General features: G+C 45.8%; 1 long non-coding RNA gene and 1 pseudogene across 1 annotated transcript; both read left to right on the top strand.

The window, feature by feature from the left end:
* Positions 1–38,874: 38,874 nt before the first annotated feature.
* LOC129033485 (uncharacterized) lies at positions 38,875–99,737 on the top strand. The gene is made up of 4 exons (XR_008501590.1): positions 38,875–39,023; positions 56,891–56,973; positions 93,689–93,773; positions 99,123–99,737. It is a non-coding gene; the product is annotated as an uncharacterized LOC129033485 (long non-coding RNA).
* A 15,896-nt stretch (positions 99,738–115,633) lies between these two features.
* Positions 115,634–116,547, top strand: LOC129032977 (developmental pluripotency-associated protein 2-like; annotated as a pseudogene).
* The last annotated feature ends 27,632 nt before the right edge of the window (positions 116,548–144,179 follow it).

Here is a 144,179-nt window from a genome sequence, read left to right as displayed (position 1 = left end):
GCCCCTGTCTTCATGACATTTATAATCTACAAGTGAAAAGAAACAAGTAAATGATGGATTGCAATGAAGCGTGGTGAGAGTTACGTTGGTTCTCCTGTGGTTCCTTCTTCATGCCTTTAGAGACTGAACCTAGCTCAGGGCTGGATGGTTCATTGGTACTCAAAATATCCTTGTCCTGCATTCCTTTTTTGTTTATTTGTTTGCAAACATTTGCTGAACCCCTATGAAATGTCATGTTGAATAAATATGTCCTGGGCTCTGCTTATAACCTTAGAGGCAGATTTTTAAAATTGAACAACATGCAAAACCTCGTTGCAAAGAGCTCAGAGTCAAGTGAGGAAGTCAGACAAATAAACAAATTGCATCAAGGCTATGATAATGACTCAAATAATACAGTAGTGGTCTGTACCAGGCCATAAGGGAATGTGGGGGTGGAGAAAGGGGTACAGGAGGGATTATTTCTGCTGGAGAAAGGAGCAAGGGCAAAGTGGTCCAGCAAGGATCCCTGAAGGGAGAGAGTGCAGGCTGCACTTGAAGCATATTAAGAGTGTTTGAATTCTTCCAGTACTTCCCAGCCAACAGGTTAAATGATAACTAATTCAATCATTCATTGAATCATTCAGTAGCTATATATGGAGTACCTATGATTTCCTTAGTGAGCCAGCTATACAAATCATTGGATTAACCACTCAACCCAGCAACTAGCTAGCTGGCCCTCCTGACGGGTGACAAGCTATGTAATCAAGCATTTGGGGAGTAAATAGAAGAAGTGAAAAAGTCTGTCTATTGCCCCCAGAGAGGCTACCTGTGGACTGCAATGGCCAAAAGTGTCCCGTCACTTCCAAAGCCTCTTATTTAGAAAAAGGCAGGTTCTGCGTACTTCTCTTAATTTTTTAACAGAATGACAGCTCCATTGTCTTCCAGGCTGGTATCTAAAGTATGAAGATATATATATATCATATATATGATATATAAGATATATGATATATATAATTCTACTTTATTTTAGTTTCAATTCTAAATAATGTATGCTTACTGGAAAAAAATAGACAAATACAGATAAGGTGAAAGAAGATAACTACTCTCATTATTTGCCCTTTTTCTTCCTTTTCTTTATGATTTTACATGATTATGATCACTGTATGTACAATGTATACATTGTATATAACTTATTACATGCTTTTGTCATATAACATTACAGCAACATAAATTCCTCATAAGTTTCATTTCAAATGACCGCATAATTTTTCATGATTTATGTACCATGATTTTCCTAATATATTTAACAATCTAAACTTTTAACATTTTATTTTTCTTAGGATAAATTTACAGAATTGGAATTTCTAGTTAAGGAAAAGGGCATAATTAAGACTCTCAATAAATATTGTAAAATTACTTTCCAAAGACTCACAGGAGTTTTTATTCTCATGGTTATGGTCGTGTACAAGGTTAATTTTAAATTGTCTCATATTTCTTTCCTGCCCCAAACATGATTGAGACAATGAATTAAGCCTTTTCCTTATATCTGATTGGGTCAGCAGAAAGCAAGAGGTTTGAATGGTATTAATCCAGATCTCTCACACTGAATAACAAACACCTTGCCCTTAGTTTTTATTACACACTATTACAAAAGCTGGCCATCTTGATGTCTTCTACTAAGCCATCCTTGAGGACCCCATTCACTATGTTACTCAACGTCCCTTCTATCAGGCCATAGTCTTTCTCTTTCATGTTAGCCATATTTCCACTTTTTGTCAGTGATATTTGGCTATCGAGAAGCTCATAGTTCACACTGGTGCTTGCTGGATTGTCTAAAGCCATCTCTCCTTCCCTTTAGGGGTGACTGAGAATAGGCTCAAGACCATTGGCCAAATGCACTTCAGAGCATCAGCTGGATTAATGGTGTATTAGTCTATTCTCACACTGCTATGAAGAGATATCTGAGACTGGGTCATTTATAAAGAAAAGAGGGGCCAGGCATGGTGGCTCATGCCTGTAATCCCAGCACTTTGGGAGGTCAAGTCGGGTCGATCACCTGAGGTCAGGAGTTCGAGACCAGCCTGGCCAACATGGCGAAACCCTGTCTCTACTAAAAATACAAAAACTAGCCGGGCATGGTGGTGGGCACCTGTAATCCCAGCTACTCAGGAGGCTGAGGCAGGAGAATCACTTGAACCTGGGAGGCGGAGGTTGCAGTGAGCTGAGATCTTGCCACTGCACTGTAGCCTGGGCGACAGAGCAAGACTCTGTCTCAAAAAATTAAAAATAAAAATAAAGAAAAGAGGTTTAATTTATTCACGGTTCTGCATGGCTGAGAGACCTCGGGAAACTCAAAATCATGGTGGAAGACACCTTTCCACAGGGTGGCAGGAGGGGGAATGAGTGCCAGGTGAAGGGGGAAGCCCCTTATAAAATCATCAGCTCTCATGAGGACTCAGTCACTGTCATGAGAACAGCATGGTGGAAACTGCCCCCATGACTCAATTACCTCCCACCAGGTCCTCCTATGACATGTGGGGATTATGGAAACTACAATTCAAGATGAGATTTGGGTGGGGACACAGCCAAACCATATCAGATGGCAAGTAAGCTTCCAAAATGTCAGGGCTCTCTTCTAACTACTGTATTGGGAGAGGGGATGGGACCTCATACTTCCTCCCTGAGCTAGGCCTTGGGGTCGGCATGTTCTGCCATGCAGACTGTGAGTCCACTTTTTCAAGCTACTACGAGGGAAAGATTATGGGCCTGTTGCTAGAAAACCAGTGGAGTGGCAGCAGCAGGAGAATAGTGACCATCTTGTTTGGTAGTGGTGGTGGGTGGCAGAGAGGGGCAATTCCCCGAGCAGGCGGCTTATCACAGAAGTCAAGAGAGGCTGGAAAGCAGGTGTCTGCTCTGCTCTGAGGAGCCCAAACGAGCAAAAGGCAGTGACTGTCTCCTGGTGCCCCTTACTCCGTGAACACCTACAGGTCACCCATTAGTTAGTTATTCCTTCTCCCCAAAGGGAGAGAGAGGGGAAAGGCTCACTCCAACCCTCCTACTTTGTATTCTGGGGAGAGCAAGTCTCCCATGTATAGGAATGTGAAGAAGAGGAAATGAAGATTATCCTCCAAGGATACTTAGCTGCAGTAGCCACTTAACCTGTCCCTTAAAAGGAGACATAATTGTCCTTTTTTTCTCTGCAACGGACTGAATTGTGCCCCTCCCTAAATTCATATGTTGAAACCCGAACCCCGAATGTGACAGTATTTAGAGATGAGGCCTTTGGGAGGTAATTAGGTTTAGGTGAATTCCTAAGGGTGGTGCCTTCATGATGGGACTAGCACCTTTATAAGAAGAAAGAAGATAAGTTAGACATCTTGCCCACACACACGCTCTCTCTCTGCCATGTGAGGCCATAACTAGAAGTCAAGTTGGCTGTCTACAAGCCAGGGAGAAAGCCCTTACCAGAAACCCACCATGCTGGCACCCTGATCTTGGACTTCCAGCCTCCAGAACTGTGAGAAAATCCATTTCTGTTGTTTAAGCCACCTAGTCTATGGTGTTTTGGAATGGCAGCCCTAGCAAACTAATACACCTTAGCAAAAAAGGTGACATTTCTTATTTTTCACTTTATTTTTATCTTGACCTTTGCTATTATAAATGTACTTATTTTTTAATTGTAAACAACCTGAATTTTTATATCATCTATAGGTAAATAATCACAAACTTGGAGTTCTAAGGTGAACATGCATAAGATACAGTGAGCAAATCAAGATGCTTTATGGGTATGACTTTAAAAGCCAGGATCAGTGAACACTGGAGTGATCAGGTACAGCTTTCTATGGGTGGCAGGGCTGGAGTTGGGTTTAAGTGGGTGTAAGATATGGAGAAGGGCAAGGTAAAGTGAGTCGTGAGATCAAAGACAATGCTGGAGTTGGGAATAACCCATGGCTAGAGATGAACAACTGTCCTTTGGCCCTTTACAGTTTGTAAAGTCCTTTAACATCCATTACATCACAAAATCCTCATGCCGACTCTACAAAGTGAATATAATTATCATCTCCATTTTACCCTTGAGGAACTAGACTCAGAGAGATCCGATGGTGAATCTGAGACTCACACCTGACTTTTTTGGCTGCAAATTTTATCGTTACTCCCACTCCCTATTGTATACTGCCTGAGTTGGGTAAGGAAACCAATTTGACCAAAGCAGAGGGAAGCAGTGCTCTGGAGAGAAGTGGAAAATTGTGGTGTTGAGCTGAGGCCCAACCAGACCCACAAGGTCCCTGAGAGCCAGGTGGTGCAGATTTTATGCAGGGGGAAACCATTGAAGGCTTTTGAGCAAGGGTGTGACATAATACAAGTAGAGAGACCCACCGTGCTGAGAGCTAGTGTGCACAGAGGATTGGGAAGTCCAAAGAGGGAAGATAGTAGCAGAGATGCCAGTGACGGAGCTTCTGGAAGGAATCTGCATATCCAGATTAGATCGTTAGTATCCAGGATATGTTGGCTTCTTTTTTGGGATTCATCACTGTGCCATTGGAATTAGAACTGGAATTGGACATAACTGAAATATTCCATTCCTTTCATTCACCATCTTTATTAATGGGCCACTATTGCAGAGATTTGGTCCATGTTATTTTCAGCATTTTTGCTATACCTGCATCTCAGGAGGCTTCTCTGGCCCCGCCTATAAACAAAATTATGATTAACACAATGAACTAACATGTCTTAGAGCTGGAGCTAACATCAACTTGACTTTTACTATATTTACTAAATATTTACTGAGTACTCCCCATGTGCCCAGCACTGTGCAAAGTTCCTCTGTTGGGAAAACAGAAGAGAATCGGCACAGAGCAGCTAGTTAAGCTGCTCATGGGAAGCGGACAGGAGAAGGGGCTGGGACTTAGGACTGTGGGGATGGGACACCGGTAGGAGGTTAGACAGGGACACAAAGCGCACAAAGCATGCACAAGAAGGAAACCAAGACCAGCTCCTTTTGGATGCTGGAAGGATTAGATGTGGATCCACCAGCAGCAGTTGAGTGTTCCTCTCTGAGGTTGGCTTTGTCTTGTATCAAAGGGTGTCCTGGAGACAGAAGCCCCTGGCGGAATCTGCTCTCAGAGCTCCTTTCTGCTCTGCTGTGGCTGGCCCTCTGCAACCGGCTGCTCCAGAGTAGTCAAGGCTGCCTTCTCCTCGGCCCCAACACTCATATGTGCTCCCCTGGGGCTGCAGTGGAGGGTCCCACCCTCCACAGGGGAAGTCTGTGCTGTGAGGTGCAACAGGACACCTGGGTCCCAGTGACAGTGGCTCACTGTGTGCTCTTGGGCAGTTTATTTCTTTTCTTTGGTTCCTTCCTCTTTCAGAATTGGAGCAGCTCCTTGTAGTTTAAAGGTTTGATGGTGGTTACTGCAGGACTGCAATGTGTGCCTGTGTGTGTGTGTGTGTGTGTGTGTGTGTGTGTGAGTGTGTGTGTGTTAGACTTGTTGTTTAATAGGGTGCTAAGACAGCAGGTGGGCCGTCCTTCCCATCCCCCACCCCCACACGTGTGGCTCTCATTACTGTCAGAAGGCGTTAAGTCGGCCCCATGGAGATGAGAACAGACCCCTTAATTAGGCACCGTTCCCAGATCGCAGGAAGGACCGGCCTGGGCCTGGCTGCCCTGGCGTTGCGGGGAGCCCAGGCTGCAGGGCTGGAGGGGGCTGTCGGGGGCGGTTGCGGCCAGGGCATCTGAAGGACTCAGCAGGTTTACACTTCGCTGACCCGATGGATGAATGGGGCCCTGGCCACTCACATGGGAGCCTGGAATCTTCAATTATGGCAATTACATCAACAGGTCGGAAGGGCAGCACTTTCCACTGAAGGGGTTCAGTGCTTAAAAGAAAAATCCTAAAGCTACTATTTTTTTCTTTCTTTTTTTTTTTTTAAAAGGGATTGGGTTGATAGAAGAAGACCCCCATCTCCAGTCTAATTGAGCCATGGGTAGGAAACAAAAGATGCGGCATGTATTTGCGTAAGATCTGGCTGGCACTTGCTCACCCGCCTCTGGACTTTTGGCTTTTCTCTCGCTCAACTTTGTATTATAGTCCCTGCAGGTGTGGGTGTGTCACCCTCATCACCTTGCTGAGGACAGGATGTGGTACCTTCATCTCGGAATCCCCCTGACATGCAGAGCAGTAGATGGCAGTCTAGACAGTACTGAACTGGTATCAGAGGGTGCATTAGATCTTGGAGGAGTCGCTTTGTCTCTCAGACCCTCAGTTTTCACCTCTGTGAAGTGGATATAAAGCTGTCTATCCATCCTCCTTCCTATGGTTTCAGAGACACCAGTTTCTGCTATTTACTCACTATACTAATTGGGTCTTTTCTTCCTCTCAGCCACCTGTTAGGTAGGGGAGACTGGCAATGTGGCCCCAGCACCAGCAATGTAATGTCACCTGGGGATATGTTTGAAATGCAGAATCTCAGGCCCCATACCAGAGCTGTTGAATCAGTCTGAATCTTTCCAAGCTCCCCAGGAAATTCGTGTGCACATCGAGAAGCCCTTTTCTAGACTGGAAATTTGCACACATTTAACCTAAGTTGAGTGAATGAGTGTCAGCCTGTGATATGCATCTCATCTGTTAAATGGGGGTAGTAATAGTTGTCCTTTTCTATTGGAGGGATGCTTTGAGTATCAAGTAGTTTATAATTATAAAGGTATTTTATCCAGACACTCGCTAATTTATTCAATAAACATTGCTGAACAGCTACAACAAGATGGGTTTGGGATTTACAAAATATATTCTCTCCTTAGAAATAATTTGAAGTATTCTAGTAATCTGATGTTTAAAAGAGCTAAGTACAGTAAAACATGGCAAGTTCTGTCCAATAGCCACGCTTAAAATAGGGGATGATTAGAGAAAAAAACAAGTAACTGTGATTGTGAAGTTCAGGGCTGTGTACGTTAAGGGAGGCTTCACTGAGGTGGTGGCATAGAGCTTATGTAGGAATGAATGAGGTAAAGAAAGTCCTTCTAGACAAAGAACAACATAAACAAAGGCTCTGAGGTATGGGGTGGAGGGATTGGGGTGGCTACTAGTCCAGGGTCTAACAAGAACAAACAGAGTGACAGTGTATTTCCAGGTGGCCTCATAATGTGACTAGTAAGTACAGACCAGAGAGGTCTTTGCTGCCTGCTTTGTTTATTCGGGGCTGATTGCCTGGGTCATTTTAGGTTTCAGTCCTGTGGTTGGAGCCATCTGTCCAAAAGTCATTGCTGTGCTTACACTGCCAACCACCTAAGACTTTTGTTTGTTTGTTTGTTTTTATTCTTCATGTGCTCTGGTGGGTGAGGTTTATTGCCAGCACCAATGTCCTACTTCCTAAGATTTTAACATCACATCTAGTTAAGGAGGGGAAGTTGATTTCCAGGTAGGTCATTTGTTTTTATCAACCAGTTGGGAAGGCGAGTTGGCCCCTATAGGGACTGAGAATTGACATGTCCGCAGGTTTAAGAGATGGCCAGAGCCCTCGTCCAGCACCATCTGAGATCTGTCACTGCCTGCTCCCCTCTGGCTGCCTGAGCATGTCCACAGCAGTGGTGGACACAGGCTTGGGGCATGTGGTGCTCAGCCAATGGGCAGACAACAGCAGTGGAGATGCCACTGAAGGCCCAGAGAACAGACACTTTGGTACATCTGGGAGAGGCCACTCCCTTCCTGAGCCAGCTGGGAGAGCGGGAGCTGTACCTCTTGAAAGCCATCATGATGTGGAGTCTCTGCCTGGTCACAGTGGGTGAGACCAAAAGTGAGGGTGGGTGGCACCCATAGGAGTACATGCAGAAGCAAAATCACTTCCTGGAATGGCTGTCCGAGCAGGCAGAGGGTGCAAACACAGCCCTGCACCTTAGGGAACCTTTAGTTGGATGTGAGGACTGTGCTCTCCCTTGCTTCTCCAGGCTGCGGAGGCATTGTGCTGCCTTCTTGCAATGCTGTAATGGTGAGGGAAGGGAACCCTGCACTCGGGGGTGTGGGAGGACAGCCTTAGGGTGGATGCTTAGTTCTGAGCTCCCAAACTAAAGCCAAGGACTTTGTCTTGCTTGTATTGGACAGCGCCCTTGGGTGCTGAGTTAATATTTTACCCAGCTTGCAAATAAGGGTTATCTGTTTGTCTCTGGCAAGGACACGGGGGCAAATGGCTTTCTGCACTGCTGCTCTTGGTATGAGTGCTCATTCTCTTTGGGCAAAGGAAAGGAAAGAGATGGAGCCTTATCACTGCTCCTTTTTAGTTCATTGATGTAGGTGGCCAACTTTCTGAAAAATGACCCCGGGGGACTGTGACCCTGGGTGGATCTTTACTCTAAACTTAGGAAGCAGCTTCATGCAGTAGAAATAACCTGAAGTTTGCAGTCAGTTAGGAGTGCATTCAAATTTCTCCACTTCCTAGTTGTGGTACTTAGGGAAGTACCTTCGCCTCTTAAAGCCTCAGTTTCCCCATCAGTACGGCAGGCATGAACTGCTCTCCTTGCTGGGTCGTGAGGTATGAAGGGCAGAGCGCAGTGATGGCTCCTGTGCTTGCTGGTTAGCTCTGAGTCTGGATGTGACACAGCCCTCAGTGGTCTAGAGATCGAGAATCGAAAAGCTTTCGGTTCATGAAAAACCATCTCAACGTCAGAGCTGGGGGCAAGCAGAGAAACCCAGGGTCAACCACTTCATCGGCCAGAAGAGGAAACTACACCCCGCCCTGCAGGGCCCCTGTGGCCACCACACCTGTCCTCAAACCTACACACACACCACGGAATGGGGACTCCCAGCACCCCCAGGCTTTCCGGACCTGTCCTCAGCATCCTCCTCTCCACCACCTGACCTGGCGCTTACTCTCCCGGCTCCATTTCACCTTTCCTTTTGGACTTGGCCCTTGCTAGTTCCCAGCTCTGGCCTCAGGTCCACTCAGCAGTGACTCTGATCACATGCCCGGTGCCTTGCTGCTGGCTACCTCTGATGCACACACCCCGCATTGCAGTGGGGCCAGGACCTGAGTCCTTCAGAAGAAGGCTTTTCTCTCTCCCTTCTTCTCCTGGGTGATGTGTTGGTTTCTCTCTTTCCTCCCTCTCTCTCCTTTTTATTGCTTTTATAGTTATGGGGAGCAGTCTTTAAAGATTGTTGGTGAACACACCATACGCCTGCTTCATCAAGCAGTAGGTATCTGCCAGAAGAAAAAGGATGTCCTTGATGTGAAAAAATAAAAAAAGGGCTGTCAGCCCCTCCTTCAGTGGGCAGAGGGAAGACTCAGGCCAGCACCTGAAAGCAATGACTGAGTCCAGCTCCTCTAGACACTACGGAGTGTCTTGAAGAATTCGTCTCCCTATGCCAGCCTTAGTTTCTTTTTTTGTAAAATGGGGCAATCATGATTCCAATCCAGGCAACTTCATCGAGTTGCTGTTGGGACCACAGCAGACACTGGATATGAAAATAATACATGGTAAAGCTACAAACCCCTATGCACTCTACAGGGGTTGCTCATGGCCGTTTTCAGCTCCCTTCTGGGCTGAGACCTGTCTATTTTCAACTGGATGGGTCTGAGTTGTGTGAAGTAGCTTCCTGTGAAGGCCCCTCAGTTTCCAGGACTGGAGAAGAACAGCAACTAGTTGCCTCTGATTCCCTCTCCCCAGCCCCTTCTCTCTGGACCGTGCCTTGTGGGTGGTGGGTGGTGGGTGGTGGGGAGGCTCAAGGGATCCTCCAGCATCACTTTGCTGGGAGTATGACTCTCCTGATGACAAACACACCAGAACCAAGAGCCCCAACTCCCAGAATCCTCAGTTGCAGGTGGCAGGGAGAGGTGGAGTCCAGGGAGAGGTGTGGGGCTTGCATGGGTGACATTGCATTGCTGGATAAGCAGGGAAAAAAGTCATAAAGGACAGCCATCCCTCCTGTTGGGGTGTAATGTGGCCACCAGTGGCCCATGTATAAGGCATTTACATTCACCTCGAAGGTGCCAGGAGACTTGTCCAGACCTTCCTGAGGGAGTGCAGCTCCAGTTTGGACATATTTACTAGCCTATTCATTTGTTCACAGATTTGTTTGACTATTTCTTCAGTTATGGCGTATTTATCAAGTACTTACTATGTATCGGAGCCATGCTAAGGGTCCCGCATACATCTTGTCTTGTATTAGAATAGGTTAGGTAATGCTGTGGTAACAAACAATCTCAGAATCTCAGTGGCTGGAGGCAACAGGCATTTGTGTCTCACTGATGTTACATCCTCTGGACAACTCTTCAGGAGAGGGATGTGCTGATGGCTGCCAATCCGAAGGGCGCTGTACCATCCGACGATGCCACCTTCTCAACACGGGAGCTGTTCTCTTTCCTGGCTGTTGCTGCGGCCAGGGAAGAGAGCACAGGAACTGTGCACCAACTCTGAAACGCTTCTGCCTGGAGGTAACACTCGTGACTTCTGCTCACATGTCATTGGCCAGAGGATGTCACATGGACATACCTAACTTCAAGCGGGACAGAGAAGTGTAATTCTTCCCTGGGACGGGAAAGGAAATATGGGAATGATGTGAACCCCACTAATCTCTATCCCATTGTAATCCCTACAACGAACTTGCCATGTGGTTATTATCCTGATTTGATACACGAAGAAACTGAGGATAAGCAACTCCTCCACACTCACACAGCTGGCAAGAGGGAGAGGTGGGATTTCACCTTGGGAAAGTCTGCCTGCCAAGCTTTTGCTATTTCCTTGGTGTCACCCTTGCCATGTTCACCAAATGGCTGTATCATAAGGCAGAAAAACTGCAGCTTATCAGTCAGAGAAGGATGGATAGCGTGTTGTGTAGTTTTAGAGGAGAGACCACCTCCAGTTAGAGAAATCCAGGAAGACTTCACTGAGGAGGTAGCTCTTGCCTCTGGATCTTGAAGAATAGGAGAGATTTGGACATTCAGAGATGCCAGTTCTTTCGATCTGTCAGTTATTCCTTCTGTGTGCAAGGTGGGTGGCTTCTGACATCTGGAAAACCATTTGTAAAGTCCATTTAGTTCACGCTTTTAGTTTAGTCACACTCTTCCCTCACAAGAGAAGTCCTAGCGTGATGGTGGGAGGGAGGGGAAGTAGTTATGAACTGGGTTTCACCAAAGGAGCTTTCCTGGAAGAGGCCCTGGGGAGAAATCTGATGCAGTGGGTCGAATAAGAATGGGGTTTTACTGCAGATTTATTGCAGCCTTCCTTCCTTTCTCCCTCCTTTCCTCCCCTCTTTCTTCTCCTTTCCCTTCCATTCCTGCCTCCCTCTCTCCGTCATTTCCTTAGTGCCTGCTGTCTGCCTGGGGCAATGCTGAGTGCTGGGGCAGGGCAGGAGGCTGAGCCAGCTTTTGGCTCCCTGGAACTCTCACACAGTTTAATGATGGGAGGGATAAGGTTGCAGGGCCCCAGAGCCCCAGTGTTTGCCTAGAAACTCAAGAAGAAACCTCCAGTGAGAGGCAGAGTGACCCCATTGAGGGGTGTGGGTCACTGGAGTAAAAAAAAAAAAAAAAAAAAAAGCCAGCCACACAGAGAACAGAGTCCCCACGGCCCTGCGGTCAGTGAGCACTGCTCCCTAGCTTGGACCGGACAGCTGGCCCCTCTGGGCTCACTCAGGCCGACTGCACCTGGCCTTGCTCACAGCTGTGCTCCGCTGAGCTGGCCCGCACCAGCCAGCAACCAGTTCTTATCAATGCAGCTAGAGCAGACCGTGGCTGCCTCCCTGATTCTCCTCCACCTCTTCTTCCCAACCCAGGGAGAACTTGCAGTCTGGGGACAGAATCTGTACATCAGGGATGGTTTTGACAAACTAAGGAGGGAGAGGAGCTGGAAGACATCCTTGCACCCATGCTGAGGCTTGGCTGTACACGTTTCCCTTCCAGGATTCACAGGCTGCCAGCAAAGGGCTTAAGGTTTCAGCTCTGCGGAAACTATTATCAAGTGCCTTTTTGGGGTCCAGGGATGAATGCACCCCCACTTAACCGTGTCAGCGTATCTTCTACCTTTAGATCCCTTTTCCTATTCACAGGACCAGAGTATTTCAGCGCTAGGAGTGATCTCACAGGGTATTTAGGCCAGTGGTTGCTAAACCTGATTGTCCTCCAGGAAGCTTTTAAAAATACACATTCCTAGGCTCTGAGCCCAGAAGTTCTGACTCCGTGGGTCTGGCCCTTGTCCCTTCCAGTTATTGGTTCTGCAGGTTCCACGCTCAGAGGGGGTAGTCCCCCGGGGCCAAGGAAGCCGGGGGAGTGCATCAGCTGCTTTTGCTTGGCTACCACCTTTCCTCATGTGAATTTATTGTTCTCATTAAGGAGATGGGTCCCAAAACGTGCTGAGAGAACCAACACTTGTTTATTGTGCTCTGTGAGTATTTGTGGGCTCCCTGAATGCAGGTCTGGGTTTCCGTGCTGGCTCTGTTCCATTTCATCAAGGAGAAGGAGCCCTTCCCATGGGCGGATGAGCATTGTTTTCAAGCCGCGGTTGCCCTCCCAAGGCTTCCCTGGAGCCAGGGGAGCTGATCAGCTAGAAAGGTGCTCACCAGAGCTCAAGTCTGCCCTGGCTGCCTGACGGAAAGGAGGGGCTGCAGGGGAACGCTGCTGACCTACACACACACACACACACACACACACACACACCAGGCCTGGCTGAAGAGCACGCTGTCTCCTGGAGGAACTGAGAACCTGGGCATTTCTCTGGGAAAGCACCTTTCATTTCCAAATTCCAAGAAGTGCTTCCAAAAAAGATAATAGTTTTGCTGTGTGTCCAAGACTTTGCTTGTGCAGGATCTCATGTGCTCCTTGCAGCTGCCCTGGTAGGTGGAGAGGACAGGGCTTATCCTTTTTGTGCTCTAACTGAGCAAACTGAGCTTGGAAAGGGCATCTGATTCTGAGTATTTAGCACTAAAGGGCTGTGCTGTGTGAAATGTACCCTCAAATTTTTCAGAAAATAATTCTGTATGTGTGTGGAGTGGGAGAGTGCACGCATGCACACACAACGGATAAAGCAAATGGGGTAAAATGGGAGCAATAGTGAATCATCTGGGTAAAAAATATACAGGTGTTCTTTGTACTGTTTTTATTTTTGTAATTTTCTGAAATTTAAAATGTATTTCCAAATAAAACAATGTTAAGGGGCTGTGGTTTATTCAAGGACATGGAGCAGGTTCCTTGGCTGTGGAAGGCTCACTTGTCACTTCTTACTGTCTCTAGATTGATATATTTCTTCTTTTTTTTTTTTAAATGGAGTTTTGCTCTTGTTGCTCAGGCCGGAGTGCAGTGGAGTGATCTTGGTTCACTGCAACCTCCGCCTCCTGGGATCAAGTGATTCTTCTGCCTCAGCCTCCTGAGTAGCTGGGATTACAGGCGCATGCCACCACGCCTGGCTAATTTTCATATTTTTAGTAGGGACAGGGTTTCACCATGTTGGCCAGGCTGGCCTCGAACTCCTGACCTCAGGTGATCCACCCGCCTGGGCCTCCCAAAGTGCTGGGATTACAGGCGTGAGCCACCACACTTGGCCGATTGATACATTTCTTAGTCTCAGTTTAAATGCCAGTTCCTTTGCTCCACCTTCCCTGGCCTCTTACACTAGATCGTGTGCCCCAATTGCATGTACTTTTCCTTCCACTTATCCCTACAGGTGGGACTGAATTATTTAAAATTTAATGTCAACTTATCCTGCTGGACTATAAGCTCTATGAGGGCAGGACCTCTACCGTCTTGCTCCTGGCTGTATCCCAAGGGCATAGCACAGTGACTGGCATATAGTAGGTGCTCAATGAACGTCCTCCGAAGGAGTTAATGAATGGAGTGAATGCATGCCAGTGCAGGGGCCACAGATGCTCACAGGGGGACACACACATGCACATGTGCTCGTGCTCTATTTTCTTAGTGAGATTGCTCTGCCACAGGCAGGCTGGGGATGCCAAAATTTGGAGGACAGCTGGCAGGGTGGCATCATGCCTCTGGAAATGACATTCTGGGAACAAATGACATCCTTTGGGAAGCTAGAATGATGTCCCTTCCCAGCCAGTGCTCCCCTCCCCTCCCCACCTCAGGCCCAGAGGCTCTTCCGGGGGAGAAATGATGCTCTTGCAGCAGGTGGCGAAGGGATCCCAGGGCCAGTGGGCTGTCAGTGGGGGCAGGGATGCTGAGTAGAAACTGCTGCCTTTCCGGAAACAAAAGGGCCCTTTAGAGTCACTTGATATCATGTCTTCCTGCCTGGGCCTCTGCCAAGCCTCCCTCTTCCTACTGTGGAACAGCAGGAACAACAGCGACCTGACCTGTGCCTGCTCCTCCTGGGGCGCTGCTGGGGGAGTGCTGGGCAGCCAGGGCAAGCACCGAGCAGGAACGGAGGTGCCTGGGCAGGCTACACATGCCAAGGTGTGCCCATTAACTGAAGTTCTGATTTTAATTTTTGAATAAGTGATACATCCACATATTCACAATTCAAAAAGTATAAACATACATGCTATGAAAAGTCTTCCTCCCCAACCTGCGCTCCATCCATCCAGTCTCCCCTGCCAATGTTCTCCGTTTCTTAAGAATCCTACAGATAGTCGGTGCATGTACCGCCAAATATGCGTATTTCCTGCAGTGGCAGGATTCCATATACCCTGTTTGTATCTTGCCCTTTTCACTTTATGATATGTCTTGGCACTCTTTCTACGGGTCCATAAAAGAGTGTCCTTGGTTTTTTGGTGTTTGGCTACATAGTATTCCATGGTGTCAATGTTTCATATGTCTAAGGAGCATTTTATGGGAACATTTTGTTCCTGTAGGAAGTGAAGAGTATTGAGGAGTGATAGTTAGAGATACCAAAAACCCAAGGCCTGCGCTATCCAGTACAGTAATCCCTGTCTCCATATGGCTACTGAGCACTTAAAATGTGGCGAACCAGGCTGGGTGCAGTGGCTCACGCCTGTATTCCCAGTACTTTGGGAGGTAAAGGGGGGGTGGATCACCTGAGGCCAGGAGTTAAAGACCAGCCTGGGCAACATGGTGAAACCCTGTCTCTACTAAAAATACAAAAATTAGCTGGCTGTGGTGGCATGCACCTGTAGTCCCAGCTACTCGGGAGGCTGAGGCAGGAATTGCTTGAACCCAGGAGACGGAGGTTGCAGTGAGCCAACATCACACCACTGCACTCCAGCCTGGGGGACAGAGCAAAACTCTGTCTCAAAAAAAAAAAAAAAAGTGGCTAACTGAATGGAGTCGTGCCCTAAAGGCAAAATAGGCACTGGGTTTTGAAGATTTAGTTCAAAAATATAAAATATCTTATTAATTAATAATTGTTATATTATTACAAGTTGGAATGCTAATATTTGGAATATATTGGTTAAATAAAATACATCATTGAAATGAATTTCACATGTTCCTATTTCATTTTTTTAAAATGTGGCCAGTAGGAAATGTGAAACGCTCATGTGGCTTGCATTTGTGGCCGGCATATTTCTTTTTTGAGACGGAGTCTCACTCTGTCACCCAGGCTGGAGTGCAGTGGCTGCGATTTCGGCTCACTGCAACATTTGCCTCCCCGGTTCAAGCAATTTTCCTGCCTCAGCCTCCCGAGTAGCTGAGATTATAGGCGCATGCCACCACGCCTGGCTTATTTTTGTATTTTTAGTAGAGACGGGGTTTCACCATCTTGGCCGGGCTGGTCTTGAACTCTTGACCTTGTGATCCACCTGCCTCAGCCTCCCAAAGCGCTGAGATTACAGGCATGAGCCACCGCGCCCGGCCTGTGGCCAGCATATTTCTATTGGACCATGTTTCCCTGAAACTTGGAACCCAGGGATGGAGCTGACGGTGGGAGGGGTTAAACAGAGCAGGAAGGGAGAAGACAGAAAATCAGGAAGGAGGCGGCAGCGGTGGCCTGGCCTTGCTCAGCAGGCTGGCTGTCGGGAGGACTAGGTCCTCGCCTGCCTCACACTGCCACGCGGGGGGATCCCAGGACCAGCCCCCTTCCTTCTCAGCCTCATTTCCTCTTGTGTGCAAGACAATCAATAGGATTAGAGGCTGTGGCCTTCACAGCTTCTGCTCTGTCCACGCCTCTGTGCCTGCGATGTGGTGCACAGAGTCGATGCTCGCCAGGTGAATGAAGGAAAGTAGAAAGTAAAATTCGAGGTTTTCTTTCAGGGAAAGCGTTGGACTCCATCTAAGTACCAGGACTAAGAGGCTCCTAGAGATGGTAGGCTGCCTCTCACCACGAAGCCACGCCTCCCAATGCAGGAATGACTTGCCCAAGGTCACTTTGGGTGTGGATGGCAGAACCAGGGCCACCTATAGCTTTTTTCACTCCCGTGATCAAAGAACCACCCAGAAAAAAATGCTGTTACAGATGAGCATCCACTCTTGGAAATGCCAACTCCAAGGGCCACATCAGCCCTCCTCCCCTCCCACCCCCTTTAAGGGCACATTATGACATTTCTGTGCAGCCTGTCCTGCTTCCACGGGGCAGAAAGCCTGAGGAAGGGTGGGCCCAACAGCAACCCAGCAACCCGGGGCTCAGCGTTTTCCAAGGCCCTTGCTCCACCTGAGAGCCCTAGGCAGAGGCCCGGTCATCTCCCTCCACCTCCAGGCTCAAGGGCCCCTCTTCCACCCCAGGACAAGGACGAGCTGGCAGGCTGGACTCAGTGCTGGGCAGTCTCTAAATCACTCATGCGGAGGTGGGAGAGGCCGCGGCGGTGGAGGGGATTTTCATAGATTATACTGAAAGAATGACAATGGTGAGGGAAAGGGGCCGGTTCCCACAGTGTCCAGTCACTCCTGTGAGGGGCTGCGGGAGCCGGGCCTGGCCGCCTCTTTCTCTCTGGGCAGCAGCACACACAGTTTTTAATAATTAAGTAACTTTAATTGTCCTGGGAAAGCCGAGCTCGCCTTGGGGCACACTGCACAAACTCATAATTAATGTTACCAAGAGAGATTAGCAAAGGAGAACTGAGAAATGATTCACTTTTTAAAAAGCGCCTCACTGTTAAGCCTTATTATCCGAAGTTTGGAACCTCATTTATCTGCTTTGAGGAAGAAGAGAAAAAAAAACAAAAACGACCCAAGACCCAGAAACAAATGCATGTGAAATTAAAACTCCGTGCCTTTTAATGCAGTTTAAAAACATCAGACAGGAAAATGTTGCCATTTATCGATTCCACCCTGGTAACTGAGGGAAGATTTCAGACAGAGGAATATAATTAATAAATAATAATAATACATTAATAAAAACTCAAGCTTTTAACTGCTATCTTGTTGCTTAGAAGCTATTTCATTTTAGGATTCTATAGAGTAACTTTTCCTCTTTAGTTCTTATGAGGCATATACCAAACTCTGTGTAATTCTCAGTGATTATTCATGTGCAGTGACGCTAGGAAAGGGTCTTGCGTGCAGGTGTTCAGTAAACATCTGATTAATTAATAAGCACATCAGTAAGAGGCAAGAACCTCAAAAAGGAAAGAGTGTCCCAGCATAAATATGTGTGGTCAATATGAAGGCAAGCCCAGTCCGTCCTGGGAGACGTTTGCGATGGTGACAAAGGGAAGGTGGACAGAAAAACGGGGAATAAGGGCCTGGCGCAGTGACTGTAATCCCAGCACTTTGGGAGGCCGAGGCGGGCAGATCACCTGAGGTCAGGTGTTCAAGACCAGCCTGGCCAACATGCTGAATGAAACCCTGCCTCTACAAAAAAAAAAAAAAAAAAAAACAGCCGGACATGGTGGTACGTGCCGGTAATCCCTGCTACTCAGGAGGCTGAGGCAGGAGAATCGCTTGAATCTGGGAGGCGGAGGTTGCAGTAAGCCAAGATCGTGCCATTGCACTCCAGCCTGGGTGACAGAGGAAGACTCTGTCTCAAAAAAAAAAAAAAAAAAGAAAGAAAAGAAAAATGGGGAATTAAAATATGGTGGTGGTGATATGGCTGGGAGGGGAGGTGGGAGGGAGAGGCCTTGAAACTTAGGAGAGGGTGCCAGAGGAAGACAGTGAAACAAACCAAAGAACTCGGGCCGAGTGTGATCCTCATGTATCATTAATAGTCCATAAATAGTATTACCTGATTGATTACCCTGAACTAGTGAGTGTGTTTCCTTAGAACGTCCTAGTGTCCCCACAGCACTGCCCTGTTCTTTCTTCCATTCAGACAGATGACAAATCTTTATATCCTAAATCATGAGAGTCCCAGTCTTTCCAAGCGTCATAGTAGATTTTCCTCCATTTAGTCAACTCACATTGAGTGGATGCTGCTACGAGTAGTTCCAGATGCCAGTTGACACGGACATGGATGGAAACAGCTGGAATGCAGGCAGGACACTTTGGCTCTAAACCGAGGCACGTAATTCCCTTCTTCTCTCTGAGCCTGTTTCCTGGTCCGTAAGATGGAAACGTGTGCATAGATGTGAACTCCTTGGGAGGTGAAAAATGATATTAGGAGTTCCTGAAGCAACTTTTCTAGGTGACTCGAGGGTTGGTGGATGGACTCAGTCCTACCCAGAGGCACTGTTCTCACCACAGGTCGACCAGATACAGCTCAGAGGGCCCCTCCTCCCTGGGGTTGGAGTAGGAGCTGGGGAGCAGTTTGTCCCCTACAGCCGTCTGAAGGGCGGGCGAGCAATCAGGCCCTCTCCTGAGATCTTTGCTGTTCCCTGGGTGTGAGTTAATACCCAAGGAGAGGCTGGTGGGTAAATAATGAGGTGGTGGCTGATTGAGCTCAAGGTGTGATTACTCTCAGGGGTCTTTATGTGTGAACAGACAACTCACAAAGAATGAAAGCTTTAAGACACAGAGGCATGAAGCATTTTCTTTCTGGGGCTGTCCCTTTGTGACCTCAGGCAAGCTTCGAAGCTGGGCCTCCGTTGTCTGACACTAGGGGAAGGGGGAGTAGGGGGTACCAAGGGGCCTCTCCCAGAGCTTTGCCTGCACAGAGGTTCCTGAGCACCTGGACACTCAGGCATGGAGATGCACTGGGGTGGAGGAGGGGTACAGGGAAACGGGGCTGGCCAGGCTCAGTGGCCATGAGTTAGAGGCACTCATGAAAGCTTGACTCAGGGCACGGGTTGGAAAATGCACTCTGATAATAACTCGCATGGCTAGTGCCAGCCCTTGCGCCCCTTCGGGACACTAGGTATTATGGAGTATGTGTGTGTGTCCCTCCTTCACACGGTAGTGCACCATACGTACTGTCTCCATAAGTTGCTTTCTTGCTCTTAAAAACCATTTAAAAGCATTTTGGGAGGCTGAGGCAGGTGGATCACCTGAGGTCAGGAGTTCGAGACCAGCCTGGCCAACATGGCGAAACCCCATCTCTACTAAAAATACAAAAATTAGCTGGGCATGGTGGAGCACGCCTGTAATCACAGCTACTCGGGAGGCTGAGGCAGAGAATCGCTTGAACCCGGGAGGCGGAGGTTGCAGTGAGCCGAGATCACGCCATTGCACTCCAGCCTGGGTGACAAGAGCAAAACTCCATCTCAAAAAAAAAAAGAAAAAGAAAACAAACAACAACAACAACAGCAACAGCAACAAAAAGCATATCCTGGAGATAGCTCCATATCAGAATGTAAAGCGGTAACAATCTTTTTTAGATGGATGGTTAGCATTTCATTTTATTTGACCACAATTTTCTAAAGTACTTGCTGCTGCTGGACATTGGGTAGTTTTTACTATGTTGCCATTCAAAGTCTACCCTTTAACATTACCTGCATTACCTATTAATGTAATTTGGTGCAATGAAAATTGCTGGGGTCAAGAAACTGAGATGAAATTCTATCCTAAGTCTGTTTGAATTAGGTTTGACTCTAGGCAAGTGTCACTGCCTTTGTGGGCCTCAGTTTTAGCACCTGTCATATAGGGACAGAAGACTCCATCTGGTACCGGGTGTCCCTCCCAGGATGTCTGTCTCTGATCCCTTGAGTCGCCCCAAACCCCAGAAGCAGCGGAGCAGCCCACAGAGGGTCAGCCCCAGCTGGGGCTGTGGGTGAGGTCAGCAGAGCTTGGTGGCTGGGTAAGCCTCCCCGTCGCAGATCTCGGTGATGCAATGTTGCACTCAGGCAAGTTTGGCCTTGCCCTCCCCTGGATCCAGCGTGACTCAGGGCCTGTAGCGTGGCTTCCCCCACAGCAAATGAGCTGCAAGACACCTTTCTTGGCAATGGGCTTAACGAGGGCTCCCGGAATGTCTGATTACTCATCTGTTTTGCAACGGCAGCAAACTCCCAGTGAGAAGAGGCAGCTAGCGTGCCTTCCTTCCTGAATTAATGACTTAAGCATTATGAATGACTAATCAGTTCAGCCCCGAGCAGAACTGGGTGGTTAAGTTGGGGTTGGGGGTGGCAGTGAGGCAGATGCTGCTGGTGTGGGGTGTGCTTTCACCTCTGCTTGAACACTTCTGGGCCTTGACGCTCTCCTTTTGGGGGTCAGAATTGGGGCCAGACGTCCCACCCAGACACTGACCTCCCCCTTCTCCTAGGACCTGTCTACCTGCCACTCCTCACTGTCAGCTGATGGCAAGCTTCCCTTCCAGCCTTAGCTTGGGTCATGCAGAAGGAAATCTGAATGCTTACAGGGAAATCCCAGAATGAAACCCAGGGTGAGAGGGCCAAATGCATTTTGTATGCTATACTCTGCTGTGTACCTAAGAGGGATTTTTGAAATTAGTCTTATTTTATTTTATTTTAATTAATTGATTTATTCATTTTGGGACGGAGTTTCACTCTGTCTCCCAGGCTGGAGTGAAGTGGCGCAATCTCGGCTCACTGGAACCTCCGCCTCCCAGGTTGAAGCGATTCTCCTGCCTCAGCCTCCCGAGTAGCTGGGACTGCAGGCGTGGGCCACCATGCCCTGCTAATTTTTGTATTTTTAGTAGAGGGGGGTTTCACCATGTTAGCCAGGCTGGTCTCGATCTCCTGACCTCAGGCAATCTGCCCACCTCAGCCTCCCAAAGTGCTGGGATTACAGGCGTGAGCCACCCTGCCTGGCTGAAATTAGTCTTTTACTGGGAGAAAGGCATAAAGGTGGTGGGTAGCTTTCTTTTTTTGCCACACGTTTGGGATAAGAACTACAGATCAAGAACTTTAAGGAATTTTGCATCTCTTCCCTGGCTGGTTTCTTCGCCCCTCTTATCTCAGACAGCTTATTGCAGATTCTAGGATTAGTGGGGAGCAGGAGGGAATGTGTCCCCTTTAAGGCAAAGTCTCTGGTTTCACTTCCCAAACATCTGCCTTGCTCTTAGAGCGGTCCTCTCTGACCGGCTCTGAGCATATAAAGTTAATTTGTGTGGGGATTCCTGGAGAAAGGCCAACTAGAGTGAATTATTGATGATTCTGTCTTAAGAGATGATTTCCACAAAGGCCAACTCTATCCCCATCTCTTAGGTTGGGAAGCTGATGACCTTGTAAGCAACAAGGCCCCTCTGATGAGATGAACTTTGCTACCATTGTTCCAAAGAAAGTTTTCCTGCCTCCCTCCATTTCTTTTCTCAAGGTTCCCCTTTCGGGTCTGCCCCAGCCTGGCACTCTGCTTTCCAGCAATTAGGCGACAGTTCTTTGTGGTGGCTTGAGGGCATGTCCAGATGGTCACTGTGCAGCTCAAGTCTCACCTGGGCCTCACACCGCTGGCCTCCCCTGGTCCCTGTCCCAGAGGCCCTGACATAAGCTCCTTTGTTCTGGGCACTGGGTCCCGCCAGGCGTTCCCTCCCCTTGGCCCAAGCTCAGGTGGAGAGCTCCCCCATGTCCCCAGTTCCTCAGAGAAGAGAGTCCTTTCCTGTTGGCTCCTTCCCCACAGCTCCGTTTGGAAACTACTCTCCTGACGGACACGCAGGATGTGCTCCCTCAGCCTGTGCCATTTTGGGCTTGGCCCACAGGAAGTTCTCTGAGCATCCAGGCTGTCCTGGACCACCTGCCTTCACCACCACGTGCTGGGCCTTGCCTCTGGGGTTGGTATTGAGATGCTTTCATGGCTCCACCATGGTCAGTCCACTCACACTCACCGTGGGCTCTCTGAATTTCCTGCGTTTCCCATCGTATCTCCTTTCCAGGGCTTTGTGGGCTTACGTGCCCTCTCTAGGTTGAAGGGAATCGCCGTTTAATACAGGGCTCTGGCCACCATAAACATTCAGTTGTTGAATGGATGGATGGGTGCATGGCTGTTACCTTGGGCATGCCCACATTGTCTTAAGAACTTTAAAATTGCCTTTTGCTGCATCTGCCTGGACCAGCCCCTCCATCCTCAATCGCTTTCCTGGGCACAGGTTCGCCTTCTTTGGAACAATGGGAGCAAAGTTCATCTCATCAGAGGGCCCTTACTGCTCACAAGTTCATCAGCTTCCCAACCTGAGAGACGAGAATAGAGTCGGCCTTTGTGGAAATCATCTTTTAAGACAGAAACTTTAATGATTCAGGACAAGTCGCCCTAGTTGGCTTTTCTCCAGGAATTCTTTCATAAATTTACTTTTAATGCTCAGAGCAGATCAGAGAGGACCTCCCAAGAGTGAGGCAGAACTTTGGGAAGCAGGCCTTCCCAAATATGAGGTAAAATGTATTTTTTCTCTTTCAAATTCAGAGTCTCTTAGCATCTGGATAAGCCTAAGTCCTAGTGCAAAATGCTCCAAAGAGAGAAACCCTCTGTTTCTCTCCTCTGCCGAGTGCCTCTCTGGGCCTTGGGCTTTTGCCCCTTTCCCCATTTACTATCCTCCAATCCATGGCCTAGGGGAGCACAGGCTCTGCTCTTAGTGCAAAAATCATGCCCTTTTAAGTAGAGCACCAACATGTCTATTTCTGGAGACTAGAGACAAAGCTAATGCACTGTCCACTTTAAGATCAACGATCTATTGACTAAAGAGGATTTTTTCTTTTCTGTTCTTTACCCTATCCCCTTCCTTTGGGTGCTTTTCACGCTAAGTGCCTGAAATCACAGGGCATGGGCAGTATTTTTCTCTTTAGAAATCCTTTTCAGGCAACTATGTCAAGAATGTTTTCCTACTTTGGGCTGGATGGGAGGGGGGCAGAAGAAAGAGGATTAATCCCCCAACATGGGTATTTCTCTGAAAACAGACATGCAAATGTTGGGCTTGTCAGACTCTAAAATGTTTTCTTTATTCTTGAGAATTATGGCGTCCTGCCTGCTGAGCCTGGGAGGCCTGACAAACTGAGCACAGGAGCTACAGTAGCAAAGCAGCAGAGTGTGGGAAAGGGAGGCAGAGGCACGCGCTGGGTAATCAGGACAGTGAGGGACAACTGCCTTCCACATCAAGCCACCCCTCCCTGGCACCGTTAGGTCGTAGCTTCCCTTCCAGGAACCGGAGATGGGGAACAGCGAACTGTCAGATACCAGTTCACAGACATCTTCATGATCACTCTGTAGGTTGGGGACCAGCTGGTGTCACTTGGATCCTCGGGCCAGCTGGCTGAAGCTTATTCCTGCCAACTTGAGTATAACAATAGAGCCTTCGAGAGACTGTCTTGCATCAGACAGCCACCTGAGACTTCTGGCCAGGACTCTGTAGGGTTCTACTCCACCAAGAGACTGGGATGGGTGAGGGGGTTGGATTTAGCAAGTGCTTCCCAAGGGCTGCTAAATAATTGCAAAGTTCCTCCCTAGGTCTTGCTGTGGGGGCCTCCTAAGACCCGCTATCCCTAGGCGATGAGTTCACAGCTTTGTGGGAGAGAGAGACAAGAAAACATGCAGCTAACAACCTGGGCTAAATGCAAAAAGAGAAGCACAAACATTCTCCTCACCCTCCTCCACCCCCAAATATGGTCAAAGCATTTGTACCAGGTGAGAACATAGTATAAATGTTACTGCATCTACAGTGCTAGAGAAGAGCCATTTAATTTTTTTTTTTTTTTTTTTTTAGTTTTTGGTTTCTTACCCTTAACCCAAAAGGATGGAAACAGAACAGGAGGTGACCTGCTCTGCTTGACTGAGGGTGCTTGCACTGGGCACAGGGTTTCACTGTGGGTGCAAGAAGAACCATGGAAGGGCTGCTCTCTGCCCCATCCCTGGATTATTGTTGTGAGGATCAAGTCGAATAGGGGTTATGCTTAATTTTGTATGTTATAAAAGTCAATAAATAACTAAAACATAGTATTATTTTCTCGATAATTGCAGGCTTGAGAGCTCAAAAGATGTTTTCAATTTATTGCGTACCTGTGTTCCTGGGGTTATCTAAGGACTTTCCACATGTTAGACTCAACTAAAATCCAAGCTTGATGAGAGCAGGGAGTTAGTCTTGTGCCAGGAGTTAGCCTTGTGCCAGTCACATAGTGAGACTTCAACAATTTTTTTTAATGGTATAAAAAGTGATTTCTAATCCTGACTGCCCCCTAGGGCATTAGCCTTGCTGTACAGATGGGAGTCTGGAGGCTCAGAAAGGTTGAGTGGCCTGCTCTAGGTCTCACCACTAGCTAGTTGGTGAGCTGGGGTAGGAGCTCAGCCTCTCCGTCTGTGAAGTTCAAGCTCTTCCCATGATGCCCAAGCTGACCTGGAGCTTTACTGGGCTTAGTTGTCCTTGACAGAGCAGGCTGCTGTGCCAGGAGCATGTGGGATCCTAGGGACAGTTTCAGGGACAAGCAGGTTCTCCCTTTCTGGCTCCGAGGACAGTGTAAAAAGTCAGCCCTGATTAACCGTGTAAATCATGAGCTCTTCTTTTCAAAGAAAGGCAGGACAGTATCTGTGGCAGGCAGAATAATGGTAACTCAAAGACATCTACATCCTAATCCCTACAACCAATGAATATGTTGTGTTATGTTATTGGCAAAAAGGAATTAAGGTTGCAGGAAGAATTAAGTTGGCTAATCAGCTGACCTCGAGATGGGGAAACTATCCTGGATTATTAAGGTGGCCCAGTGTAACCACAAGCGTCCTTATAATAAAAGAGGGAGGCAGAAGAGGCAGAGTGATGTAATGTGAGAAAGACTCAAGTGGCCACGGCTGGCTTTGAAGATAGAGAAAGGGGCCACAAACCAAGAAATGCAGGCAGCTTCTAGAAGCTGGAAAAGGCAAGAAAACAGATTCTCTCCTGGATCCTCCAGAAAGGAAATACAGCCTGGCCAATACCTTGATTTTAGCGCAGTGAGACCTGTATTGGACTTCTGACCCCAGTACTGTAGAATAATATATTAATATTGTTTTAAGCCACTGATTTTCTGGCAATTTCTTAGAGCAGCAATCAGAAACTAATACAGATTTTGGCAAGCAGCAGGCCTCAAGCAGGCTTAGCCTGTGCCCTGGACTCCAAGGAGAGGCATGGTAGAAGCAGACACAACACTCCAAAGCTTTCTAGAAAGCTCCTCTTCAGGCTGCCTCTTACTCCAGCCAGAATACAGAACCCAAGGGGTCACAGACTTTGAGCAGCTTCACAGATGTGCAGTGGCAGCAACTTAACCTAGGCCCACACCGCATACCTCTCACTTCCTGTCCTGGACCGCAGCCCTGTGACATTGACACTTATCACTCTGCATCCTAGAACTGTGCAGGGTTATCCCCCATGGAGCTACCCTTGACCAACAGAGGGCAGGAACCCATGGCTAAATGCTTCCCTCTTTCCACTGTCGGGTGGGCAGTTCTCAGATGCGTTCCACACGTTCTTTAGAAGTTCCCAAGGAATTGAGCACTAGTTTCTCCTGTGGAAGCTGCATCAGGAATGCATCTTTTTATTGGCTCTCCCCTCTTCCCGGTTTCACTCTTAAACTGTAACTCACTCCTGCTCCTTGGGGTCACCACCTGAATCAACACCACCTGTATGCGAACCTTGGCCTCCAGCCCTACTTTAGGAGGAAGCTGTGCTTGAATACAACAGCTGCTCATCTAGTATTTGCCTGAAACTATATCCCCCGTCCATTCTCACATTGCTGTGGGGAGCTCACCAGGGGTTCTGGTGGCAGTGAGCCCTGGGGCTTGTGAAGAGCTGCACGTCCCTGAACGAACTTCCGTCCTGAGATCTTGGCTGAAGGCTCAGAGGAGACTTGCTGGTCTAGTTCAAGATGGTTGGATAAGATCCCAAGGGGTAGTTTTGAGGCTCATGGGAACATCAAGAGTCCTGGTTGCTTAGTCACCCAAGTCCCCCGACTCTGATGTGCTTCTCTCAGAGCATACCCATACTTCTCTCAGAGCAGTGTGCCTATCATTCAGAACAGATGCTTTCTGATGAACTTAATTGCATCATTAGCAGCCAGGCTACAAAATGGGTGATTTGAGAGCTGCTGGGAAGCAGGGAGCCTCCTGGCCCCACGGCTGGGCAGCTGTTCCCAGGACTGGCTGAACATGCCTTTGCAGTGGGCTCTTACCCTGCCCCCTCCCTGGGCTGGCCTCTCGAATCCTGAGGCTTTCTCACCAGCCGTGCCCAGAACAGATGGAAACAGATCTCTTGGGCATCTCCAGCTGATGTGGATTTCACAGCGGGCGGAAGAGAGTGAGGGGAGCAGACAGCCCAGCCCTTCCCATAGCCACTTGGGAGGCCACACTGGTTGTCCAGCTGTCCACCCTCACTCTTTGTGAAAGGGGTAGAACTGGGGGATCTATTGCAGGTGGCAGGGAAAAGGACTAGAAATACAAAATGTTCCAGTTCCTTACAGTTTTTAAACCTGAGCTCCACGGAGCTTGGGGTTGGTGGGGTGGGCGCAGGACGAGGTAGCGGGGACCCTTAGCATTAGTGCTTTGGCCAGAGCAGAGCTTCTTCCCAGCTTCACTGTACAGCAATGCTGCTGTGTAAAAGGCTGGACTTGTCACTATCCCCAGACACCTCCTCTCCTTCCCCCCACTTCCTGCCCGCCGGCCTCTGCTCTTTGCTCTCATCCCAGTCTCCTTACTGCACAGGCACATCCATCTGATCCCTCTACGCCTGGCTCAGATGCTCCACTTTCTCCAGGAAGCTGTCCCCTCCTGCTTCCTCCCCTACTAATTTTAGCAGTGACCCATCCCTTTTCTCTGAAGTTTCCAAGGGCTCCATCTGCATTGCTCAAATGGAACAGATCACTTTATGTCTGGAGTTATAATTACTTCTGTACTTGGTCATTTCTTACACTGTGTTGGTTCCTCCTTAGAGCAGAGACTGACTCTTTCTTGGTCCCGTAGTTCCCATGGGAAGTACTTGGTAAAATGTCTTTTTTGGTTTTTTAAAAAATCTTTAATGAGTGCATGTGAAAAAGCTGATGTCAAAAGCTGCTGCTTTCAAAGATCCTAGTTTAGTTAGCTCAGGCTGTTGTAACAAAATATCCTAGCTTAAACAGTAAACATTTATTTCTGAAGGTTCCGGAGGCAAGAAAGTCCCAGATCAAGGTGCTAATTTGGTGTTTGAGGAAGGGTCTCTTCCTGGTTTGCAGAAAGCCGCCTTCTCACTGTATCCTCACATAGCAAAGAGACGGAGGGTCTGGTCTCTTCCTCTTCTTATAAGAACACTCATCCTATTACAGGAGCTCTAGCCTCATGAACTCATTTAAACCTAGCTACCTCCCAAAGGCCCGCCTGCAAATGCCATCACACTGGGGATTAGGCGTCAACATATGAGGGGGACATAAACATTCCGTCCATAGGAGACCCCATCTTATGATCATAACAACTTCTGAATTAAATGTTGGGGATTCGGTTCAAAACAACCCTCTTTTGAGCACCTGCTGTGTGACTGGCATTCAGCTGGGAGTTGGAAGGAGGGAGGTATTCAGTGATAGGTAAAGCCAGTCTCTGTCCCCTGGGAGCTCACAGTCTAGCAAAGCTGCTGTGCACAAGCCTTGTCATCAGTGCTAGGGTGGGGGCTACTCAGGGGCTTGCATGCCAGCATGCACTGGAGGGGAGACGCATCCCTGTGGGGGCATGAGCGGCTACCTCGGGGTAGGCTCTGCCACCAACTCTGGGCAGGTGCTAATAGACTTTGAAAATACAGTCCTGGGTGGTCTCCAAGTGACAGTTAAGAGGCCTCTTCCTCCTTTTAGTTGGTTTGTCTATTGTCTTATTTAGATTTTTCAAGGCTTTATCAAGTCCCCAAATACTTTAAGTTTTATACTTTTTTTTAGATGATGAGGATGAGTTTAAAGCTATGCTGTTTAACACAGTGGCAACCAGATACATGCAGCCATTTAAATTTGTTTAAATTAATTAGAGTGTAATAAAATGAATTCAATTCTTCAGCAGCAGTAACCATAGCCATATTCCAAGTGCCCTGTAGCCACCTAGCAACCCTAGGGCTGGTAATACTTGCCTTTTTGTCCCTCAAGCCACTGTGAGAACAAATGAACGGGTTTTAAGCTGGCCAGAAGAAAAAGTGGCCAAGAGGCCAAGGTAATAATGATCTTTTTGTACCTAGGGAAAGCCTGTCCTTACCCAGGATGGGTCACACTAACTGGTGCCTCTTCCTCATGTAGAGGTTGCAAAGGAAGCCCAGGTTTTTGGGAGCCAGCTTCCTAAGTCCAGCCCGATGCTATAAAACACAGCACCTATCCAATGAGTGAGAGAGAACACCAAGATAAGCTTTGCCTTAGTTGTAAACATATATTGTGATAGTAAATTTATATTGTACTTTTCCTCTAGATAAGTGGAATTCCCCTTTCCCATTTACTAGTATCTTTATCCTTCTGATATTCCAAGAGTGAGTGACGGGGGCCTCTTTGCTGTGACAGCCAATGCAACTTACAAGGTGTTCTGCACATGTGCCACGTGCATGTAACACCCCTGCTGTACCATGTGGAGAATGTCACTCATCTCAGAGTATTGGAGTGCCACACTGACAGTCACCATATACACCAGCCCCCATGCCGAGGGCCAGGTGGCAGACCCAGGAGGAAGACCTCAGTGTGTGACATCATCCATTCCTTCCCTCAAACTTTATTGGTCTGTACACCCTGTCACTGTCCTAGTAGTAGGCATTAGAGAGGTGATAGAACTGTGTTCTTGCCCTCCAGGAGTAAAATTTGTTACCTAAGACTCAGGAAAGGGACTGGTTTGCTGAAATAAAACTCTCAGGTTTATGCGAAAGTGATTCACTGAGGCACCCCGTGAGAACAAGCTTCCTTCTCCCTGCTGTATCATTAAAGTCAGATGTTGGCTTAATAAACATTCACCGAGCACCTCTTCTGTGGGGCCCAGGCTTGCTGCTGGCCCTGGGAGGGATGCTGGGATAATCAGTGAGGGCCATGGGCCAGGGAGTTCCCAGTCCATGGCGGACATGTGGCTTGCATTCATTTGCAAAGCAGACTGCGCCCAACCCTCTGAGTTGAGCCCCACAGACAAGTGCCACAGGGAAAGGATGCAGACTCGCCAAAGAACTGTCAGGGTCAGAGCTGGCAAAGCGCCTTTAGTGGTTTCCTCTCTCCAGTGGGTTGGTCCGACCTTCTCTGAGTGGCCTTGGTTGCTCGTATTTCATACGCATGGGTGGGGAGGCCACTTATGCTCACCTGGAACTCTATGTTCCTCTGTTTCCTGGGTAGGATCAGAAGAAAAAACTGTTTCTCATGGTCTCAGTGAATGCCAGGCCTGGAAAAGCCTCCAGAGCGAGTTTAGTCCAATTTCCCTCATTTAGGGAAACTGAGGCCCTTGGAAGGAAGGTGGCCCCCTTTAGAGCCCCATGCAGCCAAGCATTGACTCAGCCTGTCATGTAGACCCCAGGTTTTGCATTCATGTTCTTAAGGTATCCGAAGAAGAACAGAGAGGGAGGGGTGCCCTGCTGCCTACACCACATTCACAGAGATAATCTGTCAAGGGAAGGAAGAAAAAAACTCAACAGCGAACAAGCCATCTATTCTTGTCTGCGCCATTTTCCCATGTCAGGGGCAGACTGTGCTGAAAAATTTAGGTTTCTCCTTTCATGTTTCCTTTCACTGCACTCTGGACAAAATGCCTTTCTTCTCCCGCTTTTCTTTGGCAGGATCCTGACCAAGGCTGTAGAAAAAGAATCTTTTAAAAACATATATATCTATCTATCGATATACATTCAACCCCTGACAGTGACACGGAACTGTAGTGCCTCTTAATTACCCAGGAAGTGACAGGGTCAAGAGGTGTCTGAAAGCTGCCTTGTGGTTCTGGGCATTGATTTCTCACCATTGTCGCCGCCTCACAGGCTGGAGTGGGAGCCACAGTCGCCTTGTTTTTGTCCACTGTTTGGATTTCTTCCTTTCTTCCTCTCTCATGCTCTCTTTCTCTCTCTTTTTAATTTGAAAAGAAACTTCTGGCGTTTTGGCTATTGATTGGAAATTCATAAAAGCCGGACGCATTTTGGGTTGGCTGACCAGTCTTAATTGCTGCTTGGGTACTGGGGGAGGAGGCCCAGTTCTTGCAGAGACGCCCTCCGCGTGCCCCCATTCTCTGGCTACTTTTCTGCTTTCTTCCTATAATCTGTGAACTTCTGAGGGGAAAGTAACAATCTAAAAATTGTTTTAGTGCCCCTGAGCAGTCGCTGGCTGCATTTATGATGCATAGATAAGTTGTGCCCTTTGTTATTCAGAGTTTTGAGACAGATACTAGGTTTTTTTTGCTTTCTCTTTTTCTTTTTTTGAGACGGAGTTTTACTCTTGTTGCCCAGGCTGGAGTGCAATGGCACGATCTCGGCTTACTACAACCTCTGCCTCCCAGGTTCAAGCGATTCTCCTGCCTCAGCCTCCCGAGTAGCTGGGATTTCAGGTGCCTGCCACCATGTCTGGCTAATTTTTGTATTTTTGATAGAGATGGGGTTTCCCCATGTTGGCCAGCCTGGTCTCAAACTCCTGACTTCAGGTGATCCACCTGCCTCGGCCTCCGAAAGTGCTGGGATTACAGGTGTGAGCCACTGTGCCTGGGCCGATAATGGTATTTTTCAAAGGAGTAAGCTAAGGTTTTGAACCATGGTGATCAAAAAATTATAATAGACAAACAGAACTGTAGGTATTTCTGGAAACCTTGAATCAAAGAAATTTTAGAAATTTCTGGAAAGTGTTGTTGAGTTGTATTTTGGGATAGAGAAGTCAGAGCCACGGTGTCAGATAAATTAGTCGTGCACAGAGGTTTCGTGGGCATTTTGTTCTTCCATAAAAACTGTGGAAAGTAGTTATATCAGCAGAACAGAGAAAGGGTTAATTCTCGGTCTGGTCCTAGAGGAGTTTTTCAAGCTGTTGCCACATCCTAGTGGATGTTAGAAGTTTTGCTAAGAAGGGAAGTCAGAGCCAACACTACAAAAGTCTTCAATTCTTCTTTTCCCAAATCAGAGCAGAGCTAACTGTGGAAATACAATTCTAGAATGTTCCAGAGGCCCTTGGATGGAGTCAGGGGCATAGCAGTTTTCTCTTCATTGTACAAATGAGACCTTGGAAAGTGAAGGTCCTATATGTAATGATGTAAAACAAAGGAAGAATCTATAATGCAGAAATCTTACCTCTCTCCAGAGAAGTCCTGGATTTTCTTCCCAAACTTCCCTGCTTTTCATCAAAGTTTGAAACATATCTGTAATGGATAAGCCAGCTCCTTGACTTTAAGTTTTAAGGTGTCAAGGACCGAGCATGGAGTTGAAAGTCAAAACCCAGAGTTTTAATCTCCCTCTACCTCTGAACTTGGGCAAGCCACGTTCCCTCTCCAGACCTTGCTTTTCTCTTCTGAAACATGAGAAGTTGGACTGGTTGACCTTCCACTCAGCTGGGAACCAAAAAACAGAAACAAGAAATATATTGACATCCACTTTTGAATGCTAGTAAAAACTCATCAGGCTTCACCTTGGGAACAATATTAAAATGTACTTAGCTCTTCGTTATCCATAAACATAGACTGCACATGATTTAGGATCCAGCCTGAATTAAATATTCCCAAGTGCCTGTCTCCTGCATCAGACATAGATTGGGGATGGATAGAAAAGAAACAAAAACTGTTGAATAAACATTGAACAAGCAAATACATTAACACGATGCTGAAACTCCAAGTATGAGTATGTCTTATATAATAGCTCTAGAAAATGTTGCCTACCTGTTATCTATCTATTCACTCAACAATTCATATACATTTCATACATATGTGGCTGAGTCTATCCATCCATCCCTCCCTCCATCCCTCCACCCATTCATCCATCCCTCCACCCATTCATCCATCCCTCCAGCCATTCATCCATCCCTCCACCCATTCATCCATCCCTCCATCCCTCCATTCCTCCAACCATTCACCCATCCCTCCCTCCATCCATCTACCCATCAACTCAACAACTTCCCAGCCTGTTTATGTACAAGGGAGGGAGACAGGGATGGTGCTACAACAAAGAGGCTTAGAAAAGTGGCATAGGCTCAGAGGAGGGGAGAGCACACTTCTCACAGGAGATATGGTGAAGGCTTCATGGAGGAGCTGGCCTTTGAGCTGAGTTCTGAAGTGTGGATACTGTGTGAAGGTTAAGGGGATATGGGGGAGACAGCAGGAGCAATGCACAGAGACGAGAAAGTACTGTTTCCAGTTCCCCAGTACTGTTGCCTGGGGAACACCAGACAATCAAACAAGAAGGTCAGATCGGGTGTGGTGGCTCATGCCTGTAATTCTGGCACTTTGGGAGGCTGAGGCAGGAGGATCCTTTGAGCCAGGAGTTCGAGACCAGCCTGGGCAAAATAACACAACCCTGTCTCTACAAAAAAATAAAAATAAAAAATTAGCCAGGTGTGGTGGCATGCTCCTGTAGTCCCAGCTACTCATGAGCTCTGAGGTGGGGGGATCACGTGAGCCCAGGAGGTCCGGGCTACAGTGAGCTATGATGGCACCACTGCACCCCAGCCTGGGCAGCAGAGTGAGACCCTGCCTCAAATAAGAAGACTGAAGGCACATGAACTCTGAGGAGCAAGGCAATTAAGGAGAGTAGCTCGAAATATTTTGGAGGGCCTTGGAAGCAGCCATTTTTCCAGCAGAAAGTGTGAAGGAGAATGAAGTTACGGGGGTGGGAGGGGTGGGGAGCAGCTGGAGAATGACTGGCACATGTTGTTACGGGAAAGTGTGTGTGAATAAAATACGGAAAAGCTAAAGGAAACTCTGTGTATTATGTGAAGTTTTATAAGTGCCTCACACTTGGTCTCCAAGAGTTCCACAAGTAATTCTTTATAAAACTTTGAAAAGTCAAGGAGACTTTATGTTCATAAGAGACTAATTAAAGGGTGGGAGGTAGAAGGGTGTGAAAGGAATTTTACTGTTTTTGTGTGAGACAACAGCCTTTCGACCTTCCTGCACCTGGCCCTCTGTGCTATTTTTCTAGAATTGCAGAGATGGAAACGTGAGTAGGTGGAGTCCGCTGCAGTGCCCTGGGCCAGCTGGCTTTCCACCTGGGAAAGCACCGAGCTGACCGAAGAGCAGAGACCCAGGCTGGGATCCTGGCCTTGCTCCTCATTCTGTGCAGGACTTGCGAGAGCTGCAACCCTCTTTAGAATGGCCTGAAAATGCTTATAGTAACCGTTAATTACAATAAAATATAAAAAGAGAAACTAGCCATAAACTTGAAATCCCTCAAACTGGCTGATATTTTCACAGGTTCTCATTTTATCCCTAAAATAGACTGCTGAGAATTATTTCCCTTATTTTGCAAATTTAAAAAAAGTGAGGCTCAGAGAGTGAGTAAGTGAAAGTCAACGCACAGGGTAACCTTTGACAAGTTACTAACCAATTTTTGTGCCGGAGTGACTAGCAGAACTCTTAGAATCAGGGGTTCCTGACTGCCCTGGGCTATTAAATCATTAGCATATAGCTCTCCAAGGGTATTTAGGTAGAAGAGGGATGGAAGGTTGTGGGTGAGGGGAGAAGGAGTGGAGGAAAACAGGAGAAACCGAAGGTAACTGGGGACGGAGTAACTTGGCAAGTTTCTCAAAAATGGCTTCCTCAACAATGGAGGAGGGGATGGAGGAATGATGAGTGAGCTGTGGGCAGGACCAGGCCAGGCTGACCTCAGTGCCCTCTGCCGGCTCAGCCCATACTCTGTCCTGTGGCTGGAGACCTGGTAACCAGTGGCCAAGAAAGCAAATAATGCTTTGTTGATTTTGCTAAAAGAAAGTAAGAGGAACACAGCTTACTCCCTGAACCCATGTGCTGAGGCGGTTGTTTTGCAGCCCCCAAGCTGGTCTGCGATCCTCTGCTTCTAAGCTGTCTTGAGTATCCAAGTAAAGGGAAATCCAGGCTTTTTAGGTGTGATGCCTTTTTCTTTTACACGCATAATTTATGTACAGTGAAATGCTCCGATTGTAAGGATTCCATTTTGATCAAGGCATATTAGGTCCAGAACATTTCTATCACCCCAAAAGTCCTTCCTTCCCAGTCAATGCTCACCACTACCCAGCAACCATGATCTGGTTTCTATCACTATTGGTTAGTTTCAGCTATTCCAGATTTCATATAAAGGCAAACAGGATGCACTTCTCATGTTTGCCTTCCTTCACACAGCTTGGTATTCTTGAGATTCATCTGAGTTGCTGCATGTCTCAGCAGATCATTCATTCCTGTTACTAAGTAGTATCCCATTGTGCAAATATAGTGAAAATATATCTGTTCTCTTGTGATGGTCACCTAGGTTGTTCCCAATTTGGAACTACGAGTAAAGCTGCTACAAGCATTCTTGCAGGAGATGTTTTGTGGACATGTGCTTTCATTTCTCTTAGGTAAATGCCTATGACTCAGTAGGTTGCTAGGTCATGGAGTAGATATAGTGGTGTGCTGGAGTGGACCGGGACAAGTGAGCAAGAGCCACTTGTGGTCATCTCTTCCCCATGCTGCTTTCAGTGTCGTCATGTGGGCAACTTGAAATCGGCCATGGTAGGAGAGTTATACCAGGGAAATCAGAAAATGCTACAAATCAAGCTTTGTAGCATTTATTTTCTTCTGGAGAGCCCATTAGTTTTTTATTGTATTTTATTTTTTAGTCAGGGTTTCCCTCTGTCACCTGGGCTGGAGTACAGTGGCACAATCACAGCTCACTGCAGCCTCAACTTCCCTGTGGAGAGGTCATTGTTAAAAATTTACCACTATCCCACTGGGTCAGTATATATTCACCTTTTAAAGAAACTCTCAGGTTTCTAAAGTGGCTGTACCATTTAACATTCTTAGTGAGGTATGAGAGTTCCAGTTCTCTCCAACACCTGGCGTTGTCAGTTTTTCATTCTAGCCATTCTAGCAGGTATGTAGGGGTATCTCATAGTTTTAATTTGCATTCTCTGGTGACTGATGATGTTGAATGCTCTCACATGTGCTTATTGTGGTTATTTGTATATCTTCTTTTGTAAAGTGTCTTTTCAGTCTTTCGCCTTTAAAAAAACTAGATTGTCTTCTATTGTTGAGTGACAGAAGTTCTTTATATGTTCTATATGTATGTCCTTTGTCAGATAGATGTTTTGTGAATGTTTTCTCCTGGTTTGTGGTTTATCTGTTTGTTTTCTTGATGGTGTATTTTTTGCAAGCAGACATTTTACATTTTGATAACATAAAATTCTCAATTTTTAATTTATGGTTTATATTTTCTGTGTCCTTTCTAAGTTATCGTATTGTGTTTCCTCTACCTGCGGTGGCCTTCCCCATTACCTTCATCTGGAGAACTAGTCATTTTCCAAGGGTGCCATAGTTTCAATGCGTTCCCCAGAAAGCACGTGTTGGAAACTAAATCCCAAAGTCAACAGTGTTGGGAAGTGGGGCCTAATGAGAGGTAATTAGGCCACGAAGGTGGAGTGAATGGATTAATGCTATTATCACTGGAGTAGGTTTGTTGTAAACGGTGAAGTTCAGCCCCCTTTTATCCTCTCTCTCTCTCTCCTCCTCTCTTTGCCCTTCTGCCATGGGATGATGCAGCGAGAGGGCCCTCAGCAGGTGTTAGCTCCTGGATCTTGGACTTCCCAGCCTCTAGAACTATAAGCCAATAAATTCCTACTTATTAAATTATCCAAAGCAGGCCGGGTGTAGTGGCTCACTCCTGTAATCCCAGCACTTTGGGAGGCAGAGGCAGGTGCATCACCTGAGGTCAGGAGTTCCAGACCAGCCTGGCCAACATGGTGAAACCCCCTCTCTACTAAAAATACAAATATTAGCTGGGTGTGGTGCTGTGTGCCTGTAATCCCAGCTACTTGGGAGGCTGCGGCAGGAGAATCGCTTGAACCCAGGAGGTGGATATTGCAGTGAGCCAAGATCGCACCATTGTACTCCACTCCAGCCTGGGCAACAGAGTGAGACTCCATTTCAAAAAAAAAAAAATTATCTAAAGCAGGGCATGGTGTTGCATGCCTGTGGTTCCAGGCTCAGGAGTTTGAGGCTGTGGTGAGCTATGATTGTGCTTGTGAATGGCCACTGCACTCCAGCCTGGGCAACACAGTTAGAATCTGTCATTAAAAATAAGTAAATATTTTTTCTGAAAGATGTTATATATAAATAAATAAATAAAATAGATAAATAGATAGATGCCCAGTCTGGGGTATTCTGTTATAAGAGCACAAAATGAACTAAGATAAAGATTCAACATAAATGTCACCTGTTTAGACAACCCTTCCTCTAGGTGCATTCTCACCTGTATACTGCCACTTAGTTTATACATCTCTTAGCAGCCTACGATCTAATTGTCTCTTTATGAATCTTTCCAATCTGAGTGATTGGGAGCCCCAAGCAGGGCATGTGGGTCTTCTGGATTGTTTTCTCCTTTTTACCCCCTCTGGGTCCTTGTCTTTTCCTAGTCCTCTCTCTCCTCTCCATCAGCACCCATGTTAGGTGCCTGGCAATAGTAGGTTCACAGTGAATGCTAATCGACTTGAGTTACCTTGAATGTGGCCAGCTGCTCATGAATCTCCAGGGCTGACATCTTTGTCTTTTGATTATGTTGTAATGATTGGAGAACATATTGATTATGGAGTCAGAGGGGGGAGGTAGTTTACTTCACAGACCAAAAGTGAGTTTGAAAAGTTCTACCAGGTTCTACGAAAGTCAGAGCCATTGAGGATCAAGTGAGATTCTCTTAATACTTGGAGAAGGTAAAGGTTGGGCAGGTCTGCGTGTGTGCATGTGCTATGAGGAGGTGAGAGGAGAGGGTGTGTATGTGGAATGTAATCTGAATTACATCTAAACTTTGAGACCTGGTTGACAAAGCACTGGTTGGTGGGTAGGCAAACATGGGGTCAAGTACATTTATAGCTCTGTGACCTTAGGCAAGTGATTTCACCTCTTTAAATCTCAGTACTTTTAGCTATAAGCCAGGGCAATAATACCACCCATCTCATTAAGGTGTTGTGAGAATGAAAGGCAATGTATGTAAGGCAGTTCTGGAAACATCACAATGTTTCCAGAGCCCTTCCTGTGCCCTGGGGTCTGGGCAGCTTCTTTGTGGGATGATTTGCCAGTTCCTCAGTTTGTGGGATTTGGAGTGAAGGGTCCCTGTTTCAGTGTAGTCTCTGCTCTGGGCAGTTAGATGCAGTAAGGGAGCTGGAGGTCCAGAGGAGTCACACAGAGGCCCAAGGGAAGCAGAATACAGGAATAGTGCCATCTCATAGGAACAGATCTCCACCCCAGAATCGGAAGGTCTATTTTTTTTTTTTTTAAAGCAGTTTTCACATTGTTTTTGTTTCTGTCAAATGGTTGCCGGAATGGTCTTCGATCAAGGTTTCCACTGCCCATCAGTAAACAGAGAGTTGTGAGAAGGAGACCTGCCAGAGATTGGCAAACGCCCTCATCACAGACTCAGAGGTGAATGGCTGATCTCTGACCACAGGTGATGCTCACTCACACCAGGCTCTGGGCTGGAGTCCAGGCATAAGCACTGCCTTGACTCCTGCCGGGCCTACCATGTCCAATGGTGGGAGGGGAGATGATGGGGAATGTCCCCGCTTCCCCATTCCCCCTCTCTTTGGCGGTTCCCATCAGAATCTAGAAGTGCAAAGCCACCCCTAGCAAGCTACTTCTCCTAGTCGTTTTCCTCGCTGTAAACTGGGGGTGCCAACATCCCCCCTTACTTCAGGGGCCTTTCAAGAATGTACAGAGTGGCCGGGCGCGGTGACTCACGCCTGTAATCCCAGCACTTTGGGAGGCTGAGGGAGGTGAATCACCTGACAGGGTCACGAGTTCTAGCCCAGCTTGGCCAACATGGCGAAACCCCGTCTCTACTAAAAATACAAAAATTAGCCGGGCGTGGTGGTGAGAGCCTGGCACGAGAATCGCTTGAACCCGGGAGGCAGAGGTTGCAGTGATCGCGCCACTGCACTCCAGCCTGGGCGACAGAGAGACTCTGTCTCAAAAAAACAACAACAAAGAATGTACGGAGTGGTAGTCAGGAGCTTTGGAAAGTGTATTGGCTAGTTGTTGCATAGGTGCATTGTGTGAGCGTGCCAGGAAGGGTCCCCTATAGCATGTGTGCGCGTCCATTCATTTGTTCGTTCGTTCGTTCATTCATTCATTCATGCATTCGACATTTATTCAGCACCTGGGTGAGACACACACTGAGATTCAATAAACTGCTGATCAAAGTTGTGTCTAGACGTCCAAGGGTTAAGCCGCCGGCGCGGGGCCCCTCTGCGTCCTCCTCCGCCCCCGCCGGGCGTGGGGAAGGCGGGAAGGCGGCGCGGCGGGTGCCAAAGTCGGAACCTGCTCGTCGGCAGCTCCCGGCGCTGCCTTGACTCGCGGCCAGGCCTGGCGCGGCCGCCGGCTGTGGAATGTGTGAGCGCCATGTGTCACCGCCCCAGACTGTGGGAAAACGCTGCTCCGCTCACCTCCCAGCAGCTGCCCCGCGCCCGCCCGGGCGGGAGCCGGGAAACAGGAGCCGCCTGCCGCGGAGGCCGCCGGGGGGCACTTCCGAGCGCGCGCCGCCTGCCTGGCCGCCCCCGCGCCCGCCGCGTCTCCCCGCCCACACTCCGCTGCCACCCGGCCCCGGGCGCCACCCGCGGAGCAGGCGGCGGGAGGGACAGCCCGGCACGGCCCCTTTCCTGCCCTTCACACCCCTTCTGCTTCTCAGGGGACGCTGGTCCACAGACCGAGGCCCCGTTGCGCGCGGCCGCCTTCGGAGCGCCGCCCTCCTCCCGAAACGGGCCGGGGCGAGTGGCTGCAAGAAGCTGCGGTTTGGCCCGCGGGAGAGGGGGGCTTCCCCACTGGGGCTGTCTGACGCGAACGCCTTCCTGGCCCCAGCCAGGCGCTCTGAGGTCAGGCCCAGTGGTGAGAGAGCTCTGAACAGGAGGCCCCACGCTGCCTGCTCCCCCAAATCAGAAACAGTCTCCCCCACCGGGGCGAGGCAAGGCATCTGCACCACCCCACGCGCTCCCGCCTGCACGACAGCCTAGAGCCTGGTGTGAGCGGGAATCACATGTGCTCACACATCACCCAGGCAAGGTCTTTGAAGCCTAGCCATGCGGGCAGACGTATTCAAGGTCACCCTGCTGGGTGGCGGCAGAGCTCCTGTTGGAATCCACGCTCAGCGGACCTTCTGCCGAGCCCCAGCCCCAAAGGCATGGTGCCCTTTCTCCGCAGCATGGTGCCTCTCGTTGAGTTCCTGCCTATAGAGAAGTTGGGAATGGGGCAGACGGGGGTGGGGGCAAATCATGGGTCCTGGGACCCCGACAGCTTTGCCTAAACTCAGCCTCATGCTGCGAGAGGTCCCAGTCCGTCACCTCAGCCTGATTTTCTGGGGGTGCCCCGCCTGAGAGGCCTGGTTAGTGAAGCCCCCATTGTATCCAGCCCTCTACCAGCACCTGTCATTTGTGTGCCTTGTTCCAGCTTGCCACCTCCTCTGTGGAAGTCTTCCCAGATTTGCCCAATCATTGCTTCCCGGGTCTCCGGCGGCCTTTGACAAACCCGTTTATGGCGTTTGTGGCCCCCTGTAACTCATGGCCTAGCTGTCCTCTCCTCTCTCCCGGAGTTTCCTGAGCGCAGAGACTGTGTTGCCCTCCTTTTTGATTTCCACACAAATGATAATTTGAGGACTCTGCTTATGGCAGCTGCTCTGTTTGTTGGCTGAATGTTATGCAATTTACCACTGGCTAGGAATCTCACCAGATGTGTGACCTTGGGCAAGTTACTTAATCTAAGCTTCAGTTTTCTCATCTGTAAAATGGAGATCCACTGATAATGCATCTAAAGTGACTTGTATAGTGGCTGGCACAAAGCAGATGCTGTGTGTGTGTATGAATGATTGCTAAAATACCATAGACTGGTGGCTTAAACAATAGTCATTTATTTTCTCCTGGCTCTGGAGGCTGGGAAATCCAAGATCAAGATGATGGCGAATTAGGTTGTTAGTGAGGGTGCTCTTCCTGGCTTGCGGAAGGCTGTCTGCTCACTGTGTTGTCATGTGGCCACAGAGAGAGAGCAAGTCTGTTCTTATGAAGACACCAATCCTATCAGATTAGGGCCCCACCCTTATGATCTCAGTTAACCTTAATTACTTCTATAAAGGCCATGTCTCCAAATACAGTCACACGGGGAGCTAGGGCTTCAACCTATGGCTTTTGGGGGACACAGTTCAGTCCATAGCAGTGGGGAAAGGATGTGACTCAGTCTAGAGAGACTCAAGGAGGGAATGCAATGCTTAGATAGGAGTGTGGAGGGCGTGCCTGGTGAAGGGAACAGTATGGCACAGCTTCAGAGGCAGGGGTGAGCCAGCAGCAAGGGGCTGGGTATGGCCGGTACAAAATGCATGTGCTCGTGGGAAATAGGTAAGAGAAGCTTGGGGGTATGGCCAGATTATGGAGGACTCTGAATGCTGGGTGTGTTCGAAGGGTTTTGAATGCTGAGTTTTTACTTGATGTGCCTGGAAGTAGTTGCTGAAGGTGGTTTGGGAGTGGAGGAATACATCCTTTAAAAAATTTTTTTAATTTATTGTAATTTTTAATTTTGGGGGGTACATAGTAGGTGGTACATATTTATGGGGTACATAAGGTATTTTGATATAGGCGTGCAATGCATAATAATCACATCAGGGTAAATGGAATATCCATCACATCAAGCATTTAGCCTTTGTGTTACAAACAATCCAATTATACTCTTTTATTTATTTTTAAATGTATGGTTAAATTATTTTTACGAGGCTGGGCTTGGTGGCTCAGGCGTGTAATCCCAGCACTTTAGGAGGCCAAGGTGGACGAATCACCTGAGGTCGGGAGTTCGGGACCAGCTTGACCAACATGGAGAAACCCTGTCTCTACTAAAAATACAAAATTAACCGGACGTGTTGGCGCATGCCTGTAATCCCAGCCCCTCTGGAGGCTGAGGCAGGAGAATTTCTTGAACCCGGGAGGCGGAGGCTGCAGTGAGCTGAGATCAGCCTGGGCAACAAGAGCAAACCTCCGTCTCAAATATATATATATATTTTTTTACTATAGTCACCCTGTTATGCTCGCGTATACTAGGTATTATTCATTCTTCCTATTTTTTGTACCCATGAACCATCCCCACTCTCCTATCAACCCCCTCATTACCCTTCCCAGCCTCTAATAACCATGCTTCTATTTTCTATCTCCATGAGTTCAATTATTTTAAATTTTAGCTCCCACAAATAAGTGAGAACGTGAAATTTGTCTTTCTGTGCCTGGCTTATTTCACTTAACATAATGTCCTCCAGTTCCATTCATGTTGTTGGAAATGACAGGATCTCATTCTTTTTCATGGCTGAATAGTATTCGGTTGCATATATGTCCCATATTTTGTTTATCCATTTAGCCATGATGGACTCTTAGGTTGCCTCCAAAGCTTGGCTGTTGTAACTAGTGCTGCAATAAACATGGGCGTGCAGACGTCTCTTTGATAGACTCATTTCCTTTCTTTTGGGTATATACCTAAGAGTGAGATTGCTGAATCATATAATAGCTCTATTTTTAGCTCTCTGAGGAACCTCCAAACTGTTCTCCATAGTGGTTATACTAATTTACATTCCTACAAACAGTGTACTAAGGTTCCCTGTTCTCCACATCCTCTCCAGTATTTGTTATTGCCTGACTTTTGGATAAAAGCCAATTTAACTGGGGTGAGATGATATCTCATTGCAGTCTTGATTTGCTCCTTTGCTGTGCAGAAGCTTTTTAACTTGATGTGATTCCATTTGTCCATTTTTGCTATGGTTGCCTTGCTTGTGAGGTATTATTCAAGAAATCTTTGCCCAGTCCAGTGTCCTGGAGAGCTTCTCCAATGTTTCCTTTTGGTAGTTTCATAGTTTGAGGCCTTAGATTTAAGTCTTTATTCCATTTTGATTTGATATTTGTATATGGTAACTGGATATGTATATCCAGTTTTCCCAGCACCATTTATTGAAGAAAATGTCCTTTCCCTAATGTATGTTCTTAGCACCTTTGTCAAAAATGAGTTCACTGTTGTTTCTGGGTTCTCTGTTCTGTTCCATTGGTCTATGTGTGTCTGTTTTTAGGCCAGTACTGTGCTGTTTTGGTTAATATAGCTCTGTAGTATAATTTAAAGTCAGGTAATGTTACTCCTCCAATTTAGTTCTTTTTGCTTAGGATAGCTTTGGCTATTCTGGGTCTTTTATGGTTCCATATAAATTTTAGAATCGTTCTTTCTATTTCTGTGAAGAATGTCATTGGTATGCTGATAGGGATTGCCTTAAATCTGTAGATTGCTTTGGATAGTATGGACATTTTAACAATATAGATTCTTCCCATCAGTGAACACAGAATATCTTTCCATTTTTTGTGTGTCTTTTTCAATTTCTTGCATCAATGTTTTATGGTTTTCATTATAGAGATCTTTAACTACTTTAGTTAATTCTTAGGTATTTTATTTTATTTGTAGCTATTGTAAATGGGATTAGTTTCTTGATTTTTTTTTCAGATTATTCCCTGTTGGCATATAGAAATGTTACTGATTTTTGTATGTTGATTTTGTATCCTGCAACTTTACTGAATTTGTTGATCAGTTCTAAAAGTTTTTTGATGGAGTCTTCAGTTTTTCCAAATATAAGATCGTATCATCTGCAAACAAGGATGGTTTGACACCATCCCTTCCAACTTGGAAACTCTACATCTCTTCCTCCTGTCTGATTGATTTAGCTAACACTTCCAGGACTATGTTGAATAACAGTAGTGAAAGTGGGCATCCTTGTCATGTTCCCAATCTTAGAGGCAAGGGTCTCAGTTTCTCCCCATTCAGTGTGATACTAGCTGTGGGTCTGCTGTGTAGGGCTTTTATTATGTTGAAGTATGTTCCTTCTATACCCAGTTTTTTTTTTTTTGAGGGTTTTTATCATGAAGGGATAACTAATTTTATCAAATGATTTTTCAGCACCAATTGAAATGATTGTGTGGGTTTTGTCCTTCATTCTGGTAATACATGATGTATCACATTAATGGATTTGTGTATGTTGAACCATCCTTGCATCCCAGGGATAAATCCCACTTGGTCATCATGAATGATATTTTTAATTTGTTGTTGAATTTGCTTTTCTAGTATTTTGTTAAGGATTTTTACACCATTATTCATCAGAAATATTGGTCTGCAGTTTTCTTTTTTCGATGTGTTTTTGTCTGGCTTTTGGTATCAGGGTTATACTGGCCTCATAGACTGAGTTTGAAAGTATTCCCCCCTCCTCTATTTTTTGGAATAGTTGGAGCAGGAATGATATTAGTTCTTTAAATGTTTGGTAGAATTCAGCTATGAATCCATCAGATCCTGGGCTTTTCTTTGCTGGGAGACTTTTTATACAGCTTCGATCTCATTGTTTGTTGTTGGTCTGTTCAGGTTTTGGATTTCTTCATGGTTCAGTCTTGGTGGGTTGTATGTGTCTTTCTTCTAGATTTTCCAATTTATTGGCATATAGTTGCTCATAGTAGCCACTGATGATCCTTTCAATTTCTGAGGTATCAGTTGTAAGTAAATCCTTTACAATGACATGGTAATAGTAAGGCTTTGAAAATGCTTCTCATGGGTGCAAGATATAGGAAATTCAACTCTAGTTTTCAGATGAAGGTACTGAGGTTGGGAAAATCAAGTGACCAGCCCAAAGTCACACAGCAGGTTAGTGGGGACAAGGATCAGATAGAGCACTTTCTGTCTCCACAGTGGACCCCCCAACCCCACCTTCTATTGCCCACCTTGGCCCTTGAGTACTAAGTGGGGAAAGGCGCTCAAGGAAGATCCACTTGTTGGAGCTGTGGCCAGTGGATTGCAGGGCATGAGAACAGAAGCAAAAGCCACGTGGAGCCTACAGCAACATCCAGATGAGAACCCTGACCCCGCTGGGACAGGATCAGTCCACATGAAACTATTAGGGAACAGTGGGTACTGGATATGAATGGAGTCCTGAGGAATGGGGGATTTAGAATAAATGGACAGGAAGAAATAAGTATGTTTTATATCCGTTCGGGTATTTTGGTTCCATTATCATGGCTGTTTAAGATGCTCCCTGAACCATACATTTATGTTAATGTTTTAAATAGTAATGCATGAAATTTGACCAAAATCTGAAGTACTAAAACAATATGACAGCACAGACAGAATGGCTGGAAGGTATTAAGTGTCTAGGAGCACTGGTTTTGCTGATAAAGCAAACTCTATGGGGCTGACTTATTGGTTAACTAGTCATTGTCTAGATGAAGAAACTGAGGCTTGGAAAGAATAAAAACTGCCTGAAGCCATACAGATGGTAAGTGGCAGAGCTGGTTGACTGCAGCTCCATCTGGCTTCAATATCTGTACACTTCCCACCCCTGACGCTGACACTGGGTCTGTGTGACACTTGGATATCGGGTATCCATGTGGTAACTATATTTTCCAAACCCCAAATAGGAACACATGGTCTGACAAGTGTGAAGGTACTTATGGGGCAAGAGACTAGAAGGTTTTAAATTAGGCCCGTCCCAGCAAGTCCAGGACATCTGGTCATCATAGATATCTAGGGGCTGCCCACACCCCTGGCACGAGGCAGGCTTTTGCCATTTAATACTCTCCCATCTTGAATGCACAAGGTCTATTTTTTGGTTTCAGCACATGCCACAGACAAGTGAGGGACATTTAAAAAGATCAAACAGCTGGAGAGAGATTGCAAGGGACATTCTTTTTAGGGAAGCCATAGCAGGGGAGAAGACAGGCGAGGGTAAGGAAGTGGCAGAGGGTCAGAAGAGTAACTCACGGGTTCTAAATCCCAGGAGGTGTAGGGCATTGTGAGCTGAGGTCAGGTTAAGGCTGGGGACTTTTCATCAGTGTCAGGCCCGTAGCTACCCACTTCTCCTCTCCCTTCCTCTTTCTCCACCTCTTCTCCTTGTTCTTTTCTCATTGTGAACTCTAACTACTCCCTCCTGAATCTGGCTTAGAGCAGAAGGAGCTGCAGCTGGCCTGAGGCACCTCAAGGAGGGGGCGGCTGGTTTCTGTGCAGTGAGGACAACTTACTGAAGAGCTATGTGACTGCGCCGAACCCGCTTCTGTAAAATGAGTCCACCAATAACAGGTTACTGTAGAATTATAGAGGATAGGGTGTAAAACTGTCCTATAAACGGTAAAGAATTGGACACGTGGTGCTCAATTTTGTATTCAGCGGGAGTTGGGTTCAATGTTATGTTGATATTGTTAGAATAACTGCCAGTCTTAGGAGCATTTATCAGTAGAGGCCTAACAGCAATAATGTGAGGTTGTGTGTTTGCTTCATTTGAAATGGTACAGTTGCCTGCTACTTCACAAATACAGGGAGAAGAAAGGAGAAGTGAGGTGCAAGGTGGGTACGTGTGCGTGTTCCAGTGTGTGTGTGTTTGTGTGTGTGTAGAGAGAAAGGGAGGTACAATCTGGCATTTGTTAGAAATTGCACAATCATGGAATACTAGGGATGGGCCTTAAAGAATCTATCCTCTTCACTCTATGGATAGGGACACTAAAGCTCAGACAGAAAAAAGCTAATTTTCCAAGGTCAATCACTAGTCAGTCGGGGGCCACACGGGGCATGGTCTTCAGGTCTTCTGGGCCAAGTCCAAGGCTTCCACTGTCAGCCCATGCTCAGCCCCATTGGACAAACCACAATATGCAAGGAGCAGTGGAGGGTCAGAGGGACAGATGTGACCTTTTGTGTCAGGCTGTCCCAGATTATTTGGGAAGGCCACACCTACAACCATGACCCAGTCAAAGATGAGCCTGAAACAGTACTGACTGGGATGTGAGGTCCAGGGATACACCTCAGGGACCTGTAAGAATGTAGGTGCAGGAACAGCCATCCAGGCCTGGGTGGTAGGGGAAGACTTGAGGAAATAGCTGAAGGAGTGGACGTGGACAGTTAGAATAATAAAAAACAAGCAATTAAGTAACATTTCCTTCAAATGATGCTTTTTGCTCCAATTCTTGCCTAGAGGAGGTGGTTTGGGATTTTACCAGCATCTCTCTTTGGAATTCAAATGTACCACCAGTACTTCGCTTTTCCTGAAAAGCCTAAGTTACAAATTGATAGCTTCTAAAACCTCTCTGCAAAGGGTTAAATGTCTGTGTTGGAAAAGAGAAACTCATCAGTTAATATCTACTTCTTAATCAGCCCAAGGTGCTGAAAAAAAAGGCCATTCACCAAGTGGTTAGCAAAGCTAATTTGTCATTCTGGCATTTTGACCTACTGTGCTTTTAAGGCATTATTCTTCCACATGTTTCAAAACCATTATTCTTCCACACTGTAGTTTCTGTTGGAGAGAACCAATTACATCTTTCCCTACCATACGCAATAGGATGTCCTTGACATCCCCTTATGGGGTTTTCCTTCTTATCTGGAAACTTGGTTGGAAACCTCTAGAGGAGCAAGGGACCCTCATTTATTCATCTCTACACCCTCCATAGCACCTCCCATGAATCCTTGCCCAGGGCTGGCTCTGAGGAATCTTTTGTTGGATTTGAAATGATGATCATATCAGGTTAATTTCCAACATTAACCATAAAAATTGGTTAGAGTTCAAAGCTGGTGGCATGCTCAAGTTACTGCCAAACCTCTTGCTCATTCCCTCCCACCCCCCAGCCTCAAGTTGTGAGCAACTGAATTTATCAGCTGTGAAACTGGTTGCACTAATACCTCAGATGAATCTTCAATATAAACTATATCACCTGCTGAGGCTTCCTGAGGAAGGTGACTGGATCTCACTCATCTTGGAACCTTTATGCTTAGCCCAGTGACTGCCTGGTATGTAGAAAGTGCTCGATAAATGTTTATTGCATTAGACAGTAATTTTCTAATTTCTTAGAAATTAGAAAAAACATTTTCATTAGGTTACCTCTCTCCTCAAACTCAGAGTCCATATCATTATAGAAAAGAGAAAGGCGGGGGGTGGGTGTAGGGACAGAAAACACTTCCTGCTCTGGAAACTATACCATTAGCTCCTTTGTTCAAGTCGGCATTTCTGATCTGATACCTGTATTTCACACAAGAAATGACAACTTCCCTGATACTTCAAAGTCCTTCCTCATATCTAGGCTGATTTTTTTAAATTTAATTTTTTAAAGCACAGACCCATCTTTGATCTATGCAGGGCAATGTATTTGGGTTGACAAGATGGTTTCCCTGTTTCTTCCTTTAGGCACACTTTCATCAGTATGTTCCTGCCTTGGTTTAGTCCTTAGATGATTTTTTTTTTCTTGGCCCAGAGTTTATCATGGACATTTACATTAGCAAGTATTTCTGCATCTTTTTGTGATTTTCATCTTTAGTTTTTTATTAGAATAAGTACCCCCACCTTCTTTGGATTTAATTTCATTTAAGAACATGATCTGGGGCTGCATATTCATTCATGTGAATATTAACTAATCCAGATGAACTTTACTGGAATGTAAATACCGTGGCTGGAAGGCAAGATCAAAACCATTCCCCAAACAGAAATGTTAATCTTTGTATGGCCAAGGGGAAGCGCAGCAGTTTAACATGCAAGCAATTTCATGCATTTTTACATTAAGTCATTAAGTAAAATCTTTTGTCTGTTTTGTATGGTTGAGATTATTTATAAGTAACAGGTAAAGGCCAAAGGTCTCCAGCATTGCTTGACCTGTTTGAATATCAGTCCATACCAAAGATGTTTGGAGAAATCACCGTTCTGACCACAGTGTCCACTAACACCAAAGGTAGTGTTTCATCTACCTTAAACATGTCACCAGAGGTTGAGTGAAACTACATGCTTGCTTCCATTTATATACATGGTCATTTGCCACTTAAGGATGGGGATACATTCTGGGAAATGCATTGTTAGGTGATTTCATCATTGTGTGAACACACCATAGAGGGCACTTACACACACCTGGATGGTATGGCCTGCTACACACCTAGGCTATATTGTACAGCCTATTGCTCCCAGGCCACAAACTTGTACAGCATGTCATCCACTGAATGCTGTAGACACTTATAACTCAATGGTAAGTATTTGTGTATCTTAACATATGTAAACATAGAAAAGATACACTAAAAATATGGTGTTATAATCTTATGGGACTGCCATCATATATGAAGTTCATCATTGACTGAAACGTTGTTATGCACCACATGACACTGTGTGTGTGTGGGGTGTGTATGAGTACCTGTATATGCATATGTAAAACCCAAAACTTCAGTGAAGTGTGTATGTGAGGTTTGTGTGTGTGCACGATGTGGTAGTGGGGAGATGGGTCTCGTAGGGTCATGCAGACTAGCAAAGCAGAAGCTTAAGTTTAATGAACATTTAAAATATTATAGACATTTACTTACAAAACAAACTCTAGATTTCTTCTGTATGTCGAGAAATCAGTAGATCCTTCTATATAGGAAAACTAAATCTTTTTTGATTGATAAGAGTGTTTGGGCTTTCCCTGGGCACTTATGTCATTGGATCACATTTAGATGGAGTGCTTTGGAAAGTTTGACATCTCTCATAGATGCCAACATGAGAGACTAATCGTACATAAAATAGCCTAGAGCCAATGGGGATTTAAATGGCTCCGGCCTGACCTCTTATCCTGACTTTCATACTTCTGCCACCTCCAGCTCAGAACAGTCTCTTAGGCTAGGTCTAACACAAGCCAGTTCCAAAGAATGGGTATTATCCCTGGGTTAAAGAAATATTTTATGTGATTTCTTTCACCTGGCCAATCAATTATTGGATCAGATTGACCTAGAACCTTCTGGTTCTTATAGTACTATTCTGTCTCTGTCCCTTAGGAAAGGATCAGCAACAACACACACACACACACACACACACACACACACACACTTTCTTAACAGCATTTTGAAGCTTTGGTGAGACACCTTAACTTATTTAAGCAAAATACACAATTAAATGGAGTGAAAGCTCACATCTGTTTTGAGATTGACTCTAGTAGCACTAGTCTTATTGGATTTTATAAAAAGGAATTCCAGCTATGGTAACTACATTTATAAAAGCACAACTGGGGTGGATGAAATTGGAGTCGTTCACTAGGTTAGATCAATATTCAACCCTGGCTACACATTCACCTGGGGAGCTTTTGAAAAATACTGAGGCCTGGGCCATACTTCAAGCCAATTAAAGCAGAATCTCCGGCTGTGAGGCCTGAGCATCTGTATTTTTAAAAGCTCCTCCAGGAGATTTTAATGTTGAGAACCACAGAGTTAGATGAATAGAAGCAGGGAGTCAGGAAAGGGGTGATTAATACTGTACCATGCCAGTGACGGACCAAAGAGCCTAAGCTTTTTTTTTTTTTTTTCCTTAGATGGAGGTTCGTTCTTGTCACCCAGGCTGAAGTGCAATGGTGTGATCTTGGCACACTGCAATCCCTGCCTCCCTGGTTTAAGCGATTCTCCCACCTCAGCCTCCCGAGTAGCTGGGATTACAGGCACCCACCGCTATGCCCAGCTAATTTTTGTATTTTTAGTAGAAACGGGGTTTCACCATGTTGGCCAGGCTGCTCTCAAACTCCTGACCTCAGGTGATCCACCCGCCTTGGCTTCCCAAAGTGCTGGGATTACAGGCGTGAGCCAACATGCCCGGCCTGAGCCCAAGCTTTTCATTTCAAATAAGTCTCTGGATGTCAGAGCTGGATATATACCTTAAATATATGTCTCATTTGGGAGAAGGGAAACTGAGGCTCAGAGGCTTAGTAATGCTATATAGTATTACCGTGGCCAGAAACTGTCTTCCACTGTATGCCTGTCACCTAAAGAGCAACCTTGGGAATTAAAAGAACAAACTCCTGTCTATGAATCTAACCGTCTATTTATTTAGTAATATTTAAACACTGGAAATGGTTTATGGTGGTGGAATCAGCACAGCTTTGTAGCTCTCAGATGTAAATGCTGTGTCCCTTATTAGCTACTTCTTTCTGAGCCTGTCTTCTCATCTGGCAAATAAGAATTAGGAATAACTACTCTCCAAGTGTTATCACAAATGAGATGACAGCAGGTAAAGTGTGTAGTATGTGCTCAGAAAACTAAACGGAATTATAATTATTAACTGAGTTAAAAAAAATCTTGGGATTTATGTAGAAATAACTGCAGAGGGGATAAAAAGAGCTTCTTGGAGCTTCTTTGCATGAAATATCATAACCCTGCAAAGGTTGTTTTTGGTTTCCATTGATTGAAAACACAAATAAACCCCAACTGAAGCACATCTTATGAAGGAATGAATGGATTTCCAATCTGTGTTTTCTTGTTTACTGTGGAAAATATGCGATCCAAGGAAAACACAGGTGGTTAAACTGCTCAGTGCCTCTATTTTTATCATAAGCAGAGGGCTCTAAGCATTCAAACCCAAATATTTTACTGAATAGAAAATGAAGACTTAACTTCTCAAGGTTAACTGGCTCCAGGTTTCCTGTGGCCAAATTTAGATTTTCTCTTTCAGCCATCAGTTGAAATTCCAGAACAATAATAAAAAGCTCACAATTAGCATTTTTAAAGAAGCATTTTCTTTTCATTTAGGAACTTTTTTCTTTTTTGGAATCCCTTTTGTTTTGCAAAAATAAAATCTTAGTAGGGAGAGGAAAGCCACCTCCCCGGGTTGGATGCTTGCGAGATGAAGATGGGAGCCCACTCCGCAGGGCCCTGGAGAAGGTGGCGCCCCTCCCCCCTGCCCCCCGCCCCCCGCCCCCTCCCCACTCCCCTCTTCTCTCCCCGCTGCCCGCCCCGCCACCCGGGCTTGTGCGGACGTGTCTCGGGCGTGACCTTTGAGCAGCTGCGCCACCGGCTCAACCTCGCGGCGGGGGAAACCCGAGCTCCCAACAAAACAGTTCCATCTTTGGCTAGGCCTTTGGTATTTCAAGGCGCTGCCAGGGGGAGAGATGCCGCGTGCCTGAGAGGCTCTGGGAGGTCGCCGCAGCTTTCGCTTCCCGGGTTTTACATTTCCGAAGGGGCTGAACGTCTGCAGAGGAACCCGAGCTGATGCTGGGGCCGGGGCCGGGGCGGGAATCTAACGAATGCACCTCTGGGGAGGCTAGAGGGAGCGTGGCTCATCCTCCTGCCCGGGTGGGTCCTTCAGCGCTCTTTCCTTCTTTTTTTCTTTTCTGCAGATGTTGTGTGGTCAACAGGGACTGAGACTCTTTAAGCCCTTAAATCGCTAAGGGCTAAATCTCCTTCCTGATATTCGCCCCTCCTCCAAACCGGTAACAGTTTTCACATGATTCAGTTACCTCTACCTGCCTGAAGGACTGGAGTGCAAAGTTGAACTTGACTCAGATAAATGAATTGATCCTTCCCTGGGGAAAAAAGTTTAGACATCACTAATAGTAGTTAACTTTTGAGTGCTTCCTCTGTGCTAAGCAAGGTTCTAATCACTTAAATGTAGTAACTCATTTAATCATCACAACAATTCTCTGACATAGGAATTCTTATTTCTGCTTTACAGGCACCAAAGAAGGCCCAGAGAGGTTTAACAGCTTCCTCAGAATCACACAGCTTCCAAATGGTTGGGCTGGGTTTACATTTAGGCGGTCTTGCTCCAGAGCCAGTGCTCCTAAGCATTGCAAGCCACGAACCTCAACAAAGTGAAGGAAACGCTGGGAAATTTGGAAGTCAGATATGGCAAGTGAGGACTTTCTTTTTTCTTTTCTTTTCTTCCTTTTTTTTTTTTTTTTTTTGAGAAGGAGTTTTGCTGTTATTGCCCAGGCTGGAGTCAGCTCACTGCAACCTCCGCCTCCCAGGTTCAAGGGACTCTCCTGCCTCAGCCTCCCAAGTAGCTGGGACTATGAGATTACAGGCGTGCACCACCACGCCCGGCTAATTTCGTGCGTGTTTTTAGTAGATACGGGGTTTCTCCATGTTGGTCAGGCTGGTCTCGAACTCCTGACCTCAGGTGATCCGCCCACCTCGGCCTCCCAAAGTGCTAGGATACAGGCGTGAGCCATCACGCCTGGCCAGGACCTTCTTAAATGCTCTGTTTCGGTCAGAAAGTGCTGGGACTCCGGGGTGGCACACCCAGCACTCACCAGGAACTAAGTACCTGCTGTCTGTTTTGGACATGTGCTGGCAGCTTGTTAACTCTCATGCTGCCATTCTCAAGAGGGGCTCCCTGGCAACATGATCTATTGCCTGTTGGAAAGGGACAGGGCAGGCAGGGACAGGAGAGGCCGACGGCAGGCAGTTGGCTCCCAGGGTCAGTCTGAAGAGAGAGGAGAGAGGTGTGAGAAAGAGAGGGACCCACGGCATGAGGGTCGAGGCAGGGGCCAGGTCTTGCCTTCAATGCCTCAGGAAGTATGCCAGGCACTTGGGGGAACTCCTGCCCTGAAACGGTGAAGTCTGCATCCAGCAGGCCAGTTTGTTGATGAACAAGTTTGGCTAGACCGTCGAAGAGTCAGAATTTGTCCTTGTCTAGTTTGTTCCTTCATATGGAGGTGTGGGCACAGAACGGGTCCTTAGAGGATGCTTCTGGGGAGAGAGCAGTGAAGACCAAAGTTCTAGGATGGTTTGAGAGCTCCCTTCTCTGGCATGTGGAAGAGCAAGATGTGTGCCCTCCCCCAAACACGCGCCACACCAGCTTCACTTCCCACTGGTCTGAATGTCTCTCTTGGCTAATTCTTCCTCTTGGATTCCATTACCTTTGTGCTAACAGCTCCTACAGCGCCATTTTATATCAGCAAAAAGTACCCAGCACACTTGCCTGAGTCAGGCAGGAAGAGCTTTGTGCCCCTCCCGCCGCCCACTCAGTACCCACCCACACAGCACACAGCAGGAGTACTGAAAGTGCTTCCAGGCTGGGCGCGGTGGCTCACGCCTGTAATCCCAGCACTTTGGGAGGCTGAGGTGGGCGGATCACGAGGTCAAGAGATCGAGACCATCCTGGCCAACGTGGTGAAACCCCGTCTCTACTAAAAATACAAAAATTAGCCAGGCGGGGTGGCACACGCCTGTAGTCCCAACTACTTGGGAGGCTGAGGCAGGAGAATCGCTTGAACCCGAAAGGCAGAGGTTGCAGTGAGTTGAGATTGTGCCACTTCATTCCAACCTGGCGACAGAGTGAGACTCCGTCTCAAACAACAACAACAACAAAAAAGAAAGTGCATCCACAGGGTGTCCTGGGGGTACCCCTGCATCACCCTGACTGTCTGAGTATCCCCAGGCCAACCTTCAGAGTACAGTATTCCTTCAGGTGGGTAAACTGGTATGGTGAGACCCTTTGTGGGTTCCTGTATGGCTCTGCCACCTACTTGCTGTGTGACCTTGGACAGGTTACTTAACTTTTCTGTGCTTCAGTCTTGTCATCAGCAAAATGGTGGTAATACTAATACCTACTTCAGAAGGTGTTGTAAGAACTTAAATGAGTTAGTAAGTCTAAAATGCCTGGCCCATGGCAAGTGCTCAATAAATATTAGTTTCTGCTTTTACTACTGTCACAACTATTATTAGTTTGGTGCAAAAGTAATCATGGTTTTTGCCATTGAAAGTAATGCCAAAACGCGATTACTTTTGCACTAACCTAATATTATTATGCAACCCTAAGCAAGTAACTTTACCTCTCTGAATCTCATTGTCCTCATGATAAGAGTGTAAGAGTGTCTGTTTTATAGGATTGTTGTGAGAATTAAACAGTGTTAATTACTATTGTAAAGTTTGCAATAAATAACCATTATTTATGTGTTGCTTTAGCCTAGTTTATCTCCCGGGAGATGACTTTATTTCTAAACGTATAGGGGTTTCCTAGAGGAGCTTCAGAATACTAATCATCGCTGGTGAGGGCACTTGAACACTTTGCTTAACCTCAGCCAGCACCTCTTTTCCCAGCTGTAAAATGGTATGGTAATAAGCACCCCTAGGAATCTCAAGGATGTTACGAGTGAAAAATATGCAATAATATACAAAGCACTTTGAGCTTCTCTGAAGACAGACGCATATAAATGGAAGGTGGTATTATAAGGTGGGGTAATCACTGGTTACCTCCCCCCCTTTTTTTATTTAATTAGGAGAAAACTAGTAATTAGGAAGCATTGCCTTGTTAAAGCTGTGGCCTGGGAAATAGTTCTCTTGGCACCTAATCAGAACTGTGACATGGCGCAAGTTTTTGCAAAATGTGGGCAGCAGGGGACCTTCCCCCAGGCTCAGATTGTGAGAAATTTGCTGTCTAGGGGCCAGATCCTGAGGTGGCTGAGCTGGCTGGGGAGGCTCCTAAGGAGATCTTCACTCAGGTCTGCAAGGGACTCTGCCCTGCCTCAGTAGCCCTCATCTCTGGGGGCCTCAAATTCATTCTCATCTGCAGGTTACAGCTTGCTGAGGGCCCAGAACCAAGCTTTTCCACCACATGGCGTTCTTGGACCCACTGGGGCAACTTCACGGTTCTGAAAAGCACCTCAGATCTAGTCTGGTCTCTGATTCAGTAGCAGAGACAAAGAAATCCCCCGCCTGTTCCCCTTAAAGTGGGCCATTGTGGAGTAGGTGCTGGGGCCCTAGCTTGCTCCCCACTGTGCCTTTGTTAGAGCAGTAGCCTCCAGCGGAACCCACTGTCTCTCTCCTTGCGAGTCCCAGTTTGCCCATTCTCCTGGATCCTGCTTAAAGGGCGCCTCTGCCAGGAGGCCTTCCCAGGTCTTCCCAGTTACCATCACTCTCTTCCTCCTCTAGACTCTGTGTTTGGTACAGTGTGGTTTTTGTGTGTGTCCTGTCTTCTCTCACATTTGACTCTCAGCCACTGGAAGAAAGGGAAGGAAAGTAAGAGAAATGAAATATTCCCATCCCCGGGTACCTGGCCAGATGTTGCAGACAGACTGACCAGCACAATTGTATTGATTCCCCCTCAATGCATTGAAAAAGCAAACGGGAGGCATCGGAAAATCTTGAGATAAGCAGTTCCATTTTCAAAGATGAATCTTTTAAAATACGCAGAAATGGTATAACAATCATGTATCCGCCACTTAGACTACCAATGGTTACTCTTTTGTCATATTCACTTTGAATGTCTTTTTATTATGTATTTAAAAGAAGTGAAACTTGTAGATACAGCTAGGGCTCCCCGTGTCCACTCACTGAAGTCCCTTCCCTCTCCCTTCTAGGGTCCAACACTTTCCTTGTCATCTGATAAAGGACCCTGCATCCCTGGATGGACAGAGGGGATTGCTAAACTGCTGAATCGCGTGTGAAATTCTACGTGTGCCTCTTTCTCACACATGCCACATCCATTGCGGAGCTGCTCTTGACTCAACCTTCCAGCAGTCTCCACTGCAACCACTCTGGCCGAGGCCACCGTTTTCTTTTTTTTTTTTTCTCTCGCCATGGTTGGAGTGCAGTGGTGCGATCTAGGCTCACTGCATCCTCTGTCTCCAGGGTTCCAGCGATTCTCCTGCCTCAGTCTCCTGAATAGCTGAGATTACAGGCGCATGCCACCACGCCCAGCTAATTTTTGTATTTCTTAGTAGAGATGGAGTTTCACCATGTTGGCCATGCTGGTCTTGAACTCCCGACCTGGTGATTCACCCGCCTCGGCCTCCCAAAGTGCTGGGATTACAGGTGTGAGCCACTGCGCCCGGCCCAGGCTACCATTTTCTGACATTTAAATCTTTTGCTCCCCGTAGCAGCCTCAGACAGACATTCTAAAGTCTTAGATCATATTGCCTCTTTGCTCAAAGTCCACTCATGGCTTTAGATTTAACTCAGTAAAATTCCTATGTGATATGTGTCTCCCGACTTCTGCCCCTCTGACCTCATCTCTCACTGAGGCAGCCTTCCTCCCACTTCCCGAGGTCCAGCCATGCTGATCTTTTTGCTTGTCCTCATTTACGCTGGGCATGGCCTCAGGCTCTTCACGCTCTTGTTGCTGTGCTCTTTCCCCAGATAACCACATGGCGAAACCTCTTACATTCTTTGGTTCTTTGCTCACATTCACTTCTCAGTGAAGATTCCCTGACACATCCTGTTTAAAAATGTGACATCATTCCCACCTATCTCTCTCTTATCCTGCTCTAATTTTCTTTTTTCCATAGCACTCTTTACCAGGACAGGGTCTCACTCTGTTGCCCAGCCCAGAGTACAGTGGAGTGATCATGGCTCACTGAGGTCTCAACCTCCTGGGCTCAAGTGATCCTCCTACCTCAGCCTCCTGGATAGCTGGGACTATAGGCACATTCTACCATGCCTGGCTAATTCTTCATATTTTTTTTTTTCTTTGTAGAGATGGGGTTTTGCCATGTTGTCCAGGCTGGTCTCGAACTCCTGGACTCAAGTGATCTGCCCGCCTTGGCCTCCCAAAGTGCTGGGATTACAGGTGTGCGCCACCTTGCCTGGCCCATAGCACTTGTTTTCCAGCAAATTATGTATTTTACTTATTTATTACATTCATTGTTTATTGCCTGTTTTTCTGTGTTACAATATAAGCTCCATGAAAGCAGGAAATTCTATTTGTCCACTGATGTTTCTGAGTCCCTGCAATAGTGCCTGGCACATAGGTGCTCCATAAATATTTCCTGAATGATTAAATAAATAAATGGATGAATGGATATGAGCGTTTCTCACTGGAGAGGGTCCAGAACTTTCATTAGATTTTCCAAGGTGTCTGTGACACAAAAAAGGGTAGGAACCATTGACGTAGTAACCCATCAAAAAGTTTGCTGGAAATTCTTTGCTTGCCAGGAAGTCTGCCTGATGAAGCAGGAGATCCTGAGGGATTTTTCTCCTTTTTTGATTTGTGTCTCTCCAGAGAGCTAATGCTGGCAGCTATTGGGATGTCCTCTTCCAGGACTGGTGATGAGTTTCCCTGGATCCAGCCCTGGCCTGGCTGAGGTAGGGAACCAGGGAGGCACTGATGGAGGCCATGGGCAGGAGCCCTGGCAGTGGGCCAGCTCCGGAGAAGCTGTAATTTTCCTTGCTCCTTTTGTGGAGTCTGTCTGGGAGCAGAGGCTGAATGTGGCCACAGCCTCCTGAGCTTCCTTGAGGAGCTAGGCAAGATGCCCAGACCAACAGGAGCCGTTTCCTGCCTTATAGGCTCCAAGCATAGGCAAGGAGTAAGATCAGGACTTCTTGTAGGAGCCCTAGCCTGGGTGACCAGACAGTGGCCTGTGATGCAGAGAGAGATAATAGTCAAGTGGAGGGAGCTTGGAAACAAAAAGACACCAAAGGCCACCTGGAGGGGATAGTGGGAGTGAATTGGAAGTGAGTCAGCCAGCTCATAGGGCAGTTAAAAAGACAAGTGGGTAATTGTGGGTGCAGTCGGCAGGTCATACACAGAAAATGAGGAACAAGTGGTTAATTGGGCCCACAAGCCCAGGATCCCGCCTATAATTAGCAAATTGCAGGGCTTTGATATTTGCTTTGGTAACAACTTGTGTAGTAAATTGCAGGGAGGAAAACTGTACCCCCAGCCTGGGAGGTGACTGTGTCACCATTCTCTTGCAAACACTTGTAGGCAGCACACACATGAATATGCTCCCAGCATTGGGGGTGGGACTTGCACCTTTCTGCAGGCTGACAGCCTCCTGTGATGCTTTCTGTTTCCATTCACCCCTTGCTTAAGTTTTTGCCAATCAGGGCTGAAGCTGCGGGCTGGTTTCCTGGTGCATGCTGCCATTGTTCACACACTGATTTTCATGTTCCCTTAAGTTGTAGCCCTTGGGGAGGAGAGACCTTCTGGCCAGAGATGTGACCAGGAGTGGCCATGTGGTAATGGCCATGGGTAATTCCCATGCAAGTTCTATAGCTGGGGAGGGGGAAGAGACACAAGTGAGTTCTGTTTCAGCATTGTTGAAATTTTGTCTATGAGGATGGTCAGTGCTTGTTCCTGATCAGAGACTGGCCTTTGTAGGTTTCATATCTGTGGCTACCTCTGCAGGCTTCTCAGCCATTGTGACCAAAGTGCAGACTGGAAGCATAGGAAAATGGCACTGGGATTGCCATGGTAAAACCCTATAAATGTCCACACATGCAGAGAGACTGGTGAGCACAGGCAATGAAAAAAGCACTAAATGAGAGTGTCAGGAGACCTGGGTTTGAATTTGCACTCCCTACTGATGGGTCTTGTCAAGTCACTTAAATACTTGTACATCATCTCTGTCATTTATAGGTCTGTTTCTATTGACTGATTTTTCTCTTGATTATGGGTCACCATTTTTCTGCTTCTTTATATGTCTAGTAATTTTTTATTAGATGGTAGACATTGTAATATTCTATCATTAAGTATTTGGACTTTGTTGTCTTCTTTTTTTTAAAAAAAGATCTTGGTTTTGGCTTTGGGCTTTATTTTGGCAGACAGTTAAGTTACACATGGATCAGTTTGACATCTTTGAATCCAGGCTTTACACTTTGCTATGGAGAGTCTAGAGTAACCTTCACTTCAGGGATGATTCGGCCATTTTACTCAAGTGTGATTTCTCTGGGCTCTTCACTGAATGTCCCAAGGGATCACCAAGGACTCTCCACTTTGGCTGGTTGATGCACAATTATGGCCTTACCTTTTGAGAGCTTTGGATTGTTCAGCTTACAGCTCTCCTGTCATTTCTCTTCCCTGTCATGTAGAATTTCACTTTATATACATATAGTTGAATACTCAGCAAAGACTCAGGAAAATATCTCGGCAGACTTATGGTGTTATTTTTCTGTGTATCTCCCTCCTTTCAAAAATTGTGATCCTCAACTCCTAGCTGCCTCAGGTCCATAGACTGATCTCTGTCTCCTCAACTTAGTGAAGCTACTGGACTGTGCTCTTGGGCTGGAAATTGCCTCCAAGCATAAAGCTAGGGTTATTTCAGGTCTCACCTCATTGATACATTCTCTCACAGATTACAGTTCTGCACTACCTATTTCCCAATGTCTGAGAACAGTAGTAATTCTATCAAGACTGGAAGTTGAAGTCTTCTCAAGTTAATAAAACTTGTTTTCCCAAATGTAGAGGCAGGATATGATAGTATTTTCCTCGAAAGTTAGTCATGATAACTCAGCTATGTAATGGATCTGAAAACACCTATAGTGGTGCATGAAAGAAGCAATGGAGCATAAAATTAGAATAGGTAATAAATTATGGTATTATTTTTCTTTTCCTTTGACACCAGTAGTATAAATGGATTTATCATTTTCACAAAATTGTAGAATTTTAGAGCTGCAAGGGACTTATCTCAGGAAGATAAAATTGGGTTGCTCCAAATACCTCATTTTACAGATGAGCAGACTGAAGCTTAGTGAGGGAAAGCAATTTTCCCAAGCCCCCATGGCCTATTAGTAGAAGAATGAGACTGGCACTCAGGTGTCTTGGCTCCCAGCCTATGGGGCATGCATTCATTCAGCTAACATTTATTGAGTATCTACTAAGTTCAGAACATTGAACTAATTGCTATATTGCCTCTCTATAATATCTTAGTTTGCAGAAATGTTAAAAAATCAATTTTGGAACATTATAGTAAGTTCAATAAATCAGCATATAATTTTGGACTTCTCTGGAGTAAGTCTGATTGACATTAATTGGAGCAGCCTCCATTGTCCAATGCAAAAATGCAAAGTGCTTCCAGCATTCAGATCTCATGGGATATTCTATTATAGTGCTTCAGACATATGAACATGTCAGGTAATTACTGTGGTTTTATGGCCCTGTCAGTTATGGTTATAGGGAAGCTAAGGATTTACTCTGCGTGCAGCCCTTCCAGCCACTCAATGTAAAAATGGATGACAAAACTTTTAAGAAAAGTGTGCAGCATGTTGTGAGATGTGAACAGAACACCATATAAGATGTCAGGGGTCCTGGATGCTAGACTTGGTTTGTTACTTCCATTTTCTGTGCCTAGGTTTTTCTAACTGTAAGAAGAGGACAATAGCCTATGATCTACCGTGTCGATTCCAACTCAGAGAATCTTTACATCTGGAGATCTACAGCAGGGCTAACCCTAGTGACATGCGTGAAGGAGCTTGGAAATGGTGCTGGGTAGGAGCTGAGTGTGCAGAATGTGGAAAGGCATTCTAAACCTAAGGAAGAACATGAGTAAAGATGATGAAGCAGGGATAAGGCTAAAATGAAATATGTGATCTGATCCACATACAAACACAGCGTAGTACAGCTGGAATATAGAGAAGAGCTTGAGGACCCATGAGCAACTATCCCAGTACTCTTGGAGGCTCTGCCACCACAGTTTGAGAAACTCCGCATTCAAAGTTAAAAACTGTCACCTGAATAGTTAATAACATCAAAGATTGTGAAAGCAAGTATAAATAACACAGAGATTAAAATAATGAGGCAGGATCAGAAAGTGAGTGTTATATTTATCTATTTTTTCCTGTATCACTGAAACAAAAACATAACATTTCAAAATTATTATGTAGAACTCCTCTCCTCTTCCAGAACAATGCTCAGAGCTTTGCAGACTCTGGTTTGCAAAAATGTCATGAAAGGGGATAGTGGTAGATGAGATGAGAAATGTTGATCAGGAGGAGATCACGGAAAGCCTTGAACACCAGGCTTCGGGGTTAGTCACTTATTCTGCAGGCTGTAGGGTTGTAGGGAGTGAGTGATACTTCATGAGCAAAAGGCTTAGTATGCTGAGGTCTGTGTTTCAGCTTTCTTTGGTTACAGTGTGAGGGATGGACTACAGGGGTAGAACAGAGGACTTGTCAGGAGGCTGGCTCAATAGCCTGGGTGGCAAGGAATGAAGGATGAAAGTCTGAGGACCCTGACACAGGGCGAGTGATGGAGGAAGGCTGAGGATGAAAAATGAATGAGACCTGTTTGTTGACTGCCATGGAGGTCAGGATGAAGCCCACATTACTAGGTTTCTAGGCCATGTGATGGGGTGAGTGGTGATTGTAGAATCACCCCAGAGGCAGAGCAGCAATTCAAAACAGGATTTGAGACAGAGAGAGAGCGACAGATCTGGGCTTTTACTTGATTCATTCTGTCTTTTCCATGTTTGAAAAATAAAAAGGATAAATGCATCTATTCCTTGGAGTTTTGTAAGGACTGATGAATTAGCATATATGAAAGCACCTAGGACATGTGAGCCGCATAGTACCTTCCCAATACATGTTAGTTCCATCCATCCATCTATTTATTATTTATATAAGTTTGCAAGTTTGGAGGGAAATAATTAGTTTAATTAGGACCATATCAAACATTTCAAACTCATTCTGAGTAAAGAGCTCATTAGCCAAGGGGCTCTCTGTAGGGTCAGATCACTTCCAGCCACTGGATTGGGCCATAGTTCAAGGCCAGAAGCTTGTTTCCGCAAGCATCAGGACCTTTCTCTCTCTTCCTTTCATTACCAACTCCCTACCCCCGCTGCCATCCTTTTCTAGATCTCTTATGTAGTAAATGCAAAAAAAAAAAAAAAAAAAGTGCAAAAACATTATGTGAAAAGCATATTCAATTGAACCAATGAGTTTATTCAGTTGAGTCTTCTGAGGACATACCTGTGCCAGGCCGTGGTACCTAGATGTCTGAGAGACTGTGGCATTCTCCTCTTCTCCATGATTGGACAGTACTGTCAGCATTGAGGCTCACAGAGTTGCCTTGCCTTGGGAGATGCAGGCTTTGTTGAGAGTCCCCCGTGGAGCCTGATCTTAGTTGCAGGCCTTCAATGTGATAAGCAACACCAGGCACTCTTTCTCAGGCTCCTGATCCCCACGTGGTTTGCATATTGCTCAAATCAGCCAAACTCTCCCACATTGGCCTCCTCCCTTTTTCTCAGCTCCAGGAGACCAGCGTCCTCAAGCAAGGGAAACACTTTGCTCAGCTGCTTTCATCACGACAGCCAGTGCTGAGTGCAGAGCTGTCAGGAAGCCAGGCCACGCTGGCAGCCGGCAGCACAGGCCAGAGAGTAGGGTGGCGCTGCAGCAGGTGCCTGGGTGTCCCTGTGAGCTCAGTGGGACAAGATATCTTCTGTAGAATCTAGTGTGGACTTGGTTTGGCTTTCCAACATTTTAGCCCAACCAGATCCCTCCCTTCAGAATTCCTTCCCTTGGACAAAGCAACTGCAACTATAATTTCAGATTCAGAGGAAGCCTGCAAGCTCTGGCTTCCCTTCTTTCCTACCTTTTTTTTTTTTTTTGAGATGGAGTTTCACTCTTGTTGCCCAGGCTGGAGTTCAGTGGTGCAATCTCGGTTCACTTCAACCTCTGCCTCCTGGGTTCAAGTGATTCTCCTGCCTCAGCCTCCAGAGTAGCTGGGATTACAGGTGTCTGCCACTATGCCTGGCTAATTTTTTGTATTTTTAGTAGAGATGGGGTTTCGCCATTTTGGCCAGGCTAGTCTTGAACTCCTGACCTCAGGTGATCCACCTACCTCAGCCTCCCAAGTGCTGGGATGACAGGTGTGAGCCACTGTGCTCGGCCCGTTCCTTACTTCTAACCCAATCTGGATGTTGTACTTTTACATACTCCTACCACTGAGGGGTTGGATCTAAGTCTCTTCCCATTGAATCTGGTTGGGCTTGTGACCGCTTTGACAAGCAGTACAGCAGAAGTGATTCTATGTGATTTCAAAGCTAGGTCGTAAAAAACCATGTGGCTTCCAGCTTGTTCACTGTGTACTTGTTTTTGGAGCACTGACCTGCTGTGTAGGAAGTCCAACTGCCCTGAGGCCACAAGGCTGGAGAGACCATGTATGGATAGGTTCTCTGATCAACAGTCCCTATCAAGCCCAGCCTTCTAGCCATGTCCACCAACGTGCCTGACATGTGGGTGAAGCCATCACAGACCCTTCAGACCAGCCCATCTGCCAGCTGAATACTTGTGAGTAACCTTGATCGATACTATGTGGAACAGAATCTCTCAGCCAAGCCCTGCCTGAATTCCTGACCCACACATTCAGGAGATATAACGGAATGGCCAGGTTCTAATCCACTGAGTTTCGGGGTGGTTTATTATGCAGCAATAGATAACTAGAACACTGGACATAAATGGAAGAAGCTTTGCAGTCGGCTTTTAATAAGTTTAGGCTACTTTCATGTGATTTACCCCATCCATCTGCTCCTGCTCGTGATAATTCCATCTTGTCCAAAACTTGGATCAAGTTACCTCTTCACTGAGCCAAAACTTTACCTGGGTTTACCGACAGCTCCCTGAGCCTTGGCAACACTTTCAAGTTTCCCAACTATGGTTTGGTTGTCAGTAAAATTTCACATCCAGCCACACACTCACACTTACCCCAACACAATAGCTGCATGCTACCTTAATCCAAATGATTTGCGAAAATTGCCAGAAGTTGGGACTGTACTTGTAAAAGCTGTTTTCTGTGGATCTGGATAAACAATGTACAGATAACACTTTCTCAGCAACTCCACATACCAGAAAGGGTAGCTTCCTATTTCTTGTCTTGTGCTTCAGGCCCACGTGGAGTATAAGATTTCTACTTGGGGCCGGGCACGGTGGCTCACGCCTCTAATCCCAGCACTTTGGGAGGCCGAGGTGGGCAGATCACCTGAGGTCAGGAGTTCGAATCCAGCCTGACCAACATGGAGAAATCCCGTCTCTACTAAAAATGCAAAATTAGCCAGGCGTGGTGGCGCAGGCCTGTAATCCCAGTTACTCGGGAGGCTGAGGCAGAAGAAAATTCCCAGTTTCCTGAGTGAGGTGGAGGTGGGAGTCAGGGTGAGCAGTGTCCCTGGGATCCAGCAACATGCTTATGTGTGCAATTCTCTCAGTGTGCTACAAGGACAGGTGTGGTGGTACAGAGGGATGTGAGGTCAAGCCTGAGGACAATCACATGCTTGCTATGTAACCTCAGACCAGATAGGTAGTCTGAGTCTTAGTTTTCTTATTAGTCAAATGGGTACAATATTAATCCATTGACAGGAAATAGGGGAATGTCTTAGTTTGAGTTTTGTCAGAAGCAGCCCCTGAGACAAGGATGTGCAAGTTTACTTGGGAGAAGGTAAACCAGGGAGAGCCCGGGAGAGGTGTGGGCAGTGATAAGGGGAGGGGAGGCAACTGGTAAAGGGGCCATGGTCAGCCAGTCAACACAATGGGCAGCTGCAGCTTCATCCCAAGGGGGAAGCTGTTGCAAGAGTGTAAAACACACACCTCAAAAAATGATCCTCCCGGGGGTGGGGGGCTGGGGTGTACACACACCAACTCCTCTCAGTCCCTGAAGGCTGCTCCGCAGAGGATGTGAATTTCCCAGCGAGTGTTAATTTTGTAGCTCATCTGGAAAGCGCCAGCACTGGAGAAAGCCCTCAGGCCCAGAGAAGCCAATCTTCCTGTTGGAAGTTCTCTGGAGCACATTGAGAGGCTAAGGCTGGAGGGTCAGCGCACTCATCACATATGTTCTAGAAGACTGAGTGAGGTCGGTGTAAAAGGCTGGGCTATAGGGGGCTTCTCCTCTTCCCTGTGTGGACCCCTTCTGCCAACAGTGCCATGCCTTTGCCTGTCCTTTCTGAATCCCAAGGTCATTTGACACCCGATGTGTCCTGTTTTACACACCTGGAGACCTGGCGAGCTCTTCCCCCAGATAAATGTAAATGGTCCAGGGTCAGCTCCGCCCACTTTTTACACTTTGTTGCATCCTCCATCTCCCACAGCATCCAGCTGAGCAAGAGAAACATGGTAGCTAGAAGCTCAGTGGTCAATGCTAGGCAGACCACATGGGTCAGAGAAGCTTGGTTTGTAGTGGAAGTGGTTTTGTACAGATGTGGCGGCAGAGTGACATGCGTACGAGTGACATGCGTACAAGTGAGTGCTACACTAATGTGAGGGACATTACTGATGACTGTTCCTGGCTTGTTTTGGGCATCCCAGATCATGAGGATAGAATCAGCAATAGTGCTTGAGGATACAATGACTCGAAGGGAAGAAGAAAGAAAAATAGATTCGGTCTAAAACAGTTTTCCAGTCTCCCTTTTCTTTTCCCTAGTTATTGGGAAACAAACGAATCTCCTCTTATCCTCTGCTTGGTTTGTGTGGTACGTGATATTTAGATACTGGCATTGGCCTTGCCGTGTGTAGGTTATGGGGCAATGAACAATAGCTAACATCGTTTACTGCAGGCACTCTCTAGTGACTTATATGTATTAATTCTCATCGTAACGCTATAAAGTGGATGCTATCATCATTTCCATTTTACACCTGAGGAAACTGAGGTACAGAGAGACATTAGGCAACTTACCTAAAGCCAAACAGCTGTTAAGCGGCAGAGCCAGAATTTAACCAGATTGTCTGCTCCATTGGACATAATGAATGCAAATAACACTCACTTTTTTCTAGTTAAGTATAGAATACAGTGTCTGGGTCTCAAATTATATTTTCATTTCCAGCACCATTGTTCAGTAAAGCAAATTTTTGATATACGGCCATTTGGACATTGGTGCTAATAAATCTGATATTTCTGTGTACATTCTCCTACATTGCTAAGATGTCCATTGCAATCAGAAGCTCACTGAAAGTGCTTAGCTGAGTGGAGAATGATTTCTTGGTGTTGTATTTGCTCTGAAGAGTCTGAATTCTTGGGGAGGCAGAAGCTGGAGGTGAGTGAGTCAGAGCTCAGATGGGAAGTCAAGAGGCCTGCAGCTGGGGACTCCCTGAGAGGATGAGAAAGTCTGAGCACCTACTAAGGCGACCAATGGTCTAGTTGCCTGGGATGGAGGGGTTTCCTGGGAGGCAGGACTTTCATGCTAAAACCAGGACAATCCTGGGGAAATTAAGAAGTTGGTCACCCTAGCTGCATGCCAAAGTATTAAGTAAGAATGTTGTTTTTAACTAGCAAACAAGAAGATCTCCCATAGATTTTCAAGGTGCTGAGAAAACAGCTTCTAGACATATCTCAAAAGCCAAGTTTCTGAGACGTAATCAGAAAGTTGTGGCGGAAGGAAATTTGAACCAGAAGACTGCAGTCCTGTCTATGAACATTAAACCTGTGTGGCTTAAGAAATGAGTCTAACCTCTCTGAGCCTCAGTTTGTTCACCTAAAAGATGGAGATGAGAGCGCATTTGTCTCATTCTCAGGGGTTATGGTGGCCATCCAGACATAAAGAAATTAGAACGTTCATTCACCTGCAGATGCTCACATATTCCTACAGGATGACTGAAACCCACAGCGAACAATCCTCATGGAATACAGCTCAGCTCATTCTGAAGAATAAGTGGGAGGTCAGCCTCATGGGAAATTCGATATCTCCACATGCAGCTGTCATGCCACGTGGAAACAGTCATGCATAGGGTCCTGTCACCTGGTAGACTGACCCCAGGTCCACTGACCCCTGACAATGATACCGCTTCTGAGGGCTCCATGATTGAGATTTGTCCCCAGGAACTCGGGGGAAACTATCTATTGATTAAAATGAACTATGAAAGTCATTTAGAGAACTCATATTCCTAGAATCTGTGATGGCCTGTGTGTCCCCTCCTTCTGCCTCCCTTTATTGTTGCTACTGTGACTTGGACTCTGATGTCCCCTGAGGTCCACCGCCCTCCCTCGGAACACAGTCTCCCTATTGATTACTTTAGTATCATGTACCAGCTCCGTTTTCTTGTGCTAACTTCTGCTGTGGTCTGGACTCAAATCTACATGGGCTGCCTAGGGGGCTGGACCCAGCCTCTTCCATCTGCCTTTGCCAGAATCAGAGCTGTGGACCTTGGGGCCTTGGAGGCTGGGATCGTATATGACTTGGGCTCCAGTGGATACTCTGTACACAAATCTTCTCTTTGGAGGGTTCAGGGATTGGCTGCTAAAGGGCATAAAGAGAGAAGTTTTCTGTGACTTCTGCAGCATGATGTGGGGCTTCTAAATTTGTGGCTGTCACTTTAGTGTGCAAAACAGTCCCTGAAAAAGCTTGTTAAAATGCAATGTCCTTTGTCCTATGTCCCAGGGTTTCTGATTCAGTACAGTGCAAGAATCTGGATTTTTAAAGAAACCACTGTGTTGCTTTGGATACACATTTCTGAGAGTCATATTTTCTGGAACTTTTAGATAATGAGAATGTGATTTTGAAAAGGAATTCAGTGGCTGGGCGTGATGGCTCCTGCCTGTAATCCCAGCACTTTGGGAGGCTGAGGCAGGCTGATTACTTGAGGTCAGGAGTTTGAGACCAGCCTAGCCAATGTGGCAAAACGCTGTCTCTACTAAAATACAAACATTAGCTGGGTATCATGGCGCATTTCTATAATCTCAGCTACTTGAGAGGCTGAGGCAGGAGAATCACCTGACCCCAGGAGGCGGAGGTTGCAGTGAGCAGAGATAGCACCACTGCACTCCAGCCTGGGCAGCTGGGTGAAACTCTGTCTCCAAAAAAAAAAAAAAAAAAAAAATTAATTTAGTCTTTGGTGCTTTGCTTCAGGGTATTATTGATGGCTGAGGTGGTCATCGTTTAGAACTGAAACAAGTTCTGGGGTGTGTTTTATTTTCTGATTGTTTGGATGTTGGTGAAATGGAAAACCGACTCAAGATCTTGAACACTTTTGCAAATATTATCTCTTCTGTCTTTCTGACATTCAGGAAAGAGGGAGGCAGATATTCTTATGGCATACCGATTTTATAGGTGGGGTACTTGGCCAACTTCCTTGGCTTAAATAAAACAAGCACCTGCATGTTATTTTACTATTTCAAAGCATTTGTCCATGCGTTCTGTTACGTGGCCCTCCCAGGAAACTGCTGCAGTTGGTATTGCTGCCTCTGTTTCACAGACAAGGAAGCCTTGGCTCTGAGTAATTCTCGGACCTGCTGGAGGTTAGAGTGAGCAAGAGCTGACGCTGAACTGGCTGCGGTGGCCCCTGATATCACAGCCTTCAATACTTCCACTGCCTCTCTCTTTTTTTTTTTTGAGGCAGAGTTTCGCTCTTGTTGCTCAGGCAACGGCGTGATCTTGGCTCACCGCAACCTCCGTCTCCCGGGTTCAAATGATTCTCCTGCCTCAGCCTCCCAAGTAGCTGGGATTACAGGTATGCACCACCACGCCTAGCTAATCTTTTGTATTTAGTAGAGACAGGGTTCCACCATGTTGGTCACGCTGGTCTCGAACTCCTGACCTCAGGTGATCCACCTGCCTCGCTCTCCCAAAGTGCTTGGATTACAGGGGTAAGCCACTGTGCTTGGCCCCAACTGCCTCTCTAGAGAAGACGGCAGCGCAACTGAAAGTGGAGCCAAGAGGCCCGATTGCTGGGAGACAAATGGTGTTTCCAGGGCCACAGACACCTCGGCTCCCGCAATTGAAGATCCAGCCACTGCATTGGCTCCCCGTCTCCTTGTCCAGTAAGGGAGGAAAAAACAAAAAGGCCAGTGGGTCCTTTAGGACTTCCTGGATAAAACAAGGACAATCAGCAACTTAATTTAAATGGAGGAAAAAGAAAACAGGAGATGAAAGTGACAAGTAGACTTGGATGTCTACAGACATGCCCTCTTGGCTGCTTCTCCGCATCCGGGCACAGGCTTTTTGGTGTCTGATGCCTTTGTCTCGCTCCTTCAGGGGCACCCAGGGAGGTGAGGTGGTGAGCTCAGACAGTGGCTGGAATTTATGGGGCCAGTGTAGCCCCTCTTCCCACTCTCGTGGTAGGAAGGGGAAGCATGATGAATTTCCTCCTGGGTAAACATCTTCGCAGGAAGCATTTATCAAATGTCAACAGGGCCGGCAGAGGAGTCTGGGATCGGCCAGGCGGGGATCGGCTTCCCCCTCCTCTCGCAGGCACAGGCTGTGGGTTTTCTCCTGCACATTCACACCTTTCTGCTGTCTTGGGTCCCATCTCCTCTCAAGCAGCTGAGTGGAGGGACAGGAGGACATATCCTAAAACAACCCAAATTGTTTTTTATTTTGTTTTTGAATTATTGATTCATTTTATTTTTAAAAGTTATAGTATTGTGTATAACAATCAAAACAGAAAACAACCTAAACATCTAACAATGGGGAAAGTTAAGTAAATTATAATATATGGTAGGATTCTTATGCAGCCATTAAAATATCCGTATTCAAAGTTGTTAGAACATGACAAATACTTGTGTTATTAAGTGAAAATGGCAAGACGGAAAATTTCATCCACATGATGAGATCAAGTAGATATTTTTAAATACATAAAAACAGGGCCAGGAAAGATGGGTTAAAAAATTATTAGTAGGGCGACCAGGTGCGGTGGCTCATGACTGTAATTTCAGCACTTTGGCTGGCCGACGCAGGAGGATCACCTGAGGCCAGGAGTTCCAGACCATCCTGGCCAACATGGTGAAACCCCTTCTCTACAAAAGTATAAAAATTAGCCAGGCATGGTGGCGGGTGCCTGTAATCCCAGCTACTTGGGAGACTGAGGCAAGAAAATTGCTTGAACCTGGGAGGCGGAGGTTACAGTGAGCCGAGATCGTGCCACTGCACCCAGCCTGGGTGATAGAGCAAGACTCTGTCTCAAAAAAAAACAAAAACAAATATATATATATATATATATACACACACATATATATATCTATATACATATAGATACATATATACATATGTATATACATATATATAATATTCACAGGGGTTCTCTTTCTGTGTAAGGTAGAATTATGGATAAGTTTTTCTCTTTATCTTTTATAATTTCTAAACTGCCTGTATTTGTACAGTAAATGTTATATTTTTCATAAGTTCATTCTCAGAGGAAGGGAGGGATCTTTTACTTTTGTTTCAAGATCCACATCTCTGAAGAATTAATTAAAACAACTTGTTCAGATAGTTACTGCTCTGGGTGAAGAAAAAGCCACTGGTGGCCCAACCAGAAAGGAGAAGTGGTTGGCAGATCCTGGAGAGTTTCCAGTGATGTGTAGGGGTCATTCTGGATCTCTGCTTCCGCATCCCACCAAGGTTTGAATTGTCCCATTAGCTGCCCACATGGGCTCAGTCCTCCTGCCCTGGGAGCAGGCCCCAGGCCTCGTCTTCAAGGCTCAATAACAGGTCATCCTGGAGGCCTCCATTTCCAAAGCCAAGTTCCCTGGGGTAACTGCCACTACACCCCACCCTTGTTAATAAACAGTGTTTCTATGAAGCTGTGCGCCTGTAGCATAGTTGATTGCCCAGATTCTTGCAGGAGAAAGCTGATAAGGAAATGTCTGGAAGAGCCACAAGCTCGCAAAGCCGCTGTTCCTCCTGCGCTGGGCACTGCTGGTTGTGGATGCCGTGGCCATCCGCCCTACTCTCAGGTGAGCCATCACTCATACTTCACTCTCCAGGCTGAGGAAGCCTGGACAAGCAGGACCACTGATTCCAGGGTCTCTTGTGGATTTTCAGACTCCAGCCCCTACAATGCAGAGGAAAGAAGCCCTCCCTCACCATGCCTGCTGTTTCCTTACACCTCCAACAACCAGTCATCCTCTCATTCATGAGACGCAATATGAAGTTGTCCTTAAGCCAGAAGGATTTGAATTTCAACTCTGCCCCAGCACTTAGCAAATGGTCACAGAAGAAGTACTTAATCATGGTTAGCGAAGACAGTTACTTTATTATTATTTCTATGCTTGTCTTTGGAGGAGAGTGGACTTTGGAAGGATGCAGGAAGCTGTCAAGCCTCTGGCCCTTCCATGACATCCTGCGGAAACCTTCTTGTCCTTTTCACTGGCTGAGGGCTGCTGTCTCCCCAGATTTCTCTGTGGGTCCAAAGCCCACTCACTTAGTTGCTCTGTATTTCAATCTTGCCGCCAAAAGGCATTGAGTATCCTTTGCGTTGGTACACAGGGTAAGTGGAAGATGGAAAGAGGAATAAGAAAGGCAGCAGCCAGCTGGGCGTGGTGGCTCATGCCTCTAATCCCAGCACTTTGGGCAGCCGGAGTGGGCTGATCACCCGAGGTCAGGAGTTCGTGACCAGCCTGACCAATATGATGAAACCCCTTCTCTACTAAAAATACAAAAAATCAGCCAGGTGTGGTGGTGGGCGCCTGTAATCCCAGCTACTCAGGAGGTGGAGGCAGGAGAATTGCTTGAACCCAGGAGGCAGAGGTTGCCGTGAGCTGAGAATGAGCCACTGGACTCCAGCCTGGGCAACAAGAGTGAAACTTCGTCTCAAAAAAAAAAAAAAAAGAAAGAAAGAAAAGAAAAAAGAAAGGCAGCAGCCTGTGGCAGCTCATGGGGAGGAAAGGAGGGAATGCAGAAGCAACTGCAGCCAGATAGAACATAGAAAGAGCAGAGCAGAAAGCAGCATTCTTCAGGGGAAGGACAGGTCATTTCCAGCTGGGGGCTTGAAGAATGGCTCTGGAAAGCTTCCTGGAGGAGGCGGTATTTGGACTATGCTTTGAAGAAAGGGAAGGACTTGGGTAGGTCACGTGGAGGTGAGAAGGACCTGCCTCAGCTGTGAGCTTATTGCCAAGGCAAAGGATACCACTTGAGCCCAAGAACAGAAGACTCTTGGCCTCCAGGCTATCAGTTAATTGTGCAGACATTTCAAGCTTCCATTGCATTGTCAATAATAGTCATGGGCCGTTTTTTGCGTACATGATGTTTGAATTTCACAAAAATCGAATGAGTCAGACAGAGCACGAATTATTATGCTCACTTTCCAGATGAGCAAATTGTGGCCCAGGGAGGTGAAGGGGTTTGACTTCGTCCACGAAGGTGGCCAGTGGGAAGGAGGGTACTGCACTCAGGTCTCTGGGCTCCAAGTCCAAAATACATCATGTGGCATAAGATTGATCCTCTTCTGTCTACCCCACCCACAGGCTGTTAAAGGTGGTCTTGGGAACAAGAGGAACTTCAAGCTGGTGCCTTGGCTTCAATTGATGTTCCATTTACAATTGCCAGGACTCTGCAGTAGCATCTTTAGAGATCCTCTGCTCCCATCTGATGGGTTCTAATCCATCCTTTCTAATCACATCTTCTACACAGAGTAACCTTTTTTTTTTTTTTTTTTTTTTTTTAGACAGAGTCTCGCTCTATCGCCCAGGCTGGAGTGCAGTGGTGTGATCTCGGCTCACTGCAACCTCCGCCTCCTGGATTCAAGTGATTTCCCTGCCTCAGCCTCCCGAATAGTTGGGATTATAGGTGGCTGCCATCACGCCCGGCTATTTTCTATTTTTAGTAGAGAAGGGGTTTCACCATGTTGGCCAGGCTGGTCTCAAACTCATGACCTCAAGACATCCACCTGACTCAGCCTCCCAAAGTGCTGGGATTACAGTTGTGGGCCACTGCGCCCGGCACACAGTAACCTTTCTAAAGCCTAGATCTGATCACCCATGCTCTTGCTTAAAAACCTTCAGTAGCTGCCCTGACTCTTTTGGGTAGTGTTCCTTACCCAAACCTCTTTACCTGTTCTTCTAGGCCCACCAGGATCCTTCCTGCCCTTTTGGCGCCCTTGCTTGCCTGCCTTCCCTGTGCTTCCTGTGTGTGGGACACTGAGTATCTTGCAGTTCTCAAAGTGTTCCAAGATGTCTCGTCATAGCTTTGTGCACGCATGGATTCTGCAGCCAGACTACCTGGGTTTAAAATTCATACCCACCACTTAAGTAGCTGTGAGACTGAGAATAAGATCCTCAGCATCACTGTGTCTCAGCTTTCTTATCTGTAAAATGGGGATAATACTAGGGCCCAATCTGTGGTGTTGTTGAACAGACTCATTGACTTCATATAACAGATCTAAGCCTGGTACATAGTAGGTGCTTAATAAATATTTTTGTGGCTGTTCCCTCTGCAAGACCAGCTCTCCCTGATCTTGTGAACTTAGGCAGGTTCTCTCAGGCTCCCTTCTCTGGTTTCGGCCTCCAGGAAGCCCACCCTAACTGCCTGAGGCAATTACCTCCCTCTCTCTGCCCTGCCTTCACAGAGGCCTGCATGCCTCCTAGGCAGACAACTTGTCATTTGTGAGAGCTGGGCCCTGCCTGAGTCCTTGTGATGCTTGTCACACCTAGCCCAGCCCTGACACATCGTAGACCCTAATGTGAAGCTGTGGAGGGAGTGAATGGCCTGCAGCGCTGCACGGAGGACCTCTTTGTGGCACGGCCACCAATGTGTGTTGGGTGACTGACCACAGAGACTCCTTTACTCCTTCGTTTCCCAGAAATAAAATGGACAACTGGCCTCCTAGTCTGATGGGGTGGCCCAGACAAGGCAAGACCCTGGAAAGTGGGGCACGGTTTAGCAATGAGTCTTAGCCCAGATTATTAGCCTGTTGGCCAGAGCAGGTTCACGCCAGGACCCCTCACTTCAGGCTCCTTCCCAGGCCCAGGACCTCAAGTTGTATTTGTCATGTCACGTTCTTTTGCTTAAAGACAGCCCTCCCAACTGTGCAAGCTTCAGGCCCCCTTCGATCCTGATGTGCCCCTGGAGTGAATGCCCTCATCCCCTGCCCTCATCAGCTTCCTCGTGCTGTTGGTTTCCCAGCCCTTTTCTCTCTTTGCCCGTTGTATCTGCCCCTGGGACTCTGAGTCGGGGAGGAGGACCAGGAGAGGAGGCCCCGGTGCACGCTGTCCTCTCCTGGCTTCCCCACACTCCTGGGATGCCTGAGGAACAGCTGTGAGGAGCTGCCTGGTGTTGCCAAATCTCATGCAGATCACTTCCCATCACCCACATCCCTGTTCCTCCCACAGGGTCTCTCTGGTCCTTAAATCCTCCCTCTTGGTTTTGGCTCTGAATAAGACCCCATCTCTCCACATACACTCTCTACCCCCTCTGCCTCTGTTTGGTCCAGCCTCCTTGAATGAAGTTCCTTGGACTTTGGGCTTTCAAGTCTCCTCCTTCCGGGAAGTGGCCTCAGCTTCCATAAACTCTGACTATGGGCAACAGCTCCTGCCAGCCTGCAAGGCAGGCCTGTGGCTCAGAAGGCCAGGCCTGTCCCTTGATCAGGTCACTTGTGTGGGAGGAGGGCAGTGGGGTGGGGTAGGGCGGTGTTAGACACATTCAAACCATTTCCTTAGGGAGGAAATGTAATTTTCATAAATCTGCTATTTGAGGGCTACCTATATACACCCTTCGGGGTGCAATTCTCAACCATGGCTGCACTAGGGAATCACTTGCGGAGGTTGATAATATACAGATGCCTGAGTCCTATCCCAGAAATGCTGTTTTAATTGGTGTGGGGTGCAGCCCAGGTAGCAGGCATTTTTGAAGCTTCCCAGGTGATTTTAACGTGCAGCCAAGATTGGGAACTACTGCTTCAGGGAGCATATCATGTAAACTGAAGGCAGATAGAGGTCTTGGAGCAAAGGGGGTTTCAGTGTGAGTGCATGGCAGTGCTTGATTCCTTTGCCTCCCTGACTGGACTTGAAGAGACAGAGCTCTGCTGGACTCCTGTCCCTGTCCACTGGAGGGGACACAGCCCCAAACACCTCACGATGGGTCACCACCCTGGCTCAGCTCTCCCGCCGCCTGCTACCCAACACCCCTGGGAGGAGAGTTTTAGGGCAGAAACAGCAACTGTTAGGGAGCAGGGCCAAGTCTTCATTCTGGCACACTCTAGGCCCAAGTCAGAAGTCTCGTTCTTGACAGGCACCTGAGAACAGGGTTCGGGTTCATGTTCCAGCCAAGCCCCTGGCACTGCTCCCACACCTGCCCCTCCCCTTGGCTGTTCGGCTCAGTGAATTGCACCCCCTTGCCTGTTCGGCTTCCAAAAGTCACTCCCCCTGGACTCTGCCCTACTTCCTTCCAAATCCAGTCAGTCACCATGTCCTGTGCACGTGTCCACTGAACATGCTCTAAACCCGCCTTCCTCCCCAGTCCCACTGCCCGGGCCCTCTTCGGGCCTCCTTTCTTCTTCCGTAGTGCAGTGGCCACGCGTGCATGCACTTCTGGGCTGCTCTGTTCTGTGATTTTCTCTCTATGCCAGATCAGTGTTCCTGTACTACTGAAGTTCCTCCCCACTCTCTCTCTCTCTCTCTCTGTGTATGTTTCTCCAAGTGATTTAAATCTGAAACTTCCTGGGATTTCCCTCCGCCTAGCACAGTGGTTCTTAAAGTGTCTTGGGAAGGCCAGAAGTATCACGATTACTTGGGAACTTGTTAGAAATGCAAATTCCCAGGTCCCATGCAGACCCACTGAACCTGGGACTCTGAGGGTGGGCCCAGCAGCCTGTGTTCAAGCCCTCGAGGTGAGTCTGATGTGTGCGAGAGTTTGGAAGTCACTGGGCTGGACAGTTCATGCCACACTCCCGTGTGAATTGAAAGCTTCCCACACACTGGTCCCAATTTGCCTGTTCTGTGCAATTCCTAACTGTCCCATTTCCCATATCCCTTCCTATAGGACGCTGCTCACATGGTTCCCTCTCCTGGAAAGCTGTTTGCCACTTCCAAGTATTGAAACCTTCAAGATCCAGCTCAAGCATCATTTGTTTTGATGGATCCCAAGATTGCTCCTACAACAACAATTTTCCTTCCTCCAGCCTCCACAGTATGATTTTTTTGCCTCTCTCTCTCTCTCACTCACTTTTTCTGTCTCTCTGAAGGGGTTTAGCCTTTAATAAGCAGGGCTTCGTTCAACTGTGACTACACATGAGAGTCACTCAAGGAACTTTGAATACTTATACCCAGGCTACACTCTGGAGCAATCAGACCAGAATTTCAGGAAGCCTGTCATTGTATATTTCAAAAGTTCCCTTAGATAGGTTTAATGTGCCTCTGAGTTTAAGACCCTCTATTCTAAAGTGACCAGAGGGAAAATCATGATGGGAAGAGACAGGAATTTAAAGTTAGGAGACACAGGTTCTGCTCAGGGCTCTGTCCCAAATGACCATCTAATCTGGGGCAAGTCACTTCTCCTCTCTTTCCCAAACTGCAAAATGGGGCATTGTTTTAGATCAGTGGCTCTCAAAGCCAGCCAATGCCTGGATGTCAATCCTATGGATTCCCATGTGATCTGTCTGGGGAGCAGCCTGGACTGTAACTTGCAGCCAGGGGTGAGAACCACTCTCTCAGATCTTATCTAAGGGCCATGCAATTGTGTACAATGGTTTACTTTGGAGAGCAAGGGTGTCTGTCTCTTCAAATACTTGGACTTCTTTGCCCCAGCATCTATTAATCTTTCTTCCTCCTAAATAAGACCTCAGACCTGGTGTCAGTGATGCTGGGGCATGCGAAGTTTCTTATCTGATAGCATAAGAGCCGGGGATATTGTGAGCCTACCATAGGCAGCCTGGTTGGGTGTGTTTGGCCAGGCTGGCAGGAGGCAGATTAAGGATCAGATGAAAATGCTCACTAGAGGCCTGGCAGGGGGTCACTGGGAGAGCTACTTCTGAGCTCCAAACACCAGCAAGGGTGAGGGATGGGTTTTCCTTCGAGGCTGGGTTAGGCAGGGTCTTATGTAAAGGGCAGATGTAAAAAGAGACCTTGTAAAGTAGAAGACAGAATGCATCCAGGGAAGTTAAGTTCTGAAACTAGGTAAGTCAGTCTGCAGCCCGGGGTAGGCAGGATGACCCAGCAGCGGCGAGGGGCCAGGGACAGGGGCAGAGGAAACAGCTGCTTATTTAAGGGGTGGGGGTGGAGAAGGGAAGTAGAATGCTTACAGAAGCATTCTCTCTGATGAAGGTGTTGCTGATCCCTGGAGACACCCAACAGCCATCTACAACAGGCTTCTCTGTTTATCTGCACATCACACCATCCCGTTTCCCTAGAAATCAGAGCCCAGAGCAGAGACCTTCCACCTCAGATCCAGGAGAGTGGAAAAGACGCTCCCCCAAACCATCATCCTCCTTCAACCCCCCAACGCCCCCAGCCCCCAGTGCACAATTAACTCTTGTCTTCCTCTGTGCTATGCCCTGCTGCCGCCTGCCCCGTAAGGATTTCTTCCCCTAAAGATGGGCTGGTTTCTAAGGCCAACTGCCCCTGGAGGAGGGAGGGGGCTGTGTTTTGCAGTGAGAGGTGATGTTGGCTTAGAGAGGCCCGAGTTGTTTTGCAGATGGGAAAACAGTCCTGGGGGTGCGGTGTCTGGCCCAGGCCAGCCCAGGGCGCCAGGACAGAGGTCAAGCCGTCTGTCTGGAGCTTGGAGCACTAGACCATGCTTCCTGATGACTTTACAGTCTAAGCCACTGAGGAAGAAAAAGCACATGGAAAAGGAGCTTTGTTTTGACTTCTTGACACTGGCAGGGACCGGTTCTCCCTGCTGGGAAGATGAGAATGTCACAGGGCCATGGGTGTGATGTGTTTTCACCCCACACTCCCACCCTGTGAGGTGTCTGGTGAAGCCTGGGAGAAGGTAGTTTTCCAAGGGTAAGTCTCCTGGGTTTGCTCCAGGCAAATAAAGTTTTTGAACTTGAATGTTGGTCAAATAAAGCTTTGTGGTCCCAAGGAGGGAGAGAAGTTTCAAAAGCCACCCACCTGGAAGGCTCGTCATGGCTTTGGAGGCATCAGATCCCCTTTGCAAGGCCATTTTTTTTGGTTGCCTTTGAGGTCAATGAATCAGAACAGTCTGAATTCCATTTGCCCTGGCACAGGCTAGGCGGGGGCAAAGGGTCACGTGAGGAAGAACAGGCACAAACGAGGCGGGACCTGGCGCTGCACCTGAGGTTGGTTTTGTTGTGGCCCCAGCACACCTTGCAAATGGAAAAAGGTAGAGGGGTGTTTTCAGACCCCCAAATTGTAAAGTAGTCAGAGAATCACAACGTTGGAAGGGACCTTAGATTAATTTAGTATCTATTCCACTCAGATGATCCAACCTGCCGGCTTTACAGACAAGGAGACCAAGGCCCTGGGACGTGTGGTGATGGGTTCACCGTCCTCCAGGGAGTGGAGACAGGCCTAGGATGAGCTCGCCGATGCTCAGCCCCGGGCACTTTCTTTGGGTCCCTGGCTGCTTCCAGTCTTGCAACAGGACTCTGTGCCCTTTGGCTTGCTCTTAATATCCCTGACCTCTGGAGAGCCAGCCCCAGCTCTGTGGTTTTTGGCAAATCTGTTAACCACGATGTCCCTCAATCCAACCCAGCTGGGAAGCCAGGCAGGATGCACGGCTCCTGGGAAGCCAGCTAATGGCACCTTCTGGCCCTTCTCTGCCAAAAGCCCCACAGCTGGGAAAGAACTGGCTGGGGAGAGTTTGAGACGGCTTGGCAACACCCAGATAGAGGCTTGGCCGGTGCACACCCCACTCCCCCTACCCAAGAAAGCCCCCAAATAGGAGGACTCTAAAGAAGAAACATCCTAAATGATGAGCCTTCACAAGGAGATTTTCACTGGTTCCTTCCCACACCAATTCATAGGATTGGTTTTCAGGAAAAAAAAATAAAATAGGAAAAGGATTGTTATGAGGCCAGACCTGGTGATTGCTCCAGGAGAGAATGAACCAAGAAACAATTGCCAATGGCATCAAGTAAGGCTGCCCATAGAAACTCACCGAAGAATCCATAGTTTAACATGTTATTACTTTCTTTATTTCCCCCAGAGAATTTTAGAGTGGCACATCCCTAGGGACTATTCTTTCTCTTAATAAAAGAGGGAAAATGTAGATTTGGAGTAGGGAGGCTGTTGTCTTGGGTCAAGCAGCAGGGAGGTGTGGGTGGGGTCAAGAGAAACTCTGGCCGGGTGCAGTGGCTCACACCTGTAATCCCAGCACTTTGAGAGGCCGAGGCACCCAGATCACTTGAGGTCAGGAGTTCGAGACCAGCCTGACCAACATGGCGAAACACTGTCTCTACTAAAAATACAAAATTAGCTGGGCGTGGTGGCGGGTGCCTGTAATCCCGGCTAGCTACTCGGGAGGCTGAGGCAGGAGAATCGTTTGAACCAGGGAGGCGGAGGTTGCAGTGAGCCAAGATTGCACCACTGCATTCCAGCTTGGGTGACAAAGCGAGACTCTGTCTCAAAAAAAAAAGAAGAAGAAAAAAAAGAGAGAAACTCCAGGTCCGTCCCTCCTGTCTGGGGCTCAGCTGTGCCATGTAGGCTGTTTGCACAGGTGAAGATCAAGGCTGCACATCTGTATTGCCCAAGCAGCCTCTGATGGCAGCCTGCCAGGTGAAAGCATTGGCCAGACCCTTGGCTTGGTACTGGGCTAGTAATGAACCTCTGTGGTTGATGGAGCATGTTACCTTTTGAGCTCCAGTGGGGAGGTGAGCAGAAGCCACCAGTCCTGAGATGTGGTACAATTCCAAGTCTCTCCAAGAGTCACCTGAAGTGAAGTGCACAAGGAGGAGAGAGCTCTGCCACCCGGGGCTCCCTTTAACATCCTGGAGACACCTCTTTTCAATGATGGAGCTCAGGCAGCTGGTGGGCAGGCTCAGGCAGAACACCTGGGACTTATCAGGTGCACTGGGATGAGACTCATGCCCAAGACAGGCTTGGAAGCTGACTGGACAGAAAAGGTTCAGAAAGAGTGTGGTCAATACGTAGAGGTGATGGGTCACTCTAGCAGGTTGTCAGCCTGAGACAGGTCCCAGCTGTGGAGGGGAAGGGCTGCAGGTACAAGAAGGTATAGACAGCTAGGGCTTCCTCTGCCCCACCCAGCAAGTGACCAGTATTGTCAGGGTCACAGAGCTCAGAGGTTAAGAATACAGGCTTTGCAGTCAGACAGGAGGTACTGACTCACCCTCTTTCTGGCAGTGTGAACGTGGACAAGGTTATTTAACTACTTTGAGCCTTAGTTTCCTCATTAACTGGGTGGAGATTAAAGTACCTAACTCACAGGTCATGGTGAGAATTCAATACAACAACATATATCACATATTAATCATAGTGCCTGGCATTCAACATAATATTGTTATTATTATTACTTTTTTTTCTTTCAGGGATTATTTTCAGACCTCATGAAGCTGCTGGCTTAAGAACAGGAGTCTTTCTGTTGGCAGCCAGGAGAGATACAAGAGGGGGAGGACAGATTCTGCAGCTCCATTTCATGGGCCATCACCTGTCTTTGTCCCTTTTTTTTCAGTAGGGTACGTGGGAGCAATAAGGCAAGGAAACCTCAAGGGTGGCCCTTGGTTACACAAAGTCTTATAAATGCTTCCAAAGCACATTCTCAGGATGCGGGCTGGAGATGAGGTCCCCCATTCCCTGCTCTTGCTCAGACCATTTTTACCAAGGTTCCCTCTCACACGGGTCCCTCACAGCTGGCCTCATGGTGTGGGAAGGGGCCCAGACAGCTAAAGTCAGATCTGGCCAGGCAAAGCCTTGAGGTCCCAGAAGGCCCTGCCCAGAGCCAGGTGTCCTCACAGTGAGGCCTTGGGCTTACAGACCTGAGTACTTCCCATGGGAGATACCTGGTCCCAGAGGTAACTCTTGATAGGGGCCTATGGATTCTCCCTCTGGCTTTGAGCTGTGTTGCACCCGTAGGTGCTGATTTACGTGAGGATTAGGAAAATGCTACACTTTGAGGTAGCCTTAGGGAGGGGCTAGACATCTTCATCACCTCTGAAGGTGGCTCAAGAATCAGAGTAAGGGTTTGAACAGTATTTCCACAGGTCAAGGGGTAACTCTCTTCCTTCCAATCCCCCCACAGATCTCGGTTTCACCTCAAAATAAATGCTGAACAAAGATTTCAAGAAGAACTGAAGGGAAGGGAACAAATTATGGATCTTCCTGGGACAATTGTAGGTCTCGTCTGAATCTGACTCAATATGAGTCTTTAAAACAAACTGTGGCAGAGACTGCTAGCAAGCAGCCAAGGCCATCTTGTTCTCGTCTTCCTTGTCATCCATACAAAATATATTTCCCATACTCCCTTGCAGCTAGGCATGGTCATGTGACTGAATGGTAGCCAATGGAACATGAGTAGGAGTGATGGGGACCACCTCCAGGCCTGGTTCATCAAAACTTCTCAGGTTCACTCCTATGTGTTCTTCACTGTCTTAGGCAAATAAGGATAATGCACAGGGTACCCTTGAAAGCCATGTGTTATAATGACAGTGTTCATCCAGCCTTGATTCCTGTGGAGCTGAGTGGAGGAGAGCCCCTGGGCTGGCTCATTCACCAGCTCAAAAATGATACAAGACTAAGAAGTAAACATCCATTGGATTGTTATGAATTTTGGGGTCTGTTTGCTACAGCAGTGCACTTATACTAACTCATATAGGATTACACCTTTGTTTGAGCTAGAGAGACCGCCCCTGGTCCTGTCCTGTATAAGTCTATGGAGTCTCTTCTTTTTTTTTTTTTTTTTTTTTGAGATGGAGTCTCACACTGTTGCCCAGGTTGGAGTGCAGTGGCGTGATCTTGGCTCACTGCAACATCCGCCTCCCAGGTTCAAGTGATTCTCCTGCCTCAGCCTCCCAAGTAGCTGGGATTACAGGCACCTGCCACCAAGCTCGACTAATTTTTGTATTTTTAGTAGAGAGGGGGTTTCACCATGTTGGCCAGGCTAGTCTCGAACTCCTGACCTCAAGTGATCCACCCACCTGAGCCTTCCAAAGTGCTGGGATTACAGGCGTGGGCCACTGCACCCGGCTCTATTCTAATTATTTGCAGTAATTACATTCTATTTATAAAGTGGCTATGAGCATTGAATTAGCAAAACTGAGCCATTGCTTCTAGGGGAAATACAGGCTTCAGTTTCTGTGAGCCACTAGTCACAACATTTTTGTGAATGATCAATATACAAACTTGTTTTGTGGGTGTTTCTGCTTAAAGACACCATATTTAAATACACTGTTGGTTCATTAACAATGAACTCATAGCCACCAGCATTATAACTCTACCTGAATGAAACTTATCTAACACACAAATGGTTTGCTCCCTAAGGCACATCACAGCCTTCTTGCACTTAAAACACTAGATAACACATCAGCAATCTGCTTGGGGACCACTTTAAATCACCGCATGAAAATGCAAAAAACATGGCATTAAATGGACTGCAAAAAGGACATTTGTTTACAGTATGATAGACAAAACAAGAAGGCAGGGCATCACCTTGCTTGACCTCAGCTGGGAATGCATGCATCGTGGGTCTCAAATATTTCACCTGTTTGTGCATGTCCAGGAATTACCTTGAAAGAGCCATTGAGGTAGGAGATGGAACTTGACTCTGGAGGTGGGGCTTGGACACTGGAACAAATTGAGGACTAGCTAAAACAGGTTGGGGGCAGAAGCATCTCCTCATGAAATACACCGGCCAGTGTGCCCTGTCAATTAACCATTGCCATGGCGACACCCAAAAGTTACTGCCCCTTAGCATGGCAAGCCAGGATTGGCCACTCTCATTCTAGAATTGTCTACATAAACCGCCCCTTAATTTGCATATAGTTAAAGGTGGGTATAAATATGAGTGCAGAACTGCCTCTAAGCTGATACTCCGGGCACACAGCGTATAGAGTATTCTTGTTCCGCAAAAAGCAGTACCTCTGCTGCTGCTGTACACTCTGCTGCTTCAGAGCCGCTGTTTAACACTGCGGGTTCACCCTTGAATTCTTCCTGGATGAAGCCAAGAACCTGCCTGGGCTAAGCCTCAATTATGGGGCTTGCCTGTCCTGCATCACCATGAGTATGGACTTTGGGGTTACAAATAGGTGCATTTGCAAATATGGAATCCACGAATGATGAAGATAGACTATCACTGGGTACCACCGGAATTCTCTGACTTGATAACTTCATATGCAAATCCTGGCTGGTAAGAAGGATTGGGAGCAGGTGGATTGCCAGAAGTCTTAGGCTAGTACTAGGAGTATGGGGTGGGGTGTAGATACCTGTGTGTGGCTCCCAGTAGGTCAGTACCTGCTGCCTCTACTAGTACTGCTCATTCAAAACACCTTTGGCTGAAGATGGCACCAGGGTCTGGCCATCAGGCTGCAATTAACTTAAAAGTGATGGAGACTGGCAGGATCCAGGATAACCAAGCTCTTGGAGACTGCTTTTTAAGATAGGACCAAATCATGAGATGATTTTTAGTCACATGAATGCACCATGTTCTCTCTTACTTCCAGGCTTTGCACATATTGTTCTCTCTGTGTGGAACTCCATACCCTTTCTCTTATTTTTCTTCCTCCCATCATATTGCCTGCTTTCCACCCATCACATCTTGGTCAGTTCTTCCACATTTAGATTCCGAGTTTGGATTAAGTGGTCCAGCTCTATGCCGTTTAGTATCCAATATTTCCTCCCGTTCATGGTATTATGTACTTTTCTCTCTCCCTGACTGAACTGTAAACTCTATATGGGCAGGAAATGTATCTATTACTGTATCCCAAATAAAACTGCCTTAAATAAGGATGATGGGTGCTGACTCTTGGAAACAAATATTTTAGAGAGTAAATCTTAACATTGTTTTAATTCAGTAGCTTGGGGATGTAACCAATGACCCAGTTTCCTTTGCTCTCTCTGCTCCGCCTTCTGTGTGTCAGCTTTACCCTAAGACAGGCTCCTACTTTGGTTACACGTTGTCTGCTAAGAGTCTCCAGAATACTTGCTTTGCTGTTCCATGTGCTGAGAAAGAGAGCTAATTGTTCCTCCTCTAACCATCCTGGGCTTTTGTCTGACTGCATGATCTGAAGTCATGTGCCTACCTTTGAACTGTGGAAAGAGGAAATGGATTACGCATTAATCTAAATGATTAATTTAAATCCTGGAGCTAGGATGGGATCAATTTTATGAGACTGACATAGCTGCTCTGAAGGAGGGGAAAGAGGGGATGGGTCTTGGGGAGGGCAACCATAGTATCTTGTAGAGTGAGGGTGGCAGGAGGAAGGACTGGTGGCAAGGAAGGCCCCCTGAGAGAGCAAGTCCTAGACAGGGATCCTAGGCAGGTTATTAGAGAAGGGTCTCAGATTCACATGGACCAAGAGTGGAACCATTTACTTCTTACTGAAGTAGAAGAATTTGCAGCAAGGCAGGCACTACTTTTAGGATGGGGGTCGAAGCAAGAGCTAGAACACAGCTATCAACAGGACAACAGCAATGTGAGATGAGGCTGCAGAGTTGGGGAGGGGCCAGATGATGCAAAATTTTGGAGGCCATTTTAAAATTGGGGGGATTAAACATGAGCACTGAAGAAGCTTTAGCTTTTGCAGAGTGATAGGAATGTTGCTCATCTGTCAACAACCTTTATTGTTAACAACAATAACAACAACAACACACACACACACGCATACACACACATACACACACACATACACACACACACACACATACACACACACACACACACACAAATAGGGCAACTGCTCAGATGTGTCTACAGACTGATTGCCAGATCTTTGCTTCTTCAAGATAAGTGATTGTTTAAGACCAGGCTCTTCAAACTGGGGTACATGGTCCCCTTTTGGAGTGGTGGCCTAGGGAAGTACATTAAACCACAGGATAAGTTTGGTGTATCTTCATGGGATATGTTTACTTAGTGGTAAGTAATTTGAAATATTTGGATAGTAAAACAAAGATACAAAGATTCATTATGAAGTTGTAGGATGTAAATTCTGCATGCTTTTTTTTTTTTTTTTTTTTTTTTGAGACTCTCACTTTGTCGCCCAGGCTGGAGTGCAGTGGTGCAATCTCCAATCTCGGCTCACTGCATCCTCTGCCTCCCAGGTTCAAGCTATTCTTATGTCTCAGTCTCTTGAGTGGCTGGGATTACAGGCGTGCACCACCACACCCGGCTAATTTTTTGTATTTTTAGTAGAGATGGGGTTTCACCATGTTGGTCAGGCTGGTCTCGAACTCCCGACCTCAGGTGATCCACCCACCTTGGCCTCCCAAAGTGCCTGGATTACAGGCGTGAGCCGCTGCGCCCGGCCTCTGCATGCATTTTTAAGCTCAACATTAGGCTTTAGGTAATATTTGAGTTCGGGGGTAGGTGAGAGGGAGGCTGGGGTGAATGTATAGAATACGCAGGACCCTTTCTGGCACGTATCTGGGGGTCTGATTTCATTTTTCTCTGCCACTTGGGGTACGTTAGGGGAAAACAAAAACCACTGGCTCCCATGGGCAGAGATGCAGATGACTGAGCTTCAGGGCTGGGCACTAACACCACCCTTTTATGACACTACAATACCATAGCTCCAGGTTAGGGGGCGAGGTCCCTCCTCCTTTCACCACATAATAATAAGATCCTCAGGGACTTTGGGCAGGTAATAATGGCCCTTGGATCTGTCCAAGACAGAAGCATCTGCATTCGGTGAAAACTGTGCTTCAGCTAGTTCTCTTACAGTGAGGTAGGTGCTAGAGCCTGCCCAGTGTCAAACACATGCCATCTGAACCTCTGGCGATGACCCAAGTGAAGGATGGGGATGGGGCCTGGGTACCTCCTCCACATCCTGCCTGTCACTAGCTTCTGTGCAGTAAAGGTTATGTTTGTTTGAGGTCATTGCCTTTTCTTTTCTTTCTCTCCCTTTTCTTTTTTATAAATCTCTGTTCTTGGCATCCTTCTCCCCCTTACCAGTACACTTTCTGTTCTCTGCATTTCTTCTGGACAATGGGTGCTAAGCTTTTAATTGTTGTGCTTTTTCTCCGAGTGGCCACTCAAATCATGAGGGACGTGTCTACTTGGTTATTCAATGAGTTTTTGTCCCTGAGGGCTATAAGGAGGTGAAAGGATTTGGAATTCTTTTTCTTTTTTTATGAAGAACTTTCTCTGTTCTTCGATGAGTAGTTCTTCAATGATCAAGCCCTGGGGGGCGATTAACCTCTTGATATCCGTGAGTGTTTGAAACTTCCCACATGTGCCTCAGCAACGGCCTCCCCTGGTGTGTGTTTTGAAATTCTGCAGGGTGGCCTCTCTCCTACAAAGTGGGACCTGTTCTATATGGACCTGAGAGAGGAAGGAAATGTCAGACAGGTGGAGTTATGAGAATTACACAGAGGAAACAGTCAAAATGTCACTCTATAACTAATTCGAGTGTAATAGAAATTTAATAATGTACAGTGAGCCATTTCGCATGTAGGTACCATCTTTCATCTGACCATGGAAAATATTAATCTTTTCAGGTCCCTGGTCTGGTTTATGCTAACAGTCCTGCCTATGTTTCATTTTGTTTTGTTTTTCCTAGTCCCTGAGGCAAAGAAAGAGTAACTGACTTATTCAAGTTTGTACAATAGCTCCTCAGATTTGAGAGAAGTTGGCGTTGGTGTTATTTTCAGGCCCTTGGGACAGGAGAAAGGGTTGGAAAACAAAGATCACTTTTCTCTGGCCAAATGGAGTCACCCAACGAAGTACCTTCCTAATGGGCCAGCTCTTTCAGGTGAGCACATCGATTCAGTTCAACAATATGAGGACAAAACAAAAAAACACCAACGTGACCTGTGCTTTTCACGTGTTTCTGGTGAGAGGCGAGGGTGTGGCATGGCCTTTTGCCCCCTGGATCTCTGTCAGCTTAGGAATTTTTCTGGTTTATTTTGTGAATGCTGCTGGACACTTGCAGGACCTATTTCAGGGGTCTAAGGCAGGTCTTTGAAGGTAATGGTGTCAGAGTTTGGGGATAACATTGAAATGCCAGCAACATTCAGGAAGACAGGTCGGGGTGTATTCCATTTGGTGATCCGTGTTCTTCCCAATCCCAATTCAACTTTGTCCATGGAATAAATGAAATGCTTCTGGAAGCTAAATTTCTATCACTTATGGATCTCACTTGATACGGCTTATGGAGATCACTTGATCTCTCTATGAATGCCTATTTATTTATAATTTACATCTAATCTATTTCCACAAGAGATGTTAGGGATCTTATAACAAATGTTTTAAGTGAAAACCAAAGATCAAAAACAACGGAAAAAGAGAGGGGAAAATGTACTTCAAGTGGTAACGAATATAGCTGCTAAGATTGAGTAGGAACTTTAACCCCAAACCTACAGCAAAAGACGCATATGGAGGGAAGGCAAACCCACCAAGTTGCGTCATGCGTTTTGTCTGGTAGAAAGAAAGATGAGAAAACTTGCCTAGCACTGTATTGATTTCTGAAATAAATTTACATTAAAGACCTAAATACAAAGCACATGGAAAAAAACACAATGTATTTTTTGCAGCACTTTTGCAACAGATGTTGCCGTGTGTGTGTGTGTGTGTGTGTGTGTGTGTGTGTGTGTGTGTGTGTAGGATGTGGGTGGGGGGCAATTGTGACATTTCATTAGTCTCAGGAATTCTCTTCTATCCTCCCTCTGCCTTTGAGGATGAGGGGGTTTAGGGTGGGTTGGGTGCAGGCAGGCAGGTGTCTTCATTAGTGTTTGGTTGCAGGCAATAAAAACTGTGTCTGGCCAACTCAAGCAGAAGGGGAAGTCTTTCAGAGGATGGAGTAAGAGAACCATTGTTCTCCTACATGGTGTTAACCATGTTAACCTTGGTTAATACCCAGCATCCAGGCAGCAGGTCCTGGTGGACAGTCCCCTGCAGCTCTTCCTTCTGGTCTCACTCGGTCCAAGATAAAATCCCAGAAGAAGTCGAGGCAGCAAAACTTAGGTCATATGGCAGCTCCTCGGGTAGGGGATATTGAGGAACTGGGACAACCCCACTGAAACTGCACACAATAAGGAGAGAGAAGTCCCCTAAAAGAAATTGGAATGCTGTTACCAAAAGAAGGACTTGGTTCCAGCAGGGTACTCTAACTCCAGCCCAAGACGGTTTTGCTTAAAGAAATTCTGTGATTCAAAAGTAAAACTGCTTTTCACAGTATTCTATTATCTGAGCTATCCTAGTGATATTTTCATGCTTAACTGACCTGATGATTGTCCAGTGATCAACCTGAGAGCCTGCAGAATATGCACATTTTGTCATCAGGGAAGGGGCCATTGGGCTGCTTTGTTCCTGGGCCTGCTGTGACAAATGACCACAAACAAGGTGGCTTAAAATAGCAGACTTGCAGCTGGGGGTGGTGGCTCATGTCTGTAATCCCAGCACTTTGGGAGGCCGAGGCGGGTGGATCAAGAGGTCAAGAGATCGAGACCATCTGGCCAACACGGTGAAATCCCGTCTCTACTAAAAATACAAAAATTAGCTGGGTGTGGTGGTGCACGCCTGTAGTCACAGCTACTTGGGAGGCTGAGGCAGGAGAATCGCTTGAACCAAGGGGTCGGAGGTTGTAGTGAGCTGAGGTCACGCCACTGCACTCCAGCCTGGTGACACAGTGAGACTCTGTCTCAAAACAAAACAAAACAAAAACAAAACACAGCAGACATGTTCACTCTTACGGTTTTGGAGGCCAGAAACCCAGGTGTCCACAGCCCATACTCCCTCAGAAGGCTCGAGGGCAGAATCCTTCCCTCCCTCTTCCTAGCTGCTCCTGGAAGCCAGCAATCCTTGGCTTGCCCCCGCACCTTTCCAGTTTCTGCCTCCCTTGTCAACACAGCTTCTTCCTTGTATGTCTGTGACTTCACACAGTACTTCCTTCTCTGTGTGTTTTTCTTCTTTCTCAAGGACATTAGATTTAGGGCCCACTTCAATCCAGTATGACTTCATCTTAATGCGTATTTTAATTACATTTACAAATACCCTATTTCCAAATAAGTTCATATTGTAAGATTTTGGATTGACATGCTTGTTGAATGATGCTATTCAACCTCATACAGGCAGAGAATGGAGTTTGCTCTTCTAATGGTTGAGGAAGTCAGGTTTAGATATATATATATAAAAATAGGTCTGATCTGAAATCCATCAAGCAGGAAAGTTTCTTCACTGAAAATTAACAGGGACTTCTTTCGGTCTGACTCAAAAAATTTTAAATGTGCTTGGATTTTAACATTGGAAAAAAAGGATATTATAAGATTCTTAGAGGCCAGGTGTGGTGGCTCACGCCTGTAATCCCAGCCCTTGGAGAGGCTGAGGCGGGTGGTGCATTTGAGGTCAGGAGTTCAAGACCAGCCTGATCAACATGGTGAAACCCCGTCTCTACTAAAAATACAAAAATTAGCTGGGTATGTTGGCACGTGCCTGGAATCCAGCTACTCGGGAGGCTGAGGCAGGAGAATTGTTTGAACCCAGCAGACGGAGGTTGCAGTGAGCCAAGATCGCGCCATTGCATTCCAGCCTGGGTGACAAGGGAAGACTCTGTCGCAAAAACAAACAAACAATTCTTAGACTAGACCCCAAGTCGTCAAGACGTAGTTTTTAGGAAGTCCAACATGGAATCAGTTTAAGTTGCTTTGTCATGAGAGAAGAAACGATGTTTCTCTTTGGATGAGTTAATGGGTTGGAGCAGGATTGTCCTAGACCTTAAGTGCCCGCATTTGTCTTAGTTGGTGTGCTGTCCCCTTGGCTTCAGGCCTATTTTTGTTTTTGTTCTGCCCCTTCTCATCTTCCTCTGCTCCAATTTAGAGTTGACCATCCCTTGAGTTACTTTAAGAGAAGAAGGGAAGGGGTCTGGTCTCTGTGATTCAGAAAAAGAACAGAAACTCAGAAACAAGGTGTGTGTGTCCCTCTCAGCTTTTCCTCTCACTCTGGGGTGAGTCACAGAGATGTGGTTCCCATGACAACCCCGAGGCATGACCATGGAGACTTCGCTGGGTGTCACCTCGGCTCTTTTTTCTACTCTCATGTAACACAGCACTCATATGGAGAAATGCAATGTGACTTTTTATTTTTCTTGATGCAGGTCTGGCCTGTGGGATTAGGGCATGGGGTTTTGAGCAGTGAGGCTGGGATGGTGGACAAGGGCCAGATGGTCAGCGTCAGTGAATGCCACGCTAAAGGTGGGCTTTACCTAGGAGGCCTCTCTTTCAAACTGTGGTGTCAGACCACCTACATCCGAATCCCTTGTGGATACATGTTGAAAATGTAGATTTCTGAGCTCCACCCCAGACCTCCTAAACCGGAATTCAGGGAGTGGCTCATACATTTGCATTTTTTGCAAGCACCCCAGGAAATTCTTGTGCGAACTAACATTTGAGAACTACTACTACAGGCAATGTGAGCTTGGCAGGTGGTAGCAGCCTTGTGTCTCAGCAAGAATGTTTGATATTGGAGGAGGCGAACAAAGCTAGGAGGCTGTTTAATAATCCAGCATTTTAACAAAACACCAAATATTATGCTCACTCTGTGTCAAACACTGTTTTAGTTGCCTTAGAAATATTAACTTATTTAATTCCCATATGTATCCCAGGAATAAATTCTGTTATTATCTCCACCCTCTGGGTGAGGAAACTGTAGCACAGACATTTGCTAAGATGAAAGGGGTAGTGACCTGCTGGAGGAGAGACTTGAGGAAGGGGACACCAAGTGTAACCAAGAGGGTGATGGGACCATGAACCAGAACCTGAAGGTGGAAGGTGTCATGGTGCTTCTGTACCTGTGTTACCAGTATCTTCCCTTTTCTGCTGTGAGCTTTTTCAAGGTAGGGATGCTGGAGTCACTCACTCATAGCTTCCAAAATGCAGCACGTGGCAGACTGCACAAGCACCAGACTCAAAAACTGAGGGGGTCAAAGGTCCTAGAATCAGCTCTGTCAATAACTTGCTGTGTGATAAGCTCCTGACTATCACTTTCTCCATCAGTAAAGTGAGGGTGTTGGATATGTGATGTTTCTCCCACTGTAAAATGGGCAAAAGGCCACAGGGTTGCACAACTTCGGGATGGGGGTGGATGAGCATCCACCTGGCTCTCCCAAAGATGATGTGAACACTGGAACTTGGGCTTGTACAAGATGGGGTTACGGAAGAGGAGGACGGGCCGCAGGGGTACCTGCCAGAGACTGAATGAGTTAATATAGGTGAAGTGTTTAGACTATGCCTGGGACTTACACGTGTTGGTTATTCTTGTTATTGGTATCTCTAGATTTCTTTCAGCTTGAACACCCAGTGTCAGAGATCCTTTGATTCCCTCCTCCCCCCAGACCAGAATAGTGGATCAGAACCTGAAGGATAAAAATAGTCTATAGGGAGACAATTTTCTCTCTTCGGCAGTTTGTTCCTCCTACTCAGTTACCTCTACTCAATTCCTTTGGTCCTGTTTCTAGCATCTTTTTCAACGGAAATTCCTATCTCCAGGTAAGTGAGGAAAGCACAGCCCTTGGTAGAGGCTGACATGCCAAGCACCGTTTCTGCTGGGCTGGCCCTGCCTCTGTGGATGGTCAAAGTCAAACGTGGACAATACGTTTTCCCCATGGAGGCTGCTTTGCCTAATGTTAAACACCATGGCTGGAGTATCTGTGCAGTGTTGCAAGAAGCCTGGAGAAATGGAGATGGGTGTTCTCAAGCCACCTCTGTATTTTTATTTTTAAAAATCTAGACTAAAGAAAATATCTTCTGCTGTTCCTAAACAATATTAATCAGGCAAAGACACTTTGATCCATTTTTCTGAGCACACTTGAACCTGGAAATGTTGTCTTCTGAGAAATTTCAAGGAAATCAGTTTCTTATTTTATATTCATTCAACCAATTTTTATTAAGTGTTTATTTACTACACATGGAGATATGTTAACATGTCAATGACCCTGTATATTATTTATATAGACCTGAGGTAAGACTGGTTTTGCAATCCTCTACAACACACTCACTTTGCTGCCTCAGTGAGCCTCAGTTTTCTAGTCTACCTCACAGGGATGTTCTGGGGATCAAACGTTTTATTATACATCACGGAAATCACATGTAAGTGGGAAATGTCAGTACTAGGAATGTGCTGTTAGGGCAAAAGCCTTAGCTCTGTAGATAATCTTAACAATTCTTCCTAGTTAATGACATGTTTAGGTGACTTCTCTTAGGACAGGCAACAGGAGAGAGCCTGTGTTGTTGCAGCGAGAAAGCTGCCTTGGTCTGTCTTTTAGGCCACTTGCTTTGCCACTAGACTTGCCTTAAAACCCTTTGGGGAGTGGGGACCCCTCCAACTTCCCATACAATTTTCCCAAGTCAATAATCCTCCAAGGCCATTGACTTCCAAAGTTTTTCACCAACTATGAATTCTCCCCCAATCATATAAGAAAATATTCACTTCTGTATCAATGAATATTTTCTTATATGACACCATCATAAGATACTTGCTGGTCTGCAGGAAAACATCCTTCTTCCCACTCCCTCAGTGATGGACTCCTGGAAAGCTGGCCTGAGAGGAAAGAGCTGTGAGGGGAGGTAACCTAATATAACATTTCTCAGTAGACCTATTTGATTCCTGTTGGGCGTGGGCTTAAATAATTGGACCAGTCAGTGGAAGAATGGAGGGCTGAGGTAAGAATTCTTTCTTGGGCTATTTGCCAAGTCAGAGCTGAGAGGCATGAGGATGGTCAATGTCCTTCTTGGGTTGCTCTGCTCCTGAGCCACCTTCTTGGTTAGCCCATAAGGTCTTGAGTTTGGAAAGGCACCAGTGTGACAGGGCTCCATTCACAAGTCTCTAGGCCACTCTGTGAGTTCCATAAAGATCTCCAAAGGCACTGACTGCTCTTGAGGACCTTATGATACCTCTTTCCTTGCAGGCCCATCCTGCTCATTCAGTAAGCCCTCAGACTTCAGACTGGAGCAGAACACAGGTCAATTTCCTGGACCACTGTAGACCTGGCCACTCCCTACATCTGCACAGCCACACGTGGCTGCTGAGCACGAGGAATGTGGCTGTAAACATGAGATATTGGGATATACTGAGATGTGCCGTAAGCATGAAATAGTCACCAGTACCTGAAGACATGGTGTGGCAATGGGAATGTAGAATAGCTCATTCACAGTTCTTAAATGCTGATTACATATTGAAATGATGATATTTTGAACATATTGAGTTAAAATATTTTAAAATTAAGTCTACTTGTTTTTCAAACTTGTTTTTAACATGGCTATTAGAAAATTAAAAACTACTCAAGTGCCTCATATTATATTTCTATTGGTGAGTGCCAGTCTCAGTTCCAAGCTCACATTGGAAGAGCCTTAGAACCCAGGTGAAGAGGTTTGGTCAGAAGAGACAGACTTAGGCTTTCTTACTTCAACGGGACCATCGTTCACTTGCTGTGAGCTCAGGGCCTGTGAAGATATCATGGACTCAATCATACTTCTTATTTGACTTGTTTTAAAAAACTCTGAAATCCTATGAATTGTTTGGATTTTAGCACCTTATTTTGAAAAGAATTATTTCTGTTATGGACTGAACTGTGTCCACTCAAAATTCACGTATGGAAGCCTTAACCTACAGTGCCCCAAATGTGATTGTATTCAGAGATAAGGCCTTGAAAACAGTGAACAAGTGAAAAATGAGGCCATTTAAGTGGGCCCTCATCCAATCTGACTTATGTCCCTCCTTATTTATTTATTTTTTTGTGACACAGTCTCACTCTGTTGCCAGGCTGGAGTGCAGTGGCAAGATCTCGGCTCACCGCCACCTCTGCCTCCCAGGTTCAAGCGATTCTCCTGCCTCAGCCTCCCCAGTAGCTGGGACTACAGGTGTGTCCTTCCTTATAAGAAGAGGAAATTGGGCACAAAAGGAGATACCACGAATGTCATAGTGGAGAAAGATCACATGAGGACACAGAAGAAGGCAGCTGGCCATCGCAAGTCAGGAGACCTCAGAGGAAACCAAGCCTGCTGACACCTGGATCTTGGACTTCCAGCCTCCAGGACTGAGAAAAAATTAATTTTTGTTGTTTAAGCCATCCAGTCTGTGGCTTTTTGTTATGGCAATGCTAATAAACTAAACAACTATTTCATGGTAGAACTGGAGAAAGCCTGGTGACAAGAGAACAATTTCTCCACAGCCAGAAATCTGGCTTCCTGGGTCCATCTGTCGGGACCTGAAAGACAGCTATGAACGTTTCTCGTGTTGCCTCTGCCTCAGATCAGTGTCTGTTTTCCAGTCCCATGTCCATATTGTATGCTCCTCTGTCTCCTCTTCTAGTAACAGTCTGTTTTGTTCTCTGACAGATGACGAAGGTTGAAGAAGCGGCATCATCAGAGAACTGTGTTTTGAAGATTTGAGGGAAGGGCTGACCTCAGGATTTTATACTAGGTTTGTGTAAACACACAAGATTCTTTTTCTCTCTGTCCCAAATTTAATCATCACACTCATTCAAGTGAAATATGAAGTCATAAGTATTAAAATATGCATGAGATTTTGAACATTGAGAGAAAGAATTTTGTTTTCTAGAAAACTCATTTCTGGCCGGGCGCGGTGGCTCACGCCTCTAATCCGAACACTGTGGGAGGCCGAGGCGGGCGGATCACGAAGTCAGGAGATCGAGACCATCCTGGCTAACATGGTGAAACCCCGTCTCTACTAAAAATACAAAAAATTAGCCGGGCGCAGTGGCAGGCTCCTGTAGTCCCAGCTACTCGGGAGGCTGAGGCAGGAGAATGGCGTGAACCCGGGAGACGGAGCTTGCAGTGAGCCGAGATCGCGCCATTGCACTCCAAACTGGGCGACAGAGCGAGACACCGTCTCAAAAAAAAAAAAAAGAAAACTCATTTCTGCTGGACAGTGAGGGTCACCAATAGTTTGGAAGGGAGAATGCTAAGCTAAATGTCCTCTAGGGTCTTCTTCTAGTTATAAGATGAACAAATCTATAATTCCTGGTTCAGAGTTTCACTCACCGTCCATGGGAGCTATCTCAGGGATGGAGAGAGAGGATTCAGATCAGGTGCATCCCTGAGTGGTGAGCCTCAGCCACGGCTTCATCTCGACAGACATTTGCCCTCTAGAAACAGACTTAAGGTCAATCCCTTTGCCAAGAAGTCAAGAAACTGCCTTCTCAACGAGGCCAGTAAAATCAGCATAAAAGACCTCCAGAGACATCAAGTCTCCCTAGAGAGACTTTCTAAACTTTCTGAACATGGCGTCTATGTGCGGGCCTGAACCCAGAATGTACTGAAGGGAGAAAAAATACAAAAGACGATGATAGACCCAAGGATTATCTTCTTGGCATTCCCTAGAACAGCTGTCTGGCAAATGTTACACCACGTCTGAGATTATTTTAGAAACTTTGTCTTGAAGAAGAACAAGGAGAGAGAATACCAGACAGATTTGCCCTCATTTTTTGTCACAGAATAAGAATTTCAAGGACATTTTTACTTTCAGTGAGATCATCCTGGCAATGCTCTTTTCATTTTTTGAAACTTAAATCGTGTCACATCTAATAAATTTATAGCTGTGTGTGGTTACAGCAATGAGTTGGTACCAATGGCTATTTAGGTCTTCTCCTCCCTCTTCTTGTTTCTTTTCCTCATCATCATGAGAATTAGACTATTCTAAAGATGTTTTAAACAAGAGAATTTCACCAAGTTTCACTAGAAAATTGACCTAAATGAAATGCCTATCTAGAGGTAAAATGACAAATGATATTTGCTTTCCTAAATTTCTTTTTAGGCCTCATTTTCTGCCCACATGTCATATTTTCTGTGTTCAATGAAACAGAGCATGCCAGAAATAGAGAAAACAAAATTACAGCAAGACAAAGATCACAGTACAGTATCATAAAACTGAGTATAGGCCTGGGGTCTCTATCTGTGGGAATGAATGAAAGCTTGGCTTAGCATGACCCCCTCACCATGTTCTTGTCCATATCAGAATTCCAAGTGAAGGGGCCGCTTGTGAACATGCATCATTTATGTTAATGTAGCTTCTGAACTATGGATGCTTGTCTCACAGCCGTCACTGGAAAATGCCACCTTAGTCATTCTGTGTTTGTGTGTGTGCGTATGTCTGTGTTTGTGTGTGTATGTGTGTACGTATGTCTGTGTTGTGTTTGTGTGTGTGTGTGTGATGGAGTGAAGTCCTCTGTGGAATGAGGTTTCCTTTTCAAGAGGTAGCTCTGGCCTGAGAAGCTGAGAAGAGTATTCCATACTTGTCAGGGATGAGGTGGTGTGGGGTTGCAGGGTGAGATGTGATGGGAGAAGGAACTATGGGATAGGGAAGGAATGTATCCAAAGGCCTGAGTTCTAAATTGGATTTGATTTTCTTTTTCCTAGTGAATCAATGTAAAAATGTTGGGTTAGATTCCCAGGCTAGCCCACAGAAGCTTGTTGAAGCGTGATGTAGGGGATATACTATGCATTTTTTTCTATTATTGTTGATGTAGGGGATATACTATGCATTTTTTTCTATTATTGTTTTCATTTTGTATATGTAGAAGGCTGTGTGTGTGTGTGTGTGTGTGTGTGTGTGTGTGTGCATGCGCATCCATGCTTGCTTACATTAGCTTGTGTATGTATTGGTTACATTATACACTAATTATGGGGAGCTTTGGTGGCTAATTAGGAAATCTAATTATAATTTGTAACATTATTTCCAATCTCTAAATGATACTTTAAAAAAGAACTTTTGGGGACAGACGCGGTTGCTCACATATAATCCAGCACTTTAAGAGGCTGAGGCGGGCAGATCACGAGGTCAGGAGATCGAGACCATCCTGGCTAACACAGTGAAACCCCGTCTCTACTAAAACTACAAAAAATTAGCCAGGCGTGGTGGCACATGCCTGTGGTCCCCGTTACTCAGGAGGCTGATGCAGGAGAATCGCTTGAACCCGGGAGGCAGAGGTTGCAGTGAGCCGAGATTGTGCCACTGCACTCCAGCCTGCGTGACAGAGTGAGACTCCGTCTCAAAAAACAAAAAAAGAGAAAAGAAAAAAGAACTTTTGGAACATAGTGAGATTGTGAGTTGGAGACAGCCTGTTCTACTTGGAGAGGATGGAGGGTCATTGCAGCTTCCTGTGGAATGCTGCGGAAATGCTCCAAGCATCCCTAGGACATGGCATTTCTTTGAGAAAGGAGAGTTGAAATACAGATCCAAGTTAGGCACAGCACACAGAGAGAACTTGATGTCTGCAGACTTTACTTGCCTTTCACAAAGGAAATGGAGACGTGCTAACTGCCTGTCTCATCCAATTCACAATCTTCATTTTCTTTCTTGTCTGCCTTTCCCAGTTTATATTAATTATAGGTTCACTAGGTGTTATAGTTTTCCTAAGGTTTGTAAGAAAAACATACTTTCTGATCTCCACAGGTGCATGAAGACAATGAAGAAGGGAGGTAAGGAGAGACGGAGTGAGGGAGGGCGAGCCAGCTATTGGTAGACAGAAGAGTCATACACTGTATAACATTTCATTGGAAATTCATAATTTAGCAGAAAAGCAGTAGACAGCAAGGAGAATATAACAGGAATATGTTGCTCTGTGTGGTGGTAAGCTGGTGCTGATTTTGTTTATCTTACATGCTGGATGATAGCACATTCATTTCTGGTTGTTCTCCCTTTTAAGGAAACCAGCATTGACATTACAGACTTAGATTTTGTATTTTTTTTTTTAAAAAAAACCACATTTATTAAAAGGTTCTTATGGGGGACCGAAGGTATTTCAGAACTCTTCAGTGTTTTGTTTTTCAGAAAATTTTTTTTGTTGAATGAGTCAGATGTAAAGGTAAAATGAAAGAGCTGCTGTTAACTAAAGGTTGACTGTAAACGACAATGAAGTCTCATAAATTTAAGCTACTGGGGATGTAGGACTGATGTGCAGACATTCACTGCAAACAGGGCTTTCTAAAAGCAAACCAAGCCGTCTCAATTGACAGCTTGTCCTTGGTTACTACCCTGTCCTTGAGGAAGGCAACCTATTTCCTGGAAGAAGTGACAAAAATATATTTAATATCCCCCGCTTCCACTTGTGCCTGGGAATTTTCTTTAAGTTGTTTATTTTGAAATAATTACATGCTTACAGGAGAGCTGCAGAAATAGACAAAGGACTTTTTAACCTGAACCTAAACACTTGAGTGTGTAATTCCTACAAACAAGGACATTCTCCTACATAATTATAGTGCAATCATCAAAATAAGGAAATTCACATCAAAACATTTCTGCCATCTAATCCTCAGATGCCATTTAAGTTTTGACAATTATTCAAATAATATTTGTTCTAGCAAAAGGACCCAATCCTGGAACACCTGTTGCATGTAATCGTCATGTCTCTTTAGCTTCCTTTAGTCAGAAGAGTTCCTCGATCTTTCCTTGACTTTCGTAACTGACACTTTTGATTGGATGTGCTGATTATTTCATAGAATGTCTCTCAGTTTGGGTTTGTTGAATGTTTTCTCCAGATTAGATTGAGAGGTGCATTTTTGACAAGATATTTACATCTGATCAGGTGGTGCGTGATTTCTACTTGACCCATTATTGGTGATGTTCACTGTGGGTTTTTTTTGGTTTTGCTTTTTTTTTTTTTTTTTTTTTTTTTTGAGACTGGGTCTCACTCTGTCACCTAGGCTAGAGTGCAGTGGCGTGATCTTGGCTCACTGCAGCCTCGACCTCCCAGGCTCAGGTGATCCTCCCACCTCAGCCTCCCAAGTAGCTGGGGCTACAGGTACACGCCACCACACCTGGGTAACTTTTTGTATTTCTGTAGAGACGGGGCTTTGCCATATCACCCAGGCTGGTCTCAAACTCCTGGGCTCAAGTGCTCCACAAGTCTTGGCCTCCCAAAGCACTGAAATTGCAGGCATGAGCCACCGTGCCCAGCCAATGTTCACTTTGATTATTCAGTTGAGGTGGTATTTGTCAGGACTATTCATTGTAAAATTACTCTTTTTCTGTTTGTAGTTAATAAGAATTTGGCTGGAGCTACTCTGAAAGTATGAAATTTTCCCATTTCTTATTAAACATTTACCCACTAGTTCTAACATGTACTGATGTTTCTTGGCTGAATATCACTATGATGGTTGCTAAATGGTGATTCTAATTCCATTATGTCTACATTTACCAGTTGTCATTTTACTATAAAGAAAGCTTTCTCTTCTTTCTGTGTATTTGTTTGTATCAGTGTGGACTTACAGATTTCTATTTTACTCAAACGTTACAACTATTATCATTATTATTTATTTTGATAAATAAATTGTCCCAGGTTTGACCAGCAGGTGCCCTTTCAAGCCAGTTTCTATGTCTTTGTGACAGGCTCCCACCATTCTTTGAGAGGCTGTGAGTCTTTGGAGTGGTAGTTCTGCCAAGCTCAACGAAAAGAGATCTCAGAGTCTAAAGACCTGGGTTGTGGTCTTCTTGGCTTCTATTCCTAGTTTGGTATCACTGGGGGAGTGGTCCTTCTGTTCTAAGGTTTAAAATGGGGATAATCAGTCGCTACTACCATCTGAAGTGGTTGCTGTGAAATTCATCCCAAAGGGAGAGATTTTAAGATAGCCAACTTCCCTTCCTAGAATCTTCCCAGAATTATTCTGTGCACTGATATTGCATGATGGCCCAATCAGCTGATGAGGTGCCGCTTGAAACATCTGTCTGCCTGTCTCGTTTGTGGCCTGTGAGAGTTATTTGTTTCAATCAAATAAACATATGCTTAGCTTAAACGGCTTTTCCCTCTCCTAGGTATTTGATGCAATGCAGACTGGAATCCTCCCCACAAGGGTGCCCTGGCCTGAGTGGCACAGAGATCAATGCAGCAGTCATTTCCTGGGCGGGGAAAGCCCATCCACTGTGGCCCTGGAATGATGCTGGTCTTATTTTCTATTCCTAGGAAGGCCCTATCTCAAGTGGCTCTGGGCCATACAAACAGATGGAAACAGGTGTGGGGAAGCACAGGCCTCCTACCCATGTTAAGAGAGCTGCTCAGAGTCAGGAATCCAGAACCAGGAATGTCCCCAGTAGCTGCCCAAGGTACAAGTGGCAGGCAGCAGGGAGAATGGCATGTGAAGTCATTTGTCACCTGGCCCCAGCTTGGTTTCCAAGTCTCAGAGGAGATTATGGATATGGTAGTGCCTGGCTCAGTGCTGAAAATCCAGTCTCCTGCTATTTCCCTCACCTACGCTCAGCCCCACAAGCCGAGATGTTTGCTGGACATTTCAGGCACTGCCACCCAGTTCTGTCTACCTTACCTGCTAACACCTGTTGACCATCCTTCATGTGAGGGCTTCCCCAAATATTTCCCAATCAAAACACTAAAAGGCAAACCTGAAATTAATAAAAATGTTAATTAAATCTGTACAACAGAAAGCATAATGCCAATCTTATCAATTATGAAATGTAGCATTCATATAAATTTCATCGCTTTTGAAAACAATCTATGGCTAGATTTTCCTGGGTTTGTATGATGATTACTGAAAACTGTAGAAAATCTAAAATCAAGCAAGTTGTTTGTAGGCAATTACTTTCAGAAGCAAAAATTATAAAAGAACCATGAGATTTTTAAAGAGAAAAAATTACATTTGATATGAGATAAGCATGCATTTTAAGATGCTTAAAATGACATGGAGTGGGGTCCCCAGACCAGAAGAGCTGAGGGCTTATGAAGGACCTACGGGAGTGAGACCTGTTATGTAATAAGCCCCCATTCTGGGGGCAGCAACACAGAGGCGGGACCCCAGAGGTGGAAGAAGAGCCCTCCTGCACTGGGTGGTGAAGTTGGTATCAGCCCCTAGTTTGTAACCCTGGACAGATTTCTCTGCTCTCCAGGCCTCAGAGTCCTCAATAAAACAAAAACATATGCAAATATAGAAAATTCTTTGCCCTCTTGTACATCTAAAAACTCTGCCTTAAGAAGTTGAACTATATGCTCTCTCTCTGTCCTGAAGACTCTAAAATTCTATGCATCGTCCCCTGAGCTTTGACTCCAGGAGCTGTTTATTTTGAGATTCACTTTCTGCATAGTCCGTAATCACGGATTCAGCCTCTCTCATTGCTGCTGTCTCCCCTGGAGAGGAAGTGGAGCAGTCAGGTTTTGTGAGCTGGCATTCTCCCTCCCTTTCAACGTAACTGCGGCCCTGCCCCGGGGACTGGATAGAGAGAAAGTAGGCTTTTTCCCCAGTCCATTAGTATACTGGTTTGTAGCTCTTGCCTTTAAGAAGTATATCAAAGAGAGGAACAAATGAAGATAAGTTATTTTGCAAAAGTGAAATTATTAGTTTTATATGGTTGCTGTAACAAATTACCACAAATTGGGTGGCTTAAAACAGCAGAATTTATTCTCTCACAGGTCTGGAGACCAGAAGTCTAAAATAAAGGTGTTAGCAAGGCTGCAGGCTCTCTCTCTCTCTTTTTTTTTTTTTTGAGACAGAGTTTCAGTCTTGTTGCCCAGGCTGCAGTGCAATGGCACGATCTTGGTTCACTGCAACCTCAGCCTCCCAGGTTCAAGCGATACTCCTGCCTCAGCCTCCCAAGCAGCTGGGATTACAGGCTTCCGCCACCGCACCCGGCTAATTTTTGTATTTTAGTAGAGACAGGGTTTCTCCATGTTGGTTAGGCTGGTCTCAAACTCCCAACCTCAGGTGATCTGCCTGCCTGGGCCTCCCACAGTGCTGGGATTGCAGGCGTGAGCCACAGTGCCCGGCCTGCAGGCTGTCTTCAAAGGCTCTAGGGAAGAAGCCTCCTTGAGTCTCTAAGCTCCTGGTGGTCCTAGGGGTTCTTCGGTTTGTAGCTGCATTGCTTCCATATCCTCTGTCTTCTCTTCATCTCTAGAAGGACACCTGTCCTCGGATCTAGGGCACATCCTGGTAATCCAAGATGATTTCATATGGAGAATTTTAATGGTATCTGCAAGGTTCCTTTTCCAAATTAAGTCACATTCGTGATTTGGGGGGTTAAGATGTGGACATCTCTTTTCGGGGGGCATCATTCAACCTGCTACAGGGGGCATGACTGATGGGCTACTTGCTCTTAGCTGAGCTCTACAGTTCCTTGGGTCATAGTGGATGAGGAGGTGCATTAGTCAGGGTTCTCTAAAGGGACAGGACTAATAGGATGGAAGTATAGATGAAGGAGAATTGACTCACATAGTCATAAGAAGAAGTCCCACGATAGGCCCTCTGCCAGCTGAGGAGCAAGAAAGCCAGTCTGAGTCCCAAAACCTCAGAAGTCGGGAAGCCGACAGTGTAGCCTTCAGTCTGTGGCTGAAGGCCAGAAAGAGAGAGAGCCACTGGTATAAGTTCAAGTGTCCAAAAGCCGAAGAACTTGGAGTCTGATGTTCAAGGGCAGGGAGCACCCAGCACAAGAGAAAGATGAAGGCCAGAAGACTCAGCAAGTCAGCTTCTCCCACCTTCTTCTGCCTGCTTTATTCTAGCCGTGCTGGCAGCTGATGAGATGGTGCCCACCCACTTTGAGGATGGGTCTGCCTCTCCCAGTCCACTGACTCAAATGTTAATCTCCTTTGGCAACGCCCTCACAGACACATCCAGGAACAATACTTTGCATCCTTCAACCCAATCAAATTGACACTTGGTACTAACCATGACAGGAGGGTGCTGTTAACAGTGTCAGGAGTGGGGAGGATGGAAAGAGGAGGGTGCACATAGTGCCTTCAGACGCTGGCTGGTGCTGCAATCCATCTCTCTTCCTTCCCAAAGGAGGATGGTATATCAGGAAGTTAAGCTTGGCTCTGCGGCAGTAACAAGCAACTCCAAAATCTCACAGGGTTACAATATCAAAAATATTTTCTTGCACTCACCTGATGCCTGAGAGGCTGACTGCAGCGCTGCCCCACGTTCCCTTCACTGAGGGTGCAGTAGGCCTAGAATCCAGCCTTGTGGATGGGGAGAAGAGCACATGGTAAACCTTGAGCTGGCTCTTAGATCTTCTGCCTGGAAGTGAGAGATGACATTTCTGCACATTCCACTGGCCAGGGCAAATAGCATGGCCAAGTCTAATGTCAAGGAGAAGGAGAAATATCATCCTCTTTCAGGGAGGGGCAGTCAATATTTATGACCAACAGCAAAGCCTGCTACAGGTACCATCAGAAGAACCCCTCTGTGTGTTGAGAAGCTGCGTAGCTTCCCTTACCACTTCCCACAGAGGCAAGATTGCTGCTTGCCCACGCTTTCTTGAGACCCTTAACACTCGCTTCTTCAAGGACTGTGCCATCTGCGTGTTCTGACCATACCCCCCCCATTCTTTATCTTGCACTATCCAGGCCTTCCATCCTTCTCATTCGCTGTCTTCCAGGAAAAAAAAATGTCAAGTTGTAGTTTTATGCCATTGTCCTGAAGAGCTGCTTATTTGGACTACGCTTTCTAAACATAACCTAAATTGAGTGTTTAAAGCATGGTTATTTTCACAGCAGTTGTAGGAAGAACACTTTGCTCCTTCCTCTCCTTGCAGAGGCTCTGCAAAATGGTGAAGGAATTGAAGCCTCTGAAGCCTATTAAGGCAGAAGAAGCCTTAGAGAGTGGGTAGTTTAGCTTTCATGAACCTAGTGGTCCACAATGGACTGCCAGGATTTTGTAAAGTCCCTAAATTGCAAGTAAAATTAGGTGAGAGTTACATGTCTAGTAAATATGTATTTTCTGGGGCCAGAAACCATATCTTATATCTAATTCTGAAAGGATTTGCAAACCCAGGAAGATTAAAGGACAACGAAGTCTAATCCAATCCCTTTATTTTACTGGTGATATTTGCAGAAATTGCAGTTAGGTTCCTTACACCAAATGGATGATTCTATTTAATATATTACTGATACATTAAAAGCTTTTAGTTTTTAACCGATATATCAGGAGCTTTTTCCCCAAACAACATTTTGTTTCAGTGGGTTTATTTCTCAAATACTGCAACCTACTCTGGGAGAAAGGAGGACTCTTTGGAAAGTTACATTGACTTTTAAAACCACAAGGGTATCATTTGGTGCGTTCCTGCTCCAGCAGTTATTACCCTTTGAGAGCCTGCAGAGCTACCTCCAGCCTTCCCTTTGGTCTCCGTGGGGACTCATTACATTTCTAACAGTCAAGTATGAAAACTTACAGTGCTGGCTTACCAGAAGCGTTTGCTTTGGCAATTTCACAGACAGGGCCGCTTCTGTCTTGTAAAGAAATTTACATCCCATGAAGCAGAATAGGGAACGACTGTGGCAGATGATGGTAATAGAACTGCATCAATATTACATGTCTGCCAGGCAGAGAACCAATATGTTTTAACAGCACAGGTCTATGTAGCTTCTTCCTTCTCTTCCACGAACCTGGCTGGGAGTGAGTGCTATATCCTCTTCACAGATTGGGAAACAGAGGCTCAACATTTTATTATTCTCCAGAGCAGAGGTTCTTAATAGGGTCCTTAGGTGGGGCCTCAGGGGTCTTTGAACACCTGAAATGACCTGCAAAGACAAGTATATATTTGTATGTCCATAGGAGCGTGGGGGATGTGATTTTCATCAGATTCTGCAAAGTTCTGTGACTCTAAAAGTTTCAGCACCACTACACTAGGGCTTCTATTCTTTGTAAAATAATTGGCAGGTTAGTCCAATTATTTTTACGTTCAGGCTTGTCTTTTTTTTTTTTTGATGTGTTTTCTCCTTTTTTCTCTTAGTTACTGACCTCCATAACAGCAGACAAAATTGGAAGCAAGAGTGATTTTGGAGGAGTCACACTTAGATGTTTCCCTTACCTATTTCTGTTCTGGAAATTTAAAAATCTTACTTCTCGTAACAGTCCTACATGAAAAATTAAAAATCACAAGGATTCATGGATGGAAAACTGAGACTCAGAGAATGATCACATTCACATCGTAATAAATCAGCAATAGAGTGAGTGATTGTTCCTTGGTAAGAAATCAACTCCAAACTCAGTTGGAAACCTTTTGCCAATATTACTTAACACATGACAATCTGGTGTGACTCATTTTTCTTGACATTATGCAAATAAAGGAAACAAGACTGAGTGGCCTTCTGTCCGGAGAGCAGGAAATGAAGGCTGTCTGGGGCCACATGTTTCCTGGGACATGTGGTGTCAGAAATGGGTACTAGAAGAACCAGGCCTTTGTTCATGTGTTTTATTTTTTATTTTTATTTTTTTCTAGATGGAGTCTCACTCTGTCGCCCAGGCTGAAGTACAGTGGCACTGTCTCGGCTCATTGCGACCTCCGCCTCATGGGTTCAAGCAGTTCTCCTGCCTCAGCCTCCCGAGTAGCTGGGATTATAGGTACCTGCCACTACACCGAGCTAATGTTTGTATTTTTAGTAGAGACATGGTTTCACCATGTTAGCCAGGCTGGTCTAGAACTCCTGACCTCGTGATCCACCCACCTCCGCCCCCCAAAGTGCTGGGATTACAGGCCTGAGCCACCGTGCCTGGCCGCCATTGTTCATTTCTATTTCATGAGTGATCTGCTCTTGTTGGCCATGGCTGGAGGAGTCAGCTCCGAAAATCCACACTCTCTAGGAGTGCTGAACCATAAATAATCTATCAGGACTCCTAGGTTCCTCTCTCTCTAGAGCTGCAACCAGAAGCTCCTTCCTTCCCAGCCCTGCTTCCCACTAAAGGAAACATTTGACTTTTGGGGATGAGATGTTTCAAGCCAGCCAATCCTTCTCACAGAAGCAGAACCCCAGCCACCATGGAGCTTATCCTTGGGGCGCAGAGAAACACTGACCTAATGCTGTAATCAAGTACTGGATTTTATTTTTAAATCTTTTTACCTTACAAGGTGACTTTATTCTGGCTGGAGGGCTCCTGAACCTCTGTAACCTCCCCAGGAGGTAATTTCCAGTGCTAATCTCCCTAACGAGGTGTCAGTTATGGAAACGGCCCATGCCCCGGTTTCTTCTAAGTGGCCATTACAGTGTTTCTTCAGAGGGGCCTGTGCTGGGACACCTCGGAAATGGAAGAATTTATAGCAAGGATGTTATTTCTCACTAAACGAGCAGAAGAGCCCGAAGATCTCTTTAGAGATCATTAGAAGGATAGGGAAACTGAGGCTCAGAGAAGGGCAGTGGCTGCCCGAGGCCACAGAGCTGAGTGGCAGCAGCGTTGGGTTAGAGACTGGACCTTGTGGCGGAGCTGCCCTGCTTTGGGCTGTTCCACACACCCCTGACTTTCTAGATTGTTTCATATTCATGGAATCATCCTCAAACTCTACTCCCCAAAATTGTACCACAGATTAACTTCGGGCCCCCCCGCAAGTCAAAACTTCAACAGCTAAGGGACACTGATCATGCGGCCTGCTGAACAGGCCATCAAGTGGGGCAAAGTCCTCTTTCTTTGTGATCAGGGTATGTAGTCTCCATTGGCCTCTGAATAAGCTGTACCCAGGGTTCCTCGATGACTCAGCTGCAGCAGGCTATCCACCACACATGTCCGTGGCCACCACGGCGGGAACCGGGCTCACCATCACTTACCACTAGAGATGTCAAACCACCCCCCTCCAAACCCAGCCCCCACTGCGGCCTCCCTGCCCTGCTCCAGCCTCGGTCTGTTGTGCAAGAGCCAGAGGGGACTTACGATCACGGAGCCACACGCCCAGGCCCAACCCAGGCCCAGGAGCTCCACCCGAGGAAAACGCCTAACTCAGAACAGAGCACTCCTAACTCCCGGGGCAAGGAGGGGAGGCCAGGCAGCCGGAAGGAAACTCCTGAGCTTTTTACGGAATGCATAAAACAAAAGGTGAGGGTCTCCACGTAGGGAAAGAACGCATTATTATTTACGGCCTTGGTCTGGAGAGGAGAACATGCCGCTCTTTGCAGCCCGGCGTGTGATTCATTTCCCCCGGGAGCTGCAGGGCCGAGGCAGGGCGTGCGCTCCGGCAGCCTCCGGACAGCCGCGCACTCCCGCCCGCTCGTTTATTTATGGTGCTTTATCAGCGGCTGTGCACCGCGGCGATAAAGTTTATGAAAAGAGGTGGCGTCTCCGGCCGGCAGGCTGGGCCCGGCGCTCCTTTCCCACACTGATTAGGATCAGCCAGGGCTTTGGAAGCTGCAGTTAAGGATCTCGGGTGCCCGGAGCCGCGGCTCCCCCTTCCTGCCCCGCCCGCGGGTTGGCCGGCTGCTGGCCCGCGTGGGAGGCGAGGTCAGGGCTGCGGCCGCGGCCCTTCCCCGGGGAGCGGGAGGGAGGAGGGAGGAGGAGAAGAGAAGCCGCCCTGCGGGGGAGGGAGCTCCAAGGCCCTGGGAAGTGGGAAAGCCAGAGAAAAATACCGTCCAAATATAAATGGGCAGTCCCCACGTTAAGAGATAAACGAGAATTTTTTATTTTTTGAGACAGAGGCTCGCTCTGTTGCCCGGGTTGGTATGCAGTGGTGAGATCTTGGCTCACTGCAACCTCCGCCTCCCGGGTTCAGGCAATTCTCCAGCGTCAGCCTCCCGAGTAGCTGGGATTACAGGCGCCCACCACCACGCCTGGCTAATTTTTGTATTTTTAGTAGAGATGGGGTTTCACCATGTTGGTCAGGCTGGTCTCGAACTCCTGACCTCAGGTGATCTGCCCGCCTCGGCCTCCCAAAGTGCTGAGATTACAGGCGGAACAGGAATTTAATAGGAATTTTTCTGCTCTGAAGGCGCGGCACCGTCTCCTCTCCCCGATTTACTTTCTTACATTCCTTTCTCCTTTCCCATCATTTCACCAGCATTTACTGTGTCTTTGCATTAAGGCTTGATTCATTTTGTCCCTTTTCATAGCCATGTTTTGTTCAGTCCTTCAGAAGATAGAAATTGAACACCTGCCCTGTGGACACCACCTCTAAACACTGCAGAGAGAGATTCAGAGATGAATAGCCGTGGCCCTCAGGGTTCTTACGGTCACAAGCACCGTCCAGTAAGAGCAGCCCAGGGTTATGAGTAACAAGAGCAGACACTACGGCAGGCCCTTGCTTTAGGGACATTGCCCTGTTTCATCCTCACGGTGACTTCAGGAGGACAGTGCCATCGTTACGCTGTTTAACAGATGGTAAAACTGAGGCCCAGAGAGGTGACTGCCTTGCTTCAGATGACTCAGCAAGGCAGTGGCTGAGCCAGGATTTGAACTCAGGCAGAATGGTGGCAGAGCCTGTTTGCCTAACTTCTAAATTTCCTTAACTATCTAGAACAGAGGGTAGTGGGAGTGCAGCAGACAGGACAACTAACCCTGCCTGGAAAAGTCATGGTGGGCTTCCCAGAGGAGGCGTCCTTAGGCTGGGGCTTGAAGACGAGGTATTTACCAGACAAATAGTGGAGAAGAAGGCTGTCTTAAACAGAAAAAACTTCTTACGTGGTCCTGGGTTCTGAGGGCCCAGCTCTTCTCACCCTCCCTCTCCGAGGAGTGGGGAACGGAAGTGCAGAGCCTTTGTGTTTTACCCTCCTTCTCCGAGGAGCGGGGAACGGAAGTGCAGAGCTGTTATGTTTTACCCTCCTTCTCCGAGGAGCGGGGAACGGAAGTGCAGAGCTTTTATGTTTTACCCTCCTTCTCCGAGGAGCGGGGAACGGAAGTGCAGAGCTTTTATGTTTTACCCTCCTTCTCCGAGGAGCGGGGAACGGAAGTGCAGAGCCTTTATGTTTTACCCTCCTTCTCTGAGGAGCGGGGAACGGAAGTGCAGAGCTTTTATGTTTTACCCTCTTTCTCTGAGGAGCGGGGAACGGAAGTGCAGAGCCTTTATGTTTTGTGACAGTGGGATCCCCTTCGTGGGCCACCTCCTCGATCTGAAAGGCTCTATCTGCAGCTACTGAATTCTCTTAATAGCAATGTCATCCCCTTCTGAAAGCTTTCCTGGACTGCTCCTTATCTTGCTGCCGGTGATTGAAAGCAATCCTTCCTTCTCTCTTCCCTCACACCTGCCTGTTTGCATTAAAGTTCTTGAGTTGGACTCCATCAGTCTTTATTTTTTATTTGTTTAATTTATATTTTAGAGACAGGGTCTCACAAAGTCACCCAGGCTGGAGTGCAGTGGCGTGATAATGGCTTACTGCAGCTTCATCCTCCTGGCCTCAAGCAATCCTCCTGCCTCAGCCTCCCAAGTAACTAGGACTACAGGTGTGTGCCACCATGCCTGGCTAATTTTATTTTATTTTTCTGAGACAGAATCTCGCTCTGTAGCCCAGTCTGGAGTGCAATGGCGCCATCTCAGCTCACTGCAAGCTCTGCCTCCTGGGTTCAAGCGATTCTCCTGTCTCAGCCTCCAGAGTAGCTGGGATTACAGGCGTGTGCCATCATGCCCAGCTAATTTTTGTATTTTTAGTAGAGAGGGGGTTTCACCATGTTGGCCAGGCTGGTCTCGAACTCCTGACCTCAGGTGATCTGCCTGCCTTGGCCTCCCAAAGTGTTGGGATTATAGGTGTGAGCTGCTGCGCCCGGCCTCTGGCTAATTTAAAAAAAATTTTTGGCCAGACACGGTGGCTTACATCTGTAATACCAGCACTTCAGGAGGCCAAGGCAGGAGAATTGCTTGAGCCCAGTAGTTCAAGACCAGTCTGGGCAACATAAGGAGACCCCCATCTCTACAAAAGAAAAAAAAATTAGCCAGGCATGGTGGTGCTGGTCTGTCGTCCCAGCTACTAGGGAGGTTAAGGTGCAAGGATTGCCTGAGCCTGGGAGGTCAAGGCTGCAGTGAACTCTGATCACATTCCAGCCTGCGACTGTACTCCAGCCTGAGTGACAGAGCAAGACCCTGTCTCAAAATCAATCAGTCAATAAATAAATAAGTTTAATTTAAAAATAAATTTATTTTTGTAGAGATGGGTCTCACTCTTTTGCCCAGGCTGGTCTTGAACTCCTGGCCTCAAGTGATTCTCCCAAGTTGACCCCCCAAAGTGCTGGAATTATAAGCATAAGCCACCGCACCCAGCCCATTAGTCTTTATTACTAGACTATGAGCTCCTGGAGGGCACTGGTATACTCATTTGCTTCTTACTTGCTTCTGCCCAGGCTGGTTTAGTATCCTACTCATAGAAGGTTCTTAGTAACCACATTTGGTGAATAAATGGAGGAGAGTGGGAAAGCTGTGATCGAATAGGTATCTCTTGTCTCCTCTTTACCCCTTGATAAATTTCATAATCAAGCAAGCTAAAAATGGAGATGTGTGTCTCCACCAGACAAGGTCTGGACCACTCTCTGCCAAGACAGCACAAAGAGCAGGACACTGCCAGCAACCAGGCGGGTTGAGACAGAGTAACCGAAGCTGCTAGCCCTTCAAATCCCTCCAGACTGGGAACAGGATTAGTGCTGGGGCTTGAGCCTAGCACTGAGTCAACAAGCGGAAGTCATGTTGCCCTAGTTATTGGGGAGAGGGCTGTGAGGGCCAGGAACCAGGCAGGTCACTGCATAGTCCATCTTGAATTCAGTGAGGCATTCCACAGGTCCAATGACACAGGAGACATTTGACACCATAGGGTATAATATCAACTCTAGGCAGGTCGTCAGGGCCACTGCCCGGGGGATCAGGGCTGTGTCTTGTTCTTTGTTATTTTTTGTTTGTTTGTTTAGAGCTAGTTTTTAAAAAGTTTAATTGAAAAAGTAATACATGCACATGATCTAAAAATTAAAATGATTCAAAAACGTATACAGTGAACGTTCTGCCTCCAACCATCAACTTCTCAACTCATCTCCTTCCGCAGGTACAGCCATCATTAAAAGTTTCTTTTCCCAGAGATGCTACATGCATGCATGTGCAATATTTCTATATTTTCTTATGATGACTTAATGAGGCTGTTGTGAACTGAATACAGTTGCAGGTGTTGATGACATTGTTACAGTTGTTGGCACTCTGGAAAAGGGATATAAGGCCCATTGAACTTGAGAACTGGAAGACTACTCTTGCACATTCTGAATGACATTCAGTAATTAAAAGTGTGGAGTAATAAAATTTGGATATCTCAAATATTACCTGGAAAAAGGCTAGTCTGACTCAAGGGTGGTGGAAAAATGGTCTAAGGATGCATGGTTAGTCACAAATGGTATAGGAAATGTTAGGCCATTGTGGCAAGTGCCAGTACAGTGTCAGGATGGATCGGAAGGAGCATAACTGACAGAGATCAGGAAATTATTTGTTGGGTCGATTCTTGTTAAAGTATTCATAAATGTCCGACTTGTTTGTTATTCTGCTGTACACTGGTAGAGACAAATAAGGTAACTTCTAGTTGAACAGACGACCAAAATGCACTCATACAATGGCAAAATAAAGGGTGCGCTTAGTAAACCAGTTGATGGAACGGGCATCATTCAATCTAGGGAAGAAAAGGCTAAGAGATGACTCACTTACTGAAGTACATGGTAAAGTAACTTGAGTTTCCCCAGGCCTCACCACCTGAGTAGGGATGACCTTCTGAGGGGCACTGTACCCAGAGCCTGCCCATAGCAAAGGACTCCCAGCTGTCTGGACTGCCTCTGGGTTGTCCTGGGAGTTCCCAGGGGCCTGCTCCTGCTGGGCACCCTCTGGCACCCTGGAGTGAAAGCTCTGGGGAATCTTGGGGGGAAAAAAGATTATTCAACCCTCTTCCCTCTGTGTGAGCTTTCAGTCCCAAAGCTCTACCATCTGTGCTCTGATTTCCTGAAAGACCTCAACAAGATGGTCTTTCCCAATTTCTCTTTTGGTCCTGCTGCTCTTCACACAACTCGGATATGTCTGGCCGAGGGACGCTCAGAATGAACTGCTCTTCCCCTCCAATGAGCAGGACTGTTTGACTCGGGGTAGGGCCTGGCGGGTCTCCTTCCCTACAGAGCAAGTCCCTCCCCACCTCTGGAGGCTCCTTGTCCTTGGTTCACACTGGGACCTAGGTTCCCTCTAATCATAACTAGCAAGTATTCAGTTGTTTTGAAAACAGATTCTAATCGATTGTTCTATAAGGAAGGTCAATCAAGAGGCCTTGGATATAAACAATAACAGGGAAGATTTAGTGAGTGGAAAGGAGGGATGATGTTAAGGAAAGTTACTTCTGTGCCCTAAGGAAAAGTGCACGGTCTTTCTTGAATAGTTTGGAAACAGGTCCTGGAGCTTTTCAAGCTCAGCTCTTGGTATTCCTGAGGTGGACTGAGGCGTTCCACCTTGAAAATCAAATAGTAGTGGTCTTTTCCCTAACTCAGGTAATGTAATTTTTCCATGTAAATTTTTTCCATGCATGTTCCTCCATTTTAAACCTTTAGCACCTGCAGGCAACAAAACTAATGAAGAAGTAGTAAACAGATATGAATGGGAAAGCTTGAAAACCACCAATCATGCTGAGTTTGTGGCTTTTTTTTTTTTTTTAAAAGAACATGTGTGCTTGTGGTTTTATACTGCCTGCTCATAATGCAGCCATATTTTCTGCTATTAAAATTGTTCTTAGTTCATGGGATGGAATGAAACAGACCATTATTCCAGGGTGTTCCCGGAAGAGCCTCATGTTTCAGGAAGCACACTTCGACTTTTAGTTCTCCACCACCTGAGTATACTTGAGTGCTGCTGTTGTAGACTCTGGAGTATTCGTTTCCTTTCCTTTCCCTCCTCCCTCTGCTTTTCATATCATGGCCCAGATTGACTCTCAACCTCTGCCAGGCTAAAGATAACCTCTCCAACTGGGCGATCACCCACAGGCTAAATATATTCTCAGGGGTGAGTTGGGGCTACCCTGACAGTGACTCCAGGCAAGCATTTAACCACTCGTGGCATTAAGTCATCTTAGGAGATGGAAGGAGGTTGGGAGCGGGGAGGGATTATCGCAGAAGGATGGGGAGGGGTAGGAATGAAAGAGGCAGAGAGCGATGGATAGGAAGCTGGCAAAGGCGCTTCCGATAAAGGAGGACACGCCATGCCACATGGTGACTCCAGCAGAAGCTCAGTCAGTCTGCGGATTTGGCTGCCCCCAGCAAAGACTCCTTTCTGTCCGTTATAATGTTACTTTAATAGAACTCCGAGAGGGAAAAGCCCAGTGCTAATCAGGGCTCAAGAAGTCAGTGGACTTGATGTACAGAATGGGGTGTTTAATTTTATGATGTGGCTATGGGTTACATGAGAGACTAATAAAAGAACTCCATAAAATGTGGCTTGCAGGAACGGGGCTGCAGCCTCTGCCAGAAGGTCAGCCTGCTCAGAAGTGGTTGGAGAGCCGGGCTGATTTCTAGCTGGTGTGGCCACTCTGGTTCTTCAACTCTTGAAAGCCTTCTGAACCAGTTGGTAACTGGCTGCTGCTCTTAGCTTCTCAAGCACAGCCCTGCTGCACTGGCTGCCCGGCCCCCACCCTGGAACCTCCCCACAATCCAATAAGCAGATGCAGAGGACCTGCAGATCCTGCTCTGTGTCATGTCTCTGGTGTCACAACATTTCTGAGTGGCTAGTGCTTCTGTATCTCTGGTTAATACTTTAAATATCACCTGTCCTACAATATGTCTTCCTTGGGATTTGTTCCTTCAAATACCTGTGGAACAGACCAGGACACAGTTCCATAAAACTCTCCTTAACTGATCCCAGGCCAGTCCAGGATGCTCCAAGGAGGCTTTCTTGGGTGGGGGATGCCTGCTGCTCTCATGGTTGCTACAAGGACGCACTCAACCTTTCCCTTGAATCATAGTTGGCTGCCTCAAAGGCGAGTTTTAATAGGGACAGGAATGACATCAGGGTTAAAGAATATTTTTGGAAAGAAGAGGCAAATTTGCATAAGATTTCTGAACCAGGAATTGCATTTGTCACAGAGTTTGAATTAGAAGGATGCTTACAGCACATCTGGTCTCTCTTCATAGCCAGCACGGAACCCCTCCATATCGCCTCTGACAGAAGATAGCCAGCCCCTTCTAGGTCATGTCCACTGATAGGGAATTCAGCTCTTTGAAAGGAAGCCTCTTGTGTGAACCAGCAGGAGCTGAAATCTTCCTAAACAAATCAAAGTGTGAATCCTTTTGTTGAGCTGAAATCTTCCTATACAACTCAAATTTTGACCCCTCACCTAGATGGAATTGCAAATCGAAAGATGGCCCAAGAGTAAGCAATGACAGCTACTAATATGTCTGATTTTATCAAGTGAACCGAGAGACTGTGAGATCATTCATTCAACCGGTTTCCCAAGTGGCTCCTAAGTGCTGGTACCTGGTGCTGGAGACTCAGCAGGCACCTGGAAATGGTTCTGCTCTGAGAGACTGTCCAGCCTCTTTGAGTAGAACTAGACAACTGGGGACACCTGGGAAATCAGAGGGGTCTAACCTTTGCTTCTGGAGCCAATTCCAGGCTGGGGTCCATCCTTGGGCGGGGGCCGTCCTGGGTGACTCTGGGCAGGAAGCTTCTGTTTGTGCTCCTCCTTTTCTCTACTGGTTACTAACAGCCTGGCGAGCCTGCTGAGAGCATGGGGCTCTCAAGGTGGGCTCTCATTGACAGACACTGAGACGAAGAGATGGAGGGTTGTTTGCCATCTCCCTCCTCACACCTTCTGAAAATACCTGTAAGAGTCAAATGACATTTTGTAATGCATTTTGCTGAATTAACAATTGAACAGGCTCTTTTATCTTTCATAAAAAAGAAATATTACACAATTTAGATAAGAAAAAGGCTGACAATAGAAGTATTTATAACTTCATCATCTACAGGTAACAATTTGGTGTTCGTCCATGCCAACATTTTTCTGAGTATATGTGATATATCCGTGTATGTGGGAGATACACACACACACACACACACACACACACACACACACGTGCTTTGTAATCTGCCCTTTTCACCCAGTTGTTTTCCCAATGAACACAATTTTAAAGTGAATCTAATTATTCAAGGATCTGTCATTAATGCACGTAACTTTGAAGGACTCATCCAAAGAAATCAGATGTGGAGAACAAAGAGTTAAACCATCTCAGAAGTTAAGGAGGTATTTGCCAGGGACAGTAGATCCAGAGTGTCCTGGATTTCTATGAAAGAGCTGGGGCGAGATAGAGATTTTCATTAGATGGTGCCCTGTCTGCCCTCTACTCAAATCTTGGCCCCGTGAAGAGAGCTGGGGAGGGGATTTCTCCCCTATAAATCAGTGGGTGGAAAGCTTGGGGATGAAGCTGCAATTGTGGCAGGCCCTGTGCTTGGTTCCTTTAGATTCATGGACCCATGGAAAGGGCTACCTTGGCATTCATGAATGGGCTTTCCTGGTCTCAGGTTGCTGAAGAGAAGCTGAACATGGGGACGTGGTGGGACTGAGAGGCCTCCTTCCTTCAAGTGCCTTAATTGGGACTGACCCCTTATATCCAGCTACACTAATGGCTCACAGGGGCCATCCCTCCCACCACTCACAGGACTGTGATCACTGAAAGAACCCCCAGAAGGTGGCCTTGAACTTCAAAGAACAGTTATAAAAAAACAACTCTGCACTTACAGGGCCTCAGTGGGCAGTGAGAGGGAGAGGAAGCATCCGCTGAACAGCCCTTCATGGAAATCACACTGCTGGAGTAGACAGCCAGGGCAGAAGCGCAAGAAGGACATTCAACCACAGTATCCCAAACAAACAAACAAACAAAAACAAAGAAACACAGACTTCCTGGAGCTATGACTAAAATACTCATTGGATACATTAAAGCAGGCTGAGAAGGCCAAGTGCAAGAATATCCCAAATATAGAACAAAAACACAGAGGTGGAAATCATAAGGGCAAAAGAGGAGACTAGGAGGCTAGATCCAGGAAACCTAATAGGAGTTGCCAGAGAAAGAAAAACACATGAAAGAGAGAATCATTAAATAAATGATAGAAGGTAATTTCTTTGAGTGAAAAAGACTTGGGTCTGAGGTTTAAAAAGAACTCGTGGGGTTCCTGAAAGTCACATACCGAAACCCATCCAAATTAAATTCTTGAACAGCAGGTAAAAAGAGGACCTTTTGCACCCTTTAATACAAAGAGAAAAACATTAATTACCAAGAAACAGAAAAGAGACAGTGTCACATTTCTCACCTATAATAATGGGAAGCTGGAGAGAGGGGAATGAGGTCTATAAAATACTTGAGCCAGCTAAAATACCTTTTGCCGGCCAGGGGAAAAAAAAAGTTACACCCTCCCGAGTAGGTGGGATTACAGGCACGCGCCACAATGCCTGTCTAATTTTTATATTTTTTTGGTAGAGACGGGGGTCTTGCCATGTTTCCCAGGCTGATCTTGAACTCCTGGACTCAAGCAATCCACTTGCCTGGGCCTCCCAAAGTGCTGGGATTACAGGCATGAGCCATCGCGCCCAGCCTAATTTTTAAAAATCCTATCACCGAGTGGACAAGACAGGGGTGTTGCTGAAAATGTCAGACTCAAATTTGGATAGCAGCAAGAAGAATTTCTTTGAGGGAGGAAGTAGCTGATGAGGGAAGCGTGATTTTGACATTGGTGCCAGTTAAAGATGACCCGAATATGGAACAAATGGAACCAAGTGTTTCTTCAACTTCTGATGTCAAACTGGAGAAGCCTAAGAAATACAATCAAGGTCATCACTTCAAACACATTAACAATTTACAGCTCCACAAAAAGCTGGTGCAAAATACCAGCCCTTCCCTTGCCGACCACTTTGCCTCCCATTAATAAGGTGTGTCGGGACACTTAGCGGGACTGGTGTCAACAACTTGGTTTGAGTGCTAATGGCAAGAAAATAGAAGTTTATCTGAGGCTCTGGTAGGCATGCTTTCCCTGAACAACAGCAAGATACGCCTGAAACGTCACAAGAGACCAGATTACAGCGATGTTCGAGGAAACACAAGGCAGTGACTGAGAGAGCAAGAGGCTTCAGAAAAGTTATGAGACGAATGAAAGAACAGAAGAGACTAATACATTTGAAGTGATAACTTCAGTGCAGGCAGCCATGTTGGCATCATGGGCAAGAATTGCTGCAAGAGCTGTTCAGCCAAAGGCTGTGAATTCATGTTCCATTCGTGTTTCTGTTGAGGCCTTTTGGATGCAAACCTCTGATGTCAGGTGGTGTGTGGTCCATGGCAGACGTCTCTCAGCAGACACAAAGGGCTGGGTACGCCTGCAGTTTCATGCAGATCAGGCCTGGGTGCCTACCACTCACAGGAGGATGATTTCTCTCTTCTTGTTACCTGCCTGCATTTTCCCATCCCCAGGCATAGAAGATAATATGTTATGCCCCGACTGTGCTAAGAGGAATAAGAAGATGATGAAAAGATTAATGACAATGGAGAAGCAGCAGCAACCTCTCTGAATACAATGTACTAGAGAAGGAGGGATGTACTTTCAGACCATGTAACCTATTATGAAGGAAAGGAAGAGGAGATAATTTCAATGAATCTTCGTGATCTGCAAAACAAAATTGTAGTGACTAGGACTCCACAGTGAAGATGGTTGACCAGTGACACAGCCCCATCTGAAGAGCCCCTTTCTGTAAGTCTGAAAACTCATTAAAATAAAGTCACTGAAAAGAAAAAAGTATATTATCCAGGTATCCCATCTGAGAAAAATACTCCAGAAAGAACCTTAAGCAAATCAAAAATGAACTGAAATAGGTAACTCAAGATAGGAGATGAAGAGAGAAGTTGGTTGTGGACAAATGGGTCTCTCCTCTCTGTCTCTCTCTTTCTCTTTCTGTCTCTCTCCTCTCTCCTCTCCCCTCTCTTCTCTCTTTTCTCTCTCTCTCTCTCCCTCTCTCTCCCTCTCTCACTCCCTCTCTCTCTAATGCAGTTGCAACAGAAGTCCCAGCTGAACCCAGGAGGAGCTTTGGAGCTGAAGTTGCTCTGCATTGAGATGGGTCTGGCCTTTTCACTTTTTATCTTGGCCTTGAGTAGTAGTTGCAAGGAGGTTGCCCCAGGGAGGGAAGCAGACCTGGGGTGTGGCATTTCCCTTCAGCTTAGGGCAATTCCTGGAGAGAGACTCAGCTGTGAGCTGTCTGCAGCCAACATTCAGCAGCTGAAGGGGAAAATACCGTGTATGACATAGTGCCTTTTATGTGAAATTATGTATGTTTGTATGTATGTATGTATGCATGTACGTATGTATGTACATACGTACGTACAAATGTTTCTGCTGTGATGTGGTAGGAAATGTTTAACAGTCAGCCCTGGGAGGAGGGGGCGGGGGAGAAAAGCCTTGATTTGTAGCTTTTGCTGATTTTTGTGGTGTAAATACTTTTATCATGGCTGATGTCAAACTACCAATGTGATGTCACTGAACGTGGAGCCCGAACAGGATGCACACAGTTGCCTCTCATGAGCACACAAGCTGGCTTCAACACACCTCTGTATAAGCATAAGGAAATTTAGGGGGAACGTGGGGAAGGGGAGAGGTGTGCAGAACAACAGTCCTGGCATTTGGGCATCCTGTTCAGTAGGAGAGCTTTGAGTTTTTTCTCTGTTTTCTCTCCATATGGCTAATTTTCTTTATTGGAGTCAAATTTGTAATCTTCCTCTCTACCGTCCCCTGCCCCTTTCCCCCCCCCCCCCACCCCCAAGTTGGTATTCTTTGCAGGTAGTGTTTCAGAAGTCATCTCGAATACTTGTTCATATTGAAGTCCTTGTGGCTATCAAAACAAGAAGCAGCTTCTTGGTAGGTGCTTATGAGGATCGATGTGATAGTGAATGTCAGGGCATGGCAAACTTTATGTAAGGGGCCAACCAGTAAATATTTTTGGCTTTGTGGGACATATGGTCTCTGTTGCAACTGCTAATCTTTTGCAGGACATAGTTTGCTGACTCCTGTTTTAGATGATACCATTGTATCATAAGCCTCTACGTAAGTGTTAATTACCGTTATTTCAAAGGATCCAGAGAAAGAAATCTTTTAATTCTAGAAATTCAGACCAACCACTCAGAGGAGGGATATAGGCTGTGGGGAAGGTTTTTTGATTCAGCTGGCTTTGTGACAGTAGCTGTATGCAGGATTTTTTTTTTAGCTTCTTTTTATCCAGGGTTAAATAAGATGAGAAAAAGAGAACCCCTGGATTAAACAACAACAACAACAACAACAACAACAACAACAAAAACCCTGCAAACCCTAAAAAAACAAAAACCGAATTCTACTGATAAATCCCTTTATGTATTAGGATCTTATTAATACAGAATTTAGAAAAATATATTAATACCTGGGAAGGAGGCAGGCACTCACCATTACATTATCTGTAAAGAAAGATATAGTGGGTTGATTAACAGAGTAAATCAGGTCAGGCGGGCAGAAACCTTCATATAGCTAAGAAACTAAACTCTTCGTCATCTTTCTAGCAAGTGAAATATTTGAATGTTAATGTGAAATCCACAAGTTTTTTATTCATAAAAATGGATCACGGTTGGGTACATGGTGTGTGCCTGTAGTCCCAGCTATTTGGGAGCCTGAGGCTAGAGGATCACTTGAGCCTAGGAGTTGGAGGCTGCAGTGTGCTAGGATCATGCCTGTGAATAGCCACTGCACTTCACCCTGGGCAACACCGTGAGACTCTGTCTCTTTTTTAAAACAATGGATCATGTAGAACGTTTTTTGTCAATACTTGATGAGTTCCTCCAGGATGTTGGTATAGATACTAAAGCTACAGTTACCCAAATATATTTGGGTCAAGTCTCTTCTCCTAGCTTCAGCTTTTCCATCTTTAAATGAGTATTTTAGTTTCTTAGACAGTGCTATGGTTTGAATGTGCTCCCTAAATTTCATGTGTTGGAAACATAATCCCCAAATTCTTATGTTGACTAGAAGTAGGGCCTTTGGGTCGGGCTTGGTGGCTCACGCCTCTAATCCCAGCACTTTGGGAGGCCAAGGCAGGCGGATCACAAGGTCGGGAGATCGAGACCAACCTGGCTAACACAGTGAAACCCCGTCTCTGCTAAAAATACAAAAAATTAGCCAGGCGTGGTGGCGGGCGCCTGTAGTCCCAGCTACTCAGGAGGCTGAGGCAGGAGAAGGGCATGAACCTGGGAGGTGGAGCTTTCAGTGAGCTGAGATCATGCCACTGCACTCCAGCCTGGGTGACAGAGCCAGACTCCATCTCAAAAAAAAAAAAAAAAGAAAGAAATAGGGCCTTTGGGAGGTTGTTAGGGGTAGATAAAGTCATCTGAGTGGGGCCCCCATGATGTGACTGGTGGCTTTATAAGAAGAAGAGAGGCCTGAGCTGACACAGATAGTCTTGGCCACTCTCCATGTGATGCCTTCTACACAGCATGAAGGCCCTACCAGAGGCCAGCACCATGCTTTTGGACTTCCCAGCCTCCAGAATTGTAAGAAATAAATTTCTTTTATTTATAATTGACCCAGTCTCAGGTATTCAATGACAGCAACAGAAAATAAACGAATATAACCTTATGAATTTTTGTAAAATTCTCTAAAAATATTAAGCCCACTTACTAGAATATGCCCTGTTTTCTGACCACTTCTTGCCTTGTTGTTGCACAGGGTTGACTATATAAGAGGCCAATTCCATTTTGGCTTCTAATTGTCTTAGGATATATATGTGTCTGTGTGTGTGTATATTTATATTTTGGCAATGAGAGAGTTGTTTTCTAATAGAAAGTTCTTGCTTCATCATTTATCTACAACGGTTTGCTTATAAAAATCCTTGCACATTACATGAAAATCTCCACTAATCACTGAGTATCATTTTTTTTTTTGTAGCTTTCCATAAACACTTGCTGATTTTCCCCTAGAGAGCTGGAAGCTCAGAGTAGACTTTAGTGTCCAGACAAACCCACTCAGGTTATGTTGCAGTTCTCTGTCAATAACTCTTAATCTTTTCTGTTTCACAGATTTCTACGGAAATTTGGTGGAAGTAAAGGGGAATTGACTAAGGACCATTAATATATGTATGGAGTGAATTCTGATCACTCCTTTTGAAAATCCTTAACTACCACGTTTTATATTTTACTTGTGTTATTATCTGACACCCCAAAATGCCGAAGTACACAGTGACCTCAAAACAAGAGAGATGTGCACAGGATTGGACAGGTTCATTTGTTTATTTTAATGCAAAAGGGAGGAGATAGGCAACATTTTTTGAGAAGAGTATTTTTCTAGGACGGTATCACAGCTTAATCTTGCATTAGGGGAAAAGCACTAGACTAAACTGAAGCTTTGGTTTTTATCACTAGACAGTTCTGAGTTTAAACATTCCCTTTCACTCCAGTCAGCCTCCATTTTCTTTACTGTAAACTGAGAAGACTACACGGGATGGTAGGAGATTAAGCAAGAAGCTGTATCTGGAAGTGCTGGCTACATGTAAAGTGTGGTATTGATGAGGGGGATTCAGTAAGACTGGCTCCTCAGAATCCACCTCAGTCAGCACTCAGATGAAATCATAACCAAGGGATGGGCATGCAGAGGCTATCGTTCTTGCCTTGAAGAGCAAATGCTACTTGCTGTGTGGCCCAACAGTCCTGTGCCTCCATTTGTTTCTTGCTGCTCCAGCAAGAAGATAAACATTTAGGGAGGCTCTAACGTGGCTTGAAATGAGCACATAGAAACTACCACGCCAATGAAGTCACAGTAAGTATCTCTGGTCTGCCCATGAGAAACACCTATGTCTACCATAGATCCTCTCCTCCCCTCTCCTCCACACATGTACACAGTTAGCCTCTCCTTTAAGCTCCAATTAAAGTACCAGCCACTCTGTGGACCCTTCCCTGAACTGTATTCTTTTCTCTCCTCCAGGCCATAGGATTCTTGTCCATCATATTGTAGTAGCATTTACTGCTTATTTTGTTCATCTGTTACTGAAGTTAGTTTATTGTGTACCTACTATGTGCAAGGCTCTGTGCAGATCATAATTATATATAGCCTTGGAGTTATATATTACCTGGAGAGGGACTCAGCTGTGAGCTGTCTGCAGCCAACATTCAGCAGCTGAACGGGGAAATACGGTAGGTCAGGTCGGTCCCCCTAGCATCCTCCACAATAGACTCCAACAACTCCCTTAAGATGAGTATTAGCATCGTTTATCTCTGTATGTGTTACACACCTTGAGGCCTGGGATCGCTTGTGGTACAAGCATTCTTCACATTGTCCAGCATGCAGAGTGGACAGCTAAGGGTCCAGCCATGAGTCGCCCTACCACCTGCTAGAATGCTGGTATAACATGGTAGTGAGTAGAGCACATAATGATAAAAGTTATATATGCCCAATTTCAAAAGTTTGGAAATACAGACAAGTACAAATTTACCTATAATTTCACCCTCCAGAGATGACATCTGTTGATTTTTTAGTATATTTCATTTTAACCTTTTATCTATGCCTTTATTTACCTAATTTGGAATAGTCTGCTTGCAAAGTTTTATACTCAATTTTCCCATACTGTTACAAATTTTGAAAACTTAATTTAAATGTCTATATAATATTCTATCATATTGATGAACCATCCTTTATTTGCCAATTTCCTTGTTAGACATTTAGGTTGTGGTCAATTTTTTCACTATTATAAACATTACTGTAATGAGGATTTTTTATAGCTTTGTCTATGTGTCACCATGCTTATGTATCTGATTATTTTTCTTTGATGTATTCGAAGAATTTAAATTACTATCCAAAGTGTATAAAATGTCTAAAATTATTGCCAAATTGCTGTCAGGAAGGTTTATCCTTTCTAGTCTTGTCAGCAGAGAATGCCGGATTTGTCACACCTACACTAACATTAATGGTATTTTTCAGTATTTACAAATTCAACTAGAGTGTATGGAGCTCTGGTTTTACTTTTACAGATGTCTTTGATCATTAGTGAACTTAAACATTTTAATATATTTACTGGCAACTTTTTATTCCTTTTTCTCTGAATTATCTGTTTACGTTTTTAACCATTTAAAAATGGAGTGTTGGTATTTTTTCTATTGTGTGCTACAGAGGCACTGCTAAAGGTTTTGAAAACCATTCTAAGTCACCTGCATGCCTTTTGATGCCACACCATCCATGGCCACCTTAGAATAAAGATTAGTCCCAGATGTAAAAGGCAGTTTCTTCAACTACAGCCTTGGTTATGTTGGGTTATTGTGCCATTTGTTCCTTTGATAAAGAGTGCACAAGGAAATGTGAGTACCGTTTTTTTTTCTTTTTTTTTCTGCAGCACGCTTGCTTTCCATTAAGCAGATCCTTTGTGCTGAAACAGATTTGCAGGCCTGCCAAGCCAGACAATGCTGCTGGCAGGAAGATGCACATGGTCTGATGTTAATGCAAGAGTGAGAAAACCTCTGTGGCATAGTCACAGGAGGTCAGCCCAAATGTAGAATTTCCTTCCTTCCTTCCTTCCTTCCTTCCTTCTTTCCTTCCTCCCTCGCTCCCTCCCTCCCTCCCTTTTTTTACTTTCTGTAATTCTAAGGTGGCAGGAATGACTTGACTCATTAGACCATATATTTTTTCAGAAATATATTTCTGAAAATATATTCTCTGTTTTGTATGTTTTCTCTGTTTTGTCTTTGTTTTATATGTTTTTCCTGGGTAATACGGATTTCTAAAAACATTGAAACAGTAAAGCCTTTTTCGGAAGTCCATTCATAAGATGTCCAAGAAGAATTCATCACAGAAACTTCAACCAATCTTTTTAAAAAGTAGACTCCAACAACTCCCTTCAGATGGGTATTATTATCTTGATTTTACAGATGAAGCTTAGAAAAGTTAAGCAATTTGCTCAGGGTCAATAGCCAGCAAAGCAACAGCATCAAAACTTAGATCCAGTTTTGCTGATGCCAAAATGCATGCTCCAGTCTATACCATTCAACTAACCTAGCTGTAGCCCCTAGTTATGTGAGATCAGAAAGCTCTAGTTACAGTCTTTCGTTTTTATTTATTTTTTTTTTTTGAGATGAAGTCTCACTCTGTCGCTCAGGCTAGAGCGCAATGGCGCGATCTCTGCTCACTGCAACCTCCACCTCCTGGGTTCAAGCTATTCTCCTTGCCTCAGCCTCCTGAGTAGCTGGGATTACAGGCACCGCCACCACGCCCGGCTAATTTTTGTATTTTTAGTAGAGACGGGGTTTCACTATGTTGGCCAGGCTGGTCTCAGACTCCTGATCTCAGGTGATCTGCCTGCCTTGGCCTTCCAAAGTGCAGGGATTACAGGTGTGAGCCACCGCCCCCAGCCTCTAGTTACAGTCTTTAACTGTGTGTGATTGGAAAACCCATAGTGGATCCATGAGGCAGGCCCTGCAGGGAACAGGACGCCACTGTGGAACATTTGCCGCAGTATTAGACCATAAGGCTTGGAGAGTCCGCAAATTGCTGCGTGAAAGAGAATTCTTAATGGAGGCCGGGGCAACCATCTTCCTGGAAAAATGGCAAAGGAGAAATTGGACACATTGGAGTAAAAAAATACAAAGAAGATGGTTAATGACTTCCTCAAAGACTTTAGGAATTCCCCCTGTGGTGGATCAGTTTCAGAGTCATTGCAAAAGGCTATGGAGTTTCTAGGGCGACAGAGCAGGAAGAGTGGGTCCCGGCAAGATGGAAGTGAACCGCGAGAGGCTCTTCTATGGTATAGAAATAGGATCTCAAGGCTGGGAGCGGTGGCTCACGCCTGTAAACCCAGCACTTTGGGAGGCTGAGGCGGGTGGATCACGAGGTCAGGAGATCGAGACCATCCTATCCTGGCTAAGACGGTGAAACCCCGTCTCTACTAAAAAATGCAAAAAAATTAGCCGGGCGTGGTGTTGGGCGCCTGTAGTCCCAGCTACTCCGGAGGCTGAGGCAGGAGAACGGCGTGAACCCAGGAGGCGGGGCTTGCAGTGAGCCGAGATCGCGCCACTGCACTCCAGCCTGGGCGACAGAGCCAGACTCTGTATCAGAAAAAAAAAAAAAAAAAAAAAAAAAAAAAAAGAAATAGGATCTCAAGAACCAAGAGGATGAGCCTCAGGCATGGAGGGGCTTGAACAGGAGAAAGACAAGCCAGTGGATTGCCAGGGAATGGGCATGCCTTGCTTTCAGATGCCAACCCCTCTCAGGTGCATGGTGAATTGTCCTTGTTAACTGAGTGCCCTGTTGTAACTACAAACAGTGCTCTCAGGAACGTGGGCTTGGCTGAGGCGACAGAGTGCTTTCTGGTTTGGTGGAATCGATTCTTTAAGTCAGTGGCTTTCTTACTTATTTGGATCATGACTCACAGTGAGGAGTATCTTTTCTATTACAAACCAGTGACCCAAACACATATAGATAGTCCCCAACTCACAATGGTTCCATATATGATGTTTCAACTTTAAAATGGCACAAAAGTGATATGCATTCAGTGTGGTCCTTGGGTTACGTCTGGATGAACCCATCGTAAGTTGAGGAGCATCTGTATAAGACTGAAGGAGAATTTCATGGTACGATATTTACCCTTTACTATGCAAGATGCACTCAAAGATTTCCTATCTTCTTCCATTCATTTTAGCAAAATTGCTAGCACCTCTTGCTAAATTGATTTCTCAATCCATTAATGGGTCATGGCTTACTGAGTGAAAAATCACTGTTTTGAGTTGCACCACGTATCTACAAGTGGAAGTAGTCACTTGGGCCCCTTGGAGATACAATCAACAGCATAGAAGTTGCATATAGAATATTTTTTCTTTTTAGGGAGAAGAGACTAAAAAGTAGACATGTTAATTCTAGTTAACCTCTGCCCCTTTAGCCTGCAAATAACTTCCCCTGCAGTGGATTTCGTATTGTCCAGAATGTGGTTCTGTGAGGCCAGGATTGGAAGCCCATCTCGAATACGTGCAGAAGTTTCTTGAATATCACTCTAAGCTCAGTCTTGCCGAGATAGGGCGTCATCCCTCACAAACTTCCCAGGACCCCTTGGCTGTGCACACAAAGAAAACCAGGCTTTTCTTGTTTGGGCCTTTGCTCCTTCCTATTTGATTGAATTTGAAGAGGAACTGTTTGCCTTTGGCCACACATCCTGAATCATAATCAGGATGCTGCTGGCACAGAAAACCTGCTCCCACCCTTGCCTGAAATAACTGAACAGGGAAGTAGAGTTCCTCCCCTCTCCAACCTTAAAGAAAGAGGCTCATAATTTATTGTATGCTGGCAATACATCAAAAGTCAATTCAGTCACTTGCAGTAAAATCAAGGAGGGCAGAACAATGAATACAGAGTGGGGTTAAAACACCTGATTAAAAGGAACAAATTGTTCAGTTGACACCTATTCTGGTGTCATATTTGTTAGCCAGAGTCCAGTGGCCTTTGGAGGTGCTTCCCTGGCTGTGGGATATGAAAAAGGCATAAAGCCACTCTCAGGTGTTTCAGTTTTTCAATTCAGCATGCACAATTTGCTCCAATGGGGTATCAGGGACCCCGTGACTAGGGGATATTAGTTCTCTAGGACTGTGCTGCTGCAACAAATTACTATAAACTTGGTGACTTAAAACAACAAAAATGTATTTGCTGTCAGTTCTAGAGACCAGAAATCTGAACTGGAGGTGTTGGCAGGGCCACATTCCCTCTGAAGGCTCTGGAGGAGAAGGCTTCTGTTGGTTCCAGGTTCTGGGGGCGCCAGGCATCCCTTGGCTTATGACTGCGTCACCTCAATAGCTGCCTCCTTCTTCATGGGGCATTTTCCTTCTCTTTGAATGTCTCTTTGTGTGTCTCTTAGCAGATATTTAGCATTGGATTTAGGGCCCACCTGGATAATGAAGGCTGGTCTTATCTGGAGATCCTTAACCTTATTATCATGTGCCCCTAAGAATAAAGATCTTTGTCGTAATAACAAGCAAATTACACCCAAGAATATTAACGGTAATTCGATAGAATCTATTACCAAGACTCGTTTTACTCTAACAAACAATCACAGAGAAGGGTGATGCTATGATTGATGTTATGGTGTCTACAATTTTCAAATGTTTTAGCAGAAATATAGATAGAGAAGCCTATGATCACAAAAGTGTGAAGAATTGTTAAGTCTAGGTGGAAGTTATATGGATGTTCATTGTTCTATTCTTTTGACTTTGTTTAATGCTTGAAATTACTCATAATTAAAAACTTGAGGGAGGGTGGAGAAAGAAAATTCTTGAAGCAAACTTTCTTGACCTATCTCTCATAGGCTCTATGGGGGGTGGGGTGGAGGGGTTTCAGGGACCAGGAAGCTTCCAGATTTATATTTGAGCTTTTGTGGTGCCCACATGCAAGCGTGTGTGTGTGTGTGTGTGTGTGTGTGTGTGTGTGTGTGTTTCTTTCATTTTTCTGGGGGAAAAGTTGATTGTGACATTGTTCAGTATAGTGAATAAGAGCATGGAATTCAGGCAAGCCTTGTTTAGGGTCTTGAGTTTGCCTCTTACTAGCATTATGACATTGACAAACTTGTTTAATGCCTTGAACCAATTTTCTCATCTGTGAAGTGGGGATAGTAATAGTTCCCATTTCATTGGGATATTGAAAGGAATAAGTAAAAATATACCTTTAATAATAGCTAACGTTTTTCAAGGGCTTTCTGCATTTAGAGCACTGTTTAAAGCGTTTTTAGATGTGACCATCTTATTGAATTCTCGTAACTCTCTGAGCTAGGCCCTAGTATCACCATTTTGCATATATGAGAACTGAGGCACAGAGAAGTTGAGTAACTTGCCCAAGGTCATACTGCTATTAAATACAAGAACTGGGATTTGAACTGAGCAAGCCAAATCCTCTCCCTAGTATCTTTACATCCCACTTTGCACAGTGTCTTGCCCATGGTGAGCCAGTTGGTAAATGTTTGTGTGACAGCACGTAGGAAATCCCTGGTAAACACTGAATGACATCAGGAATTTCTTTCCAGGTTGTTAGTTAGAAGGGTGCTAAATGTGTTCCTGTTGTGGATGACAAAATGTGCTTGTTTAGAAAAGAGGCATATTTTATGAGGCTGATGTCCAGTCCTTTGAAATAATAGCTTTAAAGCTCATGTTTGAATAAGCTAGTGGAAAAAGGGTTAGTCTAGTGAAGACTTCTGCTCCCGTTCCAATCAGCTGCTGAGGTTGGGCTGCAGCCAGATTGATGACTCTTCTTCCATATGCAAGAGGGCGAAGCACTAGGGTGTTACCAGGAATTGAGACCTGGACGGGCTGCAGGACTGGGCACCCAGCCTAGTCACACCTAAGCGGTGGGCGCTTGACAGCTGTGGGCCTAGGCTGTTGCCCCTGACAGACTGGGCAGGGCCGGCAGCTCTTTGCTTGCCGATTCTCTCATCTCCCAGAGCAACAGCCTGGTGCAGACTGTGGTCACCCGTGGGAATGTTCCTTCTGCATCGGGGGGGCCTGCAGTGCCCCAGGGTGTGGCCATGTGCTCCTTTGGGCTCATACAGATGTCTGTACTCAGAGGACTGCACTGTGCCATTGTGGATTCAGGGCTGAAGTGCAGGACAGGGGCTGCTTGCTTTGAGTCTCAACTTTTGAGGCCCTTCACTGGGCTCTTGCTGTATGCATAAAGTATTTAAGGTGGGGGCATTTTAAGACTGTTAGTGTGTCAATACTGAAAGAAAGAGATTAGAGACTTCGGTTCTAAAATAAACTCTTTCTCTGATTTGTTATACAAATTTGTGGAATTCATGTTTTCTCCTCTCCAGGCCTCAACTTCCTCATCTGGAAAATTAAAATTACTCCAGTCTTATCCATATCACTGATTATGCTGAGAACCGAATGAGATGATCAGTGTAAAAATGGTCAGTAAACTTTAAGACACTACACAAAAGCAAGCAGCCATTTTTTTCATGCAGCTGAGTCTTATAGCCCTGGCTCCTTCCAGCTGCTCCCCTGTGGGAAGACTCTGTCCATGGTCAGCCTTGAAGGGCTGGGGTTGGATTTGCTTCAAAGCGGTGGCTGGATTCCTGACCTGAGGAAGGAGGAGCCCAGGAGCAGGTGTTGGATGCTCAAGGGATTCAGCCCCTTTGACCAGGCTGAGAGCCTCCCTCCGTTTCCAGCCTGGGTGGGTTGGGCTCTCATTTTGTTAGGTGGGAACTAAATGTTTCCTGACTCAGCACCTGTCAGTGTTCCGTGCTATGCTTTGTGAACTCTTTTTCTTTGGCTGTGCTTATTAGGGGTGAGGGGCACCCTTGGGAGGTGAACAGTACAACTGTATACAGAACTGAAGATGGGGTAGAGGGCCTGATAAGGCTCCATCTCAGCACAGGAAGGATCAAAGTGGAGAGGAAGGAAGGAGGGAAGGGTGACACTGGCCGAGTGGCAGCCACAAGGGACTTTGATATCCTCACCACGGATTTTTGTCAGGAACAAAACAAACTTTTCAGACGAATTTTTTGCTGGGAGTCAGATAAGGGGTAGCTTGGGAGTTGCTTTCCATGTGACTAAACACTGTGGCAAAGGCCTAGCACTTTTTTTGTTTGTTTGTTTGTTTGTGGATGGAGACACAGCTGCTGTTGCACCAGAACAGTCTTCTGATGGCTACAGAGTGGTGGAGGGAGGGAGGCCTGGCCCAGGAGTTCCCCACTCTGTTCCAACCTGAGCATGTCCCCAGGACACTGGCCAGGAGAGTGGCAGACTGGAACTCATGTCACAGAGGGAGGGAGGCCTGGCCCAGGAGTTCCCCACTCTGTTCCAACCTGAGCATGTCCCCAGGACACTGGCCAGAAGAGTGGCAGACTGGAACTCATGTCACAGAAAGTAAAGGGACTGAGGGGTGTTTAGCTTGGAACATTAGATTTCATGTACCCGAGGGAGTCTCATGGGGAAAGGTACACTTCCCACCCCCAACTCTTCCTGCTCTTCTGCTATTCTCCAGGGAAGAGTTTGGCTCAATATGGGAGAGAGCTTTCTGTAAGTCAACATACATGAGAGTGCTGAGGCAGAAACTGCTAACCACAGGAAGGAGCCCGTGAGGAGGGGATTCCGGGACAGACGGGGGTTGGCCTGGATGATCTCCCTCCACGTCCAGAGGCTGCCATGTCAAGGGAAGATTCTGCAGGGTTATGGTGAATTCCTACCTGATGTTCCCGCAGCCGCGCCACCAGAGCATCCTCCACCATGGAAATACCCTTTAGGACTGTTGTGCTGGATCTTTCCCCACAGCGATAAGCCTTCGAGGTGCTGTAAGGATCCCCTGCCCTCTTGTTTTGCTGGGAGGGGAGGATGGCCCACATCTGTCATTCTGGTTTCTGACTGGCCATTTTTTTCATGTTTCCTATTCCTTCCTTATCCTCGACTTGTTGCTCTTGGCACAAGAGTTTCTGTGGATTTGTTCATAACAATTACCCTCTGCCTTGAGACGCATGTGGAATGTTTTAGGGATATTTTTATAAATCTTGGGCCATATTTTTTATGGCTGGAAATTAACCAGGGAACTGCAAACATACGGGGTTGCTTATTCAGCTTTACATCCTGAAGATGAGCTGCCTCCCTGCCTCCTACTTTCGTACCCTAGCTCTTTAGAGCATATGTACTTCCTTGGACTGGGTCCTTCCTTCCTGACATGGACATCGTGGTTACTTGCAGCCCTGAGTAAGTAACCAAGACCATTGCTAAGTCTTCTGGTCCTCTTCTTACTTCCTAGATGCAGTCATTCTCCTTGATTTTCTTTTTCTTAGCTTCAGTCCTTGCCTCTTCCCGTTCTACGTATTTACTCCTTCTTAGAAATCCCTACTCTTGGAGCTGAAGGTAACTGCCCGTCCCAGTGTTTACACCTTCTCCCTGACGGACTCATGTGGATTATGGATATTGAGGCGAGTGGGCTTTAGGTCCCTTTGAAGTGTCTTAGTTCTTTTAATTTCCCAAGTTCTTTTTATTATTATTGTTGTTATTATTATTATTATGATACTTTAAGTTTTAGGGTACATGTGCTCAATGTGCAGGTTAGTTACATATGTATACATGTGCCATGCTGGTGTGCTGCACCCATTAACTCGCCATTTAGCATTAGGTATATCTCCTAATGCTGTCCCTCCCGCCTCCCCACACCCCACAACAGTCCCCAGAGTGTGATGTTCCCCTTCCTGTGTCCATGTGTTCTCATTGTTCAATTCCCATCTATGAGTGAGAACATGCGGTGTTTGGTTTTTTGTCCTTGCAATAGTTTACTGAGAATGATGATTTCCAATTTCATCCATGTCCCTACAAAGGACATGAACTCATCATTTTTTATGGCTGCATAGTATTCCATGGTGTATATGTGCCACATTTTCTTAATCCAGTCTATCATTGTTGGACATTTGGGTTGGTTCCAAGTCTTTGCTATTGTGAATAGTGCTGCAATAAACATACATGTGCATGTGTCTTTATAGCAGCATGATTTATAGTCCTTTGGGTATATACCCAGTAATGGGATGGCTGGGTCAAATGGTATTTCTAGTTCTAGATCCCTGAGGGATCGCCACACTGACTTCCACAATGGTTGAACTAGTTTACAGTCCCACCAACAGTGTAAAAGTGTTCCTATTTCTCCACATCCTCTCCAGCACCTGTTGTTTCCTGACTTTTTAATGATTGCCATTCTATCTGGTGTGAGATGGTATCTCATTGTGGTTTTGATTTGCATCTCTCTGATGGCCAGTGATGATGAGCATTTTTTCTGTGTCTTTTGGCTGCATAAATGTCTTCTTTTGAGAAGTGTCTGTTCATATCCTTTGCCCACTTTTTGATGGGGTTGTTTGTTTTTTTCTTGTAAATTTGTTTGAGTTCATTGTAGATTCTGGATATTAGCCCTTTGTCAGATGAGTAGGTTGTGAAAATTTTCTCCCATTTTGTAGGTTGCCTGTTCACTCTGATAGTAGTTTCTTTTGCTGTGCAAAAGCTCTTTAGTTTAATTAGATCCCATTTGTCAATTTTGCCTTTGTTGCCATTGCTTTTGGTGTTTTAGACTTGAAGTCCTTGCCCATGCCTGTGTCCTGAATGGTAATGCCTAGGTTTTCTTCTAGGGTATTTATGGTTTTAGGTCTAACATTTAAGTCTTTAATCCATCTTGAATTAATTTTTGTATAAGGTGTAAGGAAGGGATCCAGTTTCAGCTTTCTACATATGGCTAGCCAGTTTTCCCAGCACCATTTATTAAATAGGGAATCCCTTCCCCATTGCTTGTTTTTCTCAGGTTTGTCAAAGATCAGATAGTTGTAGATATGCGGCGTTATTTCTGAGGGCTCTGTTCTGTTCCATTGATCTATATCTCTGTTTTGGTAGCAGTACCATGCTGTTTTGGTTACGTAGCCTTGTAGTATAGTTTGAAGTCAGGTAGCATGATGCCTCCGGCTTTGTTCTTTTGTCTTAGGATTGACTTGGCGATGCGGGCTCTTTTTTGGTTCCATATGAACTTTAAAGTAGTTTTTTCCAATTCTGTGAAGAAAGTCATTGGTAGCTTGATGGGGATGGCATTGAATCTATAAATTACCTTGGGCAGTATGGCCATTTTCATGATATTGATTCTTCCTGCCCATGAGCATGGAATGTTCTTCCATTTGTTTGTATCCTCTTTTATTTCATTGAGCAGTGGTTTATAGTTCTCCTTGAAGAGGTCCTTCACGTCCCTTGTAGGTTGGATTCCTAAGTATTTTATTCTCTTTGAAGCAATTGTGAATGGGAGTTCACTCATGATTTGGCTCTCTGTTTGTCTGTAATTTCCCAAGTTCTTTTGGGAAATGAGTTGACAGGATGATACCTTCCAACAAGCATTGTTTTTCTCAAACATGATTGTAAAGCCTTGGTCTATTTCCACATTTTACTCGTTTTGATCATTCTTTTTTTTTTTTTTTTTTTCCTTTAGATGGAGTTTTGCTCTTGTTTCCCAGGCTGGAGTGCAATGGCACGATCTTGGCTCACTGCAACCTCTGCCTCCCGGGTTCAAGCAATTCTCCTGCCTCAGCCTCCTGAGTAACTGGGATTACAGGTACCTGCCATCACGCCCGGCTGATTTTTGTATTTTTAGTAGAGATGGGGTTTCACCATGTTGGCCAGGCTGGTCTCAAACTCCTGACCTCGGGTGATCCACCCGCCTCGGCCTCCCAAAGTGTTGGGATTACAGGCGTGAGCCACCACGCCCAGCCTGATCATTCTTTTTGGACTCCAACATAAAGTCATTTTTCTGGTTCCTCTTATTTCAAACTTAAAATGCTAATGCCTAAGGAAAACTGTTTGAATCTTGTATGCGATCCTACAAGGTTCTGTATATTAGTCCACACCTCCAGGTTAACTGAGCAGTGACTACCCGAAAGGCACTGGGGTGGACACCGAGGACAAAGAAGTCAATCTGACAGCTTCTTGCACTCAGGTGCTCAGAGTCAAGGAAGGTGACATTGGCCCACCGAGGCTTGGATTCGACTTATGTGGAAGAGAGGCGGGGGTGGTGGTGAAGTCTTCTTAGCTAAGACAGTGAAATCACAGGTGGGTCTTAAAGTACAGGACTTAGACTTTGCTAGGGAGACAAGGCTATTATGGGCAAAGGAACACTGTTGGGAAAAGCAAGGGATTATAAGAATAGTGCTATGTTTAGAGATCAAAGAGCAGCTGGGGGTAAGTGAATGTAGTAGAGGGGGTGGGAGCAGAGAGAGGAGGAGCAATTGGGAAGTCGTCTCTGTCATAAGGAGCCTTGGGCCTCATGTGAAGAAGTGTGGACCTTGTTGATGAAAATCATTGGATCTCTGCAAACCCCTCACTTCACCATGACCTTTCTGTAGGGCTTCCCTGCCCACTGATGGATTCATCATCTCATTGTGCGATGCTCTGAAAGACCTGCATGAGTTTATGTTTTAGAAAGATCCTTCAGGCTGCAACTTGGAGAACAAACAGAAGCAGCAATAGGCCAGTCACAAGGAAACGCACTCAGACAATTTTGCAATAATCCAGTTGAGAACTGTGTCTATGAAATCAGCTGCATCTGTCTCATGGAGTGCATGTCGGTACTGCCCTGCCACAGCCTGTGACGTGGGCTTCACCTGGAGCCCAGACAACCTCTGCCTTGACTCCTGGTCCTTGTGGTCACTCATCACCGCCCTTAACAGAACTCATGTTGTTTAGAGAGGCCTTGACTGCAATTTTATCGCCCAGACGGTCTGGAGCATTCCCCTCGGGACACACATGCCGGGGAAATGGCAGGATATATGAAGTATGGCCTCAGGTCACCGGTGGACCACATGCTTAGAGGGAAACAGGTTCTCTGTGTCTCAGCCGAGTTCAGGTCAGGCTTACGATTTCTGGATGTCAAATGCGGTCCTTGTTGCCATCCTTGTGTGATGGGATGGATCAGTGGGGCTAGGGAGGCCTGCCTGTGTTAATGGGAACACAAAGGCTTCCTGTTCATGGCATGGGATGGCTTCGGACATGTTTCTGCAGGTTTTTTGGCTGTACCTTGGTAGGTTCCTGTATTACCTCACCCAGCCGAACAACTGCTGGTGCCATCCTGAGGGGTGCTAGAAGCTCCCGTGTACTCTGCAGGCTTCTACCTACGAGAGACCAAGACCTGACCTGTCATCCCAGACCTTCCCTCTGGACTTTGCCTCCAAAGGTTTAAAGCAGTTTTTGCCTGCATGTCCTAGATGTTCAGCAGAAAAAGATCTCCTCGTGCTCCAGCACCTTTGGGGAAACCAGAGGCTCCACAATGCTCAGCAGTTTAATTTACTGCAGGTCTTCTCAACATCTTTAATTCACAATATATATTGTGAATCTGCCAGAAGGGGTAAGAGGGTGAATAGTCCATTTCCCACACCCATTTGACCCAGGAACTTCCTCCACTTCTGCCCTTGGTAGAGGCTCCTCCCCTGGGGAAGAGGAAGCACAGCTAAGGGCCCAGCCTGGTCTGGAGCAGATGCTGAAGGGCAGCCAAGCTTGGTCTCCTAGACTTTAGGGGTAGGCAGGTGGTTCGGGATAAGGATCAGCAATGTCTGGATTTGCCTAGGGCAGTCCGAGCTCACACAGGTTGCCCCAGTATAATTATAATAAACTCCCTCTTTTTTCTCTCCAAAGGGTCCTGGTTTGGGGGATCAATTCTATGATACTGGCCATAGTCACCGCAGACCTAGGGTCCCGCCACTTGGCATTTTGAAGCCCAAAGGGCAGCTCATTGTTAGACTCTGCCCCTGCCCATAACATAGTCTGATGTCATCCTTTGACTCACCACTTGCTCCCTGACAACCTCTGATATTTACCACTGGGTCCCAGATTCTTTCCCCTTTATTCAGCCACCATATTCAGCCTGGCAAAATGCCTCACCTTTTCAAAAATAATTCTGCAAGGGGTTGGCAGGAAAACGGTGCCCCTAAGACCCACAAACCTTTAGCGGTAGGTGTCTCTTCACAATGCCTCAGTCACAGCTTTTCTGGGCCTCCTCAGTGCGTGAACTTTTGGAGGCCTGTTGCCGAATTGTTTGCCTGCATCATTCTTTCTCCTTGTTCTCTTGTCTCTTTTTATTCCTGCTACCGAAACAGCCACCTTCCTGCTGTCAGATGCTCTGAAGAAATTTGTGTTGGAAAATATCAGGAAACCATCCTCATTTAGGGGATGAGAGAAATAAAAGATGAAAAAGGCTAGCCGGGTGTGGTGGCTCACACCTGTAATCCCAGAACTTTGGGAGGCCGAGGCAGGTGGATCACCTGAGGTCAGGAGTTTGAGACCAGCCTGACCAACATGGTGAAACCCCGTCTCTACTAAAAATACAAAAATTAACTGGGCGTGGTGGCGGGCGCCTGTAATCCCAGCTACTCGGGAGGCTGAGGCAGGAGAATTGCTTGAACCCGGGAGGCAGAGGTTGTAGTGAGCCGAGATCAGCCATTGCACTCCAGCCTGGGCAACAAGAGTTAAACTCCGTCTCAAAAAAGAAAAAAAAAAAATAGAAAAGAAAAGAAAAGGGCCAAGCAGGCAAGAAACCATGTAGATGGTAAATTACGGAGATCACAGAACCCACTGAGAAAAATAAGAGAATTACAAATTTAAAAAAAATTTCAAAGGGGTAAGTAATAGCCTATTGAATTTGACTTCAACTATTGTTCACTTTTTTAAAAGTACTTCTGTTGGTAAATTAACTTTCAAAATGTCTGTGGTTGGCTTTCCAAAATTCTTCAGTTGGAAACTCAAAGTGGAAAGAAGATTCATTGAAGAAATGCTTTTCTTTTTATTTGACACGAGTAAATGGTGAGAATTATCTTTAATATTTGCAAAAGCCTCAAAAAATCACCAGTGAAAAACACAAAAGGAAACTAGTATCAAGTATTTAGGATCTCTTTTTTATTATAGACTGTTTTGGATGTAAATCCTACACACCCAAGTCTTATCTGGTTTTAAATGTCCCTGGCAATAGAGTTGCCACATTTTCTTCACGGATATTTTGTTTAATGTTCTTAAGTATGTCCGGGACAGACTCCTAACTCCCTGTCTCCCTCTCTCCAAACAAACAAAAAAGAAACTATTTTGCCTTTTAAATTTAATCTACTAAAAAATTACTCAAGCTCTAAATCTTAAAAAGTAACTGTCCCTTTTAAGAACCATTTTGTACTTTTTTCCACCCCTCCTCAGCTGTATAACTTTGCTTTGCCTTCTTTAGAGGATGTGGAAGAAGTATTTTTTCCTCTTGATTCTTTTGAAAGTATGGGTTTATTTGGCTTTAATACTGTCATTTAGGCGTTTCTTATATGTATGTGTTTATGGTAGTTTCAAATTGTCCTTCAAACTGTAATTTTCAGCTCATTCGCCTGTTGTGCAGTCTTCATGATGATTTTTCTCTGACCAAACTAAATCAGAATCAGACCAGAACCCAATCTCAACAAATGCAAGACAACTGAGCACATTGGCTAGTTTCATTGTCTATGCGTCCCTCTGGTTATCAGAAGATAACTGATTAAAGTTTCTTTCCTCTATAGAAAAATTATCTAAATTTTCAGTCTTGCTGCAAACACTAAATGCGTGGAATTTTCAAAGACAAGTGAAAAAGAAATACATATCAAGATTGAAAAATAGGAGACCATGGGACTTAGCAATCTTCACCAGAGGAATTTCTAATTTTATACTCTCCCACCAACAGAAACACAGTCACAATGTACTTTAATGCTTGGACTGTTTTTTGAAAAGGGTAGAGTTAATATTATCATGTACAAGCAGTGCCATTTGGACATACACTTTTGTTATACCTGATCACTTTGTGTAAATAATAAAAGAGAACTCAAAAGCTATAAAAAAAAAAAAAAAAGTTTCTTTCCTACTGTTTCTTTTTTTAAAAAAATATACCTATGCACATCAACGTATATCAGTATTTCAAGTTTTGTTTCAAAAGATGCTTCAACTCCATTATGTAAATCATGACTTAAAAATGTAAAAGAAATATTTGTACATAGACATTCAAATCAAACCCTGATTCCACAAGCTCCTCCTTATTTTGTTGACTTTATTTTTAAGAGGGAAGGCCATTTAATTAAAAAAATTCTCCTTTTCTTTCCTTTTTTCCCTGCTCCCTTCCCCCACCCCTCCGATTGTCTCCTAGGACCAGGAAGTTTATATGTAAACAGAAGCTGTAATCAGACCCCTGACCTCCTCCGGGCTTTCAACCCAGTGTTTCCACAGAGGGATTAACCCCAAATACCAACTTGCTCTCAGAGGCAAAATTGTTCCCCAGGCGGGTATCTCCAAAGGTTTTTCTTCTCTCTAGGCTTTCTCATTCACCCTGCAAATAAGTCTCCTCAAAGGGAGGCTTAAAGGCAGCCGCTGGAAAGCAAATTGCTGGGCAGGCTGGAGCCAGAGCGAGGCTAAGAATTCTCTGGACCCTCAAGGCCCTTACTCCGTCCTCCCTGAGTTGGCCGAGTGGTTGTGTTGCCTTCCAGATGCATGGGTGCTATGGGAAAGAGCCAGGTTGCTAGGGGTGTGTGTGTGTGTGTGTGTGTGTATGCACGCACGTGCACACCTGCTCTTGGGTTTACACACTGGGAGTCTCATGGACGGCTGGGCCTCATCTGGGCTGCCCGGGCATCTCAGGGATGCTGGCAGGGAGGGACTTTGGGAGTGGATAGGTATTCGTGTTTCCCTCTCAGGGGAGACAGGAGCAATAGCACTGGCCTGTTGTAAAAAACCACAGCTGCGCGCCTACAAGGCGAATGTTTGCAAGTCTTTCTGTTTTATTCTTCGCTGCAGGTCTTATAATGTCCACTCAGGAGGGAACGCTTTGAACCGGGCATCAAGCTCTGGGCCGGATTCCAAGTCAGTCTAAAAACAGTCTGAGCTCCCCGCTCCCCCGATGCCTGGACAACCCCGGTCCCCTACTTGCTGGGCAGAATGGGTAAAAAAGTGGGTTCTCCCTTCTGCCTGCCCCTCCCTCCTGTCGGGTCCTCACACTGCCTGAACAGCCCTGTGCTAAGCCAAGGCACGGACCAGACCAGGAGATTTTCTTATGGCAGAACATCTTCTCCCCATCTGGACCCCAATGCTTTCTCACCAGAGAGACAAAGTATTCATACTTTAAAGGCTCCACGTAGCATGTCCAGAAATTTCCCATGTTCTTCAGCAGGGTAGGGGTGGGGAAAGGGCCCGATGAGGCTACGGACTTAATAGCTCCTAACAGCTGTGGAAAGTTTGATGCAGCAGGAGCACCCAGACAGAAAATTAAAAAACTAATAAAGTCCTCAGTGTGGGGGCGCTGGCATCAGGACAGCTTTACTTCTCCAGACACCTAATAAAGAGACATTCCGGGACACTAACTCATAAGGGAAATCTGCAGGGGTCACCGAGAACAGTGGAGAGCAAACCATGGAAACACAGCAGTCACTCACATCACTGCAGGGAAGGTTCGTTTGCTTCTCCTCTTTTTCCCCCCTTTTCTTCAGTTTAGAAAAATGGCAGGGTGCTCAGGACCCAAAGAAATACCACAAAAAGAGGTGATTCCAGAAGTCCTGGATCTAGAAACCTCACGTTCATGGGCAGAATAAGCGTGAGGCTGATGTTTGACACTTCCAATGATGGTGGCTGCAGAGGGCATTGAGATGGGAAGGTGGTTTGGCTTCAGGAGGTAGCAGAAAAAGGGGGTTTTGAGAATTGAGGTTTATCCACTGGGATTTTGTGAAGTACCATCCTTACAGTGGGTTTTCTTTTGTGGATTTTCCCACTGGGGATACTGGGTCATTTTGGATCTGAGTTTCTTGTGGTCTGCTAGGTGATGGGTTGCTGGTTGAGACTTTTGGTTTTGAGGGGCATTTATGTTATTTTGACTTGGTTCTCAAGTTTGGCTATTTGAAGAAAAAATAAATGGTGACTTTGGGCATTCAGCCAAATCATTCATAGTCAGCTGTGGAGAGACTCCGTTGAGTTGGTGGTACTTGTCTTCTCACACAGATAATGTACAGGTGTAAAAGATGGAAGGAACGAAGCAGCCAGTTAAGAAAAGAGAATAAAAAGTGGGGAATAAAATAGATAAAACATCTGCAGTGTTGACTTCAGTTCAAGTTTTTGAGAGAAGCTCCGGTTATTTATCACTTTCTGCCCATTATTCCAGCTAATTTGTAGTCTGGAGACCAGCAGTCAAACCTGTTCCTTGACATGACCTGTCCACAGCAGTGTTTGCAACTGAGTAATGTCACATTTGCTCTAGAAGAATATAGTTTCATATTGTGCAAATTTGTGAAAGGCTTTTGCATATTGATCTTAAGTGAATCCTTGTACAGATTCACTGAGGTCTCGTGGTGTGAGGGCAAGAGAACGGGAGACAGGAGACCTGGGCCCAATCCCAGCCAGCACTGCCACTAATGGGACTGGGTTGCTTGGACAAGTCACTTGCCCTGCAGGACTCAGTTTCTTGTTCTGTAGGATGAAGTGAGTGAGACATAACTTCTAAGGCCTCTGGCTGCTCCCACACACTGTGAGTCCCTGAGGTTGGAAGGTTGGTCTCTGCGTTGGAGTTCCTGGCTCTCCTGTGTTAGAAAGAGTGTTTTCTCCTGGCTTTCCATTTAGTTGCGGCTTGGCAGAGGCAAAGCTGCAGTCTTTGGGTGTGATGCAGGAGAGGTCTGTGGTTTTGTGAGCAAAATGAAATATGGGCTTTTGAACTTCTCAAGTTCAGCAACCCTTTTTTGGCCTTTACTGTTTCTCTCTGGGTTTCTTTCTGTCTTTCTGCTTTCATTAAAAAAGTTGTTTTTTTTCCTCCATGAGAATAGTCCCATATTTTAAAAAAGAGCAATGTTTCTGTGGGGTGGGAATACGCTACCTTCTAGTAGGGAACTCTCCCTGAGGGAGGCCTGGGAGGTTGTGGCTCAATCTGGAAGGATCTAGACCAGTGCTTCTTAAAATTTGCAGTGCATGAGATTCACTTGAGTGTCTTGTTAAATCTGGATTCTGGCTCAATAGGTTTGGGTGGGACATCAGTTCTGCATTTCCAGTGAGCCCCCACGTGATGCCACGCCCATGGACCACACTTCTATTAACAAGGCTAGATGATCCCAAGTGAGGCCTCCCCTGGGCTCCTGTAGAGAGGAGAACTCACAGGATGGGGACACTGTAACCAGGTTATTCAGCCTGGGGCTCTTCAGGCCTCTAGGTTCAGCTTCAGCCTAGAATGAACCTGCAAAGTCAGCTCTTAACATAGGGAATCTTATCCCCTGGAAGCCTGGGCTGTCATAAACTGGCTGGGAATCAGACTCTACGGAGGTTCTTACTCTTGCTGTCTGACCCTCGAATGGTTTTCTTTTTTCTTTTTTTCCTTTCTTTTTCTTCCCCTGGCTTTGGGAGAAGAAAAATTGGACAGTGGGGTAAAGAAGAACAATGCCTCAATTAGCTAGAAAGCTACAGTATTGAATTAAATGAGCCCCATGCTATGGCTCATTAACAACATCCTATTACTTAGCAAATCTATAACTAGTGTTTCAGCTAAATAAAGAAATGTAAATCATTTAATACACCTTTCTTAATTGAGCTGCACACCAGGGGCACCCTCCTAATGGTATTATGGCACCAATTACCTCATTAGAAGAGAAGAGCTGCTTTTATGACAGGTTTTGGAAATCAAAATGGCAGAGAGATGTCTTTTAGGAGGAGTAATTCTGGGCTGGGCTGTGCTGAGCAACGAGCAGGGGCTGAAAGGGCACGTGGGGCCCGGATGCTAAAGGCAGGACGGTGACCCCTGTCTGGTCTGACCCCCATGTTGGGGATGAGATCCAAACTTACTCTTTGCATACTGTCTGGTCAAGAATGTAAGCCACAGTGGCTCTCGTACTTCAGTGTGTATAAAATCCACTGGGGAGGCTTGTTAGAAATTTAGATTCCAGGGCCCCACCCTGAGATTCTGATCCAGGAAGTCTGGGCTGGGCTCCAGCCAAACCATACTTGTAATAAGACTTCTGGGAAACTCCCTTGCAGAAAGCTCAAAGACGCTGTTTCGAGAAACATAGTAGAGAGGGTCCCGATGATTTCCACCAAAACCCAACTACGAGTCTGCAGGTTCCTCTATTACTAGGGGTTTTACCCGTCCCAAAGACCGGATTGAATGAGACTTATTTTGGTTTGCTTCTTCAGACACAGCACAGCTACCTTCCTCCTTTTCTCTCTGCTTAGCCTGCTTTGGTTGGTCCGTGGGGTAGAGCAGCGGGGCAAACGGGGATGACTGTTTGCTTGGGTGTTCACTCGCTGTGTGATGTCGGGCAGGGCATTGTATGCTTGGGGCTGCAGTTTCCTCACCTCAAAATGTGCATGGTCAGGTAAAGGGTATGCACATGTTATTGAACAAGACACTTTATCTTTTTTGCGACTCAGTTTTCCTTATCTATAAGATGAGAATGTTGCGCTTTATGAATTTGGCCAGTGTAAATAGGAACTGAGATTCTCTTTCTGGCAGCTTTTCATGGTTTCCTTTCTGTGGCAAGGAAAGGAAGAACTTCAACCTCCAGATTTTGTGTAAATATTGAATCTATAGCAATGGTTTTGTGGAGTGTTCCAGTTTCCTAGGCTGATGATTAATGTGGTTTTCTCTGTGAGTGTTGAGCCTTCTCAAAAGGCTTTTCCTGCTATTCCTGTGAAATGCACAAAGGCAAAGTGTTAGTCCTGCTTTTTTCTCTATTGCCATGTGGAAGGGGGAGCGCCTGCATTCTGCATTCCTCACAGGGCACAAGACGTGTCAGCTGACAGACATGTGGGGAGGCAAAACTGGCCTTAATCTGATATGAATTTCCTGATAATTACAATGACCTCCCTGATCCCAGACCTTTGCTGGCTTTATATTGCCTATCACATCACACACAGACTTCCCTGTTTGGTCTGCCGTGTCCCCCATCATCTGGCTTCAGCAGGCTTTGTTAATCCTGTATCCTCGAAGCAACTTGAATTGTGGGGCTTTAACTCACTTTTTATTTATTTATTTATTTTTATTATACTTTAAGTTCTAGGGTACATGTGCACAACGTGCAGGTGTGTTACATACATATACATGTGCCATGTTGGTGTGCTGCACCCATTAACTCGTCATTTACATTAGGTATATCTCCTAATGCTATCCCTCCCCCGCTCCCCACTTAACTCACTTTTTTGATGCTGTCTCTCCAATCCACATTTCCAACTAGGTCCTATTCTACATGTTCAACAGCCCGCAGAGCTCCCCCAGTGGACTATGTTGTCATTACTACAAACTCAAAACGTCCTCAAGCACATCCATCAACTTTCCCTTACCCTTGTTGCTCTTCCCATTGATCTCTAGTTCGGGTTGCAGAAGCATGATCTAGGCTTAGGAAATGAAACATAGCTTGGAAGATCCCAAACCTCCTCATTTTATTAAACACTCTATAGCTAGAATCTATTGCTTTGAAATAGCTCAGTTTAATAGTCAGAAGAAATCTTTTCCAGTTCTTACAGCCCATACTGTTTCTTCTTCCAAATCAACAATGAAATGTCTCTAGGTTTTACAGCTTTTGGGTCTGGTTAAATCTCATGTGTAGGAGAGAATGGTTTGTTGGCAGCACATGTGCAAGTCGGGTGTGTAGACAACATAAGCCGAGTGTAAATCCATGGTAGGTGTGTGCCAAAGAAGGTCACATATGTCCGTTTTCATTAAGAAAAAGTGCAGCCTCTTAAGTGAGCAAAGGTATTGTCCTGATTAACTTACACTGATTGAAACATGCCTGGGGTCCTTCTTAACTCATTATTATATTATCATATGTGTATTACCTTTCCGAGCTGTCAAAGATAGTGACTTTAAAGTCTGCCATTACTAAGTCATTTCTATCCATTTCTTTCTGAATTTCCATGAATTCTTGCTTTATTTGTTTTTATTCTATATTATGTCGCAATTAAAGCATCATGACAGTTATTTACGTGCTATTCACTTTGACAGTATTTATCTAAATTTCATGTAAGTTTTCCATTTTAAATTCTACTTTGATACAAAATATTGTGATCCTTATTTCTTTACAAATTGAGTCTTTGTGCATGTGATGTATTTGCTAGCTTATCCTTTCTTATTCTAATGCTTTTCTTTATTTGAGGTATATATCTTGGGATAGCATATTGATAAGTTCAGTTTTTCAAATATGGGAGTTAAAGCCACTTACATTTGTTATCATAGTTACCATTTTTGTTTTAACTTTGGTCCAGTTGCTTATGCTTTCTGGATTTAAAAAATATTTTCTTGCTCTTTGCTTAAAATTGTTTGTGTTCTGTTGTTTGTATTTTCTTTTTCTATTTTTCCACTAGTGATATAGAAGGTATAGGTCCTGTTTTAAAATTCTATTGGGATTGCCCTGAAAATTTTAAAAATACACAAATCTATATTTTCCCAATTTTTGATTTTTAAAAATGCTACCTATTGATTGGTTCTTATGCAAGGTTAAGAAATAGCCTTTTATTTTCCCCTCCTTCCTAAGTTCACTCAGTTTCTTATTTTATGTATTTAATTTTGGACTTTAGACTCAGGGGTTATCTTTATTTCCAACATACTGTTTTATAAACATTTTCAAACATACAGAAAAGTTGAAAGAATTCTACAGTAAACACCCAAGTGTCTACCATCGCCATTTTCCTATACTTGCTGTATCATGTTCTGTCCATCTATCAACCCGTGTTTAAAACAAATGCATTTCAAAGTAAATTGAAAATATCAATTGCTATAGTTTGATATTTGATTCTTCCAAATCGCATGTTGAAATTTGATCCTCAATGTTGGAGGTAGGGCCTAGTGGGAGGTGAGGTGGGGCCTAGTGGGAGGCGTTCGGGTTGTTGGGGTGGATCTCTAAGGAATAGATGAATGCTGTCCCTGGTGCGGGGAGGAATGAGTGAGTTCCTGCTCTATTAGTTCCTTAGAGAGCTGGTTGTTAAATAGAGCCTGGCAGCTCCCCTCCTCCTCTCTCTTGCTCCATCCTTCACCATGTGGTCTCTGAACACGCTGGCTTCCCTTTGCTTTCACTGTGAATGGAAGCAACCTGAGGCTTTCACCAGATGCCCAGTCCCTCAGCCAGCTGAACTCTGAGCTAAATAAACCTTTTTTCTTTATAAACTACTCAGTCTCAGCTATTCATTTATAGCAATGTAAAACAGACAAAGACATCAACATACTTCTTGAATACTTCTGCATAAATATCATTAACTAGAGTTTAATAATTGCTTGCAGTATTTTTCTTTGAGGCAAAATTTACAAACAATGAAATACACAAATTTTAAGTGTACATTCATTGAATTTTGACAAATGTATGCCAGTTATTATTTTAAAAATTATTTTCTCTTTCAAGAATTATTGTTTTGTATTTAAAATATCTTTTACAATGATACTTTAGATGATGTTTAATTGATTTTTAGTAACCACTATGACAGCTGGGCATGGTAGCTCATGCCTGTAATCTCGGCACTTTGAGAGGCCAAGGCAAGAGAATCACTTGAACCCAGGAGTTCAAGACCAGCCTGGGCAATATAGTGAGACCCCATCTCTACAATTTTTTTTTTTTTAACTGAGCATGGTGGCATGTGCCTGTGGTCCCAGGTACTCAGGAGGCTGAGGTGGGAGGATCCCTTGAGCCCAGGACACAGAGGCTGCAGTGAGCCAAGACTGCACCACTGC

This window comes from Pongo pygmaeus, chromosome 2, assembly GCF_028885625.2.
Source record: "Pongo pygmaeus isolate AG05252 chromosome 2, NHGRI_mPonPyg2-v2.0_pri, whole genome shotgun sequence".
NCBI classification, from domain to species: Eukaryota; Metazoa; Chordata; class Mammalia; order Primates; family Hominidae; genus Pongo; species Pongo pygmaeus.
Note: the sequence above shows the minus strand (reverse complement) of the source record. Positions and strands in the feature narration are given on the sequence as shown.